The sequence below is a fragment of the Harpia harpyja genome, chromosome 1, assembly GCF_026419915.1.
Source record: "Harpia harpyja isolate bHarHar1 chromosome 1, bHarHar1 primary haplotype, whole genome shotgun sequence".
Classification (NCBI taxonomy): domain Eukaryota; kingdom Metazoa; phylum Chordata; class Aves; order Accipitriformes; family Accipitridae; genus Harpia; species Harpia harpyja.
The window spans coordinates 53,664,357-53,782,026 of NC_068940.1; the positions used below are offsets into that span (position 1 = coordinate 53,664,357).

The 117,670-nt window shown below is 44.6% G+C and overlaps 5 protein-coding genes and 1 non-coding gene across 10 annotated transcripts; 3 read left to right on the forward strand and 3 right to left on the reverse strand.

The window, feature by feature from the left end:
• The first annotated feature begins 10,912 nt into the window (after positions 1–10,912).
• LIMD1 (LIM domain containing 1) lies at positions 10,913–45,194 on the forward strand. Its single transcript, XM_052794664.1, has 8 exons — positions 10,913–12,195; positions 21,610–21,711; positions 32,934–33,001; positions 34,302–34,364; positions 35,841–35,971; positions 37,100–37,151; positions 37,843–37,911; positions 38,887–45,194. Exons 1-8 carry the CDS (start codon positions 11,019–11,021, stop codon positions 39,022–39,024), a joined length of 1,800 nt encoding a protein of 599 aa, XP_052650624.1. The 5' UTR covers positions 10,913–11,018; the 3' UTR covers positions 39,025–45,194.
• Positions 45,195–46,026: 832 nt separating this feature from the next.
• TRNAR-ACG (transfer RNA arginine (anticodon ACG)) lies at positions 46,027–46,099 on the reverse strand. Its single transcript has one exon. It is a non-coding gene; the product is annotated as a tRNA-Arg (tRNA).
• A 338-nt stretch (positions 46,100–46,437) lies between these two features.
• SACM1L (SAC1 like phosphatidylinositide phosphatase) lies at positions 46,438–78,379 on the forward strand. Its single transcript, XM_052794676.1, has 20 exons — positions 46,438–46,648; positions 54,087–54,184; positions 55,835–55,909; positions 58,461–58,588; positions 59,602–59,751; positions 62,326–62,385; positions 64,001–64,034; positions 66,790–66,891; positions 67,698–67,783; positions 67,973–68,059; positions 68,520–68,588; positions 68,697–68,776; positions 70,763–70,861; positions 73,568–73,706; positions 73,931–74,000; positions 74,090–74,162; positions 74,621–74,714; positions 74,797–74,889; positions 75,564–75,621; positions 76,309–78,379. Exons 1-20 carry the CDS (start codon positions 46,590–46,592, stop codon positions 76,443–76,445), a joined length of 1,791 nt encoding a protein of 596 aa, XP_052650636.1. The 5' UTR covers positions 46,438–46,589; the 3' UTR covers positions 76,446–78,379.
• A 326-nt stretch (positions 78,380–78,705) lies between these two features.
• On the forward strand, positions 78,706–84,766 carry SNRPD1 (small nuclear ribonucleoprotein D1 polypeptide). The gene is made up of 4 exons (XM_052794750.1): positions 78,706–78,887; positions 79,332–79,408; positions 81,931–82,122; positions 84,583–84,766. The coding sequence occupies exons 1-4, from the start codon at positions 78,874–78,876 to the stop codon at positions 84,657–84,659; spliced, it is 360 nt and encodes a 119-aa protein (XP_052650710.1). The 5' UTR covers positions 78,706–78,873; the 3' UTR covers positions 84,660–84,766.
• A 377-nt stretch (positions 84,767–85,143) lies between these two features.
• SLC6A20 (solute carrier family 6 member 20) lies at positions 85,144–103,776 on the reverse strand. Of its 3 annotated transcripts, XM_052794704.1 has the most exons (12): positions 103,197–103,776; positions 102,622–103,076; positions 94,629–94,769; positions 93,936–94,027; positions 93,092–93,319; positions 91,698–91,808; positions 91,068–91,309; positions 89,993–90,155; positions 89,302–89,506; positions 88,364–88,523; positions 87,151–87,316; positions 85,144–86,190 (listed from the first exon to the last, which is right to left on the reverse strand). In XM_052794704.1, the coding sequence occupies exons 3-12, from the start codon at positions 94,741–94,743 to the stop codon at positions 86,041–86,043; spliced, it is 1,632 nt and encodes a 543-aa protein (XP_052650664.1). In that variant the 5' UTR covers positions 94,744–94,769; positions 102,622–103,076; positions 103,197–103,776; the 3' UTR covers positions 85,144–86,040. The 3 variants fall into 3 exon arrangements, with proteins under 3 accessions (XP_052650664.1, XP_052650654.1, XP_052650645.1); XM_052794694.1 differs by having other exon boundaries at positions 102,622–103,776; XM_052794685.1 differs by lacking the exons at positions 102,622–103,076; positions 103,197–103,776 and adding an exon at positions 98,681–99,882.
• A 1,531-nt stretch (positions 103,777–105,307) lies between these two features.
• Positions 105,308–117,351, reverse strand: LZTFL1 (leucine zipper transcription factor like 1). 3 transcript variants are annotated; one of them, XM_052794737.1, is made up of 10 exons: positions 117,224–117,351; positions 115,582–115,706; positions 114,910–115,104; positions 114,352–114,412; positions 113,432–113,500; positions 111,981–112,046; positions 111,767–111,844; positions 107,700–107,858; positions 107,117–107,220; positions 105,308–106,291 (listed from the first exon to the last, which is right to left on the reverse strand). In XM_052794737.1, exons 1-10 carry the CDS (start codon positions 117,224–117,226, stop codon positions 106,273–106,275), a joined length of 879 nt encoding a protein of 292 aa, XP_052650697.1. In that variant the 5' UTR covers positions 117,227–117,351; the 3' UTR covers positions 105,308–106,272. The 3 variants fall into 3 exon arrangements, with proteins under 3 accessions (XP_052650697.1, XP_052650677.1, XP_052650687.1); XM_052794717.1 differs by having other exon boundaries at positions 107,700–107,873; positions 117,224–117,350; XM_052794727.1 differs by lacking the exon at positions 117,224–117,351 and adding an exon at positions 116,920–116,941 and having other exon boundaries at positions 107,700–107,873.
• Positions 117,352–117,670: the final 319 nt, after the last annotated feature.

Genomic DNA, 117,670 nt, shown 5'->3' on the forward strand with positions numbered 1-117,670 from the left:
AGTTGTAAGAAAATGTTTCTACAGAGTGTTAATTTAAAAAAGGATTTCTTTAGCGCGGGCCAATGGCCTTGGGCACAGCAGGTAGCCAGAACGGGGTGGTTTGATATATTTCACATACCTTTCAGAGTCAAGCCAAGAAAAAGGTCAGATTATTCAGGCAAGCCCTGCCTTAGCCAGGATCCTCCTTCCTCGCTGGCATATTTGTGTTGGCTCATACATGAGAGGTTCAACTTCAGCAAAGTGCTGGTGGTTGTTTCTGCGCAGAACAGAATGGATGTTACTTCCTACACAGGAGCCATCTCAGAGACTTTCAGGGGATTCGAGAAAGCAATGAGTCAACTGCTAGAAATGCAGCAATGGGGAAGGCAGACAGCATGCTTTTTGCCTCTACTCCTAGTTCTTGTAGTGCCTAGATCGTAAAACTTGAATCAAAATTTTCTTTTTTTTCTGAGGGGTTCATTAAGTGGAAATAGCTGTCAGGTTTCTAAAAATCAATCAGACTTTCATAAAACACAAAGCCATTCTCATGCCTCATTTTAACCATGTTATGTGTACACTGCATTGCTGTTACATCCACATGGAGATGTTTATTGTATTTAGCAAATGCTTGAAAACGGGTTTCCAAAGAAACAATTACAGGGTTCATTATGTAAGACTGTCTTTTCTTTAACAGCCATTAAATGAAGTAGTCCAATAAGCCAGCCATTTATGAGCCATTCTGACAGTTAAGAAGTCGGCAATAACAACCAGCTAGGCAAATACAGAGGTCTGTATTAACCCGCCAGCCCAGCAGTCATCCAGACTCTGTATTAGATTAAAAGGAAACCAACAAAAATCACCCCCGTAACAGTAACTAAGTCCACTAGATCCTAAGCAACTATGATCAAGACAGATCACATTGCAGTGTGAGTACTAGCTAAGCAATACCAATACTCATATTGGTTTTATGCATTTTTGGTACCAAAGATGTGGCTACGTAACAGAGATGCCAGGCTCAGCGAGCCGATTTGGCTCTACACATCCCTGCTTCGGCAACAAAACTCTTCTGATTTCTGCTTCCTCCTGGACCACGCTCGTGCAGATTTTCTCTCCAGCAGTCCTTTGACACAAGAATGACTAAGAAATGGAATATTTATAATGGAGATATGGTCTTTGCAGTTTTAAGACTCCAAAAATCTCAACCACGAAGGAATGCATTCAGACATTCAGACACAGGCCTTTAGCTGGAGTTAAAATAATTTGAATTCCAGTGTCTGCCTGACATATATGTTGTTATAAATTCATAAAACTCCTGTTCAGAAGGCCCTAAAAGGACTGTGAAAGAGATCCTTTAAAGTAAAATCTGTAGCACAGCACAGTCCTGCTTTTTTTTTCCTCTATATAAAAGTTTAACACACCCTGTGGAACCATTTGAACAGTTTTTCTTTGGGGGAAAGGTGACATGTTTGATGTAAATAAAAACTTTTAAAATTTGCAAGGATGAAGAAAGATGTTGCAAGCCCAGCAGCCCTTCGGTGCCTTTAAACAAAAGCTGCAGTCACTCCAGGGCTGAGCAGCAGCCCACAGTGTTTATTGCTGTTAGCACTGGTGGGTATTTGCTCTTGCCGGAGGAAGTGAATTGCAGATGTCACTCGGTGATTCAGGCAAAAATCAAAATAAGGAATGGACTTCTACAGGCTAAAAAAGGAAAGGTAGCGAACAGCAATTGCACAAAAAGTCTTTGGTTGGAATTCACACCAGTGTGTTTACAGTGAGTTGAAATTCAGTGTGGTCAAGCAGATAGAAGAAAGGTGGTGGAAAAGGGAGGAAGGGAGAGGATGCAGAAAGTCTGATGGAGCCTAACGTCCTGGACAGTGTACGTTTGGAAGATGGCAGAGGTGCCAGCTGTGGACCTGTGCGGTTGTCCTGATGGCTGCCGACATTTCGTGTAAGGTTGACCTGCTCTGAAGTACGGTTGCCATTTGTCTTAACGATAGTTGTGACTCACAGGTTTGGTCTGTGCCTAGATGGGACTGATACTGATGCACAGGCTGTAACCTGTTACCATGCCTTTTTAAAATAACTTAGCACAGATGCCTCTCCTTTCTTTAACGGTTGCTACTTGTGTCATGGTACAGATGCATCTTTATGCTGAAGGTGGTATAAAATGTTCCCAGAGATTGCATGCCCTTGAAGAGTTCAGTAGCTAAATAGTATGGTAGTTTTAAATCTGGGAGGGGATACTTGAGAAGTGAGAAGGAAGGGCACCAACGGGTGATCGGTCACATTGGAACTTGCACTGCATTCGTCACACACGTTAAAATGGATACGGTGCCACTGTCGTCCTTCCGTGAAGTGATGAGCCAAAGAAGATTTGGGAGATCTGCTAAACCCAGTGGGACAGACCCAGGACAAACAACAAGAAACAGATCCACGACACGGAAAGGGCATTTTCTGCACCCTGTCACTCAAGGTGATAGAAGACTGGTCACAGCGCTGAACCAGTCTGTATGAAATTTCTATTTTAAGTAATATAAAATTTAAAAAGGAATTATTGGCACACTTGCTACCCCAAAATCGTTCATGCAACTGAATTTCCAAACAGTCCAGCCTTCAAACATTGATTCTGGAAAAATAAAAGTTGGCAAAGTCCGGAAAGGTCACTAAGTACTTTTCCAGTGCCATTGATTTCAGGAGAAAGGATCGCAGGCGCTGGGGTGATGGGGGCACTGAAATATGCTGGAAGACCCCACCGTGTAGAATAATGTGTTATTGGGCATGGGTGTTTCATAGTCCTCTCTGGTGACTGAGATGTCATGGACGCGCCAGTGCTGCTTTGCAGCATGGCAATGAGGCTTTTTACATGTCATCAAGGAACAATGGTACAGTGCAGGTCACTAGCTAAGGCAGTTCTCTAGCCAGGTTGTCCCACTTATGCTTTGAAAAAAAACCTCTACGAGGGCATTGCTGAACAAGCATGTATTTTTCCGTGACCTTCACCAGAATCCAAACACGGAGATTTGGTGCAAAATAAAATCTGTGTGCTCTCTCGGTGACTTACCGGATTAAAGTCGTGCCTGAGTACTGACATCTGGTTAATGATGGCTTTTTGTGATCTGACTTTGTAAAAGCCTGCTTATTTCTTCTGGAGGGAGAAATTCCACAGATAATGCAGGTCATGCAGTCTCTCTTCTTTGTCTCCCCCTCTTCAGTGTAAAGCCCCACAGAAAGCTGTTCCTCTTTTAAACATTTTACAATCAACATGAACTAGAAAGAATGTTAATTAGCACTTTGCTGGTTGTTTCTTCCTAGGGAGGTTTGCAGTATATAAGATTTTTCTAAAAGCTTGGCTATAAATGAGGATGGGGGAGAATTCACTGGGGGTTTTTTCTAGTTTTGCAATACTTATTACAGTTTACAGAGAGTGGATTGGCTTTATTTATGTGTATTTACCAACTTAGAAGAGTACATACACTGGTTTCCCTGGGTGCTTTTTCTGCTGCTTTATTTGTTCAGTCCCCTCCTTATTTGGATCTGAGCTGATTTTGTATCGAAGGACTGTGCTGTAAGAGAAGTGTTGAATGTGAAGCCAGGTCTATCACCAGAACCTGAGTGGTGAATATACTTCCTAGCCCACTGATTTTGATCAGTCCAGGTAACGTCTGCTTTTGACTTTAAAGAATGTTGCTGGAACTACAGCTGTGTTATTTTTTTGTAGTGGAAATGGGGGTTTTGTATCAAAGAAGCATCACGAAGCTGATCACAGTAGATCAGAGGCAGTTTTTAGCATGTTCCAGCCGTAGCAGGAGGAGAGCTGAACTGGAGCATTATCTCTGTGCCGGAGGGGACAGGATCAGAGCTCTCATCTGCAGTCCAGATGATAAAAGAGATCTTGCCTGACATGGGGAGGAAAGGTGGGATTTTTTTTCCCTTTCCTGAATAAAGTGACTTTCTGGTACCACAAAGTCTTCTGCAATTCACTAACCCCGACTGTGCCAGGAGCCCCGAGTCACACACAACCTTGTGTCTCCTGGCACTTCTCTCACTTGAGTAAGCCTTGGGTTGGGTAAGCTCAGGTCTGGTTTTAGCCCCGGAGAGTTGCAAACCAGCATCACCTGCCATGCAAAGTTAGCTCTAGTTTTATGGGTGGTCAGAGAGTTTGAACAGGTTTTCCTGGGTTTCTGAGTTGTTAAGTGTCTCTGAACGGGAGTATTTTAGCGACGTTGCAGAGAGAAGTCCTGATGGCTTTTGTTCTATCTGCCAGCCTTTACGTTGGCCATGGGACTGGAAACTCAGTCAAGGTCAAGCAGATGCTTGTATTTGTTGTCAGGTGAACACAGCCCAAACCTGTGAGAGATCGTGATCACAGGAATCTCATCAAAAGTACCCCCCAATATTGAACACCTAGGACATTTCCTTGTATGCTTGTCTGCCTGCACCACAGCAATTTGCTCTCAGTTTTAGGCTGCCAAATTGCTGGCTCAGCAAAGGAACATGTAAATGGGAAAAGCTGAAGTATAATGAGTTTAATATTCACATTCTTTCTGGTTGCGCTTGTGATACTCAGCCTGGGACATTTGGGGCATAAGAAGTTCTTTTATTTGAAGACCCTGGTCTTCTTCAGTATAACTCTAAGCAGAACATACACATGTACATGAACAGAAATGTGTGCCTTTGTGCTTGCTCTCTTGGATAGAAGCATGCTCTCTGGGCTGGCTGCAAGGGGAAGGCCCACACTCACATCTAAGGCTCTGAACTTCCTTAGCTACCAGTAGTTTTTCACACGTGCCAAAACCAAGCGTAAAAGGTCCAAGGTTCTCCCCGTACACCCACCTCCCGCTGCCAGAAGAGACGCACAAGGTGCCGAGCAAGGAGAGTTGCTCTCCAGTAACTGCACTTGGTGCCAACAGTATGTGAAGCGAAATACATACAACAGCTGTAGATGATCCAATGCACTGATCAGGAATAATAAACACAGGAGACATAGCGGGGACAGAAAGAGAGCGGTTTAATAAAGGAGCGTGACACGTTACTGGCAATGGCAGCCTGGGTTTGTTTCTGATGAAGATTAAGAGAACTGGCATAACAGGAAATTGTTTTCTGCTACAAGGGGAAATCAATTGTCTTTAAATACACAACAGTGTAATTAGCAAATCTTACTAATTGCTGCAAAACAGAAATACAAATGTGCATTGCCGGGCTGGCTAAGCCAAGAAAGTATTGTGAAAAAACTCGTAGAAGCTTTTAGAAATGAATATTTTTCTTAAGTACGCCTCTGTCCCTGGAGATCCACGTGGCTGGATGAAATAGCAAGGGTGCAATAAAAATACATACTTCCCAATTTTCCCATGTGAAAGAGCATTTAGAAACATCTGTTAGTCAGAGAGCTGCTCCTAGGACATGCACAGAGGAATGGGGTGGATGTACTGACTGCATCTGGCAAGTCCACTCGAAGCCCACCGAGCCACCTGAAGCTGATGACTGATGGCAGGATGTCGTCTGACCTGCGGAGTGCTTCCAGCCCAGGATTACTAAAGGCCATGTATGTTGGTTAAACAGGTCATGGTGCTGTTTGCGTTAATGCGCTGATAAAGAGGCAGGGAAACGGAGCTGGAAAATTCTCCAAGCAAGTTCTTGTCCTGATAAAAGGCTCTTTTTAGTAGAGAACAAACTCTCCCATGGTCTTTTGAGCAGGAGTAGGAAAACCACCAAAGCCACCTGTGTTATTTCAGTGCGACTCTGCAGCCACTGAAAGCAAGTGTTTGGCCCCATGAAGTGACGGTGAAGGAGACCGAGGTCTCTGCCACCACTGATGGCACCTGGAGAAACCGAAGCGAGGAAGGTGGAGGGCATCCTCTGCCCTGGAGCAGCTTGGCACCTGGCTCTGGCCTTCCTTGGAGAGACCAAACCGCTGCAGCTTTGGGGATTCGCAGCCTTTTCTCTCGCTGCTGCTGCTGCCTGGGCTCCTGTTTGGGATCTCGGTGATTCCCCGTGGCTCCTCTCGCCTCCCCAGGGTGTGCTCTGCCAAGTAACCCTTCCCTGCCTCAGTTTACCCACCTGTGAGCCGGGCCCGCAGCATCCCCATTGAACTGATGCTGCAGGTACAGTTATTTAAGGAACATGGCCCTGAAAGCCTTTCTTGTGAAGCATCCGTACCACTCTAGAAGGGCAGTTTGCAAAGCTGTCCCAGTGCTGCCCTGGCCCTTCTGTGCTGTTTGCATTAATTAAATGACTCTTAGTGTAGTTCCCTGCAGAGGTCGTGCCCTGCAGCAGGCAGCCATACTGCAACAGAAGCAAAACATCCCAGTCTGGACCCATTTCTGCTCTGACCCCGGGGGCAAGGGATGCACGCTGTACAGCGGAGGGCACCGGGCAGCACAGGCAGCAGGCAGGGCAGGCCTCCCGGAGGAATGCAAATTTTTTGGAAGGCAGAGGCTGAGGTTTGGCCTCTCCACCTCCACAGCGGCCCTTTCAGCAGCCCAGCCCCCCTGGCTTGAGCCCAGCTTTCCTGCCTGCAGCTGCCCCAGGGCTCACCTCCCGCTGCCGGCTCCTCCATCCCTCCCTCTGCCACCCTCCTATGTACCCTACAGCCCTGTGCATCATCCTCCCGGCATAAAGCGCCCAGCTGGTGCAGATAAACTGCACATTTATCAAAAACCTCTTTAGAAAACTGGAAGGGGAGTGTTCATCGTTTCCCCATGCAATTCCCTGTCAAGAGTTTGGGGATGCTGCGGCACTACCTGGCGAGAGCCAAGAGATGGGATTGCTCCTGCAAGAACCAAGCCAGGCTCCATCCCGCAAATACTTCTGCCTTATAAATTGTTCGCTCTGTTTTATATTCTAGCACTGAAGCCTTTATTACTTTCCTGCTAAAACACACCAGAGCACGTATCTCGGGCACTGCGGAGTGGCGTGCGTAGTCCAGGCTCCTGCGGGAAATGACCTGCCTGGGACAGCTACGGCCCAGGGAGGCACGGGCACCAGGGATTAGACCTGGAGATGTTCACAAAGAAAGCGGTATGCTGCCAGCCACTGGTGCCTTGCACTAGTTTGGTTGCAAATAGGTAGCATGAGTATACGTTATTTGCTTTTGGGGAGAGATCTAGCTATAAATTGTCACCCAGACGCCTCCTAATCATCTTTGTCCATAAACTGTACAGCCCCACGCTGTCGCCATGCTTCAGAATCTGAGGGCGTTTTCTCCCAGACAGAAAAATGATCGGAGGGGGGGGGGTGGATTTCTCCACATTTTCTCCATCTCTCTGCAATGTGAGCACAGAGCCAAACATGGCAGCAAGAAAGACAGACAGATGATCCCCTCCCCACTCTCGTTCACAGCTTCCCTGTTTACCCAGGCAGGCAGCGCTTCGCCCCAGCCCACCGGCAGCCACGGCACAAGGCGATGTGCCCGGTGCTCCCACCGAGATGGGGCCGAAATGGGAGAACACGACGCGGGGCTGCATCTCCCCAAATTGCTGCCTCCCTCCGCCCCGCGGGCAGCTGTGCTTGCCACGTGGAGCAGGGCTGGGTTACAAGCTTTTTGCATGAGTAAACGCAGCATGTAAGCCTTGCCCACGGGAACAAAAACAGATTAAATGAGCAATGGTTTTCTTCTTCAAGGGATAGGGTTTAGAGTAAGTTAATTCAAATTGGCACATAGATTTTGGTCCTGTGCTATGACAGCAATCGCGGACCCCTTAGTTTCTTAATAGGCATGGGCTGTAAAATTCACAGGAACTATAAAAATGTGGGACCATATCTAATCATGGCAGAAGGGTCTGCAAGTCAGTGTAGTATTACATCTCCAGTCTAGTAGAAAGTTCAAGTTAATCATCTGCTCGCTTGGGAACACCCCTAGCCCAAGTCCCACAGAACGAATAAATCCAAGCACAAAACTTCAAAGGTATTTTGCTGCCTAACATTCACTGAAAGCATTGCAAATTAAACACCAAAATGCCTTTGAATCACTTGGCTGTGATTCCCCTTCGAAGGTGCTTGCCATCAAAGCCTCTGCTCATGCGTGCAGAGCCTGGAAGGAGGCCAAGCCCAGCGCGACGGTTCCCTATCTGAAGGGCTTCGGCAGCCTTTTCCACGTTGTCTGCAAGAGCATTGTTCTGCAGACAGCTGATTTGATCCTCTGGCATAGGAAGGAAATGTACTTTACAGAGCTGGTGAAGGTCAGCAGCATCCAGAGCGGCCATTTGGCAAGAAGGCTGCTTCCCCCCCCGCCCAAGGTGGTGAGCTTCTGCAGGCCTGGCTGTAAAATGACTTACAGATGTTAGATAAAAAGTAATGGCAGAAAATGTATGCGTGACCCTTAAGAAAAAAAAAGTCAGAAAAAACCCATGGTCTGAGGGAAGCTTCTTCCTTGGTTTGTTTGTTGAAAGCTGAAAGCAGAGATGTCTATTCCCAAATATTTCTGTTCCGCCACAGGGTTTTCATTTCCTCGAGGTCTGAAGAGCCTCATCTCAGTGTGTTTCAAGAAAAAAAAACCCAACAGACACCGCCTGAGCCTCTGATATGCTGGATAGGAGCGTGCCTCCCCTTGATTAACTTTACAACCTTTGGCAAGGAGGGGGATGAAGATGCGAGAGTGATGTGTAATTTTCTTTTCGATTGCTCTTTGTCTGCTAACGTCACAGATTCCTCCCGTGAGTAGAGCAGTGGTGGAGTTCATGCTCCCATCCTTACCTACCTGCTGCTCTCTTTCCTTTCTGTCATTCTTTCGGGCCATACGACTACGGACTCAAGCAATCCATTGTTTGGTACCAACTTTGTTGCTCATCGTTTTAATGTTGGACTCCCCCATTTTAAATGAAAGCGGTGATACTGAAAACTCAGCATCTCTGCTAACCTGGTCTCCAAAAGCACCCTGAAGCCATCGGGGAGGAGGAGGCACCCCACACTTCAGCCACTTGCCGTGGTTCCCCTCATCAGCCCAGGACATTGCCAAAACCGGCCTTGCACTGCACTAGCCCTTTCCGAGGATGCTCTTTAGACATTGAGACTCAGTTGTGGCTTTCACCGCCCCAGCGGAGCTTAACCACAGACTCAACATTTTCGCTCAAGTCCACCAAAAGAGGTAGTTGCTCTCGGTGACTGGTGGCCTAAGTGTACACCTGCCTGGCACCAAGCAGCTGCTGGGGGCCACCGTGGCCTCTCCCAACCACAAAACGAGAGGCAGGCCCTTTCCACTCCAGCCAAAAGAGCCCCGGCACGAGCAGAGGCTTGCTGCCCTTTGCATGACGGACATCCAGGCGCAAGCTAAACCCTCCTGAACTGCCAGGGCTTTTGCAAAGTGGGGTTTAGCCCCTGGGCACCCAGCTTCTCCCAAAGTGAAGCAGGGCTTGTGGGGCTCAGCCTGGGGAAGCTGTGACCTCCCTCCTTCCCTCACCCCCATGGCAGAGGAAGGCTTGGAAAGGTTTGATAGATGGGATTGCTTGACAGATGGGATGTTTTCCTGATACTGTGTGAAAGCTCCAGCACTATTGATCCCTTAAACACTCAGCAGGTGATGGTTAGTGACAGCATGTGCTGGGGTCCCCCTTCCCCGGCTCCGGGGGACTGGGGGAGCTCCGCTGCTGCGCTTCGCCCTGCGCTGGGACTCCCACCCACCTGCCTCCCCTAGAAACCATCAAACCCCTCATCTAACCCTCTGCTATGGCTGGGCTAACTTCTGTGAGTCTGAAGTTCATCAGCTCAAGCTTGAGCTGAAGGCTGTTGCTGCAGGGACGAGCCACTTGGTCCTGCCTGGAGCCCCTCTGGAGGCTCCAAACCATTTTGGAGGTTGCTTTGAGAGAAGACAGGCCCCTTTTCCAGGGGCTCACAGTGCTGTGATTTTTAAGCATGTTGGCCAAAACTTGCTGGAAGAGTCAGGCTGTTTTAGATCCGGCCTCAGTTGCTCAGCAGTGCCTTTGTAATGGACCTGGTCAAAGAGGAGAGAGGATTTTTTTGGTTTCTGACATGTTTTGGTCGCAGCCCAATTCGCAATTATTAAAGGCAGCGAATTTCCACGTTCCTTAACACCTGGCCCTCCCTCCTGGAGCCTGGGGGAGAATTAAAACAAGTCCTGGGAATGCAGGACACATGCCTGGGCCCATAGGATCAACTGCACCCGTTGATTTACTCAGAGGTGCCACGGCTCCCTACAAACTGACCCCTCCCCCGAGCCTGGCAGGGATCCCCTCGCAGCCCACCATGACCTCCGGGCACCCCCAGCTGGGTTTTGCCATGGAAATTACACAACTGGGCCCATGCCGACAGAGGAGAGAGGCCGGGACGCGAAGTATAGGATCACGCGGGTAAGTCTTTTGTCGCGCGCATGAGGTGTGCCGGTCACATTGGGGCACCCCGAATGGGGTTTTACACATGGTTCTTGCACCTTTCAAGCACTGAGGTACAGCACGATGGGACCAATCGCTATGTAACGTGCCCACGCCGCTGTTTGCCAAAGCAACTGTCCTTTTATGATGTCATCACCCACCTGCTTCTTTCTTGATCTGAATTATGCTTTGGGGTGGGGGCTGACCTTCTTGCAACGAGCCGGGGTCCTTCAGTCACGCTGACTTAAGCATGACTACACTGCGTACAATATAAAATACATCTAAACGAAGAAAATTCGTGCAATTTCCTGCTATAAAGGCTAATTGGCACGATAGTTACGGCACGGCAGTTTTTCATGGAGAGGGGCTGGTTTTTTCACAAAGGTGGTTTTTTTGGTTTTTTTTTCCTTGCTGGGTGCAGCGCGCTATTTGCGCGCGTTACATCTCCGGAGCCCGCCCCGCTGACTGGTGACGCTTAGTGCAGCGCGGGGGCGGAGTCAGGGGGCGGGGGCGGGGCGGGGCCGAGAGGCGGGGCGGGGGCAGCCCAAAGCTCGCCCCGCCTCTCGGCCCCGCCCCCAGCCCCGCCCCCGCCGGGAACGGGCGCGGCGGGAGTGAGGCGGCGCGGCGGGACGGCCAGCAGAACCCGGCGGGAAGGAGGAGGAGGAGGAGGAGGAGAAGAAGGAGGAACGCGGGGGTCAGCCCGCTAAGCTGGTCAGGATGGATAAGTACGACGATCTGGGTCTGGAAGCCAGCAAGTTCATCGAAGACCTCAACATGTACGAGGCTTCCAAGGACGGTCTCTTTCGGGTGGACAAAGCCGCCGGCAACAACCCCGAGTTCGAGGAGACCAGGCGGGTCTTTGCCACCAAAATGGCCAAGATCCACCTCCAGCAGCAGCAGCAGCAGCAGCAGCAGGAGGAGATGCTGATGGCTGCCCTGAATGGAGGAGCTGCTTTCAACCCCCCCCGGCCCAGCCCGCCGGCAGCACGGGGTGCCAAACCGCCCCCGGCCTCCGCCGCCGAGGGGCCTCGCACGAGGCCGTACGATGGTGGGGAGCGCGGCTTTGGCGAGAGCGGGCCACGCGCCGAGGCCCCGGGGAGCCAGGCCGGGCGCTGGGGCTGGGAAGCAGAGCCCGACAGGATCCCCAGAGCGGCGGGCTCACGTCCCGGCGTGGGGCACGAGGAGCAGCAGACCGGGAGCCCCGGCGACCCCCAGCCCTGCCGCGGCGGGCAGGAGAACGGCAGCCAGGGAAGGCAGTGTGGCGGGGGCCGTGACCCGACGCCAGCCGGGCAGAGGTCCTCCTCCTTCTCCCATGCCCAGACCCCCCCGGCACCCTCGGCGGGGACAGAGGAGGGGGCACCGGGGGCACTGCCGCAGCAGAGGTCATCCTCTTTCTCGGCCCTCTCGGTGCAGCCCGCCCGGGGGTTTTCGGGCCCCGCCGAGCCCTGCGGTCCCAGGGCCAGAGGGGACGGCAACCAGCTGTGGTACCAGGGTGTCCCACTGTCCTTTTCCTCCAGCTCTGCGCCCGCCGCCCCGAGCGTGGACTACCAGCACACCACTGCCTACCCCAGCCCAGCTGGCCACTTCGTGGCCCACGGTCAAAACCACCGGCCCAACGGCAACGGTGCGAGCCCAGAGCCGGGCTCCTCACGCCTGGCTTCACGTGGGCTGACGGCTCCAGATGCTCCACAGCCGCTTTTCCCGGAGGGTGTGAGCGGCCCGCGGTCGGACGCCAGGCACCCGGAGGGCTCCAGCATGGCGAAGGTGAAGCTGCCCTGCCAGACCCTCCTTCCGCAGCCAGAGCAAGGGCCGTCGGCGGCCGAGCTGAAGCTGGAGGCACTGACCCAGCGCCTGGAGCAGGAGATGGATGCTCGGCCAAAGGCCGATTACTTCGGTAAGGAGGCAGTTCGCCAGTCGGTGTGAGAAGCATTCGTTGTGAAGTGTCACTGCAGGGTTCGCACCTCCAGGGTTGCCTTTGCCTGTACACCTGCTTCATTGTGCTTTTTCAGCTGCTCAGGGGGGTGGTTGTTGTTTAACTTTTATTTATCACAAGGATTGGAAGCTCTTCCTCCTGCAACACTTTTTTCTTTAATCCTACTTCTTAACTTTTAAAGCAAAGGTAGTTTAGCAGCTTTGGAGAGGACAGCGCTGAGAAGAAGCTGGAGCAGCGTCTTTCAAAGTGAGTGCCCTTCGCTGCCAGCAGGGAGGCACTTCACTTTTCTTGACAGTACTCCTGGTTCTCTGCGTCTTAAAAAGTACGCTGCCTGACCATGTGTGGGCGAGAAGGCAGCCGTCCAGCCTGCATACGCTGCAGGCACGGAGAAGGGCACAGAGTTCGGGGGAGGCTTGGTGGTAGCCCCCCCCATGGAGGTGGCCATGGCCAGGTGTGCTTGCGAGATCTGTTGAAGAGAAGTTTCTTGGGGATGGGAAGGGTGGTGGTTTCCCAAACTTGCCAGGATTTCCCCCAGGCCCCAGTGCTGGTCCCCATCAGCTGTGAAAGGATGGGTGCATCCTGAAGGCGGCAGAAAAACAGGCCATAGGCACATTCCTCCCTAAATCTTGGGTCTGTGAGTAGTCCAGACCACCAGAGGTTATCACTGGCGCTTGGCCCTGAAAAGGGACCGCTTACATGTGAGGATCTCCCAGTGAGAATATTAAATGTCCTGCTGGATTAAAACAATTTACTACCCCAGGATGGCAGAAGGTCAGGGGCAAATTGAGCGTTTCCTTTCCCTGTTGCGCCACTTTGCCATTTAATAGCAGGTGAGATAGTTCAGCTTTTGGGAGAAGGAAACCCAAAGTTGCTGGGAAGGCCGAGAAATCCACCATTAATTGAACAAACATCAGGAGCAGATCTAGTGCATGGATTTTCCTAATGATTTTAAACCCATAATCACAGAAGTAGAAGCAGGGGCAAATTAAACTCTAGAGCCTGGTTCGGAGGAAGGGTTTGCAGCTCAGGCTGCACAGGTACCGTTGCATGGGGTCCTGTCCGGTGGGGTCGGTGGGTGGCTCAGCGGTGGTCTGTGCACACAGGAGCAGCCGTGGGCTTCACGCTGAGCTTTGGGGACGTAGCCGGAGGGACCACCGAGTGCTCAGTTGCGAATTGCATAACCAAATGCATTTCTTGGCATCAGGTGGTGGTACTTGCCCGCAGAGGGCTGTGCTGGGATTGTTTATCTTAGTGTCTGAGACTGGATTCAGCCTTGTGGCAGGGCAGATGTGTTTTTATTCTGTTGCAGAAGAGTGATGTGTCGAGTTGCTGTACTTGGAGCGTTTTGGCCCGGAAACATGTTTTGGCGCTTTCTGTCCTGCGCGGGCGGCGCGTGGTTTGAATGAGCTCAGGGAGCCTCATCGGAGGGGGGGGCGGTGCTGAATGCCGTGACAAGGAGCTGATAACGAAAATGGGGTTGGGACAACAGTCTGGTGGGAGGTGGTGCTCAAAAATGGGAATATTTTGCTGGAGGCGGCATTCAGCTCCACTGGAGAGGTGTCAGGGGTCTCTTCAGCAGACCCTGCTGCGTGCGTCTTCTCACGGTGCAAGTAAACCAGCTGGATCATACCTCATCCAAAACGTGCATGGGGATGGATGCAGTGAGACAGCAGAGGGACCTAGTTGCTGGCTGGATTATTTTTACATTTTTTGTCACAAAATAGGGGGTAGCGCCAGGGGGAGGCTTTTGTCCTGCGGGAAATTTGTGGTGAAGCAGGAGTAATTCTGGCAGTGCAGAGAATGCTGCTGGTCAGGCGGCTGAGTTACTGGTGAGCCCGGGGAGGGAGGGAGGAGAGATGGAGGCTGCCTGGTCCCCAGTGAGGTCTTTTGACATCCTCCTGGCAGGAGGTTTTACACCAGGGTGTAGCGTCTGAAAAATTTGGGAAGGAGGAGAGGGGAGAACAAAACGATGCAGTTGTGGCAGAGGAAGAAGTCAATTTTTATGGAGCCTCAGCTCTGTGGGGGAAGGCTCAGCAGATCTGGCCTGTGGAAGACCGAGGAGCAGGAAGGGGCAAGTACCGAGGCATTTTAATTCTGTGTCTCCTCCCCTTTTCTTTCTCACTTTTATTTTCATTTTTTCAGTTACCTTACTTCCTTTGGAGGAATAAAGGACCCAGCTGGTCTTCTGAATCTATCTTGGCTATGCCCTACCCTCAAGCTAGCAAACTTTAGGATGGAAAATAAATACTTTTATGCAATAGTGATAAAAAGGATCAACAGCTTGTTTTGTTGCAGACTTTCCCCCAGTGAGGGGATGGCTAATGTAGCAGGTTTGCGGTACATCGGAGCCAGGAAATGAAACCAGGACTGAAGTGCAAATGACCAAAGTATTTTATCTAAAATGCTTTCAGCTCTCCTAATTTTGGGTGCTGCTTCTGTAACAAGGAGATTTTTTTTTAAGATGGGTCCGTCTGTCTTGTTAACATACAGTCCTTCAGTCTGTCTTGGTCTGGACCAGTTGCTTATCATGAGCAACTAATTCTGATCACAATAAAAGAGCTGCTTTTTCCTTCACTATGTGAAAATGAGTGTTTGTAAATGAAAGCCTAGGAAAGGATAAGCTAGGGACTAGGCATAACACAGGTAGGATCTCTGCTGAGGAGTAACAGACAGTGTGGTTATCTGTCAGCACCAGTTGCTGTACAAAATACTTTTGTCTGCTCAGAATATGTGTAGTAAGTGAAAGGAAAGAAGCAAACAAAGCCAAGAATTTTCTTTTTTCTTTTTTTTTAAATAGTGGCCTATGTGTGAGCAGCATGGGCTGCGTGTGTCTCTGGAGGAATTTGGGCTCTCCAAGAGTGCTTTTGAAGTGCTGACTTGATTTATGTGGGCTGTCGAGGAGGGTGTAGGGAGTCTCAGGTATCACCCAGGTCTTAAGCTTGGGGAGGGAAATCCTGAAATCGCTGCCTAGAGAGGCTGGTTCCCGTGAAGCAGAGAAGGGGCCCCATGTCCCTGGGAGGTGTCGCCGGAAGCCAGCTTAGGTCGTATTCAGGTGTTTGGTGTACTGTTTCCAGGGAACGTCCAGGAGTGAGGTGCCTGAACCCCACTGATGTTCCGTGGTGGTCCTTTGGATGCACCAGCCTTCATCTCCACTTGCTGAACGGGAAGATTCATTGAACAGGAGTGAGTGGGGGAGCTGCAACTCCTCCGCTAGCAGCACCCAGTGCAACGCAGACGTTTTGGGTTGGGTGAGGCGGCACCATCCCGAGGACTGGTGCCGGATGAGTTTTCGGGTGAGAGCTGGGCGGGTGCACAACCAAACCAAGCGTCTGCCTGCACTGTCTGGAAGTGACTTGGTAGGGGAGAGGCCTGGGGTCTGCAGGGAGGTTTTACCATTCCTGTTTTAGCAGAGCCTGTGGTACCATGCAGTTCCTTGGTCTGCAGGCACAGATGGGTGCTTTTAGAGGTGTCATGTGTAGCATCGTGGTTTTACCAGTGCTTATTTCATACAGCTAGATGGAAATCTCCATCTGATGAATGCTATCTACACCCTTACCAAGAGCTTTTTCTAAAACAATTTTTATAAATGGTTTTCTTGTTATAAATATTTGTTAGGTGTTAAGTTCTGACTTCCTTATTATTTCGAGCAGAGCTGATAAGCTGCAGATATTTTAGGAGGGCCCCAGGCATCTTGTTTTGCAGCGAAATACTGGGATGCTTCCCAGCAGTCTGGCAGAGAAGATCTCGTGGCTAAGTCTGCAGATTTCTTTTCCCCTTGCCAGAAGCAGAGCAGTAGCTGAATCGCTGAACTCTGTGGAGACCTGGAATGCCAGAACCTTTGAATGGGTGTGATCGGCTCGAAGGCCAGCAGCGCTTTTTTGAAGTCTAGTGCATAGTGAAGTTAGTGTTTTATCATTGCCAAAACCACAATTTACTTAACTTTCAGGCTGTATGCACCTGCAGACTTTACTGAACCCTGCTGCTGATGGTGCACCAGGGTGCTTCAGCAGCAGCAAGGGTAATTTCAAGGCTGCCAAGTGGAGAATTTCTGGTTAAAATGAAAGTTCTTCTGAGGTTTGTTTTGTATGTGGGTGATGATAACAGCGTTGTTTCCACCGGGAATGAGTGGAGGCATCCCTTGCTGCCTGCTTCTGGGAGAACACCGCAGCTGGAAGGAGATGCCTGCCTGCAGCAGAGAGGAGCAGGAGGCAGGGCGAGACGGGTCTTGGTGGAACAAGGAAAGCTGGAAGGATCACGGCACGTGGACTAGTGGGTGTGTGCAGATTGCAAAGCTTATCTCACTGCGAGAAACCATGCAAATAAGTATTTGCCTGGGATACGGCTCTTCAAGATTACAAGCAGCATGCACTTCTCCTCCCTTCCTCTTGGGAGCTCAGCTGGGTTTGCAAGCTAAGGAAAAATCTACCAAAAGGAAAGAAAAAGGAAGGAGTCAAGGCAGAGGAGCAATAGGTCGTTCAGCCAGGATACTGTGGCAGTGGAGACTGAAAGGAATAAGGAGCCTCATTCATGTGGCACTGGAGTTAACATAATCTCTGACATTGCTATAAGGTACTTAAAATGTCACTGACGTGAGTTTGATGGCATTTTTGTATTTCGCTGGCAGTGTGTACACGACTGTCTACAGCGAAATTGGGGGTCAAGAACAAAGCATGCAAAAATGGTACAGAAAAATTGCATTTACCAGCTCTCTGGTTCTTTGGGCAGGGAGTACCTGTACATGTTTGCTACCATTGAGTCACCCAGTCACCCAGTGGTGAACGGGACCAAAATACCAGGTTTTCCAAGCGCTCGATCTCACCCGGGCCTCCAGATCTCCTTGAAATCAGCTCTCCGGCAAGAGCAATTGCACAGTAGTGGTTAACAGCATAGCGAGACACACAATGTGTCTAATTTAGAGTTTGACGTAGAAATTACTTGGTTAAGGTGAGCCACAGGGAGGTGGCATCAGGTTCTGGAGAAGGTCTGAAGTAAAACCTGAAGAACTGAGCATCACGTTGGGTATGACAGGGCGAAGTCTTTTTCTCAGCGGACAGTCTTTGAAAAATGGGTGTCCAAGTGGAGGGCTTGGTTCTGCTGTTATGAATAGGTGAGTTGGAAATGCAGAAGCTGTACCTTCACAAGGGTCCTCCCCATCAGAGTGGGAAAAGAGGAACAAGGTAAGAGTTCCCCTGCCAGCTTTCCTCTTGCCCACTCTGATGGGGAGGACCCTCGTGAAGGTACAACTTCTGCCAAGAGGCATCAGGGTCTACTTCTGGACTAGCCACGTGCGTGTCTGGGCAGATGGGAAAGATGATACCAGAGGTATTTATGTGCAAAGGCGCTGGGGGTTTCTTCCAAATGCAGCTGGGGGTTCTTCAGCATAAATCCAGCCTCCTGTAAGGAGGGGGCAAAAAACAAGTTACGTGTGATGGAGAAGAGTCAAGCTGATCGTGGAAATGTGGCTTGCATGGAGTAAGTGGAAGGGGAGGACGGACTTACTCTTCCAAGTGCTGTTTCTGGATTAGCTACGTATGCAGACCCACACCACCAGAATCATCCTGCCACTGCACTGCTTTTATCTGAGACCAGATTGACGTGGCGAGGAAATCTCACCACTGAAGTAGCAGACCGTCACATTGGGCCCTCCAAAATTAAGTGGCAGTCTTAGAAAACCCGACCAGGAGCACGTGTAGGAAAGCTTGGCTGTCCTGGATGTTGCTAGAAGGGGGATGCTGCTGAAAAAAAGGGGGATGCTGCTGGAAAAACCCACAACTGTGTTCTGGGTTTGTAGAGAGATGATGTCTGGCATGTGGAAATAAATCATACCGACCAGTCCCAGAAAATGCTGCTCTTCAGCATGGTTTGCGTTGGATTTTTAGCGAGTGGGATATAGTAAGTAACTGAGCTCCTTCTGATAAAAGTGAAATAGCAACACTTACAGGAAAAAACGTCTCTCTAAAGGCTTTGAGTCCGGCGGTAAATGGAAATGCACTTGTTGAACTTTGAGGGTGGGACAGACATTTCAGACTGAGCACTGGGTTTGCTTTCACTTCTGACAGCCCTTGAGGTCTGCATCGGACCTGTGAGCCGAGGCTGTTCCCAGTGGCAGCCCTCCTTCTGGTTTGCAGTGCCGAGATGGAGTACGGTGAGCACTGGGAAGTGGCTTACAGGGCATGTTTTCGGTCCCAGTTCTGCCCCAAAGGTCCCTTTGTTCAGGCGCTCAGCTGCAGCGCGGGCGGTTGCTTGCCGCATGATGTGAAAGGGAACAGAGATTTCTTTGTTGTCCGGGGCCCGGCTGCCCTGCCAGCAGAAATCGAGCCGAAATCAGCAGTTTCCATCCCTTTCCCTTTCCAAATCTGGCTACCATTCTGCCGGTGCGCTCGAGCGTGAATTTACCGGCGCTGCACATGTGCGGTACTTTGGGTTTGTCGTCCCAGTGGCAAAAGAGAAACCTTTCATTTCTCCTTAGTAACGCCTTAATAATGTCATCTGAGGTTAAAAGTTGTAATTTCGGAGGGGATATCTGCTCAGATCGGTGCTTGCATAAGCGCTCGTTATGTGCAGCAAAGTAACGGAGTGCAGGAGTCGGGCATCTTGCTGAGCTGTGGCTACTTGGGATCCCTCTGCTTCGAGCTAAGGACAGAAGTTTTTGCTAAAAGCTGCTCTATGCCAAGAAAATTACCCAGAGCTGCTGACTAGTGTCAGCAGCATGTGGGGCTGGACTGATGCTGCTGACATTTTAACTCTACAGCCTGGCTAGCAGAAAGCACGCTCAGCACTGTTTTGGGAAATAGTTGTCGGAGCTGGCGTGGAGCAGGGCGCAGAGCTTGTTTTGCTGTGGGATGGGGTTGGATGTGGCCTGTGCTGTGCTGCTTTCCTTCAGGCTGGCTTCACACATGTGTTGCCGAGCTCAGCGACTGGCTGCTGTCAGCAACAGGTATCGCTTTTTCCTTGCGCAGCCTAAGCCGAAAGAACAGGATCATTGTGGCAGCAGGGAGCGAATGGGAAAAAAAAAAAAGTGGAAAGGAAAAATCAATAAAAAAATCACTTTTTTTCCCCCCTTTCAGGCCAGGTGTGCTGAGTCAGAGATGAAGGCTCAAGTATATTGCTTAAAATACTTCAGAATATTATATTTGGGAAAAGCAAAGACTTATTTCTAGAATAATTCCAATTGCTACTGAGATTTAATTGGCTTTCAAGTAAGATTTAGCAGATACAAGTAAAAACATGAACTATACACAGATTTGCCATAATGCCATTTTTCAATTGTCAGCCTTGCCACAGGACAGCTATAAATATTTATAGCATGGCTGGTTATTACATAGTTGGGTAATTTAGCACATTATAGTTTTTACAGACAACATTGTCAATTTATTTTAAAGCCCCTTTCATTCTGTGACTTTATTTTCCATGTTTTAAAGGCCTAAATATTGAAAGAAGTGGATAAAAGGGTTAAGCAGGGGATGAAGTGGAGCATGTACTGAAAGCAGGGAGGAAGGATGGGGGGTTTGAGGGGCGGACGATGGAGGAAGGTTTGGGTACAGATGTGGGTGCGGGAGCCCGGGCAGCTCCTGCAGGATCTGGCCGAACTGTCATCTGTCCCGTTGGGGAAACCACAGGGGCAGTGCCTACGCTCTGAACCTTAAATGGGATGGACAGGAGACAGCAGAAGCAATTTCTGCCCTCCATGGGATTTGCGTTAGGGTATTTTATAGTGGCTTTAGATGCCTGCTGACATCTTTACCAAGTGCTGCGCCTGCACTCAGCTGCTGTGCCTTCTCCCTCCTGCTTCTTCTTGCTGCTCATCCATATTCAGTGTCATCCGGCTGCTTTCTGGAAGGGAGGAAATCGGAGCATGCTGGTGATTTTTTCTGGAGCAGCTGCTCATTGGCACAGAGAGGGAGAAAATGCAGCACTTGCAGTGCAATAAATACATTGGTTCTATGGAAAGCCTGGTGAATGTCGTGGAAAGAAGGCTTTGAGCAGCAAAAATTGGCAAGTTTTCTGCTCTCAAAACTTTCTGCTCAGCATTGCTGTAGTCGGGAGGGAGTTTTGCGAGGTAGCCATTACCTCTTGTGTCAGATAATTGCACAGCATCTCAGGCTGCCACTGAACATATGCATTCCTGGGAGGACACATCCATTTGAAAAGCCAAATGTTCTTATCTTTGTCTTGTCCTTTATTTCCTTTTTTTTTCTTTTTTTTTTTAAAGCCTGCATGATTTATCTTTTGCTTTCTTAAAATCTTTCTTTCAATAAATGAGATAAATCTGCTTGGTTCAAAGAGAACCAGCAAGTTTTGCTAACTTGATGCCAGACTGCGTGCTGGGGTGGACCCGCAGCCAAGCTAGCATTTTAGTTCAGGTCAGATTTGGACAAAACAGAGCGACTAATTATTCTCTGCAGCCTTCTCTCCAGGTTTGTGTCAGTTTGGACTCTGGCTCTGAGTGCAGGGGGCTTGGAGCAGCGCTAGGATAGCTTTCAGCATGCTGGTTGAATGCATGCAGGCAGCTGCAGCACAGAGCGCCAGGTCCGGTCCGGGAAAATGAAGTGTCTGCTTTTCAGCAGCCATGTGTGCGCAGCTGCAAAGGGCTCCTGAGCATTTTTATCCCTGTAGTGTGAAAACTGACGGCTGCAGCTATCTGCTGCAGGAAGAAATTGTTAACCACCCTGGGAGTGCCAGCGTGGTGCTGCCAGAGTTGGGAGTTACTTTTCAGTGCTGTCGTAAGTTGGGCCTCTTCCTAACTTTCACCAGACCTTTCCAATTACTCCAGAGCTTGCGGTGCCCCCAAAGAAGTGAAGTTTTGTTGACCACGGCATGACTAAGGATCTCCAGCAAGATGATGCTTGGGTAGATTTGTGTTTATTTGCTTAAACACGGATTAAAGTTGCTCATTTGGAGTAGTTAAAGGGTGATGCTGCTTTAAAACCAGTCTGGCACAATCACAGGGTAATGCCTGAAATACATACACAGGCTTGATGTGTCATTTTCCTTGGACAAGGGCTTTCTCTCCCCGGCCACTACTAGTGGTTTTGGGCAGCCTCGCTGCGTTTCTGCCTGCATATATAAAGGTTGCGGGGAAGGACGGGAGAATGAAGGAGATGTTGCTGTAGCCAGACACAGCTGTTCTTGTGCAGTTTACTTTTTTGCAAAAGGCTTTCACCATGGAGGTTCGATGGCCGTCGTGACCACTGTTAACAGCATCTCTCAGGGCGGGTGACGCTGATGTCACCTACATCTCGTGGCTTCAGTGAACCGCCTGGTCCTCAGCTGCCAAGCCACCATGCTGAATTACAGGTGTGGTCACCCAGCCAGTGACGCCAGCTGTCCCACCAGGTCCTGCTCCTCACCTCTGTCTCCTTCTCTCTCTTCCAGGCACCTGCGTGAAGTGCAGCAAGGGGGTGTACGGAGCAAACCAGGCTTGCCAGGCCATGGGCAACCTCTACCACGACGGCTGCTTCACCTGTGGAGCCTGCAGTGAGTACCTCCTGCCGCCGGTGCCACCAGTGCCGCCGGTGCAGGGCCCTGGGGCAAACTCTTCAGGCTTAGCATTTTTCTAATGTAAAGAGGGAAAAGAAGGAGGTGGTTATTGAATTATCTGTCAGCTGGAGTCTGCCACAGCTGTATGTCTTGGTGGTGGTGGTTGCTGTTTGTTTTTGAACGGATTCTTGCAAGGCATGTAGAAAAGATATTTTGGATTGTGCCGGCCGTCTGCCTTCTGGTATGGGGGATGGTTGTTTTCATTCCTCTGCCTCTCAGTTACAGCCACATTTTCTTACTTACAAGAGTATTTTTTTCAAAGTGGCAGTGAATATGCCTTAGCTAGCATGTAGAGGGTTTTTTATTGGTCAGCTGAGACTTTACAGCCTTTCTGGCCTTTCAGTCTGCGGACCCGAGGGAGAGCCGCCAGGTCGGCACCGTGCCGAGGACGCAGGCAGGGCGCGAGCATCGGCAGCGGGCTCTGTGAGTGCCAGAGACACCTTTTCAGATGGACCTGCTGCACGGTCGGTCCGGTGACGGTGCTTTCACTGCATGCGTTAGTTTTACGTGCTAAAATGATTTTGCCCTTCTGAGGGACCTCCAGTCAAAGCATCTAAGTGCATGAATGACCCAGGTTACACATCTTGCTTGTTCTTTCTCTGGAGAAATGGAGACATGCCCTGAGATGAAGGGCCTGTCTCTGCCACCTTGCTTTCTGGTTATTGCAGGGAGGGAGCTGGTTATCGTGCCAGAGGTATCAGGCTGGGAGCAGCAATGATGAGCCCTCTGAAATCTGCCCAAGAAGCAGGGTAGATAGTTCAAGTGGCCCTGCTGAGGTCCCTGCCGCTTGTCAGACCCACATCTGAAGCTTGCTGGCGCATACAGCTTGCTGCAACGTGTGGATCCTCCTAAGCGGCTTTTCAAGGAGGTCCATGATGGAGCTGGGGTGAGGAACAGGCCACGTGATTTCAAATCATGGCTGTGTTTGTAAGACAGTGGTTTTTCTATTTTGTTGTGTTTAACTCTAGGGCTAGTAGAGCATTTTTAGAAATGGAGCTGTATATGTGGTGGCATAAAAAATAGTAATAATCCTTCTAGTGCTTTTGTATATATAAGTTTGGTTTTCCCAGATGAGTCTTAGGGTTTTTCTCCTGTGTTGTATTTAGAGTTGTAAACTCATCAGGACTGCATGTGTTTTATTTGGAGCTGTAAAGTGGGAATAAATATAGAAAGATGTGTATGCTTTTTAATAATAGCTGAACCTTGAACTCTGCTCATTTCCCAGCTGTCCGACACCAGCTGCTTGCCTCACCTATGTTTTCAGTAGAGCACTTCACCGTCATCTGACCCAAGACAGAAAAATGGCAAAGAAAAAGTGGTGTTTGCACGTGGTGGCAGTTTCCTAAAGGCTCAGAAGTCAGCAGCTCACTCTTTTGTCTTCTCTTATAAATTAATTCGAACTCTTCTCCTGCAAAGAGGATTCCTGGCTGCAGCCGGGGCTTTGCTTCAGGGAGCTCTTGCCCTCCGTGGCTGGGCGGCCTCTGAACTGCCCTTGCACACAAAGTTCCTGTTAAAAATAATCCAGCAGCAGGTTCGAGCTGTCTTAAATTTCTAAAATTACTACTGTGCAACTGGTGCTTTAGAAAGAAACACTTTCAATCCCCCTTTTAGAATGGATTTTACCACCTTTATTTGGAGACGAGTGCTAGAGAAGTATTTGCGGTTGCAGAGGTATCAGCGGTTACTTCCGTTTATCTTTGTTTGTGTTTGGTTAAAAAATAGCTTAATCAGGTTTCTGATGAGGTGGGTTGGTGAAGGCTGAAAGAATAGCTATTTGCTGCTTATTCTAAAAGGCAACCCTTTCCAAAGATTTCCAATGCAAGATGAAAAGGTGTGGGTGTGAGATGAGACTTACAAAGATGGAAAGAAGCTAAGTTTAGCAGAGTGAAGCCCATTTTCTCTCTTACCCAGGCTGTAACTGAGAAGTGTGCTGAGGAGATGTGCTGGGGCAAAGGGTTTCACATGGAAAGTAAAAAAAAAAAAAAAAAAAAGGCTAGTGAAAATGATAAGGGAAAAAAAATAGAAAGTGGGGGAGCAATAATAATATTGCTGTAAAACCACTGTATTTCCATACGAGATAAAAAAGGGGAATGCAAGTCACGGGAGTATAAGCGAGAGCCTAATTCGGCTTGTTACGCGCAGGAGAGTAGTCACTCATGAAAGCTCAAGTCCTTCCCGTTGGGGCAGCGGCCGTACTAAGACGGAAGCTGCACGCGGCGGCGGCCGGCAGGACGGCGCGGATGGATGGAGGGGCTGGCGGCGCAGGATTCCCAGCACTCGAAGGAGAGCGGCCCCCGCAGTAGCGGCGTTTCCCTCACATGGCACGCACCTCTACGAGTAGCAAGGCTGGTGAGAAACCCTCCAGCACAGGGGGGTGGTTTCCTGCGCTGCCGCCCCTGCGGTCTGCAGGGGCTTCGTGCACCAGTCGCTTGCTCCGGGGCTTTGCTGCCCGGCTGCTTGTGCTGGTAAAGGCGTAGCTGACTGACTTTTCACGAAGCCTCTTTGCATCGCAGCTGCTTAACTGATGCCTGGGGTGGTACGTGCCGTCCTGCCCTGCGCTCGGGGAGGAAACCTACCCGAGGGGAATCCCCCCTTTCACAGACCGAGGTCGTTTCCCTGACCCCCCCGGACCATCCGCTGCTATGGGGATGAAGGGCACGCAGCCCTGTCGTTTGCCTGGAGAGAGCGCGTGCCTCTCTGCAGGCTTTCTGTCATCTGGGTCGCTGCAGTAAATAGGATGAGACCATTTTATCTGCCAGAAAAATACCTATTTGTCTGGACGGTATTGTCTGTCTAGCTGGAAAGCACGTCTTTGAGCAGTCTATGTGGAAACTCTGATTTCTAGCTAAAAAGTAGGTAGTGCTTTTAAGGTCAAGTGGAGTTCATCTTGAACACTATCCAGTACAAACTTGTCTTTGAGAAGTCAAGGTCGCCCACAATTTCAATCCTAAAATTTCTGCTCTGGTGGAACGCTGAATATCTCCACTCCAATAAATAAAATACACAAAATTACCTATTAAGGTAAAGCATATTGTCCTCCAGATATTTATATCCGCTGTCCTGCTGTTTTCATTTTAGTGAGGATTTCTAATTTTGCTCGTAGTTGGATTTGTGTCCAAATGTGCATTGGTTTCCCAGATACAGAAAACTGAGAGGGTCTAAGGGGGCAGGGGGGTGGTACCTCATAGTGCCAAATTTCCTACACTCTCTGTTTCCTGATACACATACGTTCAAGATAAATGATAGAGCAATTTGTTGAGCAGAGCTGCGCATACGTTACAGGGTTCAGTTGTCAGGAAAAAAAAATGTACTGTTTTGTCTGAGCCACTGGCATGTAATGCAGAAAATTTGGCTTAGAGGTCAAAACAACAGATTTAGAATGATTACTTTGGCATAAATGTCTCATTTATCTTCTTGTTTGTTACAGGGCAGAGACACAAACAAGGCAGCTTTTTGCAGAGGGGGAGAGGAAAAAACTTCGGGCTCTTTCTGCAGGATTAGTAATAAATTATATTTGCTTTACAGGAGGGCCATGAAAGTAGGTTAAAAAAAAAAAAGTCCTCGAAACTCATACAGCTATTTCCTGCAAGCTCAAGGTGTCCATTTCTGTCTTGAGGGTTTTTTTTTCTGGGGTTGGGGTTTTTTTTTTCAGTTTCTTGTACAAACAGTTGTAGTTATCAAATGGTTTGTTACACATTAACCATTTAAGTTGAATCACTAGTTTATACCTCCTCAGAACACGAAAGATGCAGGTGTTGATACTTATTATTTAGGTAGTAGGGAGACTTATAAATGATACAGATTTAACTAGACAGTACCACCCTAACCTATTGTGGTGTTTTAGTGTTTTCTCTAGGATTCAGCCAGGCTTATATCCGACTGCCGCAGGTTGCCTGGAAAACAGACCTTTTTAAGATTTGCTAGCAGCATAATTTAGAGCATGAGGGCCTTGTACTTGAGCCTCTTGGTCCTCAGAGGAAATCTGAAAGCTAAAAAAGTGCAAGGGAAGCGTCAGAGATGACTGAAGGAAATCAGTAGGCGAGGAAGGAAGTCTGAAAGAAAGAACTGATTGCAAGGTGGCTTGAAGGAGCATTCAGTGTTGAACTACAGCAGAAGGGCCAAAACGAGGACCAGATTTTGGCCCCTTATTGCAAAGAGGTGGAAACCTTGCATGTTTGCCAGGTTACAGAATTCGATCTTTGACATGTCAACATTACTGCATTACTTTCTTTTTCTTTTTTTTTTTTTTTTGTAAGCTCAGATTAATGTTGATGTCTGCATAAGGGTAACAGGCTGCTGTTCCAGTGGCAGAGTTTGAAATCACACAAGCTGGCTGTCTCTTGCCACCCTCTGGGTATATATATTTTTATTTAATATTTCACAATGTAGTTGTGTTTAGAGGTATCAAGGGTCATTTACTAAACAAGGTAGCTAAGCTATCAAAGCAGTATTGTCTGCGAGCATAGCTGTCTGCTTGGGCTAATTAGTCTTGCTGCAGTGCTTATAAAGCATGGCTACTTAGAGCAATGCAGCTCTTGGTGTCTTTGGGCTAATTATGTTGAATAAGCATGTGCTGTACTGGTATATAACCCCTGGAACAACAAGGCCATGTTTTTTATTGGCACCGCTAAGTAACTCTACTAGTAGAAAGTCACCTTCTTCTGCAAGTGCGACTTAATCCGAGACAGCAGGACAGCCAGCCTTGCCAAGTGAATTTCCCCACAGCACATGTGTCTGTATGGTTATCTTCAGATGTAGAAACTGCCAGCTTTTCTAGTGGAGGCAGATTTTACTGCCTGTAATTGGATATAAACCCACTACACGGATCTACATGCTCGAGAAACATGCAGATCATCACAGTATTGCCAGTAATCCTTCCTCAGCATCCCTTTAATAAAATTATCATGCCAGAGTCCATATTTTTTTAGCAAAAGTAATGTTGGAAAAGATTCAGATGTACCTGGCTTTACAGTTTGGGAGACAGGGAAGGCATCAGTGTGTGTTTCTGCTCCAGCCCAAATTGCTGCTTTGTTCTTGCTGACTTTTTGTCTTCAGTCTCTCAGCTCGCTGGTGAGAAATCCCTGCTGTTTGGCACAAGAAGTGCTTGCTGTAGACGAGAAAAGCCAGGGCAGCTTTCACGGTAGGATGGCGGTACTTGTTCCTCTCCTGGCCAGATTTCAGGGCGGTAGTGCTTTGGGGTCTGAGCTGAAGGGGCTTTGGCATGGTCCAGGTGTCCTCAGTAGATATCCCTGCCGGAAAGCTGCAAGTGTTCAGCTCACACAACAGGGGATGCGGTCAGGGCTTTATCAATATGCTAGTGGTCTGACTTGATTGCATGTGTTTTAGTGCTGGCTGAAAGTCTGAAATCATTAGGACAATGTGAGAAAAAAGGTTGAAACCTTTAATGGAATATATTTCCAGTCTTTCTAGTCTTTTTATTTTATGATGTCATCTTCGAAGTACTGGTTTTTGTTAAGAACAGGCATAGGATTAATTGTGCTGTAAAGATTTTAGAGGGTTTCTTATAATGTTTTAATGGTACCTGAGAGTAATTTTCTGAGTAGTGGCTTAGTAAGCACTGAGGCCTCTTCCATACCTAGAGAAATTTAAAAATTGCACTCTCTTATAGTTTCGATGCAGAGTTACATTCACCGAGGACACAAAGATTGTCTCCTCCTTCCTCCTCTAAGCCTCTGGGTGTTTCGATGACCGTCGGTGGGTGATGGGGTGGGACACCAGCTCTGACGGCCGCCTGGTTTTGGTGCATTTTGGGGAACAGGGCAGCCGTCCCCGGAGCGATCAGTCCCTCAGCAGGGACTCCCTGGATCATAGCGCTGCTTTGTCCCAGGGTGACTTTATCTTACCTCTGAATTTTGAAGCTTCTAAGGGGTTTTCCCTAAAAAGAAAAATATTTGAATATCTTCTTGCAACGGTTTGCCATCAGCAAAGGAGAGGTGTTGCTCAGTTGTGTTGCCTACTGTGGTTTCACAATGTTTCCCTCTGAGGAGCCATTTCTGCCTTTGCCTGTGGTTGCTTTGCCGTTAGAGGCGGCTGACCTTTTCTTACATGTGCCAGAGCATGCTTTTGGCTTCCAGGCATCAGATCTTTTTCTCAGAGGTTTTTGTTTTACCGCCTCAAATGTTTGGTGAGAGCGCAGAGGGCATTTTTTCAATTTTACAATACAGCTGGTACAGTTGAGAGACACGTCCTAGCGCAGTTTCTTCTAAGAGATATCCTATCCTCCAGCCCATGGTTTCAGCAAGACTTTGGTCTGACGTGGGGTGTCTGCCAGTTGATCGCAGTCTGAGTTTACCTGATTTAGAGGACGTGCAGGCATCTAAGCGACCCTTTTGTGGAGCCCCAGTTCAAGAGCGGGTTGGAAATATTGACACTTCTGTGTCAGCCTCAGTGCTGCATCCAGCTTTAAGGGCGGCCAACAGACATGGGACAGATGGCAGAAATGAAGTAGAGCTCTCTGATGCTTGACCTAGTCTGCCGCGCGTGGCAGGACGCCACACTGCCTGTCAGCAAAGTATCCATGGAGGGCTCCAAAAATGCACGTGCTGGCCGGGGACTGGTGGGTCTCATGTACTGCTAAACTGTGGGCAGCAGGGACTTCTGAATGGTACGGGGGAGCTAAGGTCTCTGGGCTCTGCCTGCGCCCGTCTTACTGCCAGATGGACCAGCATAGGTTCTTCGATCCGAACCTCCTCGCGGCTTTATGTGGTGGAAATGAAAACTGGGGGAAGGACTGCAGCTTGAGCCAGAGCCACCCGGGACTGAGGAGGAGCTTGTTTCAATCCTTAGCAGCTAGATGGATGGTGTTTCCAGCCTGCTGTCCCGCTGGTGTGTCAGGAGGTTACATCCAGTGAATCCAGAAACTGAAATCCTTTTGTATTTAACCTGCCATTAATAATTGCATGTCCAAATTTATCTTACAGCTGTGGTGCTCTAAGAAGGACTGATTTTTGTAATGACAGAGGCCCAGGGCTGTCAGCGCAGAAGGGACCCAGAAGCAGCTGCCAGTCTGCAGTGATTCTTGCCCATCTGCTGTGCAGATACCACAGGGAGCTCTGCAGTGCCTAGAGAAGTGAGGTCCACGCTGCCTCCCCGGCGATGCTGGGTCCTGGTCACGTGTCCCCGTAGAGCCGTGGGATCCTGACCTGGCCTTGTACCGTTATATGCATTGAGAGCAATATCTTGTCTTTGAACATGGGTTTGTGACCCCATTGTCCTTTTAATAAGTAATGGAAAAGCAACTTCAAAAGAGAAAGTTGGGTCCGGCTCCCCAGCAAGCAAATGATGCATCTCCCAGCATCCTCCTTGGGCCGTTGCAAGTCCCTGGTAAACCCCTCTCTGTATGAACTTCAAAAGGAGAGAGGTGTCATTTGAGAAAATTATGGACAAAAGCACTGGCATCCTGGGAGTGCAGCCTGATGGTATGCCTATTATCAGCTGCTAAGCAAAGTATGTTTATTTTAGCACAAAGGCACTAGTGACTAAGCTTGAAATATTCTGAAATTGGTGCTGAAATGACCTCGAGGTCATCCTGAAGGTCCCACAGCTAAACAGATTAGACAGATGTGTTAGGGATGAGCCATACATAAAAGCTCAGGGCTCAAACCTCCTGGCAGGGAGAGGAACAAGAAAGCTTCTAACAATGACTGAAGACAGTACAGTTGAAATGCCGAAGAATTTTAATTGTCTGAATTTTTTCAGGTGAGAGATTAGCTAAATTCAGGGTGAAGTGAAAGTGAAATATGGTCAGGAGCCAGCAGCTTAAGACGTGTAGTAGAGCAATTGATCCTGAAAGTGGCAAGCCACGCATTGATATTCCTGGGTTTATCAAAGGATTTTGCCTCTGTAGTCATCATGATGCATATTTAAAGTGATGCATGTTTAAAGTAGGCAGTGATCAATTTGTGATTCCTTATATGCCATTTAAGTTCTCAATCCCTCCTTTTGGTGAAAGTATGACAGCATCTCTGTGTTACAGTGAAACCTGTGCCAGCCTCTGCAGGCACACAGTCAGAAGTATCACTTTTGAGAGGGACTTGTTTAATTTAAGGCACTGTCCCGTAGCAGGGAGTTCAGCGCAGGGACAGAAGCTGCGGCCGTCCTGCTCTGCGCTGTGGGGCAGTCCCAGCGCTGTTTGTTTTACTGGCGTGGCTGCAGCCAGAATGTGCATTTCCCAGCTCCACCGGGATGGTCCCCAGCACAGCGTGGGGAAGTGAGCTTTTCCTGCATCTTGCTTTCCCATGTGTAAGATGAGGAGATGCTTCCTCGCCTCAAAGGGACATTGGGAGAAGTCCATCCCGATGTGGGCAGGGAGAGGCTGAGAGCAGCAGAGAAAGAATTCGGCTCTGTTTGTGCACACCACTCCCGCAGTGGCTGCAGGGGCACCTGATTACTTGTGGGTTTTGGCAAATTTCCTTTTACACCTTTCCTTTTCTGCCGGAGGCTTAAAGAGAGTCGTGGAGAGGAGCTAAAAATAGTCAAAATGACCACCTCTTCCCTAAAGAAAGTAATTAAATCACACCCCCCCCCCCCTCAAAGTGCTTTTGGTGTCAGCACGTCTTCTTCATGGACCCACATAATGCCAAATTCTAAATCCTTTATAAAGGGGTTTATCCCTCTGCTGAATGAGCTTGCAGCAGAAGCCCAGACACAACGTGCCGGCTGTGGCACCTTCTCTGAAGGTCTGTCGCCATCAATCTTGACCTAATGCTAATGTCATGGTGTTAAAAATACACTGGGTGCAGAATGGCCAGTAAATGCTTTTTTTGTCACCGTGGAAGAATGATGTGGTGGCAGCGATCCAAACCTCATCTCTTCTACTGGAATGGCTGCTTGTGCACCGGCCAGGGCCTTTGTCCAAAGAAGTGTCTCCTCATTGCATAGCTCCACGCGTATGTTTTTCCTCACCACTGCCAGCTTGTCTTTAAGGAGAGCCATTGCATACAGGTGGAAAGTCGCTTGGGCATCTGCCCATTGCACTCAACTGGAGCCCACGCTACCACATAAACTAAAATCAAAGTTAAATGGTTTTTGTTTGTTTTTCATTTTTAGGAGTGCCAAATCCCAATGTTGTATTTAAATCAGCAGGAGATTTTCAGGGGTACTTCTTGCTGCATCAGGCTTGTTGTTAACTCACTTAGGACCACTGTTGACAAGGGTGCTGCAAATCCCAGGTATCCCCATGCCTCTCCTTCCCCTCCTCAGAAACTGGGGCTCTGCATCTGCCGGCGAGCATGCCGGGCTTACCTGCAGACAGGCAGGCACGCAGGAGGGGGTCATCATACAAATACGCAACCTTGGTTGTGGGCCACAAAGCTAATGTGTCCAAGATCAGATACTTTTTATTTTGGGCTCTGGGTCCTGTTTTGGTGTCAGCAACCTTGGCAAAGCATCAGGGTGGGTGAGAGAAATCAGAGTGGGATGCTTTCGGGTTTGTCAGGTTTTCTTCCATGTCCTGTCTGATGTCTGCATTGGTGCAAGGATGGGCTGGTGCCCTGGGTCATCTCTGACCTCCGGGTAATGCAGTTGTCCCCAGCTGGGATTAGAGGAGAACAGGGGATGACGAACATGTTGGGGCAGCGTGCTTCTGGCTCCTATGCCGCCCACTAAACACGCAGCTTCACCACGAAGCTGCTGCATGTGCAAACCGGGGTTTGTTCCTCGAGAAACACGCTGCCATGTCCTCCACCTGCCTTCCTGGCTGAAACCTGGGCAGGGCACTAAGGGCTACTGGTGAAATGTTGGTCTGCCTGAAACTTTAGAGCTTCACTGGAGCATCTCCATTTCCCAAGGAGGAGCAGGAGTTGTTTCCCCGTCTGAGAGTGCCCTCTGGTGTACTCAGGAGACAGTAAAGATTGTAGTTTATTGAGGTGGTTTTACTCGGCTTCCTCCTTTTCTTAAAGCTTTGCAGCCAGCACAGTTATTCATCGAAGGCTGCCAGGTAGGCGCATGCCATGAAGCACCAAGATGTGACCTCCAGACCAGTGCCCTGTGTCGTCCGCATTTATACACCCAGCAGCCGATGATCGCTTTTTTTAACGGTACTTGCCACATGCAGCATATCAAGCAGGAGGCTTGATTTTCTTCCAGCGATGCCTGGCAGGTCCCTGCAAGCAGCCTGTAGCAGGTCCTGCTCCGGCTGTGCCTGGGCAGCGCTGCTCCCCTGCCCCAGGCGCTGTCTCCGGGCACACACCTGGGGCTCCTTGACCGTGCAGCGCAAGCAGAACCGCTCCAGTTCTAGGCTGCATTTCAAACCCCTGGGTGGATAGGGAAACCAGGCTGCAAAGACGTAGGAGCAGCTTTTTATAAACAAATAAAACCTAGCCCTGTTCTCCGGGTGTTTAAAAGTGGTGGCAGCAGGAGCACGCATTGCCTTACTTACGTGGAACTGAACACAGACAGCAAGCGTGAGGCATAAACACAAAAGCTGCAGTAAATATAAATCCTCCCCCACATATAGAGTCCTTTCTTGGAAAAACTTTTCATCTTGACTCTGTTACAACATTCTGGTTTGAAAAAAAAAAGAAATTCTTTTTTAAATGGTTTCAAACTCATGTTGGCAACTGCAGTAGCAAATGTGCTGGTAGGGAGCAGAGGAGCGTGTTGAGCGCTCTGGCGTTGCACTCTGCTGGGGACAGACCAGGTGGTTGGGTATTGCAGTGGCTTACCTGGCAGCTGCTGGTTGAAGGCACCTTCTAGCAGAACAGCACGGGTGTGACATTTTGAGGAACGCTGTCAAGTATGGATCACTCTCTGCATGCCCTTTCTTCTTTCCTCCTTGCTCCTCTCCTGGGGTGTTTTCCAGCATGTCAGACTACCCTCACTTGCTCTTGCCAGGTTATTTTGTGTTGTAATCTGCCAGGAGGTGGTCCAGGCTTGCAAAGCTACCTCCTCCTGCACGGAGGTGGGACTGTTGTCTGGATCCAGCTATTGGCGTTCATCAGTGACTGCCAGTGGAAGAGGAGATGGGGTTAGTCAGGCTGGAGGCTGAGAAGACCCATGCTGGGGTTGGGTGCTCGTCTCCAGCTGTGTGGCAGCCATGCTCAGATGTCCTCATTCACTTCTCAGCAGCCAGTTTTTGCTCACATTTTCTCCCTGCTCTCTGCTGACCTTTCTCTTCTCTCCCTGTTTTTTTTCCTCAGGTCGAAAGCTGAGAGGAAAAGCCTTTTATTTTGTTAACGGCAAGGTGTTCTGTGAAGAAGATTTCCTGGTAAGCACACAGCTGACCCTTGTGCTGGCATGTCTCAGCCTCCCTGGCAGACACGCAGCCTTTCTGCCTGTCAGCTTTGCCTGCATTTTGCACAGCGCTGGTCCAGCATCCTGCCTGGCCCTTCTGCTCCACCGTTTACCCAGGGTCAGCCCCAGCCATGGTGGCTGCCCACACGTGGTGCTGGAAGTCACCAAGTGAGAGGCCACGGTGTTGCAGTGCAGAGCCCCTAGTCGAAGCCGTGATCTCTTGCGATGGCTCCTTCAAAGCCTGTCTCTGTGGCCATGCTGTGGAGGCAGGAGCGAGATGAATGGCTGCAGAAGAATGAATGAGTGAATTTCCCTTTCCAATGAATTGGGTTTGCTTGGGCATCTTAATGCATATCTTTGTGTTGCCCTCAATGGATTCTGTGTGAACATACCTGAGCATGAAGCAACCCCACGGTCCTCTCCTTGGCTGGTGGAGATAAAAAGCCATACACCTTTCTGTCCCTGAGTCCTGATAGATGAAGCCTTCATTGACACTTGAAAAAGTCATAGTTGCCTACTTATCGGGGAAGTCTAGTGATTTCTGTCAGAGAGAAGCTAATTAATCTTCTTTGCTCTCATCAGTATATTCTATGCAGGCTGAAAATGGAAAGATTGGTTAAATGCATCTAAAATATTTCATTTTCCTGTTTGCATTTCCACCATTCAGATAGGACTGAAACCTTCGACAGGGTGTTGTGCCTGAGGTGCATGTTGTGGACGTGACAGGCAGTTCCTTACCATTAGATCTCAGCAATAGCAGCAGAAAAGTTGCTCTGGGCCAAATTTGATTGTTATACTAACAGGGAGCTGGGACAATACCACTGACCTTGAAGAAGCTTCAGTAGACCTATAACGGTGTAACCAAAGGAAGAATTTGGCTTTCCAAGCCTATATATACAGATACTGTGATGTGATAAACACAAGTAAGTTCCTGTCTGGTAGATCCATGTGATCAAATAAGCATGTAAGTCTTAGTAAATGCCTTATTTGCATGTGCATTTATGGTATTTACTGACATACTCAATTAAACTTAAATTTAGGACTTGGAAGTTACAGGAACTTGTACTCTTTCTGAACCCTGGAAGTCTGGTGTCTTTATTGAATATCCTCCGGGAACCCATCCACAGCTTCATGTACTGAAAAAAGGCACTGGAAAGTTCAGCTTGTGTAAAGAGTACAGAAAAAGGCCATGCAAATAACACCCCACAATACATTGTTGTTTATGCTCAACTAGCCTTGTGAAATTTTAAGCCAATTCTTTTTTGTCCTTGCAGTATTCTGGTTTCCAGCAGTCAGCTGACAGGTGTTTCATTTGTGGTCATTTGATAATGGACATGGTAAGTGATAATTGCTTTAGGAGAAAAAAATCCCACAGCTTTTTAGAAGAATGCATCAAAAGCAAAATATATTCATATCCAGTACTATCTGTGATCAGCTGGTAGTGTGCCTAGTGTGAGATTGGTAGCAAAAAGAAAATCCACTAAGCCTTTTGTTGATTTTTGCGAGGAAGTAAAGCTGGCACCCTGCTGTGTGTGGTGCAGAGACTTTGCTCTGCCTGTTTTCAGTGCACATTGAAAAGCAGAGCCTTCAGCTCCTTCATCCTCTTTCAGGCTTACCCTGGGCAGTGTATTCATAATCCTGTCGATGCTTCCTGCTCAGAAGTGCCGTGGCTCTGCAGTGCTCCGCGGCTGCGGGGCATCGGTGCGGGTCTGCTGAGCCTGTCTTTCCTGGAGTCACGCTGAGACTTCCCACATACCTTCAGGATGAAGCTACTGTCTTGTTGCCGGTTTTTTTGAGTGCTGATGCTCTGGGGAACAGGTTTGACCCAGAGTATGTGATCCAGACCTCAGTTCAGATCTGCCCAAGTCCTTGCAAACTCTTCAGTAGATGCATGGACATCCTGCTGAAGCAGGCAGCTCTCATTAGCCTACAGCAGGTACCATCCATCCATTCAAGATGTGCATGGAGTGGGTCACGGCTCAGGGGGTCAGCTGGCCTTTAGCCGGCACCGGGCAGCGTTCAGCTGTGGGTGATTCAGAGGGAGGCAAATTCATGATCGTGTAGCTGGTGGTGTAAAACTACAGCTGAGGCAAAGAAATCAGGAATTTCTGGGTGGTCAGTTCACAGTACGCCTCCCAAGATTTTCTAATGCTTATCGTTAATTATCTTTGCTTGCCTGCTTACACTGGAAAGCACTAAAATTGGAAAAGCTATTTTATACTCAGAAGTCTGATCGCTTGGCTGATGGACCATGGTATTCCAGGTAGTAATTGCTGCCCCAAAGCCAGCAGGTGAATTGCAGCTGTTGAGTTCAACGCAGTTTCCGTAGTCTGTGTTAGTTAGAAAGCCAGGCTAGTGAGTACAAAGCTTTTGGATATCTAAGGAATTATGAAAACCTAGCAACAGTATTTGTTTCAGCCTCTCATGGAGATTAGGAAGATGTATTTCCTTTTGTTGTCCTGCTACGTCTTGCCTTGTGATCCTGCTAAGTATTCTCTAACTGTTGGCTTCAGAAATTTTCTTTCCTTTAAATTCCGTCACTTCTATGTTTTGTAATGCTAAATACCTTGACTGAGACTCTAAATTGTTTTCTTACCCATGCTAATAATTAATTTCTCTGGAGCCAGATGATATATACTGATTCCAGCTGCCCTTTCCATCCCTGTTAGCTCATTTTTCAGATGAGGTGCCTGAAAAAAGACACAGGCCCACTGATGAATAAGCAGCATTGCCTGGCATAAAGCTGTGTGTTTATTATTTTCACCTTTATTGGCTGTTCACGTGCATTTTTCCTGTCTCTTCATTTGTTGCAGATCCTGCAGGCTCTCGGGAAATCGTATCATCCAGGCTGCTTCCGATGCGTGGTCTGCAACGAGTGTCTGGATGGTGTGCCGTTCACTGTAGACTCTGAAAACAAAATCTACTGTGTCAGAGATTACCACAAGTAAGGACAAAATAAACAGCAGAGATGCTCCAATCAACAAGTCTCTAATTAGCTTTTCAGCTAGTTAGGAAGTGTGGATTAGTAAAATAGGAACAGGGTTAGAAGCTAGAAGTTTGAGGATGGGGCTAGACCCTAGAAATCCCCGATGTCTCTCCTCTTGTCCTGACGTTGACTCCTGTGTAACTCTGAGTAAGTCACTTAACTCCTGGGCTTCAGCTGCCCCTTCTGCAAAGCAGAGATAGTGAGAAATAGTGCTCGTGAAGTGTTCAGTAATGTAAGAAATCAGTCCACTCTAAATTAAGACTGTGAATGCCTGTGGAAATCAATGTGAGTTACTTTTTGAGTAGCTGAAGGGCTGAGTTTGACTTTCAAGGAATTGCCACTGAACCTGCAAAGCAAAAGTTACCCAGCTCTAAATTAAACAACTGATAAATCCACTTAAAAAATCACTTGGCATTTAGACAGTAAAATAAAATGGCTGTGCTCTTAGATGGTAGTTATGATACTAGAGCTGCATACATTTTGAGTGTCCTGGCTTGCTTTGCTCCTTGCTCTGTTTTCTGAGCAGGCAGAGCATTAAGTGTTGCTCAGGCAGCCCCTGGAATTGTTCTGTGTTGTGCCAAGATTAGAGTTGCTTCCATGTGCCACCGTTGTTCTGAAATGATGCATATTTCCTTGCAATTTAATTTAATTTAATTATTTATTTATCGTGTTATGTTGTGTTACAAGGCCTTGTAAGGAACCATACAGTCCCACGGTATTTTCTCTGAGGTTTCCTGCCCCGAGGCTGCCAGTTCTTTTGATGTGTTTTTCTGGGGAGAGTCCTGCTCAGTTTCTCCTCATTCTCTTTTCCAAATCTCTCAGTAGCAGCCAAGAATTTTACAGTGGGTTTGGGTTTTTTTCTGGCACTAAGTGTAAAACATAAGGTCTCTTTTTGCCTGATTGAGCAATGTGTGCCAAGCATTACTTACAATCAATGCTAAAATGAATTTTTGATCTTGGGATGCAAAGCTTTCCTGTGGATAAGTTATTTACAGCTGCAGCTTTTCATCTTATCACCAAGAACTTACAGGCCTCTCTTTTTATGTTGATCTATAACTTGCCTTCAATTTCTCATTGCTATTCCAGAGTTTTAGCTCCCAAGTGTGCAGCGTGTGGACTTCCCATTCTGCCCTCCGAGGTGAGAGCCTTTAATTCCACATCCCCTCAGGGGAGGGAGCGTCATGTCTCAGGTCTTGCTCTCTTTCACACTTGACCCTGTGCCAAGACGAATGTCCTTGCGGATGAGGAGAGATGATCGCTTCCTCTGGAGTGCAACCTTTTGACCTAAGCTCAAATGCTGTTCCTGAGATGTGACCCTTTTGCTCGATAATGAAGCTTATTCTTGCTGGGCCAGGCTGTTTTTTTCATCTCCTGCACTGCTGCTAGTTTTATTTTCGGGATACCTTTCCTCCATGTCAATAAATGCTGGTGGCACTCATGAATGACTTCTGTGTGACCCCTCTGGGACTAACTCATTTCAATACTTGCAGGAGATGCATCTCGGGCAAAACCAATTTAAAATGCTGAGAAATGTGATATATTGAAATTACTAAATCATTAATGCGTGACTGGAGATAGATGTGACTGTTAAACAGAGAGAATTTTACATTTCTGATGTTACATTTTAGAGGATATCTGCAAGTCAGTCGATGATGAAGCTTTACTGTAAAAATAACTGCAGGTGGCAGGATTTATTTGTGGTGTCCAACCAGCAGCCCAAATGCATTTCCTCAATGTTCACATTCTTGCAGGAGGCAATCTACAGAGACTGCATGTGTCTGATCCTGCTGTAATCCTTTGTCACTTCTCTTTTGCTTGAACGCTTACAGGGTTCTGATGAGACCATTCGGGTTGTGTCCATGGACAAGGATTACCACGTGGAATGTTATCACTGTGAGGTGGGTCAGCAACTTTCTCAGGGATTGGGCTCTTAATAGTGATAACTAGTATTATTTTTAAGCAGCAAATAAATCTCCGCCCTTTCAATGGCAGCAGATGAGCAATTCAAACTTTGCATTGTGCAACTCTTTCTATCCGTGGCTGAGAAATTTCCAGTTTGAGGACAAAAGTTTTTGCAGCAATGTGTCTCAGCGATTTCATTTGCTATCCATGAAGTTATGGGCAAAGAGTTAATTACCACTTCTCAACTTGGCAGTTTATTTGTTAATGAAGGAAACGTGGTGACTTTTAGTAAGGTTTATTGCTGCCTTTCAGAAGCCTTGAGCTCCAGATCACATTACTGTATCCGATTTCCAAGTCAGGTTGTACAAAAATGCTAAGGTGATGACTGATCCTGTGCAGTGTAAGTTACCGTCACTCTCATGGGAAATGAATGTGTCGTCAGGGCTGGAGGAAGGATATGGCTGCAGAAAAAAAATCCCAAGAGATGCCAGCTCTTAAACACTGTTTGATCTCCGTGCAGGGCTTCCCAGAGAGCCTTCATACTTCTGTGCTGTGAATTAAAATAAATAGATGGCTTCTCTCACTGTGCTCATAATGCAGTGAAAAGAGGCCCTGACCCAGCAGGCTGGTTTCACATCAGTACAGCTGCAATTAATGTAATGTGAAGAGGTGAATCCTACCTGAGAGTGTAAGGAGACATGAGCACGTTTAAAATATGTAGGGTTGCACCTCGCCACGAGATAAAGCTTATTCAGTAAAACTGCTTAAGACAAATTTGTACGAGGCTGCCCCTCAAAATGCCAATGTCAGATGCTTTCCTTCTCGTGGCACATGTTGGACTTACTGGGAAGGAGCTGTTTGGCTGGGTGTCTTTTATCCTTGTCACAAAACCACCTTCCTGGAAGCCAGACCCCAGTTGACACTGGAAGATGAACACATGCTCTAATAATTTGCACGGCCTCTCTTTGCAGGACTGTGGGATGGAACTGAACGACGAAGACGGGCATCGCTGCTACCCACTAGATGAACATTTGCTTTGTCACTCCTGTCATCTGAAACACATAGAGAACGGCACAACCCCAGCAGCTGCGTACCAGCACCACTACTAGCCAGCGTGGCCAACATCGGAAAGCCGGGACAGAAGACTTGTTACATGAGCTCCCTCTCCCCACCCTCAGTTGATTTCCTGTGCATGTTTTTCACCAGTCGACAATGTTCCTGTAAAAGGATATGAGAGATTTTTGCTGGATTCCCAGAGTTTGTATGCTTGTGAGTTCCAGCTGTATCAGACCATGTCTACTTGACCAAGAATGTGGCGTGTTATCTAAACTGATTGGTTTACGTGCCTTTGCTGTCTGGAGATTCCTCTTGGCTCATTTTGGAAGATTCTTCAGTGAAAGCACAATTTGCTGTCGTGCCTATGAACTCAGATCGTGCCATGCACAATTAAAAAGCCAGAGGCTGGCCTGCCTGCCTGCTGGGGACATCCCGTCAGTCTACTAAGTGTTTCCTGACAAGCTTTCATCAGATTCCCTGAAGGACATCAACCTATTAATACCAGTTTTTAGACTCTCTCTCTCTCTCTTTTTATTAATTCTTTAGGAAAAGAAAAGAAAGGGGTCTGTGCAAAATGGCATACTCAGACCTTCCAGTTAATTCCCCGAACTCTGGTATCAAGTCTGCTGTAAAAGCACCAACTCTCCGAGCACAAACCAGGCATGCTGGCTGGCAGCTGGAGGCCGACATCCCATTTCAAACAGAACAAAAAACTGGAACAAGCTAGGCTGAGCTACCGCGATGACTTGGGGCCCGGGTTTGCGTGTCAGCGTGATACACAGGGGCCAGTCTGCTGTGTCAGAGTCTGAATAGTGGATCATATTTGGAAAGGAAAGGTCGGGATGCTGAAAGTGTGGACACAGGGGAAATCAATCCTCGTTCTTGCTTGCAGAGCTCTCTTTGGAAAAAAGCTCTCCCTATGCAGACACTTGCCTGAGTTTTCCAGTTTGTCCCCACAGCTCAGCCCCCAGCCTGGCCACTCCTTCTTGTGGTGTTTACTCAGCACAAAGCCATTTCGTAATGGTGCTTATTTAGAGCTCTGGGAACAAACTTGAGATCGATACAAAGGCTTTGTTACACAGGGATTTAGAGCCCAGCTCCACAACCTGTACTCAGATGAGTATGTTGGTATAAACAGATTTGCTCCCATGAACAATAACAGCCTATCTGAGCAAGGGCTTAGAGAGTTTGACCCTTACTTTCTGTTCTGCTGACAAAGCAGAAAGGCAAATTGTTTCTCTTTTTGACCCCCCCCACTTTATAGTCAAAGAAATCTGCTCCCCCAGTATGTGTTACATATATGATAGGTGTGCCTGCAGTGCATGTTCTGCAGGTACCAAAGCTGTGCAGACCCTCGTGTACAGGTACAAAGTTTTTGTTTAAGAAAAAGCTCTTAATTTAAAGCCTCAGATGCAGCTGGGGATCTTAGCTACCCTTTCCAACATATTGTGTGGAAAACTAGTTAAATCCTCATGTATTTACGCTAAAGACATAAATTTGGTTCTGGTTGGTAGAGGCTGCAGTGACATTCTTGAAAATCTTTTTAGTGAGGAAACTACAACAAATTAGTTGAGCAGTGGCACTGGGACTCCCGAAATAAGCCCATGCTGAGAACTCACTATGGTTCAACGAAACCTCTTTTCCAGTAGCAGGGATGTAGCTAGGCAGGTGCTTGAACTTCACACCATGTAGTCAGGCTGTCTCGTGTACCCATCGGGACCAGCACAGGCACCGGGTAGCAGCAAGCTGCTTGTCTCTGCCCATGCTAATAAATACCCCGGGCTTCCATTTTGCGTGGTGCAAGTTGCTGCACTAAGTATTAAACAGAGGCACAAGCATCTGCTGTAAAACAAATGGAGACCAGTGGCCTGTCAGCACCTTGCTGCACATCTGTAACAGCCTGCCTTGGCTGAAATGTGAACGTCTGAAACTGCCCAAGCCTCAGGAGCTTGGTGGTTTTGGCATGGAGTTTCATGGGGCCGACAGACCATCCAGCCTGCTGCCCCATCCAGCTGTCAGTGCCTGCGCCTGTTGCTGCTGCTCTTCGGGATGGGGACAGCAGCACGTGGCGGGAGGTCAGTCCTGCGCTGGAAACCATCCGGAGCTCCAGCTTTGCTGTAGCTTGGCTCTGCAGTGCTGTTTCTCCTGGGGACATGCAGCCCCTTAGTGAGTGACTGAAAGCTCCAGGCTTGGCAGGAGGACTTTCCCACTGCAGTACACATGGCTCTGAGGCATATATATTTTTGGAGAGTTTTACCTGTGATTTTAGAGGAGGTAAAATTGACCCCAAATACGTGAGGTCCCTAGAGCCTTAAATTTAGCCTCCAAATGCTGGATAGTGAAGGGATGGGAGCCGACACAAAATATAACTGGTGCTATATCCAGGCAGTATGGATCAGGGGCAACGAACCAGCCAGGGCAGATCCTGCAGTGCTCTCACCCTGGAGCATCGCATCAGCTTGTGTCCTGCAGTGCAGCTAGGCCTGGGGCAGGGGGGTTTCAAGGTATGACTGTGATCTTAGGACTGTCTGCAGGGACTGAGGTGAGAAATAACTCCAGCTGATGTCCCTGGTAAATAATTCAGAGAGTCCTGGGCAGGTGGTTCCTCTCCCTGAGCTTCCTTTGGCAGTGAAGGCAGCGAGCTATCAAAGTGGCTTCGGGAAGTGAGCTGGAAACACCAGCCTTGCTCATCTGTTGCTCTGTCTCTGAGAGATCAGCTGCTGTGTGGCTCAGGCTTTTGGTAGCTCTTGATTTTTAGAGCAACCCCTCATGCACGTTTTCTGGCCTTCGTTTTGGAAAGAGCTGAAAACACTAGCAGGACTGCTATTTTCCATTTAAGCTGCGGTTTAAACTACTGTTTCACTCTTGCAGCCTCCCCCAAAGTAAACAGGAAAGAAGGGGAAGGGGAGAAGGACAATTTCCCTTCGTGGAAAGCTTCGAGCAGCCTGTTTGTGGCGAGCTGTCTTGCAGGAGTCTCCTTTGCATCACTGGAAAGTTTGATCTCTGCTCCCACAGTGTCTTGTTACTCCTGTCAGCCGTCCCGTATCCCTCAGCTCTGGGGAGTGAAGGCTGCCCTACTTTCAGTTTTGAGGGCCCGTATAAATTATTAAGTACCAATGCTCTCCTTTCTTGTATTTACAAGGAGCTAGAAACAACAATGTGAAGCTATTGAAAACAGACGGCATGAGTTCGTGGATTTGAAGCTAAAGCATCTACTGCATTGCCCTGCTCCCCTACGCGTGCTAACTTGCACTGCTTTTGTCTTTGGGAGCTTGAATTCATTTAAGTTCGTTATTATTTCTCCTAGGCTGTGGGTGTCTGAGTCCCTGTTGATTGTCCCCGGCTTGTCCCTGGCTCTGCAGCTGCCTGACGGTGGGTCCGGGCTTGGGGGGGAGACAGGGACACCCTGCACAGGAGAGGCTTCTGCTCCTCCTGCTCCCCCGGCAGGCATCTGTGGAGCTGCAAGCCCTCGCTGCCTGCCTTCAGGCAGCTCTCCCAAAGGGAAAAATGGGCAGGCAGGCACCCCTAGAGCTGGAGGTGCAAGGCTTTGTGTCCTCTGCGGAAGAATTTCAGAAAACGTGTTAAATTCTGCCTATCTCCTGGCTGATACATATTGGGTTTTGCTGTTCACGTGAACCTTGTTGTCTTTTAATTTATTGAGGTGCTGAAACGTGCTATGAAAAGTTAGTCTTAATTCCTCCCCCAGCATGCTCTTCTGACTGGTTTTAGGGTAAGGGTAGGGTAAGGGAGCCTTGGAAGTCCCATTGTGCCGGTAATGAGTAACTCTCATGCAAATAGTTAAGTGAATTCCCTGAAATTTGCTTTCAGGACCCGAGCTTAATAGATTTTTTCATTCAGATCATGCTGTTAAATTCCTATTGTTTAGAATACAGAAACTCATTTAAATAGGGATGTTTGCATAAAAGCCATGGAAAAGCCCCAGCTATAGAAGAAGCAGATATTTTTGTGTAATTTAAAGTGTAAGAAACACCCATGATCAAAGTGATTTAGGAAACTGCCCTGATGTTAAACACAGGGAACAGCAGTTTCAAACACGCCAGTGAGGAGCATTTGATGAGGTCTGTGGCTCTTCAGTTTCTGAGTTTCATTTGGGGGCTTTTAAAATGTTTTCCCAGTCTTTCAGGGTTTAAATGATTTTTTGATAGATCTTTTTACTACAGAGTAAATAGCTCCTTGGTCTGGAAATGGTGGAGTTTCGTCAGCATCAGGTGTGCTATGGCAGCCTTGAAAGGGGGAAACTGCGCTCGTAAGAGCTGGTATGCGTCTGGCTGGCCATTCAAAAGAAAGGGTTATCTTTGGCTGCCGAGAGAATAAAGTAAATATCTTCCTGTGCTTTCTCCTTGTGCTGATTTTTTAGCACTGGGCAAATCTTTGGCATCTCTGCATTTCAGTATTCGGGTCTGTTCGTAAGCGTTGCTGTGACTTCCACCTCTGTCTCCTGTGAGTTCACAGCCCTGGGGAGAATCACAGGCACAGGCTTCCTAATGAATTTAGTCCCTATTTTAAACTTCCCTGGAAATTTTACCACTTTATTATTTCAGCAACAGCAAAACTGAGTCCTTGCTTCAAGGAAAATTGACGCATGCTCTCCATCCTTACTTGAACGCTTTGACCTGATCCTCCAAATTACCTGACTATCAGCCTGCTGCTGGTCGATGCAGCGGCAGCTTTGTACTCCGCTGCTGTTGCTGAGAAAATCACATGAAGGACTCCATCTGCATTGAACTTCAACTGCGCCAGCAGTCCCACTGAAACCAATAAGGCTGCGCACGTACATGAAAATCAATGTGTGTGCGTAGGTCAGTGTTGGATCAAGGGCAGAGTGATGTTATTACAGACAAGGCATACCTGAGGGTGAATCTGTGGCAGTGTGCAAGTGGCCTTGAAACGATGGCTGAAATGGACTGCCAACTTTTTTGTTCAATAAACAAAAAGATGTACTGAAGCAGTGGAGGTGCATGGAGAAAGAAGGATGTGACTCAGAAGATAGAGTAGCTGTAGGGAAAAGAGGGCAGGTGGTTACAGAGAGCAGGGGAGAAGGCAGCATGGAGGGGATTTGCTTTGGTTTATTGTATTTCTGGACATTTATTAGAGGGGGTTTTGAGGGGTAGTGCACCTGCGTACACCTGTCTGGACTGTGCTTCTCCCATGTCAGCCTCGGCTGCGTGCTCTGTGTTCACTTTTAGGGTGATGCGTGCTGTCGTGCCTATGCACATGGACGTGCGGCACGTGCTGCCTGCGAGAGACCTGCCTTTCACACCTCTGTACCCGTACCAAGTATTTATCGGTGCATTTGAGCAACTTTCTGTGCGTGAATGTAAGGACAAGTTGACCCAGACTTCATCGCTAGGGAAACATCTCTGGAGTCGGTACCTGCGGGCCAGAAAGGGCTATGGCCAGATACACATCCCTTTTCCTCCATCTTCTGACAGGGCCCAGTACCTGTGTTGCTGGGAGGGGGTTTGCTCCTCTCATCGCATAGTGTTTGTGCATTCATTTCTCTTTTCCGTTTCTGTGTCCTGCTGTTCGCTGGCTGCAGTGGTACTATGTGTACTTACCGGTGCCAGCTGGGCAGGCATCTTGCTGCCATGAGCCCAAACAGAGCCTGGAGCTGCTCACCCACCCCTTTCCTAAGAAGAAGCGAAATTAAGCTTTTCTGAGCAATAAAAATCCTCACACTGCTTTCTTCCAGGGCAGCCAGAAGCTCGCGTGGCAATATGCATCAGTAGCCCACTAAGACGAGATGAGAGATGGGAAGAAACTGTCCCCACATGAAAATACATGGCATAGAGCCCCCAAAGGCAGACGACAAGGATAGCCCGGTGGCAGGATGACCGGGCTGCGGTTCTCAGCCCTCCTGGCGTCGACCCTCGTCCCCACGCAGCAGGTCTGCGGTGCACGGCTGGACAGGGACCTGGGCACATACACACGCAGGCTGTGGCTTTCTCTATGTGTAAAGCAAATCCAGAGCCTGACTAACGATACTGAATGGTACTAATTGTTTTGTTTATGTTTCCTTCAAAGCTCAACTCCAGGAGAGAGTATTTTAGGATTTGTGCTGGTGTAACTAACCTTAGCCACCTGTGAACACAGCCCTCTTCTTCTGTGCTGTTAAGTATTTATAAGGAATGAAGGCCAGCAGCGGGGGCAAAGCCGCTGGCCTGTTGTGATTTCAGTCATTAAAGACAGTATCGTAAAGCAATGCTCAGCATCAAGTCTTTCCTAAAATTATGATCATTGTCATTGCCCTGAGTCCACGGGGATGGAGTTACGCTGTGAAATGATGGTTTCCCAACCTCTGCCTTTCTCCTCTCCCCCCGCCTCAGTTGCTGAAGCAGCAATGGGCGGGGGGAACCTCCTCGGTGGGGTTCACTGGGGGTTTCCAGTCCTTCGCAGGCGGCTGGTATTTGCTGCAGTCCCATCGGAGGCCGTCCTGTTCTGGCGTCCCTCTGGGGAGAGCAGGGTTCCCAGGGTGAGGAGCTGGGGAGGGATGTAGTATGGGTGGGAGCAGGCTCCCATCCCAGCATGGGCGTCTCCTGTACAGCGTTGGTGGGGATGGCTTCCTTAGAAGCTTTTGGGGAGAGTTCCTGGGGCTCCGGGAGGCAAGAAGCTGCCCAAAACCGGGGGATGATACCCAGAGTGCTGGATCCAGCGAGAAATTGGCCAGGAGGTGCCCCAGGCCTGCTCCGTGCCAAACCCCCCAGACCTGGGATCCCCACTACAGCCCAGACAGGGTGCCCAGGTGGACACCAGCCTCCCCTCCAGCAGCCATCCCTGAGGGGGTGCCCGTGGTGGGGGGCTGCCAAGGGCCACGCAGAAGGGCACGAGCCCCTGCAATGCCACCCAAACCCGGGGTGCTTTGGAGGCCCCTGCACCTGGCAGACCCCCACGTTGGGGGCATGAGGGTGGCCGGGGTGGGTCTGTGCAGGAGTAGGGGGGCTGCCCAAGAGCAGAGGGGGTACAGGCAGCACCCTCGGGCTGGAGTTCAGGAGGAAAAAAAAGGGGGAGGGGGGAGAGAGAAAAAAAAGAGCAGCCGAGCCAGCCAGGAGTCGAACCTAGAATCTTCTGATCCGTAGTCAGACGCGTTATCCATTGCGCCACTGGCCCTGCTCACGCCGATATATCTTGCCCACACACACTTCACCACAGCTCTCCCGCCGGGGCGGGGCCGCCAGCCGGAGAACAGCCAATCCAGCGCAACCTCTCGCTGACACTCTTCCCAGCGGCTCTCCTGAGGCGTGGCTTACCCCTCCACCCGCGCGCTGGCCAATCCCCACCGGCTTCCTTCGAACGCCTCCGCCCCTCGCGTCACCGTTTCGCCGTGCCCCTGTGGCCCCCGGCGCGCCGGGGGCGGGGTTAGAGCGCCGTGGCTCAGCCAATCGCCGGGCCGGAGAGACAGCCTAGGCCCTCCCCCTTCTGCCGTAGGTGGTGCCCCGCCCTGTGGTGCTCGCTAACGTGCTCGAGGAGGTTTGTCCTGTGTGGGTTCCCGTCCCTCACGGCGGGGGGCCGCGTCAGTCAGTCAGTCCGGACGGGAGGGAGCGGAGGGCGTGAGAGCGACGCGGAGCCGAGCCGGCGGCGGCCGGACGGGGGGGAACGAATGGCGGCGGCGGCGGCGGCAGGAACGACGGCAGCGGCGGCCTACGCCAGCCTGAAGCTGTGAGTGACCCGCCGGAAGGGGGGGCGGGGAGGCGGCTCTGTCACTGGCCCTACCGGAGGGGAGGGAGGGGCCGGCCGTTGGAGCAACGGTCGCCTGTCCTGTGCCCTCACGGGGCCGCGCGCCGCCGCCGGCGGCCCCGGTGCCCCGCGAGGGGTAGGTCCGACCTCCCTTTCCCGACACCCCCCCCCGCCGTTCGTCGGCCCTCTGATAGCGCGGCTCCGCGTAGAAAGGCTACCGGCGGCTGGCGTGTCCGTCCCGTTTCTCTCCCACGGGTACGGGAGGACTGATGGGTGCGGGTCTGCGCCGGTGACCGGCCCGGGGCCGCCTGTAAGGGGGGGAGGCGGGGGCCTTCGGCCGCCTTGTGCTCGCTGGAGGTGGGGGAGGGCTCCGATAGAGCCCCGAGCACCCGTGGGGCGGCTTGAAGCTCCGTGGGGGCCGTGTCTCCGGGCAGCAGAAGGCTCCGTAGCCGTCAGTCTCTTGGGGCACCGGTGGGGGGGTGGTGGGTACAGTTTTGATGCCAGTTGATGCTTTTTTTTTTTTAACTTTTGGGGTCTCTCCTGTGTAGTGCCTGCTGGGACTTGTCAAATAAATCCTTCTAACCTCTTGCCATAGTTTTTTGTTTTGGTTTTTTTTTTTCCTTTAAAGCAAAGGTTTTAGGGGAGAGTGTAACCCTTTGAACTTGTCTGTGCCAGATGTTTGCTTGCTGCCTTTTATACAGCAAAAGAAGTTGCATAACCGAAGCAATACAAAGTTAAAACTGAAGAGGCATTTCCATTGCAAGCCCTCACGCTGGCCAGTTGAAACTCCTGAGAAAACTCCTCTGAGCATGAGACTCTTCATGGCTGTCTGAAGCCAACAGTGAAATGTCCTTGTGTGTCCTAAAGGCGTTCCCAGGCTTTTGACCTCTAAATATTGGCCTGAAACTCTAATTGAGTTACTGATGCCATTTTCAGGCAGCAGTATCTGAAAGTGATTTTTAAGCCTGATTTAACTGTACTTAATGCTCTGTTAAATTTCATTTGACAGTCATCTTTTGGATTCAGAGCAAACATGCTTAGATCTGTCTCGGAGATCTGTATAAACAGTTTGTCATAATGCTGTTACGTGTTTAAAAATCACTGGGCTTCTTTCCTTATTTTGATTAGGTAGCTATGTGAGGGTACACCGACACTGTAGATAATTGTGTATTACTGAAGAGTAAGATCATTAGTGATGGTTGAAAGACTCGCTTGTTTGGCAGAAATCTCCCCCCCCCCCCCCCCCCTTGTCACCTAAACAGTATTTGTCTTTCTTTAAGCTGAACTTGTGATCTTTTTGCCTGCAGAGGAGAAAAGGTGAGTTATATGAGTAGCAGTTGTGTGGCTTGTAGTACACAGTCGTTCTTACCAGGAGTTTTAAGTAAAAGCACTTTCTGGATACAGGCTAGTAAAGAATTCTCTCATTTAAAGTTTAATCTTAACTAAAAGTAATCCTTGATCTTTTTAGAACAAGGCTGTCTCAAGTGTAGTTTCATGTGAATTTTTTTTCATAAACTTGAAAACAGTTGGTTTGCATTCTGAAAAATGGGCTTTTTTCCTGTTATTACACCAAGTTGTAGTAATGCCTGTGGACTTTCTACCAAGCATTTTAACATATAGTGCCATAACTTGGGTGATGAGTCAACCCTAGTAGGTTGGCAAGGTCAAAGGAGAATGTTCTGAGGAGTTCAGACTAGACTTCACCTTGGGGACTTAGTGGTAACAGTGTTTTGTTTTGTGGTTTTTTGTTTTTTTAACTGACTTCTCATTCTTACTATGAAAAGGTCAGATTTGGCAACTGTACCTCTTCTGGTGGCCCTGTATGGAGCTTCACTGGTTGTAGCACTCTGCAGGGTCCCATTCTGTACCTCCAATTGCAAGTTCTAGCTTTGAATGCAAATCTCTTGTGTTTCTCATGTTATCAAAAGTAGCAACTCAACCCCTTTGTGCCTTGACCAGTGTCATCAGTCAGGTTCAGGTGAACCAGTGAAAATGCTGATGTCTAGTGTCTGTGCTACTGTTGGAACTAATTGAGTTACACCAGCAGTTATAGGGGAGGACTATTAACCTGAAAACCACTATCCGTAGTTGTCATCTGTGTCACTGCTATGCTTATTTAACTTCCTCTCGTAGCCTCAGGAATAAATTGTAAAATTCAAATGGCTATTGCAGGTAGCAAGCTAGTGGATGGTGGTGAAGCTACCAGTCCAATTAATCAATAAAAACCAATTGGTAAAGCTGTCTGCAGAATAGAGAGAATCCTGGCTGTTGTTTTGGCTCGCTCAAAATCACTTTTTTCTTTGTGCTTGGGTGAAGACTTAGCTTGTTGATAGCCTTCTCAGTATCCTGTGGGTCTCTGACAGTAGCTGTGTTTCAAATTTAACTCCTCCTGCCCACAGTTATGCCTACATGCTTTTTGAAAGTACTTGTCAGTTGTTAGTACACAGTGCCTTCCGCCTGTCTGTATTTGGGGACAGGCCCAAAAGTGCATGTTGTCTTTGTGGGGTTTTTTTTCCACTTGTTTTCTAAACTGAGTTTTAAGAGTTTGGGTAATACTTCTAGAAAGAACAGCTATACCTCCTTTTTTTTTTTTTTCTGCTTAATCTAAGTGGCTGTCATGGTGAAGCTCAGGAGGGCGTTAACTTATGCAGTAAATTATTTGTCATCTTAATAACTATTTCCAGTTCAGTTTCACTAATGAAGCTATGCCTTTAACATGTTCCTTTTTTTGTTGTTTTTAAATGGTATTTCCATTAGTGGTTTTTTTTTTTAATACTGGGATTATAGTCCCTTTCTTCTCCCTGCAACAACTACTGCTCCATGGGACACGTTCCAGTTCCTTGAGCTGTTTCTGCTCGAGGAGTAGTATTTATTGTAGATGTATAATTAGCACACTTGCTCACCTAGAAAATCTGGAATCTCTGGAGTGTTGAAACCATCAGCGTGTTAGCACTGTTACTTAACATGCTGTTGGGACTCTGTGCATATGCTAACGTCTTTCCTATATCTCACTGCAGACCACTTCGGTATCTTGAGTACAGCAAATGCATTGCTGCACAGTACAGGATGTGCTTTTGGCTTGCTTTATTACAGTATTTAGAGGCTGACATCAAAGAGTTTCCTGCATTAGAGCAATGTTAAGTATTTATGGTGAAATAATCAATTACTGAAGTAAGGGTTTGGCTGTTGAGGCCCAGAAGGCTTAAGTGATATTGAGTGAACTACTATCTTTAGTTGCCACTAGAGCATGATGGGTCCTCTTCCATGCTGTATCTGAACACAGGAATATTCTTGTCTGTAAGATCAACCTAATTAAAATGTGGGATGCAACTCTGTGTCATCTTCATGGTATACAACACTGCTTTATAATGTAACTAATGAAGAGAAACTTCACAACAAATATACAAATGAAAAAAAACTATCTCACTTAACTGTAAATGAAGCTGACTACACTTGGGGTGAGCAAGCAGTGGTTTGGTTGGTTTAGAGGCGTTTTTTTATGTTTCTGTTATCTTGGGAATCAACACTTTATCAATCTTGAATTGTAGGAATAAAATCTGAGTGAGTTGCTTTATCTCTTGGCAGCAATCCACACAGTTTCAATTGGAGAAGATTTTCAAAATGAGATCCAAGTTACCTTCAGCAATGCTTGAAACATTAACTTGGTGGTTGCAGTTCTTCAATACCTTTCCTTTTCTTGAGTATCATGAGTTATACTATCCACGTCAAATGTTTCCATTTATCACTCCCTTTGTTCTTTAGCAACACTGAGAAATAGTCCATGATAATGGTGGTCAGGGATTTTTTTTCATATTAAAAAAGTAAATGAGAGGAACTCAAATTTTGTGAAGATTTTATGTGCTGTTAAGCTGTAATGAAAGCAAGATATTGCTGTTAAGAGTTCTTGATGTTTTGGATGGTTATAGATGGTAGTGATGATGTAGCCAAGGAGGAGGCAGGCTCCGGTGTCAAATGTGAAGGTTATACAAAAGCAGAATATGGCCTGGTATATGAAAACCAGTTTCAAAAGTAACAACAGACATGATGGGCTTCTAGAAAATACTGATTTCTTTATTATTATTTTTAATATAATATTAGCACTTCAACTTTCATCTGTTCCTTATTTCATTAAAAGAATAGAATGAATCTGTCTGCAGGTTCCTAGTCATTGTGAATGATCCTTCTTTCAGCATTTAATCAGATCAGTAAAATAAGCATGTGTACTATCTTTTTAAGCTTGTGATAGACATACAGACTTGGTTCTGAGTAGAGTCTGTGGAAAAACATTCTTGCATGTATGTTCATCAGCTTCCTTCCTGAAAGAGAAGTGAGAGGCAGTCATCTTAGTTACAGCAATCTTACGATTGAAAAGCTTATCTAAACAAGAATGAGACTACTAGCCTAGTTCTGGTAATCAGTAAGTTGGTAAATCAGCATTTGGGCTGAAACCTATTTGAGTCTTGGGCTCTTCCTCAACTATATTTATTTTAGAAAACTTTCAGCTATTCACACAAATGAAGCAAGGACTAAGTGAATCATCTTTCTGGTAAAAACTTTGAAGAGCACTAATTCTCCCACTTCTTGTGAAGCAAGGATTTAACATTTTGCAGGGCATTAGGCTTTTCAGTTTGGGTTGTACAGTTGTATTTTAGGCAGTTTTTAATGGTGATCCCAACAGAGATTATTTAAGTTCTCTCAGCTTCTTAGACTGGCAACTTGAGTTCCTCCTGCCTCCCTGCAAAAGACCTCCAAAACAAAACCACCCAAAGCTCCAAAACAGTCAACAAGAAGACTGTTCCAGCGTGCTGCAAGCTGCTGAAGCCTAGAGCCAGTTGGGTCCATTGAACTGAAAATAGGGATCACTTGTCTTGTGTTCTCCATGACACTTTTGTCACCAAATCTGGTTTTGGAAAGGACCGTGGGAAGGAGGATTTTGATGGCAAAGTTTTTGTGTGTGTGTGTCGAGGGTAAAATGTAGTTTAAGCAAAGTTAGAAATGCACAGGCATTGTGTGAGAGGAGATAAAGGTGATTTAAAAAAAACCAGTTAAAAGGGCAATGGTAGTGGCAGGAGGCAAAATATGGTCTAGGATTTGAGAGAGAGAGAGATATGCTGTGGACTGATCTAGTGAAGCAGGGTGTATGACACATACTGAGAGACCGGGTATAATTTGCACTGGCAGCCTTAATTCTCTCATTTTTCTTAACTCGTGGATGATGAAGGTAAAAGACTTCATGTTCTTCATGGAGAAAGTATTATTCTTGAGTGTAGTAAATAGAAAATTTGTTTAAATGACAAATATTCTACACCTGTAAGCTTTTTCTCAGCTGTTTGAAAACAGGCTTTAACTAATATGGAAGTGAATCTCATTGCTGAGACTACAGTACAGTTATGGCCATGTTGCACTTTATAATGAAAAGAGCAGCTTTTAAAAATACTGATCATGGATGGAAATGCTCAGTTGTGCTTTGTACTGTCAGTGTAGGTGTCTGGTCTATGTTGTGCTCTTTATACAGAGTATTCAAGAACTGAAACTGTCGTTCTCACTACTTTGGACACTATTTTACAACCTGCTGCATCCAAAGATTTTTTTCCAGCTTATTTTGCTTAAGATAGATGAGTAAGAGCGCATAAGGGTCTATGTTAAAGGCGTAACAGGTCCAATATTAAACGTTGCAGTGTCTCTTCCCCAGTTTTTTTTAGCTGGAGTCTTGTGTGTCAACTGACCTCCCAGAAAAAGCTGGCTGTTCAACTAAACCAACAGAAGTTAAGTAGCTGCAGTTCTCTCTTGTGAAAAAAATGCCTACTTCTGTCTCCTGCCAACTAGCAATAGGTTTCTGACTGTACCTTAAATAGTACCTCCTGATTTCTTTTTAAATTCCTTAATAAACAGGGCTTATAAATGTCCTTAAGCTTGTCTTGCCCATTCTATCTGTGTAAACTTGTTTGTTTGCTCTTCACCATTATTGTGATGAACCCCCCTTAGAGAGCCATGGGTGCACATGTGCACTTTGTCAAAACCAGGAGCAATGAAAGCAGAGTAGGGGCTTTAAGGCATCAGTGTTATGGTTTGTTGTGTTATGTTGGGTTTGGTGTTTTTTTTCAGTTCAGTTAAGCATTTGGTCTCCTCTGGCTTTCCTCTAATTGCCCAGAGAAGTTGTAGAATCCCCATCCTCGGGGAGAGTCAAAACACACCCTAAGAAATAGGGTTTAACTCTGAAGTAGGATAAACTTTGAAGTTGGCCCTGCTTTTAGTGCATGGAAGGTGGGGTGTTAGACATGTTAAAAGATGTCTAGAAGACCTCTTTCAATGGGCTCTTCTGATCTAAATTAGGATTCTAATTCAGCTTTCTGAAGGATTAAAAAAAATACAAAAGATGTGAGGAAATGCAAGATCTATTTAGGGAGAAGCAGCGTAAAAATATCTATCCTGTAGAATAAGTTTCCAGAACAAGATGTTTAGAACTCTGACCCCTGGTATTGTCAAGCCTTAAACTAAGAAAATCACTATGAGAGTTAAGAACTAGTTCAAGAGTGTTTGGGGCTCTGTTTGTTTGTTTAGCATTTTCTACCTACAGCTACAAGTCATTTCTGCATACCTCTTGTATTGCTGCACAGTGCAACATGCTTGGCTTCTTGCAAGTATCTCAACAGGTATATTTTTAAGGGATATTTCTGAAAACTATGTTTAATTTTATGGCTAGTGTTGTACTGCATACAGTTTTTCTGAAGGGAAAGAGCTATGAAGTCTGAACAGGATGTCAGCATGTGATTTGGCTGATGTGTCAGATGGGGAGCATACCGGTTACCCCATGCATGTCATGTAGACCTGGCTAATAAATCTGGGGAATGGTAATGTTGAGACACCTACTTCAATAAACTTGTCTGCCACTTCAACTTTTCCATTTTTTCTGTGTTTCCGGTGGATTCTTACAATACTTGTAACACTCATGTGAAACAGGTGTTTTTACCACTTTGGATATTATTTTTGTGTTTGCTAGACTTGCATCAGCTATGTGGTGCTTTATTTTCTGATATATTAGAAAGCGTTTTGTTAAAAAAAACTTCTGATTTTGAAGGTTGGTTTTGGCTTATCAGACTTCTAAGTGACATAGTTCAAGCTTATGTGACTGTGGACCCCTATGTACACAAACTCACTTTCATGTCTCTAACTTCCAGTAATAAACAAGAGTTAAGATTGTTAAACAAGCCATGGATTTTGCAGTAACTGATTAGCTTGACTTGCTTTCTTTGCACTGTTATCATTACTGGCTGCTGGGAAGTAATCCAGTGAGAATTTTGGGTTTTGCAGATGAAATAAGGTTTAAAATTGATTGTTCTGTCTTCAGGTAGTGAAGAATAAACAAACCCAAAGTAAGTGTCGCTGAACAAACTCCTTTTTCTTATCCATTCTCTTAAAGGCATATAACACCAGAGAAGTTCTATGTGGAAGCTTGTGATGATGGAGCAGATGATGTGCTTGCAATTGATAGAGTCTCCACGGAAGTCACTCTTACAGGTACTCTCCTCACCAGTATTTCTCAATATAGGGTTCCTTGTCCTTTTTGTCTGTTTTGCTCTAGGCACTCCCAGAAGATCTTCAGAGCCTTAAGTTGATACTGGGAAAATTGTTTTCATCTTTAGTTCCTGTTTTTAAAATAGTGCTTTGTGTTCTGTCCTACAAAGAACTTTGTTTGAAATGCCTTTTCACTGTGGGATTGATGCTGTGGGTAACCAGGGTGATAGTGCTTGCCTCTTTTTGGTAAGACTGCCCATCACCACAGTAAAAACTGACTCATCCAAGCTAGTTGGGGTTTGTGCTACAACTCCAGGATCAAACATGGAAAGGGTTGAACACTGGGCTTCTGCAGCTTTTGCCAAATTGTCCCAGTGCTGTCTTTTATTTAATACTGAAACCTGAATTTTCATAAAGCCTCTAGAAACAGCAACAGTAAAAAAACCCCTCACTGTAAATGTAGTTCTGTGTTGCAAATCCGGATTCAAATGTCAGTGCAAGTAGTGTTAAGCATGCTGATGCCGAGATCTTCAAAATTTTACTTGAAATTTTTTTAAGAATTCGAAATTAATGCATAAAAACAAAGTACTTGCATTAAATGACAACTTGAAGTGAAGGTGATGGGTGACTTCCCTTTTGATACTTCAGGAGTTTGTACCTCAGTATTACTAATCTCTAAACAGACAGAAATGCTGCAGTAATATTAACATAAAAGCAGTCATTCTCTTTCTTTTATTAGGCCTCTTGCATACTTCATGTAAGAGCAGTGTACCCATCCCACTGACACTTTTGGTGTTGTAGTATAATATTTCAATTTCTACTTCAAAGTTGTACCTTCAAAACTGTAAAGATGGCTATCCCAAGTCTTTTATTAGTGTACATCTGTTCTCATTGCTGGTGTTTTATCAGATGAACCTGCAAGGTGTTTAAAGCAGAGGAAAATTCAAGTGCTATCTTTTTCTGTTCTCTAAGCTCTGGGAAAATGCTTTACTCTGGTGTGGGTGTTTTGTGGTGGTTTTGGGGTTTTTTTTTTTTGTTGTTTTTTCTTAAAGTTCTCCAATATCCCTTCTGTTATTCTAGAAATGTGGATAGTTGAAAGTTTAACATGCTAAGACTTCTAATTGATATTTGGATACCTTTTGGATTTCTTGGTATGTTGTTTGGAATACTGTATCCCTTGCCACATCTATGCTGTTGTTGGTAGTGTTGCAGAGATAGACCAAAAAGTGAACTAGGTCTTCTGAAATGGAAATAGGCAGAGGCTCAGAAGAAGCAGTCGAAGTGGGAGGCACAAGCATTTATGGTTTGTTTGTCCTTGATGTCTTGATGGCTTCAAAACAAAAAGCTTCTGGAAGCTGACAGGACAATACATTATTGAGGAGTCTACTTGCTATACTATCATGTGAATGAGCTTGAATTTATTCAATTGAATGAATGACTATTTTGATTAAACATGAGAAACTGGGTTAGAATGCTTCCACATCCTTCCCCATCAGGCTTTGAAATTCTGATGCATTCCTTCTTATACTTCAGACTCTAGCAAAACTTGAGATTTGACCAAGAAGCTTTGACAAACTTAGCTTAATAGTTTTCCAATGTGGTCATGAAAGAAGCAGTCTGAAATCTTGGTGTTTTTTTTCTTCTACTTTTCAGTTAAGAAAGATGTTCCCCCTTCAGCCGTTACAAGGCCTATTTATGGTATTTTGGGAACAATCCGATTGGTGGCAGGTAAGGAAGGCAGAACTGTGCTCTTTAAAAATACTTAGGCCAGCTGTATTGCTAAAGAAGCTTTAAAGACAAACGTAGTATTTGTAAGTGTCTGAGGTTATACTTTGATCGCTATGATGGACTTTCCTTATGGCTGCTAGAGGATGGAGGTATCCAAATACAGTTTATCCCGAATGTTCATGTACCTCTTAAACCTGTAGCTGCTCTAAAGGTAGGGTTAACTGACAGCTTGTTGAGTTTTAAGGAATGCATTTCAAATGTGTGCAAAGAACTTCGTCTACTTACTCTTCGTAACTGTTTTAATCTTAGCTGCAGGATTTGATGCAACAGTCAAATACAGGGTCATGAAGTTTGACTTTAAATCAATTATCTTGGTACACAAATAACTGAGAGTGACAGGGTGCTAGATTAGTAGATGCAGCTGTTCAAGTAATGATTGTGTTCCAACTATCCTACAAATAAAAAGAAAATTCAATGTTAAAAGGAAAAGGACAGACTGGGACTATTCTAAATTTCAGGGAGTTGTAGGATAAGGTAAGAATAGGCTGTCTGCTTCTTCCAAGTATCTCAGTGCTGTTCAGATCTAAACAGTCACTGCCACAAATAAACCTGATGTGTAAAGTCTAAGCTTCCAGGAAAGTTAAGTGTTGCTATTCAAAAGATAGACTTTATTAGAGTTTGGAACTAAAGTAGTCTGAAAAATGATGTAATAAGGAACATGCATACTGAATAGAAGCCTCCATACGTAGAAAGGCTTTAAGTTCACTCATGGCAGTATTCTCAACTGAAGCAAAGTGTCATTGTGTTAAGTGCAGTAACTTCTGGCAGGATCTTAAACTACTGAACTTTATATGCTCATATTCTAAAGAATTGTGGATCTTGCAGAGTAAGAGCAATGTAATGGACACCTGTGTCTTAGGTACTTGACAAGCCTTGACTGTTTTAAAACTGAACTGCCCCAAAGGGGAATTTTCACAACTTGCAGGCTTGGCAATGACTTTCGTTCATCTGACTGAATATTAGATAAAATATAGAAGTATGTAACTTCTTTTAATAGCCTGGTTTTTTTTCTTTCCACCCCCCACAGCTTTGCACTGATTAGTTTGACAGCTGTATACTAACAAAGATGATATCAGTTAAAGTAACTGTTCAGCTAAGTGTTGTTAGGCAGTTCACTGTTATCTGTTAACTGTAAAATTGGTTCCATATATAGCAATGCAGTGTCTTTAACAAGCACAAATATTCTTCGCCTATTACAGTATTAAGGGGGAAAAAAATTGCTGAAGTAATATCTGAAGCTCTGAAATCTCAAACAGAAGGTTGCATACCCAAATAGGAAGAGACAACACTGAAAATTCATGTCAGATTAAATGTATCTATTTGTGCAGCATCTTTGTGGTATAGTTGTGGATGTAATGTGCTGTTTTTATAAGGTATGTGGATGCTTCTGACATACTAACCAAAAGCAGTATTTAACTCGAGATGCAAACATGCTAGAGCATTCTCAAGTGCTTGAATATTCCACCCAAATAAAAGGTATAACACTAGAGCTGCAGAGGTAAAAAAAGTGGGGGTGGTACCTGTTCTTTGACTAAGTATAGACTAGATACCCCATATAATAATTCACCTGTCCATAAAACTTGGTGTATATCTAGGTATAGTAGTAAATACAAACAATGGGTAAACTTACTGCACACAACATGAACTGTTTCTGCTTTGGCATTTATACTTCTTTGAATACTTTAGTACAAAAATGTACTAGATTTGTGGTTCTGTGCTTCTGCACGGCCTGCTCATTGCTTTGCTCTATTGAAGTTGTAAGTAAGCATATAATGGTTATAAGATGTAGATGATGAGATATTTTTATCCATCAATATCCAATTTAATAAAGTAACCTTTTTATTCAAAACCAAGATGGCACTGAAATACGATAGGCTTAGAAATAAGGCTATGTTGTGTTTACCAACAAGTGTAAATTAATTGTTTTGAGTGAACTGTTACGATTATGTGTTTTTTGCTTTGTTGCTTATGCAACCAGGAAAACAACAAACTTCCTGTCTTAAATTATTAAAAGAAACCCCTTCTCTTTGCTCCGTTTTGAACCTGTTAGGATGAGCATTTTTTTTCAGCATAAGATGAATATAGGCTTTTTGGATTCTGAAGCATGCTTCCTTTCATGTATTTCAGACTTGGTCTGTGCTTTCCAAACCACATTCAAGACCATTGGCCTCTTTCTGCATTTGCAAGCCTAAAGACTTTCAGGCTGTCTCTGGTCTGAAGTAAGAGTAGCTGACACTATCTTGTCCATTTTTTTTTAATTCCTTAAACTTAATGGGTATCTCAAGATCTGTGAGCACAGAGAAATGGGTAGCTTAGCAAGTGCATTTTGCTTCTGTTCCAGCCCCTTACTGTTAAGAACATAAAGTCCCAGGTGTAACTTGAAGAAAACTCACTCTTTCCTATTGGTTTCAGTTTTCTGGTATGGTGATAGGCTGCTTTTCTTAATATGCACGTCTGGGGGTTTTTTTTGTTTGCTTTTTCTGATTTACAGGCACATATCTTATTGTAATAACAAAAAAGAAAAAAGTAGGTGAGATTTTCAGTCATGCAATCTGGAAAGCAACAGACTTCGACATCCTCTCCTACAAAAAGACCATGCTGCACTTAACTGATATTCAGGTAGGTGGATTGATTAGGGGAGTGTGGGGGAATGTTACCTTATGTTAATGTCCATTACCACAGGACCTTATTTGATGAAACTATTAAAATTTTTTTAAGCAGCTCTTTGAACTATACTTTTTTCTTTGATTTGTTCAGGCTACTATACTTGATGTAATATTTGGATATAGATTTATGTTAAGTTATGTCATTCAAGATAAGAAACTCACACTGTGCAACTTGGAATATCACCCCCAGAGTTTGATCTGCATATTGTGCATTTTTGCTCCTTTAAAGATGGCATACTCTTCCCAACACTCTTCCTGTTAAGTCTTTCTCATAGCTTTACTCTTCTGATAGCCCCTACAATAAGCTGCCTTGTTGTCTTCTAATTATCTGTCTTGCTTAATTTATGCAATTGTTCAATTACATAATTACCCAGCAGGGAAGAACTAATTTTTTTTTTGAGAGGGACGGAAAGTATGAAAATTGTTTACAATGGATGCGTTGCGGATTGATAAAGAGTAGTAGATAAGGGTGTCTAACCAATGGAGCTGAAAGGGAGTCTGATGCTCTTTCAGGAAAGGAGTGAGGTTAACTAAAACTTGAACCAGAAAACAGATTAGTTATTGGGTAATCCTAATAGCAAGTTATATCCTTTCTTTTGCATTGCCATCTTGTCTTGGTTTTTTTGACTGAATGGTTTTCAGGGAAACTAATGGCTTCCTTTTTGCTTGGAAGTCGCTAATATTAGTTTAATATCAGTAGCTATTTACCTCACAGGAATACTGTTCTCTGCTCTCCACTGTTCTTGCAGAATTTGGTTGCAGTGTGCTAGCTGTAAGTTACCAGTGAACTGGTATCAAAATTGCAATCTTATGGTTTCCTCGTATGGTAATCTCTGGATGATGTCATGTGTTGCTAGAGCACTAGCAAAGTTCATCTCATCACTTCACAAAGTAGTGGTAGCTTATAAGAATAAGATATTTGGATGGTAATAAAAGAGAGCTCTTCTGTCCTTTTTTTCTCCACAGTTGCAGGACAATAAAGTATTTTTATCAATGCTTAATCATGTCTTGAGCGTGGATGGATTTTACTTCTCAACAACGTACGACCTAACGCACACTCTGCAACGGTTAGCCAACACGAGCCCAGAGTTCCAGGAAATGAGCCTCCTAGAGAGGGTGAGGATTTAATTTTGCTTAGTATCTGTCTCAGACATTGTCAATCAGTTGTGTGGCTTAAGTTTAGTTTATGCAGCTGATGTTTAAATGATGTCAAAAAAAAAGCTATTACAAACTAAAGGAAACTTTACATAAAGTTTAGGATGCTGTTGCTGAAGTCCGTGGTCCCGTTACTCTTGAGCTTAAACTTTTTCTTTTTTTACAGTGAATTAGTATGCTAAATGGTAGCAGATACTGTTAAGGTGTTTATGGTCCTCTGTTAAACTAAAAATGGCTTTACTATTTTAATCATTAATTTAAACTAGTGAAACAGATTACATGTTGCTTAGATGCAAATCCTTATAATTGAACTGGCAAAAAATAGCTGTGTAATTAGACTATCGCTGTGATCTTGTTAATTGAGTTGTACTGGGGCAGCTCTCTGGAATAAGAAGCCGACACTGAAAGGAAAAAGAAGCAACCAAGCAAGTGTGCAAGGTACACTGACTGAATCAAGTTACAGTTTGAGTTGCTTCATAGGGTGCTCAGAATAAGGGTGGAAATTGCTGGTCTGTAATGCTTCAGTACACAAGTTTGTTCAGCACTGCAGCATTTTATGGAAACTGTTAGGGGTTGCAACTGAGCGTACTAGTCCACCCTTCCTTAAGTCTCTTAGCTTGTGAGCAACATGAAGTTCCAGAAGTCTGTTCTGATGTGATGTCAGACTTCTAGATCAGGCAGGTAAAAGTACTTTCTGCACTCTGCTTTAAATGGATTAAAAAAATTCAAAATAAATGAAAGTTCACCTCTGATTTTAATATTGAACACTTCTAATTGCAACAAGAAGGAACTAAGTAGAAAAATTGTGAGAAAGCAAGTCATTCCTCTGACCTAGAATCAGGGGAAGGAAAAAAAAAAAACCTGAAGTGGAATAAATGGCACTTAACTTCGTATTCTCTTCCAGGATAACGTCAAACAGAACTGTGGGTTTTATGGCTGTTGGCCTTGGGATATTGTATTCTGTCTAAACTATGCCTGTTCCTTATGTTTGAAGCATGAATTTAATACGCTGCTTTTGTCTTAAAGACAACAGAGTCACACAGCCAAATGCAATTTGAGCTTGAAATTCTCTTGTGCCTCCAGAGTTCCAGAATCCTTAGTCTGGTAACTTACTATCCTGCAGTGTAAACAAGGTCTAAACTGCCTAGACACTGAAATACTGAAACCTTGGAAGTCAATAGCACTTTTTCTTCTGCTGCTGAAGAGGTGGCAGTGGAGTCACGAGATGTTGTCTCTTAGTTACTGAAACTATCTAAGCTGGGGAAGCAGTACACTTTTTCAAAGATTTAATTAAAAAAAAAAATCAATTTAAAAATCATTTTATAGTTTGGGACTACTTAGCATTATCAAATGCTGCTCTGGCAGTACTCATGCCAGGGAGAGCAGCTGCTGGCATGAAAGGATTGGTTTCCTTAAAATTGTGGCACTTCAGAAGGCTGTTTGAAAGGCAAAGTACAGTAAAAAGGTGTCACTTTCAAGTAAATTCAGATGTTAGATGGTTAAAACAATTTTAATGTGATTTCACACTCGCGGCTAAAGTATAATGCCTTAACAAAAGGGTGGTGGCGGTTCTGGGCATCTCCAGTTCCCCTCTGTGAGAGAAGCCTGGCCTGTGGTTGGTGTGGGGGTGTTTTGGTTTGATATTTGTGGGTGTTTGGTTTGGTTTTTTTTTTTTAAACAGTACTGGTAGAAGGAAACAGATGCAGTATAGGGGCACCAAGGCATCATACCGTGTTCTTTCACTAGTTCAAGACACTGCAAGTAGGCTTTGAACAGTTCCTGCAGATAGTTGTATTTATTGTTTTCTGTTAGACAAAGGACTGTTCCAATGCTGAGCTTGAATTAACCCTCATCCTCAATGATATATTGTCTGCCTGCCTCATCTTGAAGTTGAGATATATGGCACTTCCCAGAGCTTGTACTACATTCTACAGCAAACACCACTTTTGTGACTAATCTGGTAGCTTTCTGGAACATGCTCAGCGACCTGCTCGAGGTACTTTTGAGGTGAATTAAGAATAGCAAATAAGTGAAGTTGAAGAGGATCACTTACACAGCAGAATATAAATACTTCCGTCTTTTAAACTACAAGTATTGTTTAACTTTCAGTTCTCAGAATTGTTGATTATTGCATACAGGACTCCTTGCATTTTTACCTTCTGCCCATTTTAGGAGTGTTACCTTGCTACTGTTCTTAAAATTTTGGGTAACTTCTTCAAGCCCTGTTTACTTAGGGCAAAGACTGGAATGTTCTTCCAATACTGCAGCTCAGTTGTTAATTGTTTAGCATGCCTGAAGTATCAGGGAATGCCCTTAAAGATTGGAGGGAACTGTTCTTCTTTTAACTATTTTTATTTTATTTAGATTTCTAGTTGAGGATATGAAGGATACTGATGAGAGAAGGGCATTCAATCTCTGTGTATACCTGTTCACCTACACTTGTGTAATGCGTGGATACAATAATACTGCCTTTATATTTAATTCAACAGAACTGACAGTCTCTAAAAGCATGTTGGCTTTTTTTTCTTGCTGCAGGCAGATCCACGATTTGTATGGAATGGACATCTTCTTAGAGAATTTGCTGCTCAACCAGAGGTAAACACTTCGTAATGATTATATTAATAGAGGACGAATGTGCTTTTACTATAAGTATACAACAGTTCCCTGTAATTCTGTCTCTTGTTTCAGACTGCCAAAATCTAGTATAATGTGGCTGTTCATCTTCTAGTTTAGCACAGTGACAGTATTCTGCTTTCAAACTTCCAATTTTATGTCAATGTCCTCAATAGTACATGTAGTAAAGCTGACTTTTGGAAGTGCCTGCATTTGAAGATACTGTGCTGTGATCATGCTTGTATAAACCAAAGGGGAAGTTACACTGCACAGCGTATGCTTCTGAAGCTTTTTGAAGTTTAGCTACTTATGTATCTTTAGGTATAGGCAAGGTTTGGCTCATCACTTTTTTCCTAAGACTGGCTAGCAACTTTCTCCACAAGTGCAGTTTAAATTCCATTTGCCTAGTAAGTAGGTCATAAAGCTGATATTTAAGAGTAAGACTAATGGTTAGACCCTTTCAGTTTATTTCAAATGAAGACTAGCACAGTGTAACCTTTGAATTTACTTAGTCCAGCAAATACAAGTGTATGACCATAAGCCACAACTGCAGTACCTCAATGGCCAGACTGATCTAAGCTCCTTCCTACTAGAGACTTCAGATGTGTGTTAAACTTCTTGAATTGTCTGTGCTACCACAACCTTTTCTCTCTACCAGTACTTCTCATTTATCGAAGTGAATGACATGCTGCTTCTATTTCTGTCTCGGTAACCCGTGGAGATGTGCTTTTACGTTAGACAGCACTGTTCCAAAAGGCTGGATTGTGCAGTGCTTCTGGAATGTGAAGATAACGGCTTAGCAAAGGGCTGTTGTGCATATTCTGGAGGCATATGACTGGGTATATAGTTTGCATAGTGCTATGCAATCAAAGCTTGGGAGATGAGAGGGAAGCTGTGGTGGGAGCAACAAAAATCCCAGTGTCACTGGTTAGTGAAAACAGATGTAGGAGGCAAAAGAGAGAAGCTGAAAAGGGAGATAACCGTTGTGTGAGGGGAAGTGTGACCTAGTATTGACTACAGGTGACTTGCTATAGTAACAGTTTTAGGTAATGAGATATGTTATTTCTGACTTCCAGTATTGGAAAATCTTAATTTTATATTTTCTTGAAAGACCAAAGGTATTCAGGAGTGGCAGGGTGGGGAAAAACCCTGGAACAAGCATTTTGAGTATTAATCACATAGAAGTATCCCTTACTGAAGCCCTGTGTTGTTAACTACCATCTCTGCTTACATCCTACTGTGGAGGTACAGCAAATACCATATCAAAAGGTTTTCAGTGTGTACTGCTTTATATCTGGCACGTTTGTAGAAGAGTAAATGCTGTGTATAGGACGTCAAAGCAGCTTGTTTTTTGTCAAGATCACTTAATTAGGATTAGATAGACTTTCACTTTTTCACTGCTGCTAATAAGGGTTACATATGTTGCTGTTTTCCTTGAACTTTTTTTCTCAGAATTACTGCACCCTAAACAAAAAGTAAAGGATAAAAAGTATATAAAACTATCAAAAAAAACTCCTAGACAAAGCATAGTCACCCACATACCTCTTTTGGCTGCTGGTGCTTAATATTTTTAACGTGTGGTGTGTGTCTGTTTCAGATCCATAGGTTTGCTACGCCAGTGATGCATGGATGTATCCTTCTACGTTGTAAATAAAGCTCAGTGCTGAATATGGTAGTCTAATAGCAAAATGGCTGCTGAGGAAGCTGCTCTATTGGCTGTGTTGGCAACTGTAACATAGAACGCAATGTCAGAATTAAGGTGTAGTTCTTTCAGATATGAGCATTACATATTTTTTTGACAGCCCACTCGTATGATAACTCACTTGAATATTCTGCTCTTAAGGGTTAATGTATTTAATTTTACAGGCACGAATTGCATAACTCTTTCAATGGGATTGAAGGTTAAGATGAATATGGCAAATGCTCTTACATCAGCCTTAGTACTTTTTATCTTGCTGTAAGGATACCGTCATGTAGCACTTACTTTGAATATAAAATAATGGTGAACAGTTTTGACTTGAAGGAGTGCTTATGGATGTTCCTGTTGGTGAATAAAAGGATAAGGAGTTCTACTGAAGGCTCGTGGAATGTTTCTCCTAGCCAGCTGTTTTTCCTGCACCAATGCTTTGGGTAACAGTCTCTTCAGCAAAGCAGTTACGAGTTTATTTTTGAGAAGGGGTGTATGCTGTGAATAAGCCTAATGCTTTCAGGAGGCAGTGTTCCTCATGCAGTGTGTGATCAACAAGAAGTCCCAGGTGCTCCTGGACTGGCAGCATGAGAAGGACTGGCAAGACTGGACAGAGCAACACATGCTGCGTTCTCCTTAGTTCCTCTATTGCGAAGGCCCCTCAGATGTGTGCAGGGAACAGCTTCCAGACTGCATCGGTTGTTCTGATAGGACTGTTAGCAGCTGGCAGATCTACAGCCCTTCTTCCGTGTGACTTCATTTAATGGAAAATGTTGTGGGAGTAGGTGGAGAGGCAAGGAAAGATGGCAAAAGGGAACTGTCAAAACAACCCAGTCCTTATCCTGCAGGTCCTGGGTGGAAGAGTCTGGGTAGATTGCAACTAGCAGACTGCAATTAACACATTCCTCTGTCCTATTTTCACTATATAAATAATTAGCATAAATAATGTATGTTTTACTATAATTCTAATACTAACCAAACACCTTAGAGAACCCAGGAATTCGAAGAAACTAGGTTTTTAGTGATGAAAATACTAGGAAGAGCCCTAAGCAGACTGTTCCAGGGCTGCTAACAGTTACTTCAATAAAATAAAAGACTCTTTTTTTCCCCCCATATAAACCTAAATAGATTTTGTTCAGCTATCTGGACTGGTCTTGCAGTGATGAGAAATAATGGACTGACTTGGGTAATCAAGACTGACCACCTAAAGCCTAAAGTAGATTTAATATTTCCCTTGCTGTTCCAAAAAGCCCCTTCTAAAGAACAATCGTTGTGTTTTCCTTTTTTTGTGTGAGTGGAAGTAGCCAGTAGCAAGCTGCCATTCAAGTTAGGACAGAGATTGCAGACAGAAAATGGGCTGACTATTGCTAAACAGCTAAGTTTAGAGGTAACCTTTCTTGCAGGAAACTGTTGGCTGTACAAGTGTTGAATTAAAGGGTGTAGGACCTGGCAGTAATTTTCCAGGAAAGCAGAGGAATAGTTTCAGTCTAAGTTATGAATTGTGAGAACATTCTGGACTAGATAGGGCCAATTTGTATTATATTTTTTTTAATTCTTTACAAACAGTATTAGCACAAATGCCCACATAACTCAAGAAGTTCCATATATGCAGTCAGTGTGCTCTTTAACATAGCGTAGGTGCTCACATATGACACAGCTGCTTTATGTCCTATTTGAGTCATAAATGCAGAATCTAGATTTCACTGTAAAATGTGCTATTTTAAAAAATAAAATGTCTTGTTTACTTTACCAACCTTAAGACAAAGTATCTAGATTCCTCAAAGAATAGAAGACTGCAGTATGCTAATAGTGCAGCTTGCAAAAATTGACCATTTTGATCTTTTGCTTGCTTTAAAGTTGTAGGTTTCTATTTTTAGGGACAAAGGAAGAAAGCCTGTGAATCTACCTGGAGAAATTATTCACGATGAATGCTGGTCTCTACTAGACTTGATAGTTTACTGTAGTCCCAAATAAAGGCAATTATAAACAGCACAGAACAATACTCTAAAACTGAAACTAGTTGTCAATGGCCCGTGTTTGTTGATTAGTCCCAGATTATGGTGTATCTGCCACTTTGGGTATTCAGCCTGAGCAGGCAATCATGCTTGTGTAAAAAGCTCGCACTGGAGACTTGGTACATGTTCATTCTTTTTCTTCACATGGATTTGAAAGCCAGTCTACATTACTGCTAGTTCTGGCATCTGTAACTGTGATGTATGTTGCACTTAGAGGTGCAAGGTATAACAGCCCAACTTAGTCATTCTTCTAAAAGCCTAGAAAAGAGTTTTGAAGTGGTATTTTCTGTTAAAAGCAATAGGGGCAAGAAACTGTTAAGATAGCTTAATAAAATTATGGATGAGATTGATGTAGCACTGAATAGAACTTCAGAGGTCAGTCCTTTTAGTGACCATAGGACCATAAGATCAGATTAATCTTTTTAAATCCTGTTTTTTCAAAATCATAGCAGTTTTAATATGTGATCATCAATGATATCACCTATAGGCTGTCTTTTTGTGATGTGCATACTGATCCTAATATTAAGTTACTCACTCAAGTTTAACGTTCAACTGCTACTGGTGTGAGATGTTTACAGATTTCTTTGAATATGGGTACTTGGTTCCTTGATGTTTCCTACCTCTTGATATATAAAAATATCCTAATGAAATTTTGGTTTTTTTTTCCTTAATGTTAGTCATTAGTTATTACTATGCATTCTTGTTCTATAAATGGCAAGTGTTTTGACTGGCTGCTTGTTTCCAGAAGAAGCTGTTTCAGGGCTGGTGTACGCTATTATGTAAGAGGTAAAATAGCAAATTGATTTATTTTAAAAATAATGTGAATTCCATCTATACATGTGACTTACCTTTAAGAATAATTGCTGTATAATGACTTGCACAAAAAATGCTTGTAATAGAGGAAGGACCTCGTGAGACAAACTAAAGAAAATCAAAGAAAATACTAGGAACCTGTATGATGAATGGAAGCATGTTCTGGTATTTGTTAAAACTGACTCTTCTTTATTCCTCCTAGAGATAACTGCAAAAGTTTTTTATAGTGGTTTTTTAACACTTTACTGTTTTTATTGGTGTTAAATGCAAGTGTGTAATAGCCCTTTTGGCCTAGCAGTAAATGCAACTAAGAGCTTCGCTGGTGCTGGCGGGGGAGCCCTGAATAGTGGTGTTCTCTAATTGTTTCAAGTTAAAAAGTGAACAAGGAAATGGATTTGAATTACCTTCTCTGTTCTCATTCCCAACATACATGCTTTTGAAGCAATTGGTCTGTTTCTGCAGTACCATTGCTATTGAATTGTGAATATTTTGGTGTCAAAGCACTCATGTTTTATTTTGTATTAAACCCCTCAATTTCTAGGGCTAGAAATATCAAAATGTGTTAAGCACAACTGTGTTTCTTCAAGCTAAATTTCGTACGGATCATGTTAAACTTTTTTGCCAAAGGTGTGTTTAATTTACCATCTTGAGGTGGCTCGGTGGTATTTTTACGCTTTCTGTGAGTGCTTAGAAGGCATGGGTAGGAAGCCTTTTGCTGATATACTGTCACTGTTCTGCAGCCGGTCTGAGCTGGTTAATGCGGTCTTTTTCCTACATAGGCATTGATTCAGAAGGACATGCTGCGAACTTTGTTGAAACGGAACAAATTGTGCATTACAAGGGGAGCAAGGCATCGTTTGTTCAGGTAAAGTCAGTGTAAGGAACTGCTCACTGGCTTAAGATGTATAGATAGATAGCTCTGTGTTTCTAAACATAGATTGTATATAAGATGTGCATGCACACAAATAAACAAACCAAACCAGTCTGTTTTATTTTTAAGTGGCAAATGAGTTTGTAAGTTTTGTTGTTTAAAACTATTTCCATTCTTTTGTAGACCCGTGGATCAATTCCTTTTTTCTGGTCTCAAAGACCAAACCTCAAGTATAAACCAAAGCCACAGATCAGCAAGTCAGTAAATCATGTATGTGAGTGTTTGTTGTGTCTTGGGGTTTTAATATATTTCTGGGCTCATGTTTGTGTGATAGGGTAACAAACTGTAATCAGAAGAATAAAAATCAGCAATACTGGATTGAGCTTTGTTTTTAAAAAGTAGTAGCAAGAAGCCTCGTACTCCTTAGGATGAGTTCAGAGCCTGAAAAAAATCCAGACATCAATGGGGGTACTTTCTCTTTGATTCTTGTTTGCAGCAGTTTTAGTAGCTGTACCATACTTGTTATCTGTGGCCTGTTTAATAAGGAGAGCTGAATGGACTGGGGGGTTGAAAGTAGAAATGTATTAGCACAACAGAGAACATCAAATACTTTTCTTAGTTATAAAACTATCTGTGCAGTATCATCAAAATGATGATTATAGAGATTTCTTGTAAATCACAGATCTCGATAGTAGTGTACATCTGTCAACACATTTCCTTTCTATTCTAGATGGATGGCTTCCAAAGACATTTTGACTCGCAAATAATTAGCTATGGAAAGCAAATGATTGTCAATTTGGTATGCTTTCACTTTTTTCTTCCTGAAAAAGCTGCTGTTCTTTTAAGCAGGCTTTTGAGTAATACTGTCTCTTTTTTTTTTTTTAAATTTTTTTATTCTGTCTCCCAGGTTAACCAAAAAGGTTCAGAGAAGCCTCTTGAGCAAACATTTGCAAAAATGGTAAACAGCATGGCAAATGGAATGGTCAGGTACATGTGAAGTGAAATGATACATCCTGTGTTGAAAGTTGAGCATTGCCTCAGACCCACAGATTCATCAGTTCTTTGGCAGCCTTTACCAACTGTCTGATTTGTTTGAGTTTTATTTTTATGAAGTAACGTGCATATGACCAATGCCCCTACCTCAGAGCTCATATTTTAAGCAGAAATGAGACCGTGAAGTGTGTGAGACAGAGAAGAGACAGATAGAATAAAGGGAGCTCAGAGGCAATGGTAATGTCAGTATTGGAGTAATAGTATGCTATGAGAACTGTGGAGATCTGCATTTTAGGAAAAAGAAATGCTCTGTAGAACTGGCTTCTGGCCAAAGGGCTTGGTTACATTACTAATTAAGGGAGTGCTGAGTGTGAGCAAAGCAGTGTTGAGGTAAAGGAGGAAACAGTAAGGGGAACACGTAATTTAAATGTCTGGACCTCAGCGTAACAATGGGCCAAGAGAGCGGAGAATGCACTTTAATCGTAAGAGAAATCCCATCTCTTTGTGGGAATCTTGAGCACAGTATACAATTTTACAACCTGCCTGTGCTTGTTTTCACTAACTTCTAGAGGGAGGGCTAGCATCCAACTCCTGCAGATACTTACCTCTACCTTTTCCTTGAAATTGCTGTATAGTATTCTTGTCACTCATGTATGTCAAAGGACAAAATCCTACCTCTAAGCAAAAAGGCATCCTGTTTTAATAAGGATTCACTTCTGTCTAAGCATAACTATGGAATTGCAGAGTATAATCAAAATACCCTTATGAATCCTGACATACTTTGAATTTTTTCCAAGCTGTTTTCTGCTTGTATGATGCCCTGCTGCTGCCTTCACTAGGGTAGTTATAGATGTCTCTCTCACTTCTGTGTGCTTTTTTTACTACCCTCAGGGGTGTGTTTGTGTTATTGGTGTGTAGGTGTGGATTTTTCTTTTGGTTTTATTAAAAAAGACCACTTCTAAGGTGAGCTCTTTCCTCACTCTCACACCTAGGCTGGTATCGATACCTTAGCTGTACAAAGCTTGTGGAATTCCATGCATCTTTGCTATAAAACCATTTGATGGAAACCAAGATGTAAAATTCTGTCAGGGTGTGTTTCAGTGATGCTTGTTCTGTTTGTTAAAAAGTGGTATTTGTCAGCCCCATCTTCTTAATGCTGCCAAAATCCTTTTTCTTTGTTAATCAGTTTTGATGGTGTTTACCTGCCAGACTGAGACTTGAGTCTTCAGAATATATATACCATCTTTCTTCATGCAAGTAGTCTTGAAAACTTGGCAAATAATAACATTTGGATTATGAATACTTGAGGGGAGGAATGTAATGCCCTGTAATTCCCAACAAACATTTATATATAAACACATTGAATCAAACGCCACTCATCTAGAGCACTTCTTGCCAGAAATGAATTGGCTGTTAAAATCTTGTTCCAAGTCAGTAGCTGTGTAATTTTCTTATGACAGAGTAGGTTAGCTGTTTAAACAGAACCTGACTCAGGTTTCTAGAGAGCTATCAAGGGAATTATGCTGCATGCCAGCAAAGAATGTTGCATTTCAACACCTGTGTCTATTTCAAAGTGAACTGAAGTTCCCAATGCAGTTGCTTGGAAGAGAGGAGGGCAGAAGAATCCTGGTGGGGAAAAAAAAAAAGATGAAACCAGATGCATATCCCTTCTATACTTTCTGGAGGAAAAATACTAGCCAGAACGTAGAATGAGTAACTTGGAACTGAATGTGTGCTTCCCCAGACTGGTGGCATCTTGTAAAGAAATGTAAATGCTGTCACCATACACGCTAAGGGTGCAGCCTTGGGAAGATTACAGAGCACTGACAAAATCAACAGATATTTGCTGGAAGCCATCTCTAAAGAAAAACAAATCCTCTGTCACTACCTGTTTTATAGATCGCCCTTCTCTGTGGGGTTTTCTGAGACCTTTACTGTGGTACGTATGTAATCTAAAAAGATGCTTCTCTCTCTTAACAGATATGTAGCATTTGACTTCCATAAAGAGTGCAGTCGGATGAGGTGGGATCGACTTCAGATTTTGATGGATCAACTAGCAGAACAGCAAGATGAGTTTAGGTAAGGCTCTGCAGTTCTACTTTGCACTGTTAAAATGAGATCATTTTCTCATAGCTTCTATTGTCTTGAGTTAGGCACAGTAAAACAGACCTGTAACCTTCTATAAAGAAGATGCATTCCTATGCATTGGTGTTTCCGTATCTCTGATCTCTTGCTGATACTATGCACAAGCTTAGAGACCTGGTGGTGGATAAGATGTAGAGCCCTTTTCATGTCCCAATAAAATGGTTCTGAGAATCGTAGCAACCCTGTGTTGTGACTCGAGCTGCTGTTGTACCTTGGGTAAAACGTTAGACAAAGAAATAAATAGCTTCGGTTGTATGCACACTTAAAGAGAGAAGTCTCCTTAGGGGATATTTTTTTCACCCAGTAGTAATTTCATGTGGTGTTGACAGCAAACTGTTCTGCTACATAGCATCAAATACTTAGTGCTCCTTCCACAGGCACCTGCTGTCTTTTTAAAAGTGTTTTCTCTAATACACATTGCTTGTGGCACCAAACCTTGGCACTGGGAGTGACTAACATAAGTAACCTTGCTAACATAAATAACCCACAAAGAAACAAATTCTTGTTTTGTTTAGTCATAAAAAGGTAGACTAAATGTCCAAATCAACTTAAATTTTTGTTTAGTCCCACAAGTGTGTGGTTTTACGCACTTCTTGGTCTTTGCTACTTGTAGACATGTAGATTGTTAGGGAAACTGTTTACTTTGTTCTGCTTTTCTGATTGCTTCCTTCCTGTTCCTAAAGTCTTGTGCCTAAAGCACAAAGTAGATCAGCTAGAACATTACAAAACTGGTAGTGGTATATTCTATCTTTAAAAAAAAAAAAAAAAAAACCAAAAAACCAACCCAAAAAACAAATGAGGTGAGCTGTGGACTAGATCAGGAGTCTCATGAATGAAATATCTTGCCTAGAATGAAGGCTATGGGAGTAGTATAAATTAATGAGATGATAGTGAATGTTGTGTGCCCACCACCAAAAAAAAAAAAAAAAGCCTAAAAAACACATGAAGAGCTGAAGAATAACTTGGCTTTGAGCACTTCAAAGAAGGAGAAATAAGCATGTAGGTTTACTATACAGCAAGGATCCTTTATTCTTAGAACAAATACCGTATCCCGTGACTTGTTTACTGTCGCCTGCCATTGGAGGCTTACAAAAGAACCAGCTTTCTTTGAAATGAAGACAGACCAAAAAAAGGCTACGTGTCTCTAAAACAAGATAAAAAAATGAAAGCTATTCCTCAAGATTAGGTTGGCTCTACCTTGCCTTGTTTTGTTTCATCTAGGGTGACTATTGCTTAAATAGGAATGGAAAAGTCTGAGTTCTGTTATTCTTAGAAAATAGTTCTGTAACCCTGAGGGAGGTAAACAATTCTATGGAGGTAAACAACTCTATTTTTCTGCAGGTTAAATCCAGTTGTGAAAGACCTGTCAGAAAGAAGAGCTGGCTTGTTGGGTTTGGGGAGGGTGCTGGGTTGGGGGGAGTTGTTTTGTTTGTTTTTAATTTTTTTAGAGCAATTATAGGAGATACAGCACTTAAACTATCTTATTAACCAGAAATGTCTACTCTTCAACTACACTGATTATCCTAATATATGTTCTAGGCAAAGCTTGGGGGGGAGAAAGGGGAAAATGAAGATTTCACAGGTGTTATTGTCTCCTTTAATCAAACAACAATGTAAAACATGGTTTAACAAAACTAATTCTCCAAGAATGACAAAAATGGGTCTTGTTAACACAAGGTTGATCAAAGTAAATGCATATGCTTCTAAGGCTCTTGATTTTAGTACTGCATGACTCTTAAGACTATAATCTTAAAATGCTGTACAGTACCAGTGGATAATACGCTTGTTCACATTCAGAGTTCATAATTACATAACGGAGTAACCGAATCTACAGAATATGATCTGTAAATCTTTAGGCAACTGGAAGTTTCATGCTGTGGCAGAAGGACAAGTGTAGTTCTGTCCCATTCACACATCCAGCTGATAACTTGATCAGCATATTTGTTTTACCAGCTCAGTTATCAGAATACTTGTGTGCAATTCAGTATTTAAAATGAGCTGTTTGTTATCAATTGCTAGAAACACTTGGTTTAGTTGATTAAAAAGATTGAGGTAACAGCATATGCCATTTCAAGAGGGAACATCTGGTTCCCCCAGATGTTCGTGTAATGGAAGAGATGAGCAAGTGACAGTAGCAGATTTTCAGTAGTGGCCTTAAAGACCTGACTACCTTCCTCGAAGATTTGTGCCTGACAGCTTATATGACTTTTTATGCAGTGGTGACTGGATTGAACCAGGTGACCAGGTGATACACAAATCTGGTTACTTCTGCTGTTACACTCTACTAATGATCTTGATATCTGTGGAGCTAAGACCCTCTAATAACTAAAGAACATAAAATATAAGTCACTGATTTTGCACCAGAAGCTGCTCTTCCCAGTGGCATGTAACTCGATATTGCTGCTTTCTAAATGATAAGAGTAAATACTGCCCTGAGATTACTAAATGTTCATATATTGATGCTATTTTTCAGCATGGGAGGGGAAGAATTCAGGGAGGCATCAAAGTTCAAAGACATGGCTAAGAAGTCTTTGTATGCTCAAGACAACTGTCTTTTGGTTGTTAGAATATTTACTTCTGAAAACATGTGGTTTATATGGACTGTTACCTATAAATACTTAGGTGGATTGTATGTGTTAGTTATTTTCTAGTTGATTCCGATGGTAAAATAGTGACTCAGCAGGAAGGAATATTCCGCAGTAACTGCATGGACTGCCTTGATCGGACTAATGTGATTCAGAGCTTGTTAGCACGCCGATCTCTTCAAGCCCAGCTTCAGGTAAATATTTATTGTTGTTTAACAAGCTGGAAGAGGAGAGAGGCTTTCTGTTTGCAATGGAAATGTAACTTTAACACTAGAATAAGAGCTTGCATACTTGAGTTGCTGTACTAACTTGAAATGTGTTGGCCAGACTCTAGTTTAATAAATATAGCTTTTTCTGAAAGCAACTCCTAATTTTTCTAGTGAACTACTAGTGAGCCTCAGTATGCTTTTTGTTTTAGAGGCTAGGTGTTCTGCATGTCGGACAGAGAATTGAAGAGCAAGCAGACTTTGAGAAAATCTACAAAAATGGTAGGCTGTTTATAGAGTTCAAACAATCACTTTTTTCCAAACAGCATACATAACTTCCTTAATCTTTCTTATTGTTTTCCTATTCACAGCATGGGCTGATAATGCTAATGCTTGTGCCAAACAATATGCTGGAACTGGTGCCTTAAAGACAGATTACACAAGGCAAGTCAGCCTTTCTTGTAAAGGCCTTCTGGGTTTTGGGGGATGTTTGGGATTTTCTTTAAGCCTTCACATCTGAGAAGGTTATTAATTTGGGGCTTAGGCCATTAATGAGTTTTGCAGTGGTTCAACTGGTAAAATGTCAGACTAAAATCTACAGAACACCATTCTTCACTGTGTTCATATGAAAGGAGAAAAGGCTATTTGGAAATAAAACCAAGAAAATCTACCTCCTCAAGGCACATTTATATTGTGGGGTGGAGAGAAGTGTAATTTTACTTTCAAGCTTTGTTACGAGTATGTGTGGTAATAATGTAGAGGCAGCAGTAGATAAATGTATTTACATGCAGGTGTTCATTAAACATAGTACACATTTGAACAATGAAAGAACTGTAAATCTGAAATTGTCTTCCTGAATTTATAAATTTATTTTAAATATTTCTCAAAACTTCCTGTTGCAGAACTGGGAAGAGGACTCAGTGGGGCTTAATAATGGATGGCTGGAACTCATTAATACGTTACTACAAAAATAACTTTTCTGATGGATTTAGACAAGTAAGCTAAGCTTTTAACTGTGGGGAAATGTTTGATAAACATGGCTGTGCATTTTAACTCTTGGTCTCCCTTTCTCTTCCAGGATGCGATTGATCTTTTTCTTGGAAATTATTCAGTGGATGAAGTGGAACCTGCTAGTCCTCTACATGTCAAGAAAGATTGGAAGTTCTTAGCTGTGAGTATGGAGACTTCATTCATGATTGGAGAAGCACATACCACCTTTTAGTCACTTGCTTCATATGACTAAGTAGAACATGTCTATTTAGTAATGAAGTGTCCCTATAATCTGGTTATGTTTCTATGATACCTGCTTATAGGACTAAACCCAGACTGTTCCCTTGACAGAAAATGGAGTGTCCTTGAGGTATTGAAAAAACTGCTGCTTGCTTTTTCTTTTAAATCTGCTTCATCAAGTGGAGAGGGAGAAATTCTACTAGTCACCATCATGACTGTTTCCTTCTGCAGAAGAAGCTTGTGAAGATCTCTTCTCACACTTCATGCAGAAGCATAGACTGTAACACAAAAAAAACTTTTTTTTTTTTTTCCCTCCCCCTTCTATTTTGTGAAATGGGATTTGGGGACACTACAGGTTTAACTAGTGGCTGGTGTAGTTTTTTTTTTTTTTTTTAAAAAAACAAAACACCAACCTCTCAATAGATAGAAGGTGTATTTTAATTCTTAACCTAGTTATTGAACACACTTTTCCAAATTTTGGAGCTATCCAAAATTTTATTTAAGCAACTTCATTGCAAAGCAAGTAAATAGCTTTGCAGTATAGCCCATCTTAAAGGAAATTAAGGAATATATGTGCTGCTGTATCAAGTGATTATTCTTTTTCTCTTTCCCCAGTTGCCTATTATTATGGTGGTTGCTTTCTCCATGTGCATTATTTGTTTGCTAATGGCTGGTAAGTTGATATTGAGTTTAATTTCACAAAATGAGCTTGCTTGGGTGTGGACTTTCTGTATATGGTTACCAGAAACTATTCAGTATAAAATTGCTTCTCAGTCATACTAAAAGGTATTTGAGCATGGCTCTGGAGATTGAGGGTCAGCACTATATCGTTAATGTGGAAAAACCTGAGGTACTACAGAAAACAATGTTAAACCTTTTGTAGAAGTCACTTAAGGGCCAGTTAATTGCCCCCAAATTTAGTTGCACCTGAGTAGACATGTAGCTTTATTATAGGCTGAATGAATACCTACCTAATTTGGGGCAGAAAGTTCAGAAAAGTCAGATCTAGGCATAAGCCTGTTCTGTTGGATGTCCCCCTAACCAAAATCTGTGGTGGGAGTTGTGAAGTTTTTGGCCACCTGCTTTTGCCTTGAATTTTCTAACATTAGTGCCAATAGAGTTCTTGACTCTGACTTCTGTAGCTGTCTGTTCAAAGTCTTCTAAGAACTGTGTGGCCAACATAGTCTTCCTAGGTAAGAAAACAGAAAAAGAGAAGACCCCAGTACTCATGGAAGACTTCTAACTTCATGTAACAGCAGATCTCTGAGGGAGGGCTTGAAATATTTTGCTTTTGTACTAGAAAAACCTGTCTCTCGTAATTGGAGATAACGAATTAAAATGTGTATCTGAACCTTGACAGGTGATACATGGACAGAGACACTGGCCTATGTGCTTTTCTGGGGAAGTGCAAGCTTTGGAACTTTTGCCATCATCCTTTACAATGGCAAGGATTTTGTAGATGCACCCAAGCTGGTCCAGAAAGAGAAGATGGACTGAATTTGTGTGTGTGGAAAGCGGCTTGGTACTGAGGATTCCTCAAGCCACACCTGGAGTCTCTACTGACCTGCTTTCCACACCAAATAGTGGTCTTTTTAACATTCTTCCTTAGCAAGGGGGGGTGGGGGGGAGGAGAAAATCATGTCCTTTGGTGGTGGTAGCTTTCAACTGAGAACTGACTCGACAGTCTTAGTTGCAGTGGTCCTTGGAATATTGCATTAGTGGAGGGGGCTCCACTCTTACTGGGATAATGCAAAGATGAAAGCCAGCTTTTTGGTGTCTGGTGTGTTTTAGGGCATATGTGGACTGCTTAAGCTCATAGTCCACCTGGGCTGTTTCAGCTCAATTTTTGGTCTCTGGCTTGACAGGAGAGAGCTCTGATGCTGTTCATGTGTCAAAAACCCCAGGTGTTGAAGCATTGAACAAATGGCTTCATACCAATGAAAAGTTTAGTTCTAAGACTTCGAGCTGGATTACATTTGTTGTGAGAAAGTCCATGTGAAGGAGTCCGTGCGTATTTGTGTGTGGATTCTTTTCACTAAATATAAAAGATTTCTGAATCCTAATGCTCTTCTAAAATGAGCTTTTTGTCCTGTCTTGTTTATCTAGGACTGATGCAATATTCTACTAATCATAGTTTGGGTGAAAGGACAGTGTAATTGGATGTTCCTGAAGTTGCAAATGTCTTGCACTGTTTCAATACCACCGTCAACAGATGATGATTCATTAGTTAGCAAGTTAAAATGCAGAGTTTTCTTTCTAAAGATGTAAATGAAATCAAAGAATGTAAAAATCCTTTGCAGTGTTTATTGAACCTTCCTTATGCTAAAGGTCCAAAGTACTCTATTACTTTAGAATGGGTCACAATGTAAAAGGTGAACTTCATATTGTTTTGCTGGTCAGCTGCTTCTATTCTTGGTTATGTTGAAATAATTTATGAAAGAAGGAATAACAACCTGAGGAGAAGTTGTTTAGTCTAAACTCCATGTTTCCACTTGGGAGCAGCAGCTTGCTTTTCATGCATGATACTGTAACACACTCTTTTAAAAAAAAAAAAAAAAAGAGGAAAAAAAAAAGCTACAGAATAATTTGTGCTGGTTAATAATAAATGTGTGTCTTTAAACTTAGTGCTTCCAAGCTGTATAAAAATAAGTAATCCTAATCAAGGACCAATTTTAAACTATTTTGTCACTTATTTTATATGGTTTGTTCAAAACCAGACATGGAACTTGCTTAAGGCGCTGTGCATTGTTTAATATTTCCTGTAAGTACAGCTGTATATTCAGATTGTGAGTATAAAATTTAAATGGGGGGAAGGGAGAAACATGTAGAATAAATACTAGGACTAGCACAGTTGTCACTATTGAAGCTAGAACACAACACACTGATACTCCAATGTTTCCTTGTGTTATGACTGAAAATATGTACAGATTTTTGCAACTGTTAACTGTCCATTTTAACCTTGAATGTTTCTGGAGGCCTCTCTGGGTTTCGTGTAAACATAACCTGTTCATAAGCACTAGTACTTGCAAAGTATCTGTTTGCTTCTAGATGCTGTAATGGAAATACCAGTTGACAGTTAACTGGAAAATCCTCTAAAACTTAAAAAGTTTTTTAAGGTGAACTCCGTTATGGGCACAAAGTACAAGACCATCGTAGACCTGATCTTTGACAATTGTGGTTTGGATGGCTTGCTGGCAGGTGGCGTTTGAAGCTTGGTTCAGTTGTCTTGCAGTCTAGAACTGAATCTTTGCTTCTTGGGTGATGAACTTGTTGCAGCAAAGACCAAACTTGAATTGCTTTTAAGACCTAGAATCATGTAGGTTTTAGAAGGTGGACAGCACCTGTATTTCAGTGCTTTGCAAAGAGTCTGTATTTCTAAAATCACAACTGGTGTACTCATAAATGACAATAAAACGTTCAACTTTTCTAGATACACTGTCTGGGGTGCGTTTTGCGCTTCGGAGCAGACCGTTCCCAGTTCCTTAGTCCCCATTTCTCCCCGGGAGGACGCTCGTTGCCTGAGAAGACCCTGCTGTTCTGTGCAGAACCACTGCTGGCCTGGCACCCCGCCCTCCTTGCCACGGCCGGCTCTCCGCCCGAGAACGGCTCCGGCCGGATTTCTGCCGCTCTTCGTCGGAGACGGCTTTTGTTAGCACTAACCCTCACTTCTTTGTAAAGAAATGGTTGCCGCCTTCCCTCTCCCTCAGGGTGGCCTCGGCCCGCGCACGCGCGGCCGCTGGCCCCGCCCCTTCCGCCCACTGACGGCGGTCGGCGGCGGCCGCTTCCTGGCGCCAGAGCCGGCGCGGCCTGCTTCGGGGAGGCCTCCGCACCGCCCGCGCCGCCGGCCCTTCCCGCCGAGGGGCTCTCCTCTCCCCGCGGGCCGGCCGCCGCTCCCTGCCGAAGGCCGCCCGGCCCCAGCGCCGCCATGAAGCTCGTCAGGTGAGCGGATGGAGGCGGATTGCCGGCGGCGGGGAGGGAGCCCGCGCGCCCCGCGGCCCTTGGGGGGGCGGCGGCGGCAGCAGGGAGGCCGGCGCCGGTTGCTCGGCATCCCGCCCTTTGCTCGGCTAGAAGGGCCCTCCCGAGGCGTTAACGAGTCTTAAAACGTCTCTTCTTTCGTACAGCAACGAGGGGTTCGCCGGGAGGTGGGGCGCGGGGTTCGGCGGTGTCAGCCGCGTCTGCCGGCGTCGGCGGGACGCGGAGGTCCGTCGGGTTCGGTGCCCGGCCCCCTTCGTGTCGCGCTCCGCTGAACGCCTTTAGCAGACCCCGCGGGCGCGGGGAAGGCTCGGGAGCCGGGAGTGCGTGGTGCCTGGGGCTTTCTGGAAGAGGCTGTGCAACGCGTACGGCTCTGCGTGGGAGTGAGCGGTCTTTGTTGTTAATTCCCAGGTTTCTCATGAAGCTGAGCCACGAGACCGTGACCATCGAGCTGAAGAACGGGACGCAGGTGCACGGAACCATCACAGGTACGGCCGGCAGAGTACTGCCTGTTGTTACCTTGCTGCTCACAGCGGGCAGCCGTGGTTCGGACTGAGCTTTTTTTGTTCCGTACTCCCTCTTGCGGGGAGCTTCTCTGTAGGATGGGGAGATGTTCCTTTTTAATTCACGTCTTTACAGGCAAGCGGGAGGTGTGTTCGTTACAGAAGAGGCTGGTAGTTGGCAGAAGCTGCTTGGGGACAGAGTGCAGAGCGGTGACCAGCCAGCTTTCCGTAGGCAACCACGGGAATACTTGGAAATTTCAGTCGGTCACGGATAATCTTTGACATAGCAGTGGGCGAGTTCGCCTGTGCACTGTTGATATATTTTGTAGTAGGCTTTCTGTTTATAGGGTGCTGCTGGGAGGCAGTAAATTCAGTGTAGTCCTGGGAGCTGCTGAGCCTGACTGCAGGCTTTGCTTACAAACAGGCTTGGGGGTGAAGGAAGTAAACCCTTCCGAACCATTGGCAAAGCTGGTGTAAGCGTGGTGTCCTCTTAGAATTTTAGCAGCATGATAATGGTGGTGAGGTAGCTTTACTACTGTGTCAAACTGGTAGTGGATATACAGCTAACTTTTTGTAGGGTGTTGAAGTACATCTGACTTTCATTTGTGCAATAAGCAATAAAGACCTTACGGCTGAATCGCCAGAAGAGGGGCTTCTTTTTTTAATGGTAGCACAGATAAATGGCAGATGTTAAGTGCTGGTACAGTCTTAAATTGGTTAAATTTTGTGTGTAGGCAATTTTAATTTAAAAAATGAGTTATTTCTGTTGAGCATGGTTTTGCTCTGATGACGGTGAACTCATATGGAAATGAATCTTTGCATATATTTGCATTGATTCCTGAAACGGGTTTGAAAAGACATAGCTTGATGGGGAACACAGGGCCGAAAGGAATCCTGGTGTTGAGAATCTGGTCCCCGGCTGTTGCCAAAGGTCTGTCATACAAGTTTGTGGGTGCTTACTGTCTGGTGGGTGCTTGGTTGTATCACTGAACTGAAAGTTGTAGCAATAGCCTTTATGGTTCGTTATATGGTCCTCATATGTACTGAAAAACATGCAGGCTGTTTTGTTTGCTTTACTAGTATCAGTGAGGGATGTTGTTCTGAGAACATTCATGTTAGCATTACTTTAGAGACAATCAGGTATGTAGGTAGGGCACATTGTATTTAAGGAAGCAAACCCTCACAGTTAAGTAATGAACGTGCTTGATCTCCTTTCCTTCACTCACCACAGGCTGCTTTTAGAAGTTTTTCTGCCCAGACGCTGTTAAAAAAATAAAATTCAAACTTGGCAGAGTTGTATTCCAGAGGATTGCTTAGGTGCTTTTTTGGCCAGTAGCAATCTGCTGAGATTTGGCAAAGCTCAAAACGGGCATTATTTTGCAGCCAGATCCATCAGCTTTGATTATATCTGACTGCACCACCCTGGTACCTGATTGCAGCATGCTCTGTTGAACCCAGCTAGGTAGGAAGAAAACAAACTGCTTGTCTCCTGACCTCGGTGCTCTCGCAGGGTTAATTGTTGGGCAAAGTCTCTCTCCGTTTCTGCTAAAAATCTGTAAAAACTTTGAACGCAATCCATATTTCTAAAATGACAATCTTCCCTTTGCGCTGGTGCGTGAACTGTACAATCTCCTCTTCCCCTTGGTGCGTCGGCCGGCCAGAGCAGGCTTGCTGGAGGGGCAGGTTTCATGCAATGCACACCTTACACAAACTGAGGGGGCAGTTCAGGTGGAACGCAGGTACACAGCTGTGTAAAATCTAGGGGTAAAGGGAGAGGACAGGGAGATACATGGAATAAGCACAGCACAATGGTTGTTCTGGTTCTGGCCTGCCCCTCTGGGTCATTTACCTTGGTAAGATAGCTTACGGTTTGTCTTTCTGTGATACATGCATCCAACTGAGACTTTTTTCCAGTTTCGGATTACACACATAGCACAGCATACTGGGCACGGTACTGATTCCGTACAGCCCTTGCATACTGGCTGTTCACAGAATTTGTAACCACAATGATTGTTCCCTACAGTGGTGTATTTCATGTACTTTCATGGAAGATATCACACTAGTATTAGACATACTTTATCAGAAAATAAATGCTGCTTTGGCAGTTGGATTTTTCTAAGGCTTACAGAAAGAGGAAATAATCAAGTTCTTTTTCCTTCTCAAAGGTAGGTTTTGCTTCTTTTTAAAGGAGTAAAAAGACTAGTATTAGGCTTCTGTAATAAGTGGCAGTTTATTTGTTGTTCAAAGGAATTAACTGTTTACAAAATTGTTGTTGCCAGGACCTAGATAAAGATCTCTACCGATGAGGTGTTAAAGGCAGCAATTGATAAATTATAGCGAGCGTAATTTAAGAGAGAAAAAGCCATGTTGTTTCCTTCAGTTAGAGGCTGAATTAATGAGTGGCAGAAGCCAGTGTTAATGAACAAGACATGTGCACACTTAAAAATAGCCAACAAGGGATGGTCTTACAGGCTTTCATCCCTGAAATGAGACTTGTGTTGTTTCAGGAGTGGATGTCAGTATGAACACGCATCTTAAAGCTGTGAAAATGACACTGAAGAACAGAGAACCTGTGCAGCTGGAGACGCTGAGTATTCGAGGGAATAACATCCGATACTTCATTCTGCCGGACAGTTTGCCTCTGGATACTTTGCTAGTGGATGTTGAACCAAAAGTCAAATCCAAGAAGAGAGAAGCAGGTCAGTTGCTGCTTTCCTGGTTTGTGTTTGTTCTGCCTTTGTATGCACTTTAGTACTGTGAATCTGAAGGCATCTGGTTTGAGTGTCTTAATACCTGTATTTGGCAGCTAGTTCTCTCATCTTTGAGGGTTTGATACTGAACTGGCTAAGTCTGCCTTGCCCCACCTTCTTGGCATCTGCAGAGCTTGCTTTCATGTGAAATTATGTGTGTGGCTTTTCACACATCTGTTTTTAAAAATGTAAATGTTTTGAAGCTTGAATAAATTTTAACCTATCACAGGCTCAGAGTTGACACCAAAGAGATTTACGTTTCCTCTTCTCCAAATGTCTGCTTTGTTTCCCCGGTTTGTATGGGGGACTTCACATAGCCTAATAAGAAAGTACAGAACAGCCTCTTGAACAGTGCTGAATGCTTAAGTGAAATATCGCTTGGTAGTGGATACAAATAATCCGTCGGAGAACTGAATTTGAGAGATTTGAGGAGCTGAGGAAGTCTGGGCTGTGTTCCGATGAGCAGCTCTGTAGCTTTGGCTCCCAGTAGTGTTCCACTGGGTGCTCTTCCTGGAACTTTTTTTTCAAAAGGCTGTTGTACAAAAACCCTTTCCCTAGAAGCCTAATGGTATAGAGAGCAATTTCAGTTTTCATCCACACTATTACAGATTAATATCCAGTAAACCCCAGAAAATCTGTAGCTTGTCTTCAGGCAGTATATATTTTGCCATCTGTGTATTTTTAGAATAGTAAGTGAAAGCTAATTGTGCTCTAAAATAATGTCATACCATTTCTCCTGTAATTAGCATTTAAGTAAGTATTTGGATCTGTGGTCTTTGATCCATGCATATGTTATGAATTGGTGTGCTTACCTTTACTGAAATGGTATAAGGAACCCTCAGGTGTGTGCATCACGAAGTGCAGGTGCGGCTGCTGTCTTTACAGAGAATAAGGATAAAGCTCCTGGAAAGTGTTTTGCTCCTCTCATGTCCCTTAAAAATAATCTGACCACATGGAGAAATGAGTGTGGTTGGACTACTTTTTTTCTGAACCTCATGGTGTGATGTGAACAACAACATCACTATTTAACTTTGAAGACAGAAGAGGAGCTGTGATAGCGCTGTTTACCTCGGTTTAATACTGCTTGCATCTTCCGCGTACTGAAGCACTCTTGTGCTGTGCTTTGCCTTAATCTGTAAACACCCTTTGGGCTTCAACAGCATCTAACACGTGGTCTGTCCTTGGCAAGTGAAATTGTCTGTGGAACGCAGGATGCTGGTGCCGAGAGATGTAGGGGGCACGTGTGCCTTGGGCCCAAGTGTGCTGGCACTTAGTGAACACGACTGTCTACTGATGCGAGTAGATGCTGTAATCTTTTAGTCAGGTGTTGATGCTTGGGTGTATTTTACAGAGTCGGTCTATTACCAGCAAAAGAAATGGTGCCTTGCTTCTCACAAACTTCTGTGCCTCTGCTCTTCCTGTCTTTACTGCATTTCTAACCTAGGCACCATCAGCTGGAACAGAGTAATTGTTACAGCCTGCTGCGTGAGTGGGGATGCTGGTGTGTGTCTCTTACCCAGCCACCCGCTTCCCCAGAATTTTAAGTATCTTTTTGAGCCCTACATTGACAGACTTGTTTGAAATTAACCAGTAATTTCAAAAGTTCGTAGGGTGGCCTTGCAACCTGATGGGACAGGTTGTGTTTCTTTAGGAAAAAGGGGTGAACTGACATGTTATCACCGTATGGATCATATGACCTCCAGCAGTTGCTTGCAGCCTCAATTATTCTGTGATTCTCTCTGCCCTTTACTGTTAAATAGCAGCATTTAAAAGTAGGAGCACACGGCCAAGACTTTGCCCTAGGAATCACATCCAAAATTGGCAGAGGCGTCATTGAAAACAGTAGGAGCCGTTTGGTGGTGGGATCCTTTCAAAATGCTGCCCTTTCACATGGTGCCTGAGAAAGGCTGAGCTTGGGAATCTCACAGTGTGTTAAAACTCGCATTTCCCTTCAGCAGAGTACTTTATAAAACACAGTGCAAGCTGTGGCAAAAAACCCCATCTCTTCTCCACTGTAATGAACAGTAACAAAATACTCTTGTCTTGCATTTGCTTTTTCTGATGTCTGAAAAACTAGATTTTATAAAAAAAAAAAAAAAAAGAGGAGGAATCATAGTTGTCTGTCAGACTTATCCTAGCATTTGGGAGCAGCCAACTGTTACTTCCCCTCATTTTCTGCAGTGAAGCAAAAGACAGATGGTAGCCTGTGGAAGTTGCATACTGAAAAACCTAATACAAAAGATGAAAATGTTGTCTGAAACTTACTGCGCATTAACAGCCTTAATATCTGACTTGATGTCTTGTCACAGGGAAGCAGTGTGTTGTTTATGCTTGATACAGAATGTTTTAATGAAAATGAAAGTATTCCTGGGTCTCATTTGATTTATCCTTTTTGTTTCATCTGCCAAGTTGCTGGAAGAGGCCGTGGCAGAGGCCGTGGCAGAGGCCGAGGCCGTGGAAGAGGAAGAGGGGGCCCGAGACGATAACTTCTCACCACGTAACCGTTATCAAATTCTGGGCAATTTTGGATATTTTTTTGTACAGGTCTTGTTTATGGTATCCATTTTTAATAAACTGAAATGTGAAAAAGTAATCTTTCCTTTGTTAGTTAAGTCTGGGGAGGGAGGCATGTCCGGTTTCTAGAGCCTGTTGCAGACTAAGCATGTCTTGTTGGTGTTGGTTGTGTGTGTCAAGATTTCACCCACCCCTGAAGGCTGTACAGTTGCCTCTTGCTTTTTGCCCTAGAGAGAGAGACTTGTGCTGGTGTGCTTTAACAATGTTTGCTTGAAATTAATCCCTCTTATGAGGCACTTGCCATCTTCTGATGGTTACATAGTTAAGACACTGTATTAAGAACCCGCATCCTGTGAGTGTGTCTCTTATGTTGTTCTTCAGAGTGACCTCTTTAATGTTCATAGATATAATTTTACTGTTTTTTTACTAAGCTTACAATTTAAACATGTTGTTTTCTTTATAAAATGCTCACATAGGGAAGTTAACCAGTTCTGTGGAACTGCTGGGTTATTGCTACACCTTGTGATTAAAGTATACCTGGATATGAACTTTGTCAGAGCTAATGATATGGCATACTTTTGTTTGGGTGGGGCTTGTAAAGCGTTTTATCACAGATTTCTTCTGGTGTACTTGAAGCACATCCCTAGAAAATACAAAGTACAGCACAGTGCACAATTACATGCTGGAATTGGAAGTTTACTTCTTCTGGAGGTGAGAGAACTTCTGCAGCTCATATATATGTGTGTGTGTGTGTGTATAGATAAATATATATAAACAAACTGCTTTGCTGGACACACGTATGAAAGAAGCAGTGTTGGCCACATTGATCTCAAATACCATCCTACTGACTTTTCCCTTGTAGGAATGAGACTATCACATTTGTATTGGAAGACTTTGACAGTTTCATCTGTTGATGAAATACAGATGTCATTTCAAATAACATGCATGCTTTAAGCGTGGCTTTCTTGAATGGCAAGGGTGTTTGCCGGTACTTTGGTGCAGGAACATGCTTAGTTGGTTGCTCATGTTTCCACATAGGCAGTGCTACAACAGAGTGGAAAAGAATTACCTAATGTTGTGTAATGGGTTGATATGCACTAGCTAGCATTTTGTGAGCTGCTCTTCTGGTTTTCCCTCTCTTACAGAGGCCATTTTAAAGCTTCATCTTGTTAGAGAAGAGCTTTTTTTTCCAAACCATCGTGGAACCTCCTAAGAGCACTTTTTGGTCAATATAGCATCCACAATTCTCAACTCTATAAATAGCTGCTACAAATAATGGGTTGCTGCTGTCTTCCAGAAGTGCCCGGTCACTGACGGTGGGGGTAAGGTCTTCCCAAATCCAGCTGTTGGCGTTCACGCAACAGTTGAAACCCTTTCCCTCTTCAGTCTCTTCCTTATAAAAGTTACTAGTGCTCCCAGGGGTATGCACATGGTGGATGCCGCCACCAGCAGCCCAATCACGGCTAGGGCGTAGCTTGGGTAATCCTTTGTCACCAGCTGCCCCTGCAAGGGAGAGAAGCAACGTTGGAGCTGTGGGATCGGTGGTTTTCAGGGTCCTGGAGCCAGGTCTGGAGCAAAGCCGTGCATGTGTATCTAAGCAGGACAGCGGAGAAGCATGTGCAGGTTGTAGCAGCCCATGACTGTCCTCGGTGCTTTTCTTTGTCCAACCATACACGCTTAAAATTGACAACAAGAACAGAGCTGCTGACGAAAATAGTGGGGAAAACTTCTGCAAGCTTTGGTAAAGAGCAGATTTTGGCTTGATTTGTGTTTCTTAATGAGATGGCTCAGCCCTGACCTCTGTCAGGTCTCTGTGTTCCTCTCCTGGAGCCTGTGGGCTCATGCTGACACCTAGTCAACAGGGCAGGCCTACCGCGGGTCCTAAATCAGCAATAACATGAAAACAGTGTGCATAATTTGTTTCTGTGTGCTAGGAACATTTCTACAAAAGGTTATGAAACCAGTGGTTACTTATCCAGTAGTAATTCCTCTGTGATAAATACGCAGTTCAGTATTCGTACAAAAGTGTTTTGGCCATGAAGAAAAACGTATATGGAAATTAGTGACGACTATATTCCAGCAGCAGCTCAGTTCTGTTAAAATACCACTAATTTTGTTCAAAATGCCATACTTTGAAAGTAATTTTTCTGTTTAAAGTGTATTTTTTAAGATGATATTTGGGTCTTCAACATGAATACGATTTTACTGTTTGAAGGGGTCAATTAAGAATCGTAGAGGGAAATGAGTCCATTTTACAGAACCATTGCATTGTTGTCACTCGGTCAAGTTCTCCCCATTTTACCTTACCAGGGATGGCCCCGGCCCCGGCCCCAGCTCCAGCTGCAAGCTTTCAGAAGGCAGTTTTGTGGAACAGTGTAGTTAGGAAGGCAGGCTGTGTCCTTGCGGGAATTAAGGAAAGTTAAAAATAAATTAAAAAAAAACAACAAACCAAAACTATTTTACCTGTGTGGCATCCCACGCTTGGTATTGTAGCGTTCCTGTGAGGATATAGTCAGTGAGGTAAAATATAAATAGGCTTATAATTAGCAAAGGACTAGCAAAAGCCCACATAATTTTCCAGTAGCAGTTTGGCTTGCGTCCAATCATGGTGTAAAGATCTTTCTCAAATCTGTGTTTAAAAACAAAACCACATATTTTTGAGAACAGCTGCATACGTTCAATCGATACCTTGATCTGAGTTACTTCAAAACCACCTACAGAATTAATATGTAAAATAGGAAAGGGGAGTACAGTTGGCCAGAAGAGTAATGAGCAGAGGGGTCTTGTCTGAAGAACTGGATCATACAGTAAGGCTGAAATCAAATAAAAAGGATAGCAGGGCTTCCGAGAGGATCCCAAACTGCAGAGCAGTAGCTAGAAACAGGTGGAGCAGGAAAAGCCCCAACCAAATTCTGCCTAAGTTCTAAGTCTGTTCAGACTGTTATTGGTGTAAGCTGGCAGGGAAAAGCAATGACACTTAACTGCTGTGGAGAAAACACTGCTTGTTTTTGTGTAGTTGAGTTGTTCTCAGCACTGTTACGTGACTCTCTTTGAGGAAGTACTGATGCTGGGGATGGTACCTAAAATCACACAGGAAACCTGGATCTGTCTCAAAGGCTTTAAACTCATCAAGGACGTAATACCAGCATAGGTGCCTGTACACTTACTGTGCAGCAAATAGACAAAAGACAGAAAATACTAAAGCTTTTTCCTTTAGCTGCCCTGAGCACAAACACCTCTGCTGTTTAAAACCTTTCCTGATGCTGATTCTTGCTTTTACCCACAAGGGATGACTTGGGAGACTGGCGATGCACAAGGTGACCATCTTTGAAACCAGACTTACTGGCACTGTTGTGCTTGCACTGAATTGCTATGAAAGGAGGAGCAGAGTTTCAGCAGAAGGTACTTTTGAGACCAAAGCCAAGAAGAGCAGGGAGCAGTGTGTACAGCTCATTAATACTCCCTGGCCTGCAGAGAAGGTGTCAGCCCAGCCTGGCCCCCGCACAGCCCTGAACCTGAGGCCCTGGAGGAGGCTGCAGGGCAGGGGACACACCCATCGCCTTGCTGGTACCATAGCATAGGAGAAAAATTTAGCCCAAGGTAGTATTTTTATTCTTGGCCAGCGGTCACTTCCCCAGCTATCCCACGGTGAAGAAAGGAGGGTTCAAGCTTTTACCTTCTTATCCCATAGATATAACACACAGCAATGGTTTCTACCAGCACGATGAGCAGCAGTGAGAGGGTGGCTGCGTAGTCATTGAATATGTCAAACCAATAATTTCCGGCCTCCATGGTGAAGATTAGGCTGATCACACAGTTAACGAAACACACAACACCTGCATGGATAAAACAGGGACCCTGCTGTTACGCCTGGAAATCTAATTGCATGGGGGAAATGTCATACTTCTTGTGACTAAAAAGCTGGTGGGATTTCTACTGATTTCTGCAGGGGAGCAGCTTTTTCAGAGGAGGAAGGTAATTTTTCTTTTTCCTTTGGAAAAGACCTGTCTCTGTGTGTGTGTGACTATGCTGGTGTATCTTTAAACTGCTGCTCCTTAGATGTGCACAGTCACAGCACATCATCCCAGCAGGGTCAAGACAACCAAGTCTTGGCTAGAGCCTTGTCCTGTGTGTGTGCAGCATCTGCTGTTACTGCTGGGCATCCAGCTAAAACAGATTTTAAGGTGGGACAAACGATTTCTGTGCCCAAATGGGAGTGCGTATCACTTTTGGCCAAAGACCGAGGTGGTTCACAGTTGGGATACTAGTGATGTGACAGAAGAGCCACTCGCTGCAGGTGTCTTGACATTTGTCCTGGCCCTTTGAGTTTCACTGGGCAGTAGACACCAGTCTGAAGGAGCTGGGGTGTGTTGGGAAGCCTGCAAATACACAGCCATGATTGCTCTAGTGCTTTGAGAGCTCCCGAGGGAAAACTGCTGTACAGGCTGGGCAGGATTTCCCAAGGGCAGGCAAACCCTTCCACCAGCATATTTGATATTCCCCTGCTCCACCTGAGGTCAAAAGAGGGACCTCCACAGCTGTGGGGCACCAAAGCTTTTGCGCACACGCGTGCTCTCAGTGTGTGGCCTACACTGCGACATGGCGGGCGCTTACCTGAGATCACCTCCTTGGGGAAGCGGGTGGCGATGACCCTGCTGTCAGTCAGCGGCGTGAGGATAGCGGCAGTGTTTCCCAGCATGCTGCCGATGCCCAGCATCAGCAGCATGACGAAGTAGAGGACAGAGTACAGCTGGGGCACCTCCATGTTTTTGATCGCTTCAGAATAGACTATAAATGCTAGTCCTGTCCCCTGGACAGCCTGCCAGCAAGAAGCGGGGAAGAAGTGAGTTGGGGGCAGCACCTCAGCCCAATAAAGGACATAAGAACAGGGATATGGGAGACTGACCCTGCGCCATGACAAAATACACCCGCGGTGGTTTTGCACAGCAGAGGCAGATGAGATCTTCGCCAGTTTATTCATACTGCATGGAAACTGGCATAGCGCTGCTCATAGCAAAAACATTCGCCCCAAACCTTTGCAACCTGCCCTGTCCCGCAGCTGGAGCCCACAGTCCTGCTGCATTGCCACCCAGCTCAGTTGTGAATGACCCAAGTGAGCCCTTTGCCAGGCTAAGCTAGTGCCCTCTGCCCCATCCTGAGGTGTAGAAATGAGCCCCACCACAGCCCCTGGCCAGGCAGCTCCTGGGGCTGCGGATGTGCCCATGTGGGGCTGAGGGGCTGCCCGGGCTCAGTGGGAGGAAAGGAGAGAGTGAAGCCCAGGTGCCAGCACAAAGCAGCGACTCACCGTATCTAGTTCAGCTTCCAAGCTGCAGTTTTTAAGCTGTGGCGATAATTGGGCATATTCCTGTGGGTGGGTGGCCATGAGGTAGTCTTTCATCTCGTTGAGGTTGTCTGCTGTTAAAGAGCCTTCCTCCAGGTCGAAAGCATTCAGCAGCAGCAGGATCACCCTGCGAAAGATTACGGGAATTTAATGGCTTTCAAGCCACGGTATAAAATTGAGGCTGGCTTTACGCCTTGTCCCCTTCCCCATCACCCCCCACCACCACGCAGGGATGCTCTGCCAGCCCCAGGGCTCTGGTCTCCCCAGGTGGGAGCTGCAGCACGTCCAGCACGGTGTTGGGACATGGGCAACCTTGCGCTCATCTCTGCTTTGGAGGGAGCAGCTCCTGCGCCCACACTGCTGCTCCCAGGCAGGTATTTTGGGTGCCGGCCAGTGCCGGCTGGCATCTCTTCCCCTTTGCCCTCCGGTCTCACGTCCACACCCCACCAATTTAACGAGCCTTTTGGCAACGAGCAGGGACTAGCAGCTCTGATTTCCTCTCTGATCAGCAGATAGATTGAAAGCTGTAAAAAAATATGAGTAAAAGTGTAACTACCACAGGCCCTGTGCCAGGAAGTGCATGTGAGTTTGCTGCCCTGGGGCACGATCCTGCAGGCTGCTGGGCACCTCCAGACCATCGCCGCTGAGGAGGCTTAGCTTTTGGCACAGGGCTTAGCCTTAAAGGGGGGGATCTGAGCATTGCTGCATTTTATTAATCAGCCCCCACCCCCACTCCCCTGAAGCATGTGCCAGGACCAGGGCACAGGGGAAAGCGCCGCTGTGACTTGCCCAGGCAAACGCATCCTCTCGACCTGGCCCATGCCTGGAAGTGGCACCCAGGTGTCAAAAAGCAAGCCCGCCCTGACCTTTCATCTCAGCCTTCATCGCTTTAAATAGCACCATTAGCTTTATTAGAGCAGTATCAGATCTGATCTCGGGGCAACCCTGGCAGCACTGCATGCTGTTATTTATTTACCTCCCCTCTTACCTTCCCCAGAAAGGCTTGCGGTGAATAACAAGTGAAATACCAGGCTCTTACTTGTTTATACATCTTTCGTAGTTAAACGTCGCCTTGAAGCCATAGATGGAGAAAGTTACAATGCTGGCAAATATGGATGTGGTGCTGTTGATCAACGAGACGATGATGGCGTGCCTCTCGCAGTTGTTGGTGGGCTCATTGTAGCTGGCAAATGCAATGAGGCTCCCGAAGCCTAGGCCCAGCGAGAAGAAGATCTGCGTGGCTGCACTGATCCATGTCTTAGGGTTCGACAGCTGCTCCAGCTGCAAAAACCAGATGGGGAGAGCGGGAGCATGAAGCTGCAGACAGATGCCCGGTGCAGCCTGCAGGGATGGGGATGGGGACAGGCCCCTTCATGCACCCATTTTAGCTCAGGGGTGTTTTCTGGGCAGGGTTAGTGCTCAGTCTGAAAGTAGTATGCTACAGGTTACGTTAATGGGCAGGTCTTTTTCTGCAAGAGAAAGCAAGCAGCTTATGGGCACTGTGGCAGAACAGCCTCCAGCCACTCCCAGCTGCAGTTTCCAACAGCCTGACCTAAGCTACTGCTGCAAAAATTCAATATAAGGAAAAGGAGCATCACCACCTTTTAAAAACCTACATGTTTGGTAACTAATAACATTTCATGAAAAATTCAGTATGATTTTTCTGTACCTTTGGTGTGAACATGTAGACAAGCCCGTTCACAGCTCCATGAAGTGTTAATCCTCTGATGAGGTATATGATGAGAACACAGTATGGCAAAGAGGCTGTTACATAGACAACCTGGGGGAAGGAGGGGGAAATACCTTGGTCTAAAGAATACATAAGACAGAGCTAATCTACTATGGTCAGTCCAACTTACTTTACATAGTTTCCACTACTGTGTTTGTTACCTTGTATTAATCTTCAAAGAAATATTTTCAGATAAATCTAACTTTAGATCTGGGGGTTTGGGAGACAAGTTTTTGTAAATAATGAAGACCTGTGCTTCTGTTCTCAGGGTCTTCTCTTTGGAAAAATAAGAACAAAATCTAAAATATTTGCAGTGTTTACAAACTCAGTTCTGCAGCATATAGTGGAGTGACACCAGTTTGCAACTATCTACACAAACTCATTAGGCAAAGGTTATCCATCATCTAGAGGAAGGCCTCATAAAAGGTGAAAAATCAAACTATTTTAATTCAGATAGGAAAAAGACTTTAACTTAATGTAACCCAGATGGATGATGGGGAGAACTAAGTCTTTCAGTTGTCTTCCATGAGCTTCTGATCAAACCCCTGAATTTGAATCTAACTGTTCAATCTCCACATTGGAAAAAGCCACTTGCAGAAAAAAAAAAAAAAAAAAGGGAGAATCCGATCACCTTCTCTTTGCTGGCATGTACCCCAGTAGCTCACCCAGAAACTTAGATAACCCGCTGCTGTTCTGGCACAAGGGATGCAGTGGAAGCCCCCCCGTGCCCTCCCCAACAAGACCCTGCCTTCATGATGCTGTTTCAGTGCTCCTTGGCTATTTATTTCTTTTTTGCCCCCAAAGCCAGCTGCAGCAAATTTAAGAGGTTATTCTTAGTTTACAGTCTCTTGGCTTTCTGCGTTCGGCTAAGACGATTTGGGGATTACAGCCCTCAGCTTACTTCTTAGTGCAGGCTCAGCCAGGACACTGTTTTTTTCCCCCTTGCCCATAACTTCTGCTGTGAATAAAAAGTGAGCAAAATGCCCAGTAGGCGTCTTTTTTTTTCTTGCAAAGACGGAGGAATAGATGTCTCCTGACACGGCTCTGCTGTGGCAGACAGCTTTCCACAGGGCCAGCACCCTGGTGGCTGGTTTTGCAGCAGAGGTGGCTGCAGTTAAAGGACTTTTCTGGACTTTTTTTTTTTAATATTGCTCAGTGTTTTGGTTGAGCCTTCTTCAGCTGCAACTTAACAGGGTGGCAGAGGCAGCAGGGCTGGCTGCTCCAGGGGAAATGCCATAAGCCCAAGTAACAGCAGCCACAGCCGCTGCCTTCTGGCACTCATTTATTCTCCCCAGGCACTGCCCGGGCTCAGTGGGGCTGCCCCCACCTCTCACCTTGCCGGTGGACTCAGTGCCACGGAGGATGCAGAGGTAGACCACCAGCCAGGCCAGTGTCAGGCAGAGTGCCTGCTCCCACTGCACGTTCCCACTGGCCTCCAGCGACGGAGAGATGTTCAGGGTCTGCCGGTACCAGAAGTACTGGGTGGACGACGCCTTCTCACACTCCTCCTCATAGCCAGTGCGGTTGCTGTTCAGGGGGCAGGTGGCCCATGGCAAGGGGTCCTGGGAGGGAGGGACATGGGGAGAGTGCCTGCTGTCAGCACGGTGGGGAGAGCCAGGGTGCCAGTGGGGGACGGGAGGGATGAAGGCATGGAGGGTGGCTTTCTGCCCGGGGCTTGCTTGTCTCCACATTGTGCTGCTGGGGGCTGGGGATGACCTTCTCCCCTGGGGATGATCTCTTCTGACCCTCTCCCCCCTGGGGATGACCTTCTCCCCAAGGACTGATGGTTTCTGACCCTCTCACCTGGGAATGACCCTCTCTGATCCTCTCCCCCAGGGCCAACCCTCTCCCCTGCCTTCAGACAGACCCATCCCAGGGTGCAGGACACCATGGCTGCCAAGGCATATGCAAGCAAGGCATCATGGGCCTGGCCCCAACCTGTGTTTCGTGGTGAGGAGAAGACACCGCAATGCCCCAGGGAGCCCCCGGAGGGGGACACCACTGCCTCATTTTTCCTCCCAGAAAAGTGCTTGGAGGGTTTCTGGAGCTTTTGCCCGCCCCACCCCCTGACCCCAGCTGACAATGGTGCCATCATGCAACATCCAGCACCAATACAACGCCACTGCAACCCTCCGCAGCCACAGCGGGGCTGAGCTGTGCCGCCAGGCACCCACACACCTGGAAGGAGTGGAAGAGGTACCAGAAGGCCCAGGCATTTATCACATTGTAGTACATGGAGAGGAAGAAGGAGACAACGACACTGGCAACACCTGCGGGCATGGAGGGAGGCACTCGGTCAGTGGCAAAACCCCTGGGGAGGGGCACTGTGGTCAGCACAGGGCATGCACCCACCACTGCAGCTGCCTCCTCCTCCCATCAGGGTTAAAAATAAAATGTGTAAGCAAATTAACAACAGTTTGGGTTACCAGGGTAATTTAATAACATAACAACATAGCCAAGAGTGGACATTGGTAAATGGTAGGCAGCAATGGTAGGAAATTAAGGCATTGTTTTATCACTCCATGTTGAGCTTATTGGGAAGATGCTCTTGGGGTCAAAGCCCAGTGCAGGCAGCCCCAGGGGCTGGGTTTAGTGCTGGCCTTCACACCATGATTTTGGCAGTCTTCCTGAGGGCAGGGGGACTCACACTGAGTCCAGGGGCCCAGCACAGTGAGCTGGGGTCTGGCCCCAATGCCCCTCAAGGGACGGGGTGAATGCATGCCATGAGGTGTCTGGATAAGTGCTTTGCTCAGCCTGGTGAGACTCAGTAAAACCCCAGCTCCTGTCTGGTTTCTTCTCTGGAAGACAAAGCTCTCCATTCAAAAATTACCTGTGATCCCCAGACACTTAAAAATAAAGATGAGAACATACCGACGCCGCAGAGGTAGGGGCTTATTATTTTCCAGGCACCGATGCTGCCCCGACGCATGCGCTGCCCCACAGCCAGCTCCAAGTAGAGTAGCGGCATTCCCTCAGCTATCAGCATGATAAAATATGGGATCAAAAAGCCACCTGCAAGAAAAACCCGACAGACAGCCTTCAGCAGATCAGCAGCATAATAAACATCATGTTGCCCTATTTGTGGTCAAATCGCCCCATCAGTGTCCCAGGAGCTGGCAGGGGCTGGGTCCTCTCCGGGCATCTTGTGTATTGAGGGCATGGCCCAACCCTGAAGGACATTTCACAGGGTTTCAGGAGGTGTCCGAGGTGCCAGTGGGTGCCAGGCGCCTGGGCCCGGGGAATTTTCCGCAGGCACTTGGCAGAGCTGGGATTTCTGCTGTTAAACTGTGCTGGTCACCACCCTGGCATGGCAGGGCTGCTCAGGTGTTTTGCGGGCGGTTTGAGCAATGTTCGGGGCCAGGGCTGTTAAAGGGTAACTAACCCCCAGCCAAACCTTGTAAAAGATAATGAGAGAAGGAGGACGAGGGAAAGAGTTACTTAATGTGTGGCGTTCAGCGGCAGAGCCAAAGTGCTCAATGAAAAAGCAACGTCTGTGTTGAATAGAGAGTTTTGAGTAATATATTGAAGTCTGGCCTGGCTTAAAAAAAAAAACAAAAAACCAAAACAACAACCCAAAAGCTTCCCAAAACTCCCATGCAAAGCACCAGCAAAGGGGTGAAGGCTTTTGCCCCAGGGTCCCACCTGCGGGAGCGGACCCTGGGAAGGAGGCATACAGCCTCCTCCCACCACACATCTGCTCATCCCTGCTTCCCCGCATGGAGAGCCACAGGAATGGGCAGGTTGGCAGTGAGGGAGGGGAAGGACCTTCCCACCTGGCAACCAGGATGCACTTTGGCTTAAATTTCTGCTGGGGAAAAAAAAAAAAAAAATCCTTGTCCTCGACTTGGGGCTCACTTCAGAAAGAGCTGCTGACTGAGTCAAAACCTGGATTTTTGTGAAGGCTTTCCTGCTTCCCTTTTTACAGCAAGCCAAAAATATTTACGTAAATATCTCTCATTTAGGATTTAATCTGTGGCATTAACATTCCTTGCAATGGGCTCTGTGCAGCACCATGGAGGAATGAACTCTGGGGAGTGACTGAGGCAAAGAACTGGAAATAAACACCGAGCAATAATCCGGTTTAATCTGGGAATTAATTTCCCACCTCCTGGCTTTCTTGTTATTAACAACCCCTTTGTTAGTCTGTTAGATAACTTCCTATGCCGCAAGGGAGCTGTTGGAGGTTTAAGAGCTCCCACAGCTGCTCTGTCCCGGCAGGGTGCGAGCTGCCCCAGCAGCCACCGAGGGGAGTTTTGCCACATAAGATGGGGGGAAATCAGCATTAGGCCCTTTGCAAAGGCTTTTTCACCCTCCCAGCACATTGCCACATGCTTGGCGTTGGCTTTGCCACCTTGCAAGGAGGAAGAGTGCCTTCAGGCTTGTTCTTCACCCCAATGTCCCCCTGCAGCTGGGGGTGCCGGGGCTGAGCCCCTTGCCCCCTGCTCTGCACCCTGTTTGCACGCAGATCTTGCTCCCAACACTACTTTCCCTACAGGGTTGAACCAAACTGGCTCATCTAAGTGACTCAGGGCAGCCATATGAACCAGCTCCTTATCCGCCATGAACCAGCACAGCTACACTGACCTCCCTGCTCATTTACACCCAGCGTTTCTCCCTACGGTGCCAACTGCCTGCAAAAACCAGCTCCCACGCCAGACCCCTGCAGTTGGCACAACATGTGGAGTGTGCCGTGGGTCTGGTCGAGGCACTGGGCTTGGCCAGCGACACCCTCGCCTCTGCTCAGCATCCCGCCTGGTGCCCAGGGGCTTCCTCACTCAGGGCCAAGCACTGCTGAGCACGCACCCTGCTGTAAACCCACCCCAGTGTCACTTCAGCCCGGCCCAGCCTGCTTACGGGGAGACTTAACTGCACCTACGAGGTCTGAACCCCCACCTCTGCTCAGGTCCAGCTCTCTGGAGGAGAGCAAGGAGAAAGAGACAATGTGCTGATGAACAGAAAGACAGGAGGTTGTAAAGTCTGCAAATATCCTGTTTACGAGTATCATCAGCAATAAAGGCCCTATTGCTCTGCTGGGCAGGACAGGGACTGGCTCTGTGCTTTTCTACAAGGAAGATGCCAAACAAGCAGTTGCTGGCATCCCCCCCCTAAGCTCAGTGTCTGGCATATCCAGCTTTTAAATTCCTGAAACAGTGTTTTGTCTGCATGGGTTTTGCAGACCCCTGGAAAGCCACCGAATCCTTTTTAAGAGGGCAGCGAAAAACAATTAAGAAAAGCAAAGCCTGCTGTCAGGATTTTTAGTTTCACGGTAGGGACAGCTGCCTCTCCCCTGGGAAATTTAACCAGGGAGGATAAAAATAGTGGAGAAACTATTCTTATAAAAAACATGCTTTTCAGAAAATATTTGGGTCCGTTTAATCTTTTTTTTTTTTCAGGTTAATCAAGTGTTCCAGTTTTGGTTGCATTTCATAGAATTTTCACCATCTACTACACTACTGATGGCTGATAGGCTAAACCACGCAAAGCCCCCCCCAGTGTCTGAGTTTTGCTGCCTTTAGGATGTCTGCCAGGATAGGCTGCTAGTGAACTAATCACATGCAGTTTAACTGCATACAGAAACACTTGGCATTTTAAGCTTTGTGCTAGAGTTCACTGTCAGACATGAAGTCTTTACCCTCAAAAGCATCTGTGTAGAGGAATACACCCAGAATTGCAGCACGTCTGCTACCTGAACCGTCTAAGAAAGCTTCAGCCACTGCAGCATCTAGCCTCTACTGTAACTTCACCCACTGTATTACCTGGATTTTTCTGACCTGATCCCAGAGAGCAGCTCTGATGCAGTCCCAGCGCTGAGCTGGCTTTTCAAAAACCAGCATGAACCAACTCCTACCACCACATGTGTATTTAGAAGTAAGCTACAAGCCAACAAAACAAGCACGAAACAAGCAAAAAGCACTCAAACACCTCAGTGTGTTTCTTCCTGAAAGGAAGAAAAGGTGGAAGCAGACCAGAAGCAAATGAAGCAGATGCTCGTGTCACTTACTTAATGCCCAAGTGAGATGAGTCCAACACTATGACAATGGATGCAGTGCGAGAAGCAGTATAATACTGGCATGTCTTATAAAGACAGGATCTTTTTAAGGATTATTCAAAACATGGTCATTAACCAGTGGTAGCTGTATACTAGAAGAGATTATTAGTGTTTGGTTTTAATTAATCTAATTAGCTGACTTTTGATTTCTAAGGAAGAACATCTGTGGCTGCTATACAATACCGACATCACCTTTCTTCACTTTGGACCTTGGAGAAGGATAAACTTTCAAAGAGCTTTTTTCTGGAGCCCAAACCAATTCATTCCCTGTTTTCAAAGCTTCCCGGGAGGCTTTAGCTGCGGAACTCCTGTCGATTAAGGAGTTTCAGCCAACTTCAAGGCAGATTTGCAGCAAGTTATCACCTCCTAAAGTAAGGCTTTGTATAAAAGACAACACATTAATGACAGCAACTTGAAAGGATACAGCTGATCCTTAAATTAAATCAGCGTAAGCATCTCCCCTTCTCAGTATGTTCTAAGTCCCCATATGTGAACCTACAAGGAACTGAACTAGTTTCTGATGCCTTCAGAGTGGTTCAACGGGGCAAGAAAGTAATAAATTAACACCACGTGGACCTACATCTCTCACTCTACCTCCATCCTTTAAGAAAACATGGGCCTTCCCACTCTTTCATTGCACTTCTAGGAAATGAGTGCCACTATATTGGGGCAGCTGTCAGGTAAAAGCCTTATACTAAAGAATATGTAAAATAAAGCAGCAATAGAAGAGATTGCACACCAACAAAAAGCCTGACCTCCTACTCTGCCCTGGACCTTGCTGGGTGGACAGGGTGTAGCATGGACAACATACTGTTGGATTTAAAGCTTGCTATACTCCTCCTCGAGGGAAGCAAGAAACATAAACCACACTTACCTCCTCCGTACATCTGACATAAGTATGGAAACCTCCACACATTTCCCAGCCCTACGGCATAGGAAATGCAGGCAAAAACAAACTGCAGAGGATTGTCCCATAGCGGCCGGGATTTCTCCATTGTTTGCTTGCAGGCAGAAGTTTCAGCACAGCCTTCCTGCCTTCACTCCTTCAGGTACTCTGCCAGCCCTGCCTCAGACTCCACGCCAGCCCGGCTTGGAGGGGAGGGAAAGGCGGAGAAGCTATGCTTGCCAATTCCTATCAAGCTTTTTAATTACTAATCTTATTAACAGGCACATACTGAAGTAGGAATGCTGGTAAATAGATTATAGACACAGACAGAACTATAAAATTGGTACTTTGGGTGAATAGCTGCTTGGGTTTTGACTGGCATTTCTGGGAAGGATGTGAGCACAGGGATTTTTATCGGCTCACATGCTGACTTGACACTGGGAGGAAATAACACTGGGGCTGCAGTTTGGTTTTGGAAATGGGACACTCCTTCCCCACAGGGCTCTCTTCCCTAGGAGTGGCATTCATGTGCGTGAGGCACCAGCTTGGATTTGATAACATAGGGAAGGGGTTCCCACACCATTAGGACTGGGCTTAGTGACTGTCAGAGCTGCCTTTTATTCCCAGTGTCCCTTGCCCTAAACAGGTCCTCAGACATCCCATCACTCACTTGTGCGCTGGTGCTCACCCCAACCAGCCCAGCACACTCCCCAGTTCCCAAAGTGGCCTTGAAACAGTCCCTACCAGCCATGCAGGTGCCCAGCCTGCTGCAGCCTCGAGTACAACACTCGAGATTGACCCTCCAGGAATACTACCCTCCCTCTACATGGTCTGCATGCGTATGAGAGCCTGAAAGAGCCCAGTCTCTTTTCACTTACCTTCATGCTCAAACTAACTCCACTGCTGCAGATGAACTTTCTTGAGGGGTTGCTGTTTTAAAATACTTTCAAGCAGCAGGGACCAAATATATACGAAGGCCACTGGGAGACGGTGTCTGTGGCCCACTGTGGAGGCAGAAGGACCTAGGAGGCCTTTGGGTCGTCTGAACGCACACTGAGATGCCAGGTCTCAACATGAACCCTGGGACCTTGGGCCCCTGCCAAGGTACACTTTGAGCTCAACCACTTCAGACAGGTCTCCCAGTGAAGGAGGCTGCCGGTAGCGTCTGTAGCAATAAAAAGGGACTGAACAAGCCAAGGACTCAGCCTCCTTCCTCTGTCTAAATGTGTTTTTTTTTCAGGCCAGGACTGAGCACCTTTTAGGTCCATTTTACGAGTAAGACTCACTCAGCTGCTGTCAGTCTCCTCCAGTGCCAGGAACTTGTTCCCTGCCAGTGCTGTGTGTGCTGCTCCAGCATCCCATCAGGCACTGGCAGAGCCGAGGCATCCAGCTGTGGGTGCAGGTGAGAACCCCTACCACGGGGCCTTTGGACATCAACCCAAACTGCAGAGCATATTGTGCAGCATTGCTGAGACCAGGAGAACCAGTCTGGTGGACTTGCTGACCAGCCACCTGTAGTAGCAAAGTCACAAAGCAGGACACTGCTTTTTTGCGTGCTAGAAAAGGTGACTGCAAGAGGTTTATGCATCTCCCATGAGTGAATCCATTCTTCACAGCACGTTTTTGTGCTGCTAGAAATGGAGGTTGTCACTGGAAAACATCAGGGTTTGCCAAACCCTTCCAGAATAGTTTTGAGGGAGCTTGTGGCTCTTCTGCGACATCCTTGCAGTTCTTGTCTTGCCTGCAGAATTGCAACATGCCAGCTAGCCCTGGAAATATGTCTCATGGGTAAACCTGAATTCTGCTGGAAGGAAAAATCCAAGGTAAATTTAGATCCATAAGCTATTAAACTGAAGGACGTACACTGAGAAGCTACAGCTATGTTAGCTGTCCCGCATCACAAAAACTTTTGCAAATTATTAAAAAGTTAAACGTCCATCACTGCCAGTGGGATTTATTACAAATGATGCTTATAAATAACTTACAGCATTTAATAAGTCACAGACAGGACAGCCTAAAAAAAAAAACCAGCACATCACTAGCACTTGGGATGCTTCCGTATGAATAGATTACTGCTACTGATGAGCATAATCAAGTTAAACATTTCCTTGGCTCTGTACCTCCTCCCCATTACATTTCAAACTAGTTTACTAATGGACTGGGGAGACTGCAGGCAGAGAGGTGTAGTGTCCTCAGCTCGGGTCAGGCCAGATCAGGAAGTTCAGATGCAATGAAATGAATCCTTGCCTCTCTCACAAATGTCAGTCTCATAAGCAGCTTGGATCACAAACTACTACGAGGGATTTTTATGCTCATAGGCAGCCAGCAAAAAGTGCCTGTCATCCAGTGGCTCCTTGAGAGACAGGCTTAAATATATTTGAAGGTATTTAAACAGGTAACACTCAGGAATTCTGGCTGTGGGACTTTCCATATACACCTCAGATGATAGATAATCAATATGCTATTTCTGATGCTATTCAAGATTTTATCATCTCCTTTGAACTTCCTTCATTTGGGCTGGGGGAAGACCTGGGCTTTATCTTCAGGGACAAAGATAAGCCTCTAATAGACACATGGCAAGAACTTTTGATCATTTCACTGCTCATGTTAAAGGAAGATTAGAAAGAATTTTTTCCCCCAGTACCTAACAAATTTGAGAGTGTGAGGTTTGGGGGAGTGGGTGAGAAGGGCAGGGGTTCACTTCCACAGCAGGCCAGGGACTGATGGGACAGCATGAGAACTGCCCTATGTATGTAAACCTAATCAGAAGCTGGTAAACAAAGCAGAGAATCCCATTTCTCACTGAAGCAAAATTGGAAGTACTTAGGTGAAGGTACCAACTAAAAATCCTGGGTTTGTGTCTCTTGATGCCAGTACAGTAAGAAGCCAAACGCCTCTGCCAGCTACTTAAAATCAGACAAAAAGGGAGCCTGGGGTCCTAGCAACAGGTTGGGGACCATGATTTGAGGGTGTGAGAGAAGCTTAACAGTTCTATTGGCAAAAGAGATGGGAGGAAGGAATAATAAGCAGCAGTGGAAGAAGTCTGGTATAGACAAATCCTAGATAAGTCTACCAGGTAGCCTGGACTTTATTATGCTACACCCAACATGTACAACCCCTAAATTTAAAAAGAAACCCTCTGGGCTTTCCTTGATGAGCCAGACATGTGGGAGAGGGACAAAATGTCAGCAGGGACTAGCTCTGGTGTTTAGTATCTGCCATTCCTGGAGACACCCACTTCCAAATGGAAACATGCTGGCTGTTAGCATATTAGATGATCACCAAAGGGAAGTGATGGAAGAGTCTTCACAGCTTCTGCAAATCTTTAGTGATGCTATCAAGGGAAGCAGATATACAGCCAAGAGAGTAGCAGCTCCTACTTACAGTTTTTCTGTTTGTTTCTGTTCACAGTTGCTACTCTAAGCTACATGTTTCCTTACTTTAGGAGAAAGAAAGAACCCAGCTGGATTTCCAGATCTTTGACAACTCATAGGCCATGACAACTGTTGGGTGACTGCTCTATGCGTTATTGGAGATATTACAGTTACTCCTGTAGTCAGTTAATTAGGATTGCAGTTATTCCTTCCAGCTCATCACTACTACTTGCTGCTTGGTGCCAAACTGTAGATGATGCCCTTAAGGTCTGTACCCTGAAGTCATATCCAGCCTCTTAAACACCCTTAAAACTGTTTTGCGTTACCTCAGCCTCCCAAGAAAACACGCCTGAGAAGAGTCCCTCTTTTTATTTTCCTTGCTTTTCTTTAGCACCACAGCTCTATCCATCTTCTGACTGTGTGGCTTTTTAGGGTATTCCCTGCATGAAGGTTCTGATTCATAGAACTGCACCCAATTCACCCAGACCTCAGAACTGGCCTGTGTAAAACAAAAGAGCCACAAACTGGCACCTCACTAAAATAAAATAAAGATACGTGGCCTATTCAGTCAGTTCTGCTTGCCCTCTGCCAGTTCATGCTTTCTCTCTGTCAAAGCCTGCCTGCAGTTTGGGGAGGTCTCTGGGCCGCTCTCTTATTCACCAGCAGTTGTCAGTCGTGAGCTGCCCTGTCAGCATCCTGCACCAACCACTCAGCATCACCATCACTTAAAACGGACACTCCAAGACACTACATTAACAGGTTCCTAAAAATAATAATGAAAAAATAATTAAAAAATAAAAGTCTATAGATATTAAGACTGCTGAAACAGAATGACATTTATCTACCCGCCTTTATTTGGAGAAGAGTTGACCCCAAATAGGCTGCCTAATGTTTCAGGATATGTCTGAGAGGAGATTCTGATAAGGAGGGCAGATCTAGGTGCCTTCAGGGAGAGTCTGTAGGCAGCCACAGCTGGGCAGGAATTCTGGGCCAACGCTTTCACTTGGACACTGTCAAAATTAACAGTCAGAGGGTAACTCCCGTGGGCACATTCTCTGCTCAATGCCAGTTAGAATCATTTACAATAATAATTAGGACAACAGTTCTTACCTGATCACATACAAACTCACCTTCAAATTACATTAAATTGTTTTTTAATATGTTTTAGAAGGCACATCCTCCTGGAACAGATCAAACTTTTTATGCTTAATCCATTCAGCCACATGACATCCCAAGACGATTCACGTTTGTTTCCTGAGGCAGTAAGAATCATTTCACTGTGGTCTGACAGTATTTGGTATCACGCAGAAGCCAAGAGCCATCCTTGATAATCCCAGAAGAAGGAAATCAAACTGAGGAATCATAAGAACTTTTTGGCTGGACTGAAATTTAAGTGCCTGGCAGATGAGTGTGGTTTTCCCAAAAGCAAGGTATGTGGGAACTGTCCAAATTGCAGCTGTCCTTACATCAGTCTGTCAGATGAAGAGGAGCGCTTGCAGTTTCAGTGTTAATACATATTAGCATTCACCTTAGGACATTTAAAAAAATGGCTATTATCTACAAGAGAAAAAACAGATTAAGGAGTACTTTATGAACAGTTAAAGAACATTGAGTAATGTACTGTCTCATTAAGATGGTAGCATGCAGCACTGCTGGCTCATTTATTAACAATCAACCTCTGAACTCAAGTCACAGTTAGAGCACAGGGTTGGTTGCTAGCTGTCAGAGTCAATACTAGTGAAGATGAGCTGCCTAGATTTCATTCCCAAAGAAAATATTCTTCAGTCTGCAAGCAAAAAAACCCCACCCAGCTTGAAAGAGATTTGATCCCTGCAGATCAGCCAGTTATAGAGAAATTTTCTTTTTAAACATTCCCTTCAGGCACAAGTAGGGAATTAACAGCTGAAGAGGAAGAAACGGATGGTGTCTATCTGAGCAGCATAATGAAATTCTGAAGAACAAAGGCTGGTAAAAGCAATTAGAATTTACACCTCAGGGAAAGAAGTGAAGTTTTAGAAACATCAGACACTGTCAGGGGAGGTTCAGATATCATCTCCATCTTCAAAATATTGTACCTATCTCAACAAAGAGAGAATCGCTACTGTATAATGCTCCAGGTCTTCTTTGACAGGTACCTCATCTTTGACAGATGATGTATTTTTCATCAAGAGCTCTACAAGACCTTTACTTAGCCACTGTGCAACACAAACCAATGAGAGCATCACACTGATCTCATACTCACTAAACTGGCAATCTGCAAATAAATCAAAGTCAGGGTTTCAATTTTGCACTGCACAGTCCTCTACAAGATTTGCCTTACTCATTTGAGAAGATAACAAGGTCTGTAACCATGCTTGCCTACAGCCAACTTATTTCATTGAGACCTATCCATATACTGAAGTTGACGGTGTACTTTCTAGTTGAGATGGTTTCTAAGCAGATAACAAAGGCCTATCACAGAGTCAAGATTCTAGCTAAGTCAACAGCCAAAGATTTATCAGAAAAGACCACCAGAAGTCATGAGATTCTCTGCCTTTCTTCACCCTTTACCTGCCATTTTAGAAATACTAAAAAGAGTTTTATTACAAAGAAAAACACAATATTCACCCAGGTAAGTACTCCTGTTGGTGTCAACATAATTGCTCTGAGCAAACACAGGCCTGAAAGCTCTTTGGCACATCCCTATTAAGAACTTAATATTTTAGTGACTGTACAAGGGGCAAAATAATACCTTTCGTGAATTCCTGCAAGAGGAGTATGTCACCCCATAAAGCTCTACTATTGTGCTACAGGAATAATATCATGCTACAGACACAGGACTTCATCCCAAACCAATCTTGTTTAACCAGTGGGGGGCAAAGAACAACAAAAGAATTTACAGACTGCAAGTGTATGGCAGATTGGACTGGCACATCACTGCTTAAGGAATTTTAACAGTTTTGCTCGTTTGAGAAAGAATGAGGAAAAATGATCCATTTCAGTTCAAGCAGCTCCTGAGACGAGCACTATTAAATGCCAGTTTCTGTAACACGCCCCCCCCCCCCCCCCCAGCCTTTTCCCAGCCATGCCACTGGTACACGTTTTTACAGCTGTTTGATGTGGTGTGGCTTTGAGCATGAATCTGTAATTTAAATGTTTGCATTTCTAGCAAGATTCTTTACTGATCTGCCACTCCTCTCTATAGATACTTAAAAAAGAGCTATACAAAACAGTCTTATAAAAAAACCCAGCTCCTTAAAGATTAAATGTTTGAAAAACATAATGGTTTTATTTGGAGTAAAATACAACATACATATGAACAGGGACAGATGAACAAGTAGAATGCACTATTAAGAGGCTGCCAGATAAAAGCAAGGCAGAGGATTACAAGTAAAACACTTGAAAGAAATAAGCCATTTTCTGGTGAGGTTACATTAAGAAAGGAGATGAAAACATCCAAAATAACTTATTTCCCAAGAAAGATGCTCCACTAGGAACTTCCCTATGCATTTTCAGATTATCGTCTTAATGTTAAGAATACTGGCAAAATCAGAATCTGCCTTCTGATGTTCAAATTTGTTTCAAATAAATTCGAGTGAAAAAGCATAACTTCAGTTAGTGGCTTTATTTGAAAGGATCCAGCGCTTCCGCTATAAAGAATATTTACCTCACTATCTAATGAACATCCTCTAGCAAAACGTTAACAACATTTTGGTGAGGTGTGACATGTCCAGTGTGAAATAACATTACAGAATCAGCGTGTTTAATTTTTTTCCTCCTACTTATTACTTCCACTGATGGAATTTTCACACATAATGCTACTTCATGGCTACATTAACTATGCAAAATAACAACTGGAGTTTCCACCTCAGAGACATCAAAAAACCTTAATGCTTCTTTTTTTCCTTTTTTTCTTTTCTTAACAAAAATAAACTCCTTTCATTGTAGAGAATGACCTCAGTTCTTCAGTAAACTCCTGTTTGCTATTTTTCAAGGAATGTCGATGGTTAACAATTAAGAACATGACTACGGAAACTAATACCTATAAATTGTAGGTTTACAATGAAGTAAGGTAGGAGTTTCAGTGTGTTATTAGTATTAATAAAAAGTCATTTTAAGCACTAGAAGCAAAAAATATTCCATTCAAAACAAAAATTACTGAAAAATAATACCAGTCTACATTTTCTTTCTATGGCAGCTTCTGATAGATCAGATGTTTTTGATATTTTAGTCCTCTGGCTCATACCTGAGGATTAACAAAAAACAAAACAAAACAAAACAAAAAAAATCATTAAAACAGAGTAGAAAATACCCAAGAGACATTTTGTCTCTAAAGAAAATATGAAACCCAAGTAATAAATTACTCCCACTAGTGATGCATTCCTGTCAAGGTTCACTGTATGACTTCGGGCACAGACAAACGTATATACTTTTTAGACTATTTTCTCCTTTTAAAATTGGCCAGTTTATCAAACAGTAGAATGAGGGAACGACCAGGAACCCATCCACAAATCCCAAGACACAGGCAGAAATTTAAACAGAAGTTTTAAGTTCTACCTCTGTCCTCCTACAGCATAGGTCTAAGGCATCCATTTTGCCAAAGCTCACTTGATATTTGCAGAATGATGGTCTTCTACGCAATATAATGGCCAGGGTGCATCTTTCTTTACGCAATACCCTGTTTATATATTGTGGACTTGCCATTCCCATAAACAAGTGTGGAAGAATAAGATAATGCCAAAGCATCTGGTACATCTCCCATCTGTATCTCTGTGTGTAGCACCTGGGGGCTTATCTACAATATCCATGAATATTTTGTATCCTCTCCATACGAAATGCTCTCATTACTTGCTACACGGTAGCTGCTGTTGCACATATCCCTCCTATCCACCTAGCATCCATTAAAAGGATTGGCTTGTCAAAAATCAGGAACAGCCCAATAGAAATTCTTTTTAAGGGAAAAATTATAGTCTGTTTTAGAGACAGCTTCACATTTATAAAAACAAAATGGGAGCAGAACATGGATCCAGAAGAAGGATCCTGTTTGGACAGACAGAACAGCACCACTTACTTGGAAAGCTTTTTACGTAGATCCTTTATCTGTTCATTCTTCTTAGCGAGAATCTCTTTCATGTTGCGATAAGCAGATGTTTGCTGAAATTTCTTCTCCAATTCCTACATAATAACGACATCAACATTTACCTATTATGAAAACCAGCCTAACATGCTTTTTAAAAAAGATTACTTGCTTTTCCTCCTCAAGTTTCAGAATAATAGCTTCTCTATCTTATTCAAATTTAGAAGTCTGCTAGTAGATTCAAATAAGATTACTGGGAGAGACGGAGAAACACAAACTTTATTTTCTAATGAAATCAGGCTAAAATTCTTCTGAAGACTGGGAATACACTTTTCATTGAAAAATTTCTGTGGAGACAAATGGGCAATTTTTAAGTATTCATCTCGTTGTAATCGTGCAGTTAGTTGTGGTTTTGCTATTTTACATATAACGCGTGTCCTTCCACTGAAATAACAAAAATACACAGGCACAAGTGTGACCCAGTAAAGTCTGCATGCTGTAGTGTATGCTTGTTAAATTACTAATCGGTTAAAATGTGAGTAAGGATCTCATCTTTACATTACAATAAAATGCTAACCTTTTCAGCTGTGGATAGCTGATCCTGAAGCTTAAGCAAGTCATGTTTTGTTGTCACCAAGTTCTCTTCCAAGAATTTTTGGTTTGCAGTAGAGTCATTCAAAGTCTTCTCAAACTGGCATCTCAAAGCTGCCACCTTATTCTCCAGTTCAGTGATATCCTGGTTTGCATTAGTCTTCAATAGAAAAAATATTTTAAACATGTCAAATGCAAGGGAAGAAATATTTAAAAGTGCAAAATTCCACATAAAGTTGGTACATCTTAATTTTTAATAATTATGTTCACATTATTCCTACTAAAAAAAACTAGTTAAAGCACTAACTAATTTATAACTTAAAAAATTTGTTAATAAATGCATTTTAAAGATGGCTGGAATGTCTTCTCTGCCAAGTTGAGATTTCAAGTTCTTGTACTTCACCTCTTTAGGAATTAGGTGAAGCCACAGGATGAAGCATATCAGAAGAAGTTACTTAGCGTACTGAAATAGTAAATTACAGTTTAAGATCTGAATGTCTAGGCTAGAATGTACTTTTAAAGCAGGTAAAGGATCACAGGCATTTCAAAAGCCATTAGTGTAATACAGGTAGGAAAGGATGAAAGTGTTAAGGCTCATTATCAATCAGGTACCGATACTGCACTGTTCTCAGATACATTATAAAAAGAGCCTCCACAGTGGCTTGTGAAGCAACTTTCCTGTTTCCTTGTGAGAAGAAACAACCCAAACTCTTCTGGCCATCAGTTCTGGGTCACAAAACATTTTATTCATGTAACTGTTCTACAGATTTCCATTAAAAAAAAAAACCCTCTCGGGTTTAAAAGCTCAACTTCAAACTCTCAAAAGTATAATGACTCAGGTTGAGGCCAAACGAGCAGCACCTTAAAAAGAACAAAAATCTAAAACTAAGGAAGTTCTGCTCCTTTTTCCATGTGGAGGTGTCATGGTTTAACCCCAGCCAGCAACTAAGTACCACGCAGCCACTCACTCACTCCTCCCCACTCGCAGTGGGATGGGGAGGAAATCGGAAAAAAAGTAAAACCCGTGGGTTGAGATAAGAACAGTTTAATAACTAAAATAAAAAAAAATATAACAATAACAATAATAAAAAAATAACAATAATAGTAATGAAAAGGAAGATAACATAAAGAGAGTGAAACACAACCCAAGAAAAGACAAGTGATGCACAATGCAATTGCTCACCACCCGCTGACCGGTGCCCAAGCAGCGATCCGCCCCTCCCAGTCAACTCCCTCCAGTTTATATACTGGGCGTGACGTTCTATAGTATGGAATATCCCTTTGTCCTGGTTTCAGCTGGGATAGAGTTAACTGTCTTCCTAGTAGCTGGTACAGTGCTATGTTTTGAGTTCAGAGCGAAGAATGTTGATAACACTGATGTTTTCAGTTGTTGCTCAGTAGTGTTTAGACTAATGTCAAGGATTTTTCAGCTTCTCATGCCCAGCCAGTGAGAAAGCTGGAGGGGCACAAGAAGTTGGCACAGGACACAGCCAGGGCACCTGACCCAAACTGGCCAACGGTGTATTCCATACCATGTGACGTCCCATCCAGTATAGGAACGGGGAAGTGGGGGGCAGGGATTCACCGCTCGGGGACTGGCTGGGTGTCGGTCGGCGGGTGGTGAGCAATTGCACTGTGCATCATTTGTACATTCCAATCCTTTCATTATTGCTGTTGTCATTTTATTAGTGTTATCATTATCATTATTAGTTTCTTCTTTTCTGTTCTATTAAACCGTTCTTATCTCAACCCACGAGTTTTGCTTCTTTTCCCGATTTTCTCCCCCATCCCACTGGGGGGGGGGGGGGAGTGAGTGAGCGGCTGCGTGGTGTTTAGTTGCTGGCTGGGGTTAAACCACGACACCCTTTCGCTAGTTCAGGTCAGCTGTCCTGGCCATGCTCCCTCCCAACTTCTTGTGTACCTGCTCGCTGGCAGAGCATGGGAAACTGAAAAATCCTTAACTTGGGGTAAGTGCACCTTAGCAACAACTAAAACATCAACATTGTTCTCACACTAAATCCAAAACACACTGTACCAGCTATTAGGAAAAAAATTAACACTATCCCAACCGAAACCAGAATGGGAAGGTAAGATCTGAGCATAGGAAACCACCTGATAATAGTACCTGTACAGAAGAAAAGTTTATTTTGAATTTTGAGACAGAGTCTAAGGCTGCAATGATGAAAAGCACTACATCATATAACGTTTCAGATCGGAATAGACAGTGATCATTTTTCTCAACTGTGACATAAGTCAATTATGTAAAAATTAGAAATCCTCAAGTTAAACTGATCCAAAAGAGCAGTTACTCCCAAACCGTGGTTCACACTTGGTGTGTGGAACGATATTAACTATTAAAAAAAAAAAAAAAAAAAAAAGACAAGGAAAGAAAAAAGGTAGAAATCTGCTGAGCCAAGAGTTGGTCCTTAAGAACCATTGTGGTTTGGCAGTCATTTGTGTGTCCAAAGAGTTTGAAAACTACTGCCTTAATAAGCAGCTGGTTCATATGATTTTATTGACACCCATCCTATAAAAATACAGTATGAAACCAGATAAAATTCAGCATTTTCTCCAAACAACTAACACTTTAATTGATTAAATATAGTAGTACATTTCAGCACTATATCTACTAGCTAGTTTCAACAACATATATACCCTGTAAAAAGAAAATCTTAGAGCTGGAAAGAAAGTGACAGATTACAGAGAGCAAATTAGGACATGAAAGCTGAAGATACTCAGCAGCCCTGACATTGAGGCCAATTCATGTTTAACCAGAAAAGTAGGATGAGATTTGTTTCCAATCTTTTAAAGCTACAAACACTATTATCCAGGATTTAATAAACCCCTTTAATATTTTAAACCCTTAATAATTCAAGGCTTAACAAAACAGATAAAAAAAATATTTGCCATGACTGATAAATCAAGATCCCTATTAAGTAATATTATTGAATATAGATTTTGAAAGTTACTAGATAAAATTATAACATATTAAGCAAGCGAAGTACATACCATAAACCAATTAGAAAGCAAAATAAAAAGAAATCAGGATTAAAACAGGAAAATTAAAGTGAAAATGTTTTATGACATTGAACTTCACTTCCAAATCTGTAAATGCTGCAGGAATTTTAAAAAGTCAGTTTCTCAAAATAATGGGATTAAAGTGTTCTAATTTTGTTAAAAGTTTGAACTGAAATATTTTAAATTTAAGAAACAATCACACATGAACAAACTTTAGAAAATTCTAATTATTGACAAAATAAAGGTACAAACTTAAAATAATACTAAGGTGACCTGAACAGACTTATCTGTGTCAACCTGCATGACTTCTAGCTTCTTATGTTTTTTTTCTGCAGTAGCTACTCACATTTGAATCCTCATTTATAAAAAAGATTAAGAACCTTAAGTAGTAAAAATAAACGGTGAACCATTTTTGACAGTATGCTGATATGGGTAGAACGGCATAAAATCAAACAATTGCCATCTGACCCATTATCATTGACATTTGTAGCAAAACTTCAATTGACGTTTAAGAGTGTAGGACACTGGACAGTTAGATGTAAGTATTTAGGTATTTAAAGTCTGAAGTGAGAAGCATCAAGTCTGGCTTGTTCACGTCAATATCAAATGTGACAAATGCTTGAAATAATTAGCGTTTTATTGTTGCTACAAAACCCAGGTTAGATATCATTCTTTCATTAGTAAATGGGAAGAAACAAACAGAAACAAATCTGTATCTGTTAATACAAATATCACCCCTGAGAATATGAACTCTGGAATACTACTTCCCAATAGTACCTGGAGTAATACTTTCTGATAACAACTTACCATGGTCTATGTGACACAAAATACATGCCATAACATCAACTAACATTCTGGATTATCTGCTGACTGACAGAGCAGCAGGAAGAGAATGTCAGCAGGAACATGACAATACTAACTTGAACTTTTGTATTTCCAGAAAAGAAACACACTGTACAGACCAACTTTGTAGATGTACAGGCAACAGTTGTGTTAAACAGGGTGGGTGGTGGGGGAAATCCTAATTATATTTACCTTTTGATCTCCTTGGATCATCTGCAAATCCTTCAGTGACTTCTCTAGCTTGGACTTCTCATCTAGTGCAGCTGTAGCCTGCAATACATTGAAAATGTAAAACCTCAGAAACACATTTTAGTTGAAAACACAAGAATAATAACCATGGGATTCTTATTTAGATATGTTTTAATATGTAAACAGCATTAAGTATCCAATCTTACAGGGAATTTACCTGTGTTTCTATGGTCTTGAGTCTGGTCTTCAATTTTTCATTTTCTTCTTGGAGACAAGCAACTGTCTGGGTTAATGAATGAGAAAAAGTTTGTGAACACTTGTGCTATTTTGAATTTTCCAAATACTGCAGGTAAGAAAATATGCTTCATAGCTTAGGAAAGCAAACAAGCTTCTAAATGCTTATAAAAATGGCCTTCATAAGAAATCAGTAATCCATTTATTTATTGTGTTTTCTGCCTCAGTCATCAGAAATTACTTCACTTAAATTTGGCACATGCTTTACTGAATTAAGATTAGTGAGCTCAGCATCTTGTTAGTATCAAGATTCACAGTAAAGAAAACTGCGTGTTCAGAAATGCAAATCTCATCACTGCTCATCATTTGTATTTTCAATCAACAGGCAAGTAAGAATTGATTCTTAGTTCCTGTTTAAAAGGGACAAATACCAGGTTACTGCATATCATGTTCTGTGTCACAGGAAATAACCATGTTTTATCAGTCAGAGTAAATTCACCATATAAAACTTCAAATTATTTTTGAAAAAAAAAAAAAAAAAAAAGACATCAGATGCACATATTCAACAAAAACTGTTATGAAACAGATTTTGAAATTATTTTTGAGAAAGAACTACATTGATCTAAGTAAAACACAAGTCTGAATTCTTGAATGCTTTAATTATCTTAATGACTAACAACAGTTTGATTCAGACACTATACTTGACAGATCATTTTGGTAATGCAGGCTAGAAGACAGAAAACACAACTCCTCTCTAAATATCTTGACTGCTCTTAACTTAAAAGCGTATTGTAAGAAGTGTGGCATTTTAAAAAAGTTCAGTTGAACTAAATGAGTTCAATACCTAATAAAAAATATCAATGACATTAAATACTGGAATGTGTTTTGTAATTCTGAAAATCTCTAGCAAGTGGGAAGTCAGACGTTTTCAGAACTAGTAAATCCCAAATTCTTTAAGTGTCTGTTTCTTTAGGAGGAATTCAACGAACTAACAAAAGAAAAAACCTGAATGTAATAAGATTGACTTCGGGTGATACAGAAAATGTTTGATAACCTAATCATTTCAGCCAGCTACATATTTTAATTTACTTCCTTGTTTGAAAGCCAGCCAGCTGCACGGAACAACCTGAATACTGGTTTCTACTAATTTACTTCATTAAATGGAAAAATAAATAATTACAAAGGCCAAAATGTCTTTGCAAAAGAAAGGTCAATATTGCAACACATGTTAGAGATGATAACCGCACAATAAATTTAAGCTGCTTTACAATATTTATTAATTTATTAGCATTTTCCTTTACATTCTGGGGTATATTACCTTGACATCTATATAGTGAGAGGCACAGTATACAAATATTACTGTACAGCTATCCAGTTCAGTTGAATAAGCAGAACGGTCATTGACCACAACCGCATGAACAGACAAGTTCTCACCTTGTTTAGCAGCTCTGACCCACCTTCATTTAATGGAGCCAGTTTTGGTTTAATGAGATCTGCACTGGGCTAAAGAAATAATAAAGGTTAAAAAATTAAATTATACGCACTTCTAGGAGGAAGAAAAGTATTCCTTTAGTCTGTAAGATAACTACTGACAGTCAATTCAGCTTCCTTTTGTAAAGCAAATGAATGACCTTGTATTTCAAGTTAATTTTTTACTGGTACCTTAGCTCCTAAGTTATATACTTCAGTTTCAGCTAAAGTTAAACAAAAACACTGCAGAGAGACATAAAAGGATTGCAAACTTGAATTTACAAAAGACTACCGATCCTACAGCAACCAAAGACAAAGGAGCAAGGAAAACAGAAAAAAATATTTGAGTGATTGTAAGAGTAAAAACTATTTACACAGCTCCAAATAATTTTCTTATTTTAAGTATTCAAATATAATATATATTAACTAAATATACCTTTACACTACAAACCAAATAAGGTGCAACCATAATCATACAAGATAAGCTAGAGTGACATCTGCATTGTGGAATCTTCTCAGCTGTTGACTCCATGTTGGGACAGCAAATGTCCCAGTCTTATTGCAGTTTCCAGGAGGAAGGGAACTCAGGAGCAGACGCTCCAACACATCCCTGGTCTGGCTGACTTTGGGATGAGCATTATGAGACATGCCCTGGATGTGCAGAATCTGCAATCTGGAAACAGCCAAGGCAATTCAGTGTGAGCCTTGGTGCCAAACTGCAAAATGCTCCTTTTTGAAGACTTTCAAAGATCGTTTTGAAAAAAGGGTGGGGGTTTTGTTTTGGTTTTCTCTCTTAAACACAAAGAGTCAGTACTAAGTATTTTAAACATCTGTCATGACTCCACATGACATTTGATTATGATTTGATTAAAATAAAACTCTACCTTCTTGTTCGAAGATGTAAATTCTGACTTTTCAAACTCAGCGACCTGTTCCAACAATTCTCTTGAAAAGAAAAATAAAGGGAGGCATTTATTTACTAAAAGAGCTATGCTATGAAACACACTTTACCAGGCTGATGCTATGCTCATTATCGCATGTAAGATTCTTGTTAGAAGTACAGAATGAAGTTCTATGCAAATATAATAAATGCAACAGATCATGTCATGCAATGGTATGGTATATGCATTAGAACTGTCAAGATTTAGCATCCTTGATTAAAATATAATCTACTCAGACAACAAAGGCTTTTTAGTCAAATCCTGTCACCTGCTCTTAACTGATTAATTAAAGTAAGAATATTACCAATAAAAACATCTTCCAGACAAATTTGAAATTATTGCGTATCTTGCTACTTTATAGATGGAAGACTTGAAACTAACCTATCATCAATACAATAGTAAAAGAATAGGTTTCTATGGTTAGGAAAAGAATGCAAATATTCAACACTTTGAAGTTTTCATATTATTGAAAGACATTCTGTATATCCCAGTATATGTTACCGATTCTCCAATTCAGAGACGTCTGTCTGTAACTTAAGGTACCATTTCTCAGCCTGCGAAAAGAGCTGCCGCAGAAGTAAAACATTGGTGTAAGTTGTATTTATGAGCTCTGACTCCACTTCACTGTGTACAACAGTCCGCAGTCCATCCAGCATGTCTATCACCTCATCGACTGTGAAGGTCTCCTCAACAAGTCTAAACAGAGCAGTCAAGATGAGTCATGTAAGATAAAGGTAACAATTTTGGATTGTTAAGAGACTTCGCTACACAGGTATCACTCTTATATAACGCCATGTCCTTCTGAAATCATTCACTGTCAGTAGTTATTAGATGACCATGGTGCTACTAATTGGTTATTGTATTTAAATTTTCTCTTGGAAACATTATAATCACAAATATTACTTCAGCTACAGTCTTGCATCAAATTTAGACATCAGAAGCAAAATATAAAGCAATGTCATGCTGTTGATATCTATGTTAATTCCTAAGAATTTGAACAACTTAGTTTTACAAGGACTTGACTTGTACCATTCCAAAAATTATTGGGTCTTTCTTCCTCACTAAGAACATACAAATGTAAACAAAGAAAAGTCGCCCCATAAAGCATTTAAACCTGCAATTGTTGCTAGCATATTTTGCTTTATTCTTGCTCAGAACTGCCCCCCACAGTACCTGCTGTCCTTAAGGTCCTGAAAACAAGAATCCACTGTTTTGAGACACAGGCCACGCTTAAAACGAGCAAAGCGCATGTAGTTGATCACTTCATTCTGGTGGTGCTCATTAAGGCCTAGCTCTGCCTGCCGATAAGGATATAAGCACAAAGACAAATGCACACTGAAGTAAGTAAAAAGGAGCACAAGCATCATGAAGACTTGCCTGCCGACTAGTTTCTGTGCTTGCTTTCATAGCGTTATCATGTTAACTAGTATGTTAAAAAACAACCATACTTTCATACATGTAATCCCTATATACCTCACATAAGTGCACTGCCTCTAAAAGTACCAGTGCTTGGAAGCAAGTCCTCAAATGACCAGTACCCTCGGAAAAGTCACACAAAATCAGAGACAATCAGAGGATCAGAACCAGAAGGACTGTAGGGGAGAGGAAGCTCTTGGGTAAATTTGTATTACGTGTACATATGTATAAAGTAGCCGAATGATGTATCTTCTATAGACGTGCTAACAAAAATACACAGGAAAGTATGTTATGTTTCTTTGCTTGTCTATATGTAAAATCTTGAGACTTCTTACATAATCTCAAGTGATAATCTGAATTTGTTTCTCAACAGCCTATTGCCCAGAAACAAATATTCCCAGGGCAAATTAAGAAGGAAGCGTTTTTAAATCTGGCTAACTAGCCCTTCTATGCATGCCTCTATTTCAAAAGGAGGAGTATTGGCATGGCCAATTATGTTAGAATAAATCTTGCTCTTGCAGATAGCACAAGTCACAAGGAGGCATGACAGGGCACAAATGGGAGTTTATCATCACAGTCCCCAATGAGCTGCTGCAACCAAAGGTGAAGTCCATTTTGTTTACTCCAATGTAGTTAGTTAGTATTGCTGGTGTTGGAGACAGCAACATAGCAATTCAGACAAACACTTAATCTGATCACCCAGTCCTTATTAATCCAACTATGCAGGGTAGCTCCAGTCAAAATGCAATACTGCGACAGCTGGATGAACAATGCTGAAAATGTGAGCGCAGACCCCAACTGCCTGGAAAGTAAAGGCAGCGTAGGAAACAGCAACAGCAGTAAATAAAACAAGCTCTCACAACATGGTTGCGAGTCCCACATCTCCCACAAAGTCCCACATCTTGCAAATGAGAGATGATAGGAAAAGCTCCATTAATGTTCTCTTTGCTGTTGCTGGGTTTTCTTTAGGTGAAAAGTTTCTATTCATTACAGACAGAAAGGCAGACAGTGCTGAAACCTCACAATCTAGAAAACAGCCTCGAAAGGAAATTAAACCAGTAAATAAACATGTCAACGCAGGCCGAAGCCACTCGCCATCTCTAGGCCCGCCGCGCCGAGACGCCCTTCAGCAACGGGGGCACTGGATCCCGCACAAAACCCCAGCCCCACTGGTCTCCACAGGCGGCAGACCTACCCGCCCCCCCCCTCGGACGATGAGCCGCCTCTCCCCGGTGGGACTTGACCGGGCCGCCTCCCTGCCCGGGCCCTGCCCCGGCGCACGGCGACGGCCGGCCGACGCGGAGAGCCTCCTCACGGCTGCGGCGGGGAACAAGGCCGGCCAGACGGCGATGCCGTCCCCCGCCCGGGAGAACTGAGGGCCGGCGGCGCTGCTACTCACCATGGCGGCCGCCTCTCCAGCGCTCAGGCAGCGGGGCTGACGGTTGCCATAGAGAACGCAGCCTCGCGAGTACCCTCGCTGCGCTCCTATTGGCGGCGGCTGGCGCACGTCACTCGCACAGCTCGCCCCCTCCCCTCCCCAGGGGGTTGCGCAGCCGCCTTCCCAGCGCCCCGCCCTCTCGGCGGGCGGTGGCGCCCATTTCCCGGGGCAACCGCCGTTGCCCGCCGGGAGCTCGCGCTCGGCCCGGACCCTGTCTCCCCCCCTGTCACCGCCTGCGCATGCGCACCTACCCCCCCCCAACTGCGCGGCGCCCTGTCATGCCCGGCTGGGTGATGGGGGTCCCTCGGCGGAGCTGCGGGTGCCCTCCTTCCCGATGGAAACGGGGGCGGGCGGAGGCGGGAGCAAGCAGGTGGGAAGGGCTGTGCGAGGGGCTTTTTGCAACATTTG

Coding starts and splice junctions, on each gene's coding strand:
- SACM1L (XM_052794676.1), top strand. CDS start 46,590: ATGGCGGCGGCGGCGGCGGCAGGAACGACGGCAGCGGCGGCCTACGCC. Junction 73,707..73,930: donor CTCTTCAAGCCCAGCTTCAG/GTAAATATTTAT, acceptor TTTTTGTTTTAG/AGGCTAGGTGTTCTGCATGT. Junction 75,622..76,308: donor TATTTGTTTGCTAATGGCTG/GTAAGTTGATAT, acceptor GAACCTTGACAG/GTGATACATGGACAGAGACA.
- SLC6A20 (XM_052794685.1), bottom strand. CDS start 98,801: ATGGAGAAATCCCGGCCGCTATGGGACAATCCTCTGCAGTTTGTTTTT. Junction 91,310..91,697: donor TCTACATGTTCACACCAAAG/GTACAGAAAAAT, acceptor TGGTTTTTGCAG/CTGGAGCAGCTGTCGAACCC. Junction 89,507..89,992: donor TGGAAGCTGAACTAGATACG/GTGAGTCGCTGC, acceptor TCTTGCTGGCAG/GCTGTCCAGGGGACAGGACT.
- LZTFL1 (XM_052794717.1), bottom strand. Junction 115,105..115,581: donor CAGGACCTTAAGGACAGCAG/GTACTGTGGGGG, acceptor TGCTCTGTTTAG/ACTTGTTGAGGAGACCTTCA. Junction 114,413..114,909: donor GTCTCTGAATTGGAGAATCG/GTAACATATACT, acceptor TTTCTTTTCAAG/AGAATTGTTGGAACAGGTCG.
- LIMD1 (XM_052794664.1), top strand. CDS start 11,019: ATGGATAAGTACGACGATCTGGGTCTGGAAGCCAGCAAGTTCATCGAA. Junction 34,365..35,840: donor GTCATTTGATAATGGACATG/GTAAGTGATAAT, acceptor CATTTGTTGCAG/ATCCTGCAGGCTCTCGGGAA. Junction 37,152..37,842: donor TTCCCATTCTGCCCTCCGAG/GTGAGAGCCTTT, acceptor GAACGCTTACAG/GGTTCTGATGAGACCATTCG.
- SNRPD1 (XM_052794750.1), top strand. Junction 79,409..81,930: donor GGTGCACGGAACCATCACAG/GTACGGCCGGCA, acceptor GTGTTGTTTCAG/GAGTGGATGTCAGTATGAAC. Junction 82,123..84,582: donor ATCCAAGAAGAGAGAAGCAG/GTCAGTTGCTGC, acceptor TCATCTGCCAAG/TTGCTGGAAGAGGCCGTGGC.